Here is a 118,048-nt window from a genome sequence, read left to right as displayed (position 1 = left end):
AGTGTAATAATGGTAGTGATAACTTGGCAACATATTATCTCATATTGCATAGGAATATTGATATGTCATTTCTTTCCCTCTTCACTTGTGTCTCCCCAAAATGCCTGATAAACACATGCGGTCTCTGAGTACATGTATGAAATCAGTGCCGCTTCATAACATATTCTGATTTGAAACCCCATAACGTTTTCCTGAGATGCTTGTAAACGACAAACAATTAGAAAATTAGTTTGATTTAAAAGATTACAAAATATTATCATATTTCCATAATAGTGCAAAATTTGATCACTAAATTAAAGGGATAGTTCACTTTAAAATTAAAATTCTGTCATCATATACTCACCCTCAAGTTGTTTCAAACCTGTATTCATTTATTTCTTCTGCTGAACACAAAGAAAGATATTTTGAAGAATGTCGGTGACCAAACAGTTAACTGGAGCCATTGACTGCCATAGTAGGAAAAAAAATACTATGGAAGTCAATGGGTACAGACTACTGTTTGGTTACCGACATTCTTCAAAATATCTTTCTTTGTGTTCAGCAGAAGAAATAAATGAATACAGGTTTGAAACAACTTGAGGGTGAGTAAATGATGACAGAATTTTAGTTTTAAAGTGAACTATCCCTTTAATGGGAGTCATTTTTAAAGACCAATTATAGGGATTTGTCAAGGTGAAACCTCCACATATTGGCTCTGATGTACAGGACATCCAGACTTAAAACTGTGACTGTGAAGAAATTCGCTAAAATATGTCCTCTACAGAGGGAAAAAGTCTATGCCTAAATCCCAGGAGGATATGTATACACTGCAATTACAATGGCATAACGTAATTAGATTAATATCTTAAATACAAATTTTTGAATATAGAAATATGAATCGACAGAAAAATAGAAGACTAGTTATAAACATGAAAATGAATCCGCCAGAAGCTGCTAGCAAACAGTGCTGGGTACAGTAGTTACTGATCACATGTAATCTGGACTGGAGTAATCTAAAATTATTCAGATCATATACCTTGTGTGTAATGTATTGGATTGTGCTACTAACTACAACATTTGTCATGTCTTTTGGAATCATAAACCGACTACAATGTGTTAGTAATCTACCAGTGTCTTAAACTATCTTGATGAGCGAGTCAGTGAATCATTTATTCAATCAATTCGTTCAAAATGGTTAATTCATTCAAGCAATGTTAGTTAGTTAATCATTCGTTCAAAAACACACATGCTAAACCAAACCAAACGAGGAGCAGACATTAGATACTCAATGCTAATCAGACACAAATTAAAAATGTTTAAAAATATATAATTGTTGCTTACTAACAGTAACAACTAACCTAATTTTAAAGATGGTGAGATCGGTAATATAGGCAAATAAAATTACAAAGCAAAGAAACGTAGATACCTGAGGCTGTTGATGTGATCGCTGAGGGGGTTTCACTTCTTGAGGAAATTGATCTAGTAATCTAGTCAAGTACACACCAACAAACTCAGGAAAACGAGATCATTAAATCCAAAAGATCTAATCTCATTGGCTGGATCGAATATGACTTCTCATCGATGGTTGGCCAGTTTACATGTCAGTCAGTTCTGGACGCAGTGGGCGGGGCTTGTCGGAGTGAATGACAACTTATGTTTGTTACACATTTAGATGCAGAAAGCAGACATTATTTAAATGTGCATGAAAACTCATTGATGATCAGTACAAGGTATGATAATAGAAGAATGATGACTTTACTGTGAGAATCAATGAGATGATTGTGTCTTAGATAAACATTTTCACTGACATACTGATCTGATGCTCATTATAATACAGTAAACATTCAGAATAAATATCTATATTTGATATTGAGATGTTTATCTATATAAAGAATATATTTGCGATTGAATAAAGAAATTTGCATGAACAAATATATAGAATCACAGAATAAAATGCAAATTAAGGTGAAAAGGTCTGCATGTGGATCAAATAGCCTACCTGAAAAAAAGTACTTGTTAGTTGTTTCTTTATTGTTAACATACTATTAAGATGGATGAAAGCCAAATTACAAATATCAATTCATGACAGAACCCTAACACCAAATTCATAATTAACGATTAATAAAATATCCAATTTGATTATTTGTTTCATAAGTTAGAGAATAGTGTTAAAAAACGTTTTTTTAAATACCCAAATTACATCTGAACTTGATTATTGTTACAGATGATGTATATTAAATAAATAATTTATAATTTATAAAAATGAAAACTTAAAGCTAAAAAAAAAAACTACGTGAGGACGTACGCAGCTGTATCAGGTCAGAGATGTATGGTGGTGCCTGTCCTTGTAGGGCTCTAAAAGTTAGAACCAAAATTTTGAAGTGCATTCTAAATTTCACTGGTAGCCAATGAAGTGAAGCTAAAACAGGAGTAATATGTGCCCTTTTTACTCGTGTGGGTTGAAAGCCTAGCAGCAGAATTCTGGACAGTCTGGAGACGACAAAGATCCTTCTTATTAAGGCAAATAAAAAGACTGTTACAATAGTCTATACGAGACGAGATAAAAGCATGAATGATCATCTCCAACTCGGCTTTTGACACCAAGGCTCTTATCTTAGAAATGTTCCTTAATTGAAAGAAACAGCTTTTAATAAGTTGTTTCGAGTGTTTCTCCAGAGACATGGCCGCATCAAAAACAACACCTAAGCTCCTGAGACTCGGCTGAACAGACGAACCTAAGGCACCGATATGCTGTTTTATCTGAGGGATGCTCTGCTCAGGGGCAATAATTAAAGTTTCAGTCTTGGCTGAGTTCAGCATTAAAAAGTTATCATTTAGCCACTGCTTGATCCTACTCAGACAGTTGATTAAAGATGACAGTTTATATAACTCAGTAGGCTTAAAAGAACAGTATACCTGAATGTCATCTGCATACAAGTGATAAGAGACATCCTGAAACTGGCTGATTATCTGTCCTAGAGGGAGTATATACAGAAGGAAATGAATCGGTCCCAGGACAGAACCCTGAGGAGCACCACTCGATAAACCTGCAGTATCTGACATGATCTGATTTATAAAAACACTAAAACTTCTACCAGTAAGGTAAGATGAAAACCATTTCAAAGCTGATCCAGATATCCCTAATAGATCCTGAAGTTTATTAAGCATAATATTGTGATCAATAGTGAACCCTCAATATTGGTTATTAATTGATTAATATAAATGTACATTTACGGGGTATGGGAAATGTCTTTCTTAGTACTACTAAGAGCAAGTAGCCAAAAATCTATGATTAGTGACTCCGGATATGAGCTTGAGACACAGACAACTTTAAGTGTGATATGAACAAGGCTTTATTACCTAGACTAAACATTTAAACGACTCTAACATACACATACATACATACATACATGCATACAGTTTACCAAGGGAAAGAGACTGAAGCAGAATACAGGAAAGCAAGAAGTTATAGCATTGTTTGAATTTCAGCAGATCATCAGCCTTGAGCAAACCAACTTTTGTTTAGTTCTAACACGCACTTCTTTAAAAGGGGTAAGGATACTTAATGTATCAAACAATGAGACTAAGTTTGATACTTGCATGTCTCGCCCATTTAAATTAAACTGTCCTGATGCAATTTGTTGAGTCTCCAGTTGATCTTTGCTGATGTTGTCTTGATGAGAGAGAACCAGTGTGAGTCAGAGTCTCTTTGGTGAATGGAAAGAGAAGGCCGCAGCCTGGCACAAGCTTGGGGGTCCTTAGAAAACTTCTAGTTCAGCATCATCTTCACATCAGGACTTCTCAGAAAGGACCAAGAGAGCAAGAAGCGAGAGAGAAAGAAGCAAGAGAAAGGCTGATCTTGTGATCAGTGATTTTTAAAAGCGTGAAGATGTCACAGCCTCTGGGGGTCTGTGAGCCAATAAGAAGTGTTTCCTTTGGAGGGAAAGTTTTACGACCCATTGTGTTCTAGCAGCGCATTTGAATCTGTAATTTCATTGGGTGTTTAAGAGAAGAATCTTCAATATTCTTATAATACTAATGCGTCAGTTTAGTAGAGTTTATAGAGAGTAAACATGCTATACATGATTCTGGTTAACCATAGTATGCAAAGTTTGAAACATTAACCATTAATTAGAGTTTTAACAGGCCACCCCACAGTGGGGTGTTAGATTAGATACATGTTTATACATTTCTCAAGTGGTTATATATATATTTATATAGAATATATAGGATTAACATGTTTATTTCTCCCTCTCAGTAAGAATGAAGTGAGAGTCACAACCATAGATATCATATAATAAAGGCTAGATTTCTCGTCAGCGCTGCTGGCCAATGGAGGTCGACGTCCGCACACGGTGGCCATCTTGCCACAGTCAGCTCGCTCACTCTAACATTGTGTTTTAATGGTGCATGTACTTTTTAAATAACCATAACTTGCTCAATTTTCTACCGATTTTCAAACGGGTTGGTTTGTTATAAACGTCAGAGATGTAGTTATGACACTGCATACTTATGAATAATTATAATATTATATATTTCAGCATCCAGAATTATAGCCACGTTAATAACGTTTCTACGAAACCAAACCGTTTGTAAATCCGTCAAGATTTCAGCGAGATAAGAGTATCTGTGTTCGTGCAGATCACTCATCTTACATCAGATACCACAGAGCTCACCAGAAAGCTTCCCTGTGACAAGATGGCCGCCGGGTGATGCCTTTCAAGACTCCGCCTTAAGACATCTAGCCATTATTACATGATATCTATGGTCACAACTCTCTGGAAATTCCTTTTGAGGTCGTGAAACTTGTTATCAGTCTTAATGTGTCCTGTAACAGGACACCAGGTTCTGCCAGTGGGTAAGCTTCATTTAGGATGTTAGTTTTGGGGGGAGTTTCATAGACCTTTGTTGGGAGAGTTTGCTGGATTATTAATGGTTATACTACAGGGCCATTGAATGCTTGAATCTGATTGGTTTACGAGTGTTCTAAGGTGTGCATTATTTTCAGGGAAACACACGGCTAAAGTAGTTCCGGAAGGTCTTGACCGCATCACAGTTCCATATCACTGCGCGTAGTCAACTGTAATAAACAATTCATAACAAGAAAAAACATGCAGCCCCATGCGCTTGATCTGCAATTTTTAATGGCTAGCTTCACAATCAATGGAAACATGCAGTTAAATTTTAATATATAAAGTATTTAGTCCTATCTATAATCAATACAAAATTTAACTGAATACAGGCTAAATAAATGGATAGTCCTGCAGCACAGGTTTTTATTGCAGATAATATAACAAATAAATAATTATTGATAGCCTACTGTACTTGTTAAAAGGGCTTTGTGTTTCATTTATTAGGCTAGTCTACTGTCATCTGTCAATAATAGAAAAAATAATAACTGCATTAATAACTGCATAAAGCCGGGGACACACTTTAAGGCCGGTTATGAATGTAATTTGATACTTATGACTGATCATGCCAAACGCGTGTTCAGCACAGTCTGTGTTCACATTCGGTGTTTAAAATCTGCTGCTGTTGATGAACACACACATTGATTAATGTGTCAGCCAGTCGTTAGTGTGTCCAGCATTACCCTGCTGTCAGTGGCTCAAACGCAGGACAAGCGGTCAGTCTGTGGATACGACAAAAGCGCACAAGTGGTTTTTTTCTTAATATCCAGTTCTCCTATTGTTCAGTGTATTATTTACCAGAAGGTAGGGCTATTTTCGATTCTTTGGTTATTTTAACTTTTTACCTTCAAACAAATCTGTATTTGTATTAGACGCGTTTCTACTGCAAAAAATAAAAAATAAAAGTCCCTTAATCCTCCCTTGTCTGGCTTATGCTACACTGAGCAATGCCTGAACTTTGTATTTTGAGCACTTCTTGCGTTGTTTTTTTGCCTCTTCACGATGACTCGCTTGCTGTAGTCCTCAGTTGTAAGTCGCTTTGGATAAAAGCGTCTGCTAAATGACTAAATGTAAATGTAACTCTAAAATTACGTTTTGGAATTACCATCTGAGCATGGGGATTAGATGCGTAAGAAATTAGTCCTACATACAAGAGCGTTTTAATGACAAAAACGTTACAGACGTCTTGAAATAAATCATCTGAATAATGTTTCGAAGTGTGGCAACTGTAGTATAAGCAGAATAAGTGACTCCAGGCCGTTGAATTATTAGAAAAATAATGCACTAAAAATAAATCAATTATTCCTTAAATATAATGAATAGTTAAGTGCGTGTCTGATTGGTCCAGACGCTCCAACTTTTCATCATGTTTCAGTCATATTCATGCATGAAGATTTGACGTATATATTCCCCTGTACGAGCGACTTCGGATGTAGCCGGTCTCTGTAAGCCTCTTCTATTAATTTTTCTGCTGTCCCCTCCACCTTTTGGAAAATTATCATATAGATTATATTCATCATCTGAATCATCAGAAAACTTCTAAATGAAACGAGATACGGGATGAGAAAGATCAATGTTGACGTCTGAAGCTGAAGAGAGAGAACAGATACTCATAGATACTCACATTGATGTGTTCTGTCTTACTCAGTTTTAGCAACACTGTCCCTCATCTTCTGTGAGACGTTGAGCTTCAGGTTGGTCAGGTGACCTCCGAAAGTCACACCTGGAATGAGGTGAAACTGGAACCATCTGAAACAACATTCAAGAGTCAGAGATGCTGATGGTTTGAGTTCAGAAGCACAGAGAGAAACAAACACAAACCTAGTAAATGTGGCCCCTCTTGGACTGAGGACTGGAGCTGGAAGGCTAAACTTGGCTCTGAAACAACATTCAAGAGTCAGAGATGCAGATCACAGAAAAAACACAGAAGTCGAGGGTTCTTGACTCAATTTTAAGACCCTTTATGCCAAAAAGTTTCTAAGGAGAAATGTCTTAAATGTTTACTCATGTTTAATTGGTTATAAAAAAATTTACTGATAAATTTTACAAGCTGTTAAATTCATAACATTTTAATACTTGAATAAATGACTGAATGAATGGGTTAATTCAAACTAAATCCATGAAATGATGGGAAGCTCTACAAGGTTCTATATATGAAGCGTCTGACGGAACCCTTTAATATTCCATATAGAAGCTTTTCTTCTAAGAGTGATGATTTGAGTTCAGAAGCACAGAGACAAACACAAACCTTTGCAATGTGGCCTTAACGTTCTGTAAAGAAATAAAATAAAGAGATTCAGGCAAACTGAATTTGATTTTAATCTCTGAAATTGACATTCATATCATTGGAGAATAATGCAGATGAATGGACACCTGCAGGAATGAAACATCTTCAGTCTTCATCTGCTCCTCGATGTCTCTGATTGTGATTGTGAGAGATGAAATCTGTTTACTCGTCTCCTCAATCTTCTCCTTCATCCTCTGACTCCTCTTCTCCTCTTCCTCTCTCAGCGCTGTAATTCTGGCCGCTTCTTCATCATCTAGAAACTGGCGAAGTTCCTTAAATTCATCTTTAATCTGAGTCTCTGTGTCTTGAGCGTGAACCTGAAATTAGTGACACAATATTGGACAAACTCTACATCTATACTTCCAGAATTGAATTAATCACATTGTTTATTTCAAACCTTAATATCTCCAGCAGTTTTACACAGTTTCTGTTCACGATTCACAGATCTTCTCAGTTCCTCCTGTAAACGTTCCAGTGAAGCTTTGAGTATCTCCTGGAAGAAGAAACAACAACAAACACAGTGTCTATTGTTGAATTAATTTTATTTTGGGCTTTTTGCCCTTTCTCATTTAATATAGTGCAGACAATGGTGGGAATGGGATATATTTGCACTGACAGATGCACTACTCATTTTTACATCTTAATCTGATGATAAACTGAAATATTAAAAGCAAACATTAGATAATTTTGTCCATTAGATAAATCATTAGATTTTTTTAAAGGATTTTTTTTTCATGTCAGTTAAGCTTATTTCTCTCTCAAATTCTTATTGCTGTAATGCAGAAATAATTTACTCATTATCTATAATGTAGAGAGAACTCAAATGAAGGAGAGCTGGATCCAAAACAGTGAATTTTCTTAACAGAATAAACAAAAACAAATCAAATACGAAGAACAGAGAACCAGGAACAGAATGAGCTCAACAAACATTACATCCCAGAAGCACAAGACTCGACAAGGAGCACTGGGGTTTAAATAGTTTAAGACTATCACCCGCAGGTCTCCTGTCCTTGTGAAACTAGTGAACGTGACGTGATTGCCCTTGAACATTCGAGTTTAAGAACATTAAAATACTTTAAAACAACTACAACAATGTCTTTATCCAAGGTAACATTAGCCTGAAATATGTAAACAAGGCTGGACCACTAATCCTAAAATATTAGCAGATTTGTATCCTTTAAAAACAACACTGCTGTAACTACATACACATAGTGAATTCACATGTCGGTGTATTATATAATTATCGTAAATCAATGCATTTATTGACTACAAATTACCAAAATTCACGGTTGTGTGACTCTATCGAACCAGAGGTGGACAGTAACAAACTACATTTACTTGAGTACTGTACTTAAGTACACTTTTTGAGTATCTGTACTTTACTTGAGTATTATTTTTTCTGGAAACTTTTCCTTTAACTTCACTACATTTGAAAGACAAATATCGTACTTTTTACTCCACTACATTTCTGTCTTGGTCCTTGAGAAGAAAGTATAACGTCAGGGATGATTTGGTTGCATTTTGGTTGGAAATGAAAGTCTGGTTGACGCCAGAACTCGACTGATGTTGGTTTCTGACGTCAACCCGATTATCAACCACAATACAACGTCTGTCCAACGTTGGAGATTAACGTCAATCTGACATTGGATTCTGACATCAACATGATTTTCATTTTCAACGTTGGGTTTGGTGTTCTAAATCCGAATTTTGTCATTGTTTTGGAGCGCACTAGCTTATAGATAACACGGCTAACATGTTCATACTAAAAGCCAAACAACTGGGAACAGCCATTTGTGTGTCCAAAACCATTGTGGACGTTATTGAGTGACTTATTCAATCCCACGACTGGAACTGTGTTCTAGAAATACATGTGATATTGATATGAGGGCAGGTAGGCAGAGATTCAGAGGCATAAGGTACTGTAAATTGGCTATTACATGCAACAATAATAAAACAATGCATTGACATTTACTTTTATACTTAAGTACTTTTAAAAATGAGTATTTCTGTACTTTTACTTCAGTAAAAATCGGTCTTTACAACTTTTACTTGTAACGGAGTAATATTTGACCAGTAGTATCTGTACTTTTACTCAAGTAAGGGAGTTGTGTACTTTGTCCACCTCTGCGTAGCACTTCCTGGAACTAGCGTTATCTGAACTGAAGTCTGCGCGAATCACGTGACGATCGAGCATTTTGAACTTTCGAAAGGAAAATACTTTTTGGTGATCAAAGATGAGTTAAAGGATCAAATGATTGACTACAGGGGGACTAAGAGATGAAAACAAAATCTGAATTGTTCCTGTGTAAATAAACCCACACGATTATTTTTTCCCAGCATTATTTGTCAAGATGAAAGTATCTATCAATAATCATTGATATTTGATTTATTATTCAAATGTTTTAAACATCATCTGACCTTATTGTCCGCGACAGCTTCATCTACAGGACAGAATCTGTGGTTGGTGTGTTTTCTGGAGTCTCGACACACCACACACACGGGCTGTTGATCATCCAGACAGAAGAGTTTGATAGTCTCGTTGTGAACACTACAGACTCCAGGTCCAGATTTCGGTTTTCTCTCCTGTTGAAAACTCTCGCACAGGTTCCTCAAAGCCAAATTTACCGGAGGATGGTCATTTGAAGACGTTGTTCGGCAAACCGGACATTCTTTAAGTGTTTTATTTCTCCAAACCCTCTGAATACAGCTTGAACAAAAACTGTGGCTACACGACAGAAGAACAGGGTTTATAAAAATGTCACAGCACACCGGACAAGAGAAATCCTCCTCAGCAAAAGATCTAGACGCCATTTTTCTTAGTTACTTAGAAATTAATCTCAAAGTATTCCCTTTCAGTTAAGTAGCCTAATAATTGTTTTAACTCTCAGCAGTCTGTTTTGAGTTTAAAAAAAACTTCCCATACAGAGCAGGAACATACTCCCAAAAACATGCATCAGCAATATTAATCATCACCAGGAATAATAATCCTTACTGAATTATTCCTTGGTCTATGTCGATTGAGCTACAGGTTCTGTGTGAACTATAACTGCAGATTAACAGGTGTGTCTGACCAAAGTCTCTTGGTTTATCTTGACTTTCATACAAAACAAACCTTTGAACCGTCTAATGTTGCTTTAGAGTTTATTAAAAGCTTCAATATTAACTACTATCATTGGCTTACATCTTTATGGAAGCGTGTTTCCACCACAATTTTTTTTTTATCCCGCAATTCTCACTTTATAACTTACAATTGCGAGAAAAAAGTCAGAGTAGCAATAAAATGTAAACTCGCAAAAATGAGAAAAAATTCAGAATTGCAAAATGTAGACTCACAATTTCTAGAAAAAAGTCAGAATTGCAAAATGTAGACTCACAATTTCTAGAAAAAAGTCAGAATTGCTAAATGTAGACTCGGAATTAAGAGGAAAAAAGTCAGAATTGCGAGAAAAGTCAGAATTGCTGAATGTAAACTCGCAATTACGAGAAAAAAGTAAAAATTGCAAAATGTAAACTCGCAATTAAGAGAAAAAAAGTCAGAATTGCAAAATGTAAACTCGCAATTATGAGAAAAAAGTCAAAATTGCTAAATATAAACTCGCAATTATGAGGAAAAAAGTAAAAATTGCAAAATGTAAACTCGCAATTACGAGAAAAAAGTTAAAATTGCAAAATGTAAACTCACTATTATGAGAAAAAAGTCAGAATTGCTAAATATAAACTCGCAATTATGAGGAAAAAAGTCAAAATTGCAAAATGTAAACTCGCAATTACGAGAAAAAAGTTAAAATTGCAAAATGTAAACTCACTATTATGAGAAAAAAGTCAGAATTGCAAAATGTAAACTCGCAATTACGAGAAAAAAGTCCAAATTGCCAAATGTAAAGTCGCAATTACGAGAAAAGTCAAAATTGTGCGATGTAAACTCGCAATTACGAGAAAAAAGTCAAAATCGCAAAATGTAAACTCGCAATTACGAGAAAAAAGTCCAAATTGTGCGATGTAAACTTGCAATTCCGAGAAAAGAAAGCCAGAATTGCGAAATGTAAACTCGCAATTACAAGAATAGTCAGATTTGCGAGATTTGCATGCAAAAAGTCGGAATTGCGAGACGTAAACTGATGTTCATCATAATACAGTAAATATTAAAATATATTTAAATCAGAATACACATATCTAGTCTATACGTTTGCTATAGAGATGTTTATTATTTATATATCTTTGCAACTTTACAAATAAGAACAAATAATAACGAAATACACAGTAAACTGCATGAACAAATATGGCATTATAGAATCATTACAGATGCAAATAAAGGCAAAAAGGTCTGCATGTGGATCAAAAAATGAAAAAAAAGAATCAAATGTATAGTTTTTTTGTTATTTTTTATTGGTAACATATAATATGAAGAATAAAAGCCAAGGTAAAAATAACAATATAACATGACAGAGCCCTAAACCTAAATTCATAATTAACAATTAATAGCCTGATTATTGTTTCATAAATTACAGAGAACATTGTTGTAAATAATACAAAACACCCAAATTTGATATGAGCTTAATTAAAAAAGTACAATTTATGACAGAACCAGATACCAAATTAACAAATAACAGTTATATTTAGATTTAATATAGCTAATTATACTTTTCATAACTGAGAACAATGTTGCAGATTGTTACAAAACACCCAAATTATATATCTGAGCTTGATTATTGTCACAGATTATCATAATGTATGAGATGAAGAATAAAAGCTAAATAAAAAGAATAATTCTTGACAGAAGCACATGAATTATGTGTGTCTCAGTTATCTGCTGTATTTACTGTAAAATGACCCGCAAGACTTCAGTGTTAATAGTAGGCATATTAATTAATAGTAGGTGATATTTTTGAACAGTTCATTTTGTTTCTTGTCTTGTAAATTGTAAAAGATGGATAGGATAATAAACAGGTAAGATTTTTAAATAGTTTCTTCTCACATCAATATTTCATATCCCATCATTATTGGGAATATAGATAATAAGTGACACAATGTACATTATCACTTAAGTCACCATGAAATCAAAATAGACAATTCTTATTTTTTATGGAATATTGCAGTAGCCTGTTTATTATAAATGATTTATCGGTGCACATCATTTTTGTGCCTCGTAATCTTGAATCAGAATAACTTCCCCCTCCCTCGTGCAGCATCTCTTCTCTTCTCTGATGACGAGGGCGGGGCTATAACCTGTCACTCACATGAGATCAGCCAATAGCAAACCACAACCATCCAATCAAGCCCCGCCCACATTTGTTCTTGTTCCAGAAGCCACGGATATACAACACAATAAGGAAGAAAAGATGAGTGCAACTTGAGCTGATAATAAAAATCGTACACTTATTTCTAACTTCTACAGTATATGCCTAATATCGGTTGTTGTTGTTGTTTTTCTGTGACCTTGAATACATTTAATTTCTAAGATTTGTATTTTTTGAAGGGAAATAAAAATAAACATCAATAAATGAATATAAGGTAAACATTTTAAAGTTGTTAAAGATTATTGGAGTAGGTTTTACAACTAAATACTATTTTTGTATTTCTATACTTCAAAACTTTGTTTTATTCAGCGTGTTACTCGCCATTTCTTTGTAATTCAAACGTACTAGAAATATGTTGGCCAATGCCATTCATACATCTTTAACTTAAATGTTACTTTGATTTATTTTATTCATAAAATAGTATAAACTGCTGGTACATAAAAAACTAGCAGTGTTCAACAAACTATCACTGATTCAAAGTTGATAATAAAAAACTTAAGTGCAAAATGCAAACTTATGTCTAACTTATGTCATTTTTGCTGCTAGAAGTCGCTTATTCAAAACAAAGGCGTAGCTTGATGACGTTTAAAACTATTGAAGCATCTTTGACGTTTCCATGGTTTCTAAAGAAGTAAAACTGGAACCCGAGGGTAATGTGGATGTGACGTCGTTGAAAGGCGACGGGCTGCAAACATCTTAAATATTGTGCCTTTAATATCTGTGCACTTTAATATCTGTGCACAGTCTATTTCTGTGACTAGAATAAATGTCATTTATAAAATTTGTAGTTTGTGGAAAAATGAAATATGTTAATAAATGCATAAAAATAAAATGCTTTTGAAGTTTATTTTTTAGATTATTTAGAGTATGTATGTTTTCACGAAAATGCTATTTCAGTTTTTCCACTGCACAATTTCACGTTTAAATCAATGTATTACTTGCAGTTTCTTTGTACTTGTTTGTGAAATTTACTAGCGATTTCTGTATTGTTTCTACACCAAATTGTTTCAGTGTAGGCCATTTATATGATATTATATTATATTATATACAGTATAGAACTCCTCCTGGATCTCGGGGCCCCCCTGTGATTATTGCCCCCCCTGGAATTGTGGCCCCCCTCTTAAACTCTGGGCCCCCCTGTGATTATTGCCCCCCCTGGAATTGTGGCCCTCTCTTAAACTCTGGGCCCCCCTGTGATTATTGCCCCCCCTGGAATTGTGGCCCCCCTCTGAAACTCTGGGCCCCCCTGTGATTATTGCCCCCCACTCCCCCCCCCCCCTGGAATTGTGGCCCCCCTCTCAAACTCTGGGCCTCCCTGTGATTATTGCCCCCCCTGGAATTGTGGCCCCCCTCTGAAACTCTGGGCCCCCCTGTGATTATTGCCCCCCCTGGAATTGTGGCCCCCCTCTGAAACTCTGGGCCCCCCTGTGATTATCCCCCCCCCCTCCCCCTCCCCCCTCCCCCCTCCCCTGGAATTGTGGCCCCCCTCTCAAACTCTGGGCCTCCCTGTGATTATTGCCCCCCTGGAATTGTGGCCCCTCTCTGAAACTCTGGCCCCCCTGTGATTATTCCCCCCCCCTCCCCCCTCCCCCCCTCCCCTGGAATTGTGGCCCCCCTCTCAAACTCTGGGCCTCCCTGTGATTATTGCCCCCCCTGGAATTGTGGCCCCCCTCTGAAACTCTGGGCCTCCCTGTGATTATTGCCCCCCTGGAATTGTGGCCCCCCTCTGAAACTCTGGGCCCCCCTGTGATTATAGCCCCCCTCTTAAACTCTGGGCCCCCCTGTAATTATTTCCCCCCCTGGAATTGTGGCCCCCCTCTGAAACTCTGGGCCTCCCTGTGATTATAGCCCCCCTCTTAAACTCTGGGCCCCCCTGTAATTATTTCCCCCCCTGGAATTGTGGCCCCCCTCTGAAACTCTGGGCCTCCCTGTGATTATTGCCCCCCTGGAATTGTGGCCCCCCTCTGAAACTCTGGGCCCCCCTGTGATTATAGCCCCCCTCTGAAACTCTGGGCCTCCCTGTGATTATTGCCCCCCCTGGAATTGTGGCCCCCCTCTGAAACTCTGGGCCCCCCTGTGATTATAGCCCCCCTCTGAAACTCTGGGCCTCCCTGTGATTATTGCCCCCCCTGGAATTGTGGCCCCCCTCTGAAACTCTGGGCCCCCCTGTGATTATAGCCCCCCCTCTTAAACTCTGGGCCCCCCTGTAATTATTGCCCCCCCTGGAATTGTGGCCCCCCTCTGAAACTCTGGGCCCCCCTGTGATTATAGCCCCCCCTTGATCTATATGACCCCCCAAAACTTTGGCCATCTTCCTGGATCTCGGGGCCCTCCTGGAATTGTGGCCCCCCTCTTAAACTCTGGGCCCCCCTGTGATTATAGCCCCCCCTTGATCTATATGACCCCCCAAAACTTTGGCCATCTTCCTGGATCTCGGGGCCCTCCTGGAATTGTGGCCCCCCTCTTAAACTCTGGGCCCCCCTGTGACTATAGCCCCCCCTTGACTTATATGACCCCCCAAAACTTTGGCCATCTTCCTGGATCTCGGGGCCCTCCTGGAATTGTGGCCCCCCTCTTAAACTCTGGGCCCCCCTGTGACTATAGCCCCCCCTTGACCTATATGACCCCCCAAAACTTTGTCCATCTTCCTGGATCTCGGGGCCCTCCTGGAATTGTGGCCCCCCTCTGGATCTCTGGCCCCTCCTGAAATTACGGCCCCCCCTGAAATTCTGGCCCCTCCTGCTACTGTGGTCCCCTCTAGAGCTGGGGCCCCCCCTGACACTGTGGTCCCCGCTGGAACCCTCAATCTTCTGTAACACAGTGCGCTTCAGGTCACTCAGGTATTTTCGGCCATCGATCAGCAATTCTGAAATATTCCCTGGATCCGGTGGACTTTTGGCTCTGTAAAAACCAACAACATTGAGCAGTCAGAAACACTGAAGGTTCAGAACCCCAGAAACGAGAAGAGAAACACAACAGACCTTTGCAACGTGGTCTTGAAGTTCTGTAAATACAGGGGGGAGAAAAATTTATTCAGCAAAACCAAAAGTAACTTTAATCTCTAAAAATGACATTCATATTTCAGAAGAATTCATATTGAAAATCTGAAGATGAACATTAATTGACACCTTCAGGAATGAATCATCTTCAGCCTTCATCTGTTCCTCTATATCTCGGATTTTCCATGTGAGAGAGACGATCTGTTTCCTCGTCTTCTCAGTCTTCTCCATTATCATCTGACACTTCTGCTTCTCTTCCTCTCTCAGCGCTGTTATTCTGGACGCTTCTTCGTTGCGTAGAATCTCGTGAAGCTCCTCGGTCTCATTGTTGATCTTCTCCTCTGTGTCTTGAGTTTCATTCTGAAAACAGAAAGATATAAGAGCCAAACTAGACCTATATCAATTCTAGCCTTAGTAAGATTTCAAACCTTAATAAGATCAGCTGTTTGGTCCAACGTCAGTTTAAAATTCTCAAATGTTCCCAGTTTCTCCTTTAACTGTTGCAGTGAATCTCTGAGTTTCTCCTGAAAGAGAACAACAAAAATAGTGTCTCACTTTTCTGTATTATAGATTGATTTTATGGTAACACTTTACAATAAGGGTGCACTAATAAGCATTAATTTATGCTTAACTAATGCACAGATAATACTGAATTAATGTATTACTAATGATTATCTAAGCTATTCATTAATGATTGCCTCATTAGCAACTAATGAAGAGTCTGTCTGGTTAATATATTAGTTCATATATGAATTGTTATTAATTAAATATGTAATTGTGGATTAATTCCATAATCACTTATTTTATTAACTAATAGTGTTCATTAATTCGTTAATTACCACAATGTTAAGTACCACAATTACCACATATTATAATTACAACATTAATAGAGTGTCAATTACTACAATTACTAGATGATGAGTTAATAATGATCTGCGTCAATAAGTAAAATCACAACATAATGATTGTTAGCTAATGATTAATTAATCATTAATGACCATCACTTGAGTTTATAAAAGCTGTTTATTAAACACTGGTTTCCAAAAACATTGTAGTAATTGACACACTACTAATGCTGTAATTAATAATGTATTAATGCATATTAGTTTTCCTGTATTATCTGGAAGTTGAAATATAAGGCTTTGGCTCATTGTGGTAATTAACAAATTAATGAATTAACTATTAGTTAAAAAAATAAGGTATTATAGAATTAATACACACTTACATATTTAATTAATAACAATTAATATATGAACTAATATATTAACCAGACAGACTCTTCATTAGTTGCTAATGAGGCAATCATTAATGAATAGCTTACATAATCATTAGTAATACATTAATTCAGTATTATCTGTGCATCAGTTAAGCATGAATTAATGCTTATTAGTGCACCCTTATTGTAAAGTGTTACCAGATTTTATTTTTCCCTTTTGTATTTGACATATTAAAGATTGCATTGTCCATTGAAGGAATATGTTTGGAGGGAGGGGTCAAAATGAACTGAAACCTGTGACACCGGTTCAATGTCTAATTGACTAATGCAACTTTAACGTTACGTACGCTTTCAGCAATGAGAGTTGAGGCAGGATCTAAACACAGCAGTCACTTTTAATCCCAACCTAAAGTCCCCCTGTAGTCAATCATTTAATCCCTTAAAACTCATCTTTAATCGCCAAAATGACATATTGAAACGTTTTTTTTTCCTTAAAAACAAAAAAAACGTTCAGATATCTTGAATGTAACTCGACACCCTTGCCTATTTTAGTATGCGTGGTTCTATGAATATGCAAATGAGCCCCGCCTCCACCCACTCACTCACTCAGAGATCCACTGGTTGACGATCACACGTTGATCTGATTGGTTACAAGGTAGTTTGTGACGTCAGAAACACCAGCGATTTCAAACCGTGTTTTTGAGACTGTCTTTGGTTCACTGCAGTTTTAAGCAGAAAATACTATGCCATCGACTTATGAACTTACACATGGTTAAAGCGTATTAAAAACACCACATAGACACATAAACAACATTAAAAGCTGGATTCTCACCACAGGAGGACTTTAAGCAAAAATGAAAAACACACAGGAGCACAGGAAACCGCAGGTGTATAACAACCAAATAAACATCAACCAGAACGAACCAAGAACGTCTCAAACTGAGGGAAATAAATATACAGAGTAAGGAGCCGGTGGATCAGGGCATCAAATGAAAACATGCTAAGAAACCACGAGAACAGAAAAGGAAACAATGAGCTACAAACTAATAGTCCCGTGAAGCGAAACTGAACGTTACATTCAGCCACTCCCTGTAAATTATAATGCAACCTGATAATACCAGAAAAATGACAGTTTCACAATTCAGTAAAATAATGTTTTGATCATAGATCTGATTTAGGCTTGAAAAAAGCAAAGAAATATTTAAAGACAGAGAAATGAGTAAATGTATTTGTGTGCTTCCAAATCAAGAGCTCTTTGGTTTCAGGACTCACATAAACCTCAAAACATAAAGTTTCAAAGTCACTTTTATATATTAGTCACTGTGAACATTATTGATTTATAAATAGTTTTGAACATCATTTATCTGACCTTGTTGATGTTCACTGCTTCCTCTATGGGGCAGAATCTGTGGTCGGTGTGTGTTTTGGAGTCTCGACACACCACACACACGGGCTGCTGATCGTCCAGACAGAAGAGTTTGAGCTTCTCGCTGTGAACACTACAGACTCCAGATCCAGATGCAGATCTCTGTCTTCTCTCCTGTTGAAAACTCTCACACAGGTTCCTCAAAGCCAAATTTACTGGAGGATCATCCATTAGGGATATTTCTCTGCAAATGGGACATTCATTAAATCCTCTACTTTCCCAAAACTTCTGAATGCACTTTGAACAGATGCTGTGACTACAGGGCAGAACAACAGGATTTACGAAAAAATCCAAACACACGGGACAAGTGAAGTCCTCCTCAGCAAAACCGTCATATGACATTTTGCAGGTAAAAAAAAATCAATCTTCAAAGTTTGACTTTAAGGTTTTTAAGCTTCACATCCACAGGAGGGAAAATGAGCGTACAAAACATGAGCTTCAGGTAATATATGAACTAGAAAAGTAGATTAGCAGGTGTGTCTCGTTCTATGAAAAAAGTGGGAGGAGCTCAATTCTACACAAACAAATGTGATTCATTCTGTTCTGTACAATGCAGATAAACTGGATCATCTAAGGGGCCATTTACAAAACACTGTTTTCAACTAAAAACTGAAACTTTTTATGAGCTTTGGTCGTTCATTTACACAACATTGACCTAGCATTCACATAACACATTATAGACTTCTATAACTCAATGTTAGTCTGCATAGATTAGGTCCGCCGGAACTGGGAACACTTCCCTTAAATCCTGATGTACTCGTTACATCATAAGAAGAATGGCATCTACGCTAATTTTAGTGTCTTTGTTTATCCCGAGGTTTTCCCGCGGCTAGCCGGATCCAGGCCGTATCCAGATCTGACCCGCCTGGACCCGATGACAACGCAGTGCTGAAGTGCCAACTAGCCTCTCCCTATGGAGGATCCCTTTACCTCTCTACAGATAAAGCGTTGTGGGATAGTTTCGGTTTCGCGTATCTACCCCGAAGTGATAAAATTCTGTTTAAAAATTTTAAGGCCAGACAATTAATTTAAAGCTTGGTTTGTAGTGAATTACAAACCTGCGCACATATATTCAAATGCGCATAACTATAGGCCTTATTCGCAAACACCGGAAGTAGCTAACCGCGGCCATATTGTCGACATGACATCTGTCCTGCCCATAGCCGCACGCAGATTTTAGTTGAGGGGAGCCGTAGCCTAATGGCTTCATCTCGTCGGTATCAAGAGAAGATAAGTTTGATTGGCGTGGACCCATATCAAATAGACCCAATAGCCTAAAGTAGCCTAAAGATTCGTCCTTATTGCCAGCCGTAACTTTATTTATTCAGAGCTGCCAACTCTCACGCACTCACCGTGAAGCACACTTTTCACACGCTCTCACGCCACACATCCATTTTCTCACGCACAGAAAAATCGTGACGCAAAGAGGACACGGAGACCGACAGACTAGACAGAGCAGTTACTCATGATCTAAAAAATCTCAGCTCTCAGGTTCTGTCACTTTTATTACGAAATTCAAACAATAAATACCGTTTTGGCGCTTGTAAATGTGACGCGACAGATCCCTAGCGGCACGTGAACCGATCATCTCTAACGTTAGCTAGTAAATAAATACAAATGAACAATGTTGAAAGACACAGGACAACTTACCGAAATGTATATTCCTCATACATAATATCGACCAATCAATCAAACAAACAAAGGGGTCAATAAAACAGCTGGAGAACAATTATGTCACATAACATCTAGCCTACCTCAGGAAAGCCATTTGATGACCAATTTGGCTAGAAAAAAAGAGCTATAGAGAGTATTTTGCTAAATATGTGTACTTTATTACATATTATAATTTTACCTATATCATAAAGTTATTATAAAAAAAAAAAAACCGCATATCTCTCTCTGTATGTTTACAGCATTAGGTGAGTTGTTTTTTTCTTGAGAAAAATGAATGCCTATCTTGTGTAGCCTACCTAATATTTATCCAAATGAGTCAATATTAAATCAAGCCACGAGTCTCCCCTGCGCTGGCTCAACTCCTGTGTCTTCACGTTTTCTGACAGTCGGTATCGCATAAAAACGAACTTCTTCTTGCTGTTGTTAGAACAGCAGTGTATTACACAACACACCATCGCGCTGTTTAAAAAATAAATAAATACAGCGATAATACACTTTACGCTTGTCAATTGACAGACTGACAGTTGCCGTGGGTTCTATGTCAACAACATGGCCGCCGCGAACATTGATGACGTTGATCGAATTAGAACTATAGAATTAATTCTTGATGCGCACGTGAGCGCCATCAGCGTTTCTCACAGGTTCGCGTTTAAAGTCTGTGTAGAGAGAACGGTGTCGTCTTAGCGGCCTCTAATTTAATAACTAATGATCATTTCGACGGAAGTGAATCAATCAAAACTAACTTTAGCTGGAAAATAACATTATTCAGGAACCGCTATAAAGCCAAAACAATCTCGGTTACCTTAAATTATCCGTTTATCTCTGTAAAGCTGCTTTGAAACAATCTACATTGCTAAAAGCGCTATATAAACGACAACAGCGTTTCGGGGGCCTTCAGCGGATTTCAAAGTGTAAGTTTTTTTGAAAACGTGAATTACAAAAACACACATTTGTAAAAGCGTTGATGTCATGCGCATGCGTATTACGTGTTCAGTCTATGGGCCCTATCATACATAGTGTTTTTTGCTAGTTTCAGCCCGACACAGTTTTCATTTTCACGTGCTGCGTCACGTTATTTAAATAGCAAATGCATTTGCGCCCATTTATGCACCCATAGGCGTGCTGGTCTGAAAACGAGGTGTGTTCAGGCACATTGATATTTAAAGAGCGCGTTAGTAATAATGTGCGCCTATAGGCGGGTCTCCAAAACACACCCATTACTCATTGATAGAATAGGGACAACCCTTTTAGACCATGCGCCGTGAGCGTCATCAAAATGGCAAAAGTGGATTCGGACACGACCTAAGTGCACTTGCGCTTTAGACCATGCGCTTAGATCGTTAAAATAGGGCCCTATAAGTGTTTAGTGTTTCTTTACAAAGTGACATCGCCATCTACTGGCCTTACGCAAAGGAAAAACAAGATTCACATCTACAGTTATATACTGACTTTTTAGTTTAAAAAATAAAGAATACTTATTATAATAATAATATCAATCTTTATAGACCATAATATGGCCCCTTTTTTTGTTATTCTAGATCAGGGGTGGGGAACGTTGGTCCTGGAGGGCCCAACCCTAATCAAACACACCTGAACAAGATGATCAATGTCTTCAGGATCACTAAAGGTGCGTTCACACTACAAGCGACAAAGCGTCACGTTACCATTCATTCCACGTTTTCCGGGGACACGCGCGATCGCGGCCGTTGGCGACCTGATGGGGCGTGTCTGGCGACGTGACAAAGTTGAGATCTGTTTAACTTTATGCAAATGAAGAGCGACTTTCGGGAGCGACAACCAATAGGAGTGAAGTCAGTGGATCATCCGTCACTCTCTGACAGAGGCAAGTTGAACGAGAAGCTAATACCATGTCCACACGGACACGGGTATTTTTATAACCGGAGTTTTTCCTCCTGCGTTTTTGAAAAAATCTCCGTCTACATGAAAACGCAAAAACACGCTATCAAGCGCCGTCAAGAGCATTCCACACCAGCAGGCGGCGATATAACCCTAACCGTAAAGCCACGTTGGCCAATCAGAAGCCGTCAGCGGCGCACAATCTGACGTCAAACACAGCGGATAACGGTGCACACTTTGACGTCGCAAGGCAAAAACTCCGGTTTTACTGTCTACACGACAACACTGCAACCGGCGTTTCTGAAAATCCTCACCCTGGCAGGGGTTTTCAAAAATGTTCGGTTTCAGTGACCTGATACTGCGTTTCCGTGTGGACGAACGGGCGAACCGCGTAAAAAAAGTCACGGTTATAAAAATACCCGTGTTCGTGTGGACAAGGCCTAAGTTTAGCCGTCAGAAACTGTGCTATAAGTTGTGATATATCTCCGTGTGCATACAGTGGTGTTCACAGCACTGACTCAGAGCCGGATTGTTTCGTGAACACATATAGACCGGCATTTGCCCGTTTGTTGCAATTAAATAGCCGCGATGGCAAAAAGCACTCACAGTTTCTCGTTCATCTTTAATATTATGCATGTTATACTGATTCCATTTAGAATTTTTCTTCCAAAATGTTTGTTTGTTTGCTTGCAAGAAAACAGATTTGTTGTCTACAACATGGAGAAACATCCGTGAATGTCACTCACAAACATTACTAGGCAACCAGTAGCGGGAACGCCCACTAGCGACCTAACCGCCAGCCACTGGCGATCTGCAGCGACAAAGTCGCTTGTAGTGTGAACGTACCTTTAGGCTACAATCAGGTGAGTTTTTTCAGGGTTGGAGCTAAACTCTGCAGGACAATGGCCCTCCTGGACCAACGTTCCCCACCCCTGTTCTAGATGTTAATTCACATAAACTCCACAAGCCCCTCGTGTCTGAAACCTGTATATCCTGAGGCGGCCTTTACAATTTGGAGGCCAGTTTCAAAGAAACACTTGGAGTTCAGTCAAACAATTTGTAAAAAAAAAAAAAAAGAAAAAAAAAGAAGAAGAGATATTTGGCTTAGATGTCCTCGCAACTCTTTCCGCACAAGGACAATGATTAAGGACGGATGCTGCGGATCTCCAAAAGCGATCATCATAACAGCAGTCAATGTAAGTCGTGCAAGTCTTCAGACGTCATATGATGCATTGTGCGAGGAACAGACCTGCATTTAAAGGGACAGACACAAAACGGTGCGTTTTTGCTCACCCTCAAAAAGTGACAACTTTAACATGCGATATAAAAATATCTGTGGGGTATTTTGAATGAATCATGAATGAATGAATAAATTACATTTTTCTTTTCTTTTCTTTTTAGAACATGATCATTAATAACAGAACATATTTTAACAAAAAAAATAATAAGAGCAAAATCTCAGCATGTTCAAAAGAAAAGAAAAAATATAGAGAAAAAAAAGGAGAAGGAAGAAGCTAACTTATATTTGCCTTCCCCTTTTACACATCTATAGCTTTGAAACGGCTACTGTTTACTCTTTACAAAATATCATAATTTATCCTTATTGAAAAAAAAACGTAATCATTTGAAGTACATTTATCTGAAAATAAATCACACAAAACAATTATAAAATGAGAGAGTGAAACACAAATAATAAAAAAATATATATATAACAACAATAATTTTAATATATATGAAATGGCAAGAAACAGACTGTATGGTAATTCAAATCAACCTCTTGAAGAGGAAATTAGACATTTGTCCCAAGTCCACCTTAATTCATATACTTTTCTAATATAGACATTTTAAACCTTCTTTTAAATTGCACAATCTGTTTACTTTCCTTGTTACAGGGAAATTATTCCACACCCATTGACAGATATGCACATGCTTTTGAGTGTAGAGCGTGAGTAATTTTGAGCCAAAACTTCTCTCACACACACACACACACACACTGATATCCACTGATAATTTGCAGTAAATCTGCAATCAATGTCAATGAATAAAGATGCATCATGAGTAAACTTTGGAAGCAATCCAGAATGCTTGCATTTTCAACATAACTTTACCTAGAACAATAGCACATTCTCTCACATTACATACACTCAGTGCTCATCATTCAGGGAAATAATGCATGATCTTATCAAAGGTGTTCAAAGCTGGTTTCTCCTCATTCTTGGTGTGGCAGCTAGGTGTGGGATGAATAGAAATAGTTTATGTACTTTATCAGCTGCTATGATCGGACTTGAACTTTACAGTCATCAATCCTCCTTTCTGCCCATTGCAAATAGTGCCTAGATGTTAGTGTGTTCCTTTGAATTGATTCATTTTCAACTGTAAATGACAAAAAGTTCCTTTGAATGAACTCTGTGTTGGATCTAGAATGGAAATATAAATCATGTCAGTCATAGTTATTATTTATGTGGTACCAGAACCAAGTTAAATGCAATCGCTTATCTTTCATTCTCAGCTCACGGATCACTGATAAACAGTTAATAAATACATATGATGAATGAGAGAATATACACTACATTAAAGGATAATTCCGGTATTTAACACCTTGAGTCTATATTGTAGTTTGTTTTGGATGAACAAGAGTGGTGGACAACATTTTTTTGACAATGGTTCCTCTCTCGAGTTTTTGACTATAAAAGAATTGGCCATGGACCCATTTAACATTGGAGTCAATGGGCATGTCTGAAAATGTCATTAAAACAGCCAATAATGTTCGTTTACAAAACTGTTAAACTCACCGAGTGGTTAGTGGTGTTCGTTGATGATTATAAACAATATATCGTCGCAATATATGATTCCAATCCGTTTATTTTGCTATAGTGGAACTATTTTTTCAGACACTTCACAACCGTGTAACTTCCGCTCAATATTTGAATCTGAAGCGTTAGCACACTCCCGACCACTTGATGGCGATAACCGATGTTTATGTCTCGCGGGACACTCACGGTCACAGTCGAGTTCAACTTCATATTGCACTGGTCAGTGGTCACGTCTTTCAATATTTTCAAGGTTTTGTTTGTTTATTTGGCTTACTCTCCCGGAGCACAGTTGCTCTGCTCGCTACCCTTATGAGAAACGGAAGCGAGCAAAAACACATCGACCAAATGTAAACAGCCCCCTTTCCGTTTCCGGTAGCGCATTTATATTAACGAGCACTCAGTCCTTCAACAGAATTCAATGGGATTTTACAAAATGACGAATAAAACACGACAGAAACTGTATTTCGCAACACTTTTTGTTTCTGGAACATCAACGAACATCACTAATCACTCGGTGAGTTGCACAGTTTTGTAAACGAACATTATTGGCTGTTTTAATGACATTTTCGGACATGCCCATTGACTCCAATGTTAAATGGGTCCATGGCCAATTCTATTATAGTCAAAAACTCGAGAGAGGAACCATTGTCAAAAAAATGTTGTCCACCACTCTTGTTCATCCAAAACAAACTACAATATAGACTCAAGGTGTTAAATACCGGAATTATCCTTTAACTGCACTGATAGATATTCAAGCATTCGTTTCAACCAGTTTTGTTTCACTCTGAAAGCGAAAGCAACATTTCTTCATTTCCTTGAAAATGATACTGATCGAACAAAGGCTAGTTCCAATAAAAGTCAGACATCCCAAGTCTCTAAGTAATTAATCAGAACACCCCCACCCTAATTCAATATCTCTATGGCTTGCTTAGAGAAGTATCTTGTGAAGTGAAGCGAGATGGAAGAAACTGTGGCTGCTCACTGTAAACACTAATAAGTTGAGTCTGGTCCAGGGCACTGGCATTCACAGGATATGCAACGCAAATGTTTGTAGTTTCTAAGAAACCATGAGAACAGAAAAGAAAACAATGAGCTACAAACTAATAGTCCCGTGAAGCGAAACTGAACGTTACATTCAGCCACTCCCTGTAAATTATTATGCAATCTGATAATACCAGAAAAATGACAGTTTCACAATTCAGTAAAATAATGTTTTGATCATACACATAGATCTGATTTAGGCTTGAAAAAAGCAAAGAAATATTTAAAGACAGAGAAATGAGTAAATGTATTTGTGTGCTTCCAAATCAAGAGCTCTTTGGTTTCAGGACTCACATAAACCTCAAAACATAAAGTTTCAAAGTCACTTTTATATATTAGTCACTGTGAACATTATTGATTTATAAATAGTTTTCAACATCATTTATCTGACCTTGTTGATGTTCACTGCTTCCTCTATGGGGCAGAATCTGTGGTCGGTGTGTGTTTTGGAGTCTCGACACACCACACACACGGGCTGCTGATCGTCCAGACAGAAGAGTTTGAGCTTCTCGCTGTGAACACTACAGACTCCAGATCCAGATGAAGATCTCTGTCTTCTCTCCTGTTGAAAACTCTCACACAGGTTCCTCAAAGCCAAATTTACTGGAGGATCATCCATTAGGGATATTTCTCTGCAAATGGGACAATCATTAAATCCTCTACTTTCCCAAAACGTCTGAAGGCACTTTGAACAGATGCTGTGACGACCAGTGTTGGGGAAAGTTACTTTTAAAAGTAATGCATTACAATATTGCGTTACTCCCTTAAAACGTAACTAATTGCATTACTTAGTTACTTTTTTAGAAAAGTAATGCTTTTACGTTACTTTTACGTTACTTTTTTCCCACCTGGGCTGGGCTTGTTTTTTTATAACACAAAAGTTATATTTTTGGCCAAATTTTTGACTCTTTCAAAATAAAAGTGAAATAATAATCCTCAGGCTGAAGGAAATGTGTAGTACTATCTAAAGTCATTTTTGCTTATTTAACTGAATCATCGAAGGTCAGAAGCAAGTACTTTTGTCAATAAAATTAGATTAAATGCATACAAATTAATGTTTTATTTAACATATTTAGTTATTGGAGGATTGCATAGTATTCTATTTCTGCATTTCACTGATTTTATTCATTTTGAGGAATATTGAATATTTTTTTTGTGCAAGTGAGAATCTCACATTTAGTCTAGAACTACAATAAACATGTTCTCTCTCTCTCTCACACACACACACACACACACACACACACACACACACACACACACACACACACACACACACACACACACACACACACACACACACACACACACACACACACACACACACACACACACACACAGCATCTGCACTTGATTTGTCTCAACATGAGGACAGGAGAACTGTCAGTCAATAAATGGGAAAACAAAGTAACTTGTGTTACTTATTTGAAAAAGTAACTCAGATATTTTGTTGTAAATTTTAAAAGTAAGGTGTTACTTTACTAGTTACTTGAAAAAGTAATCTGATTACGTAACTCAAGATATTTGTAATGCATTTCCCCCACAACACTAGTGACTACAGGGCAGAACAACAGGATTTACGAAAAAGTCCAAGCACACGGGACGTGAAGTGTCGGTTGAATAGCAATTATGTTTTTGTAACTGGACCCAATAATTGGAAGAAACTGTGGCTGCTCAATGTAAACACTAATAAGTTGAGTCTAATTTTGTTCATTTACATTTATTCATTCTTAGCATTTAGTAATTTGTTTGTAATTAACACTAAGTGTGCAGATATAAAAGTGTTATTTACTGTATATGTCAGGCCCCATCCACACTACTGCGTTTTCGTTTAGAAACGGAGACCTTTTGCTACGTTTGCACCTCCCGTCCAGACTACAACGGCAAAAACGAAGACCTAAAACGGAGAAGTTTAGAAACGCTCCGACCCCGTTTTGCGTTTTGAATCTCCGGACGGTCGAAACGGAGGACTTGACAAACGATGACGCAGAGGCTCGCGCTCGGCTCTATGATTGGGTGTCATCAGTCATGGCGTATCCTTCCCTGATTCGTCAGCCACCCATCACATGACCCGTCCCCGAGAAGAAAACATACAAAACCAGCCTGGACTACGTAACGTTAGTGACTGCAACATGGATAACGAATTACAAGCGTTACTGACGTTGATGTCTTTGCTAGCAGCTGTTGTGCAAGTAAATAATGCATTTTACAATACTACTGCCAACCTGCGCCTGTGTACACCGGCACGCGCACGCCCAGTGTTGGTGAATGGTCACGTGATCCGCGTTTTCAGTCGGTTTAATGTGGACGGAGATCAATTCTAATACGCCGCTAAAACGCTGGTGTGGACGGAGATCGTATTCGTTTTAATTCGAGGCCTTAAATTATGTTTTTTTAAAACGTATGCGCAGTGTGTGGCGTCATATTGTGACTGTTGCAGTGTGTGTAGAAAGAATTTGTTCGCTCTACTCCCGAGCACAACTTGTCCACCACTAGTGTTGTGTAAGGTAGGCACTAGGCAGGTTTTTTGTTCATTTATATTTCCTGTACTTTATTGTATATGACAGTGTACACAGCTCCATAACCCTTTTATTTAAAGGCTTAATTTCTGTCCCGTAGGCCGTTCTGTCCCATTGGAGTGCAATAGAAAAAGTAAAAACTCAATTCTGCTTATCAATTGACCGTTGGCGGATGGCGATTGGTCAGATCACCTGTCAATCAAGCTCCCTGCAGGGTCAATTGGAAGGCTGCATAGTAAGGCTGATGTTGATGCCATCACTCTGCACTTCAGCTTCTCATCAGATTTTCCGTCCAATCAAACACTCTCTAGAATCTGAATCCCCGCCCCTCACATTATAAATAAGCTGAATCGGTCACTTGTTCACACATTTAAAATGTTATAGATAAAGCGTACAGAATAAAACATAGTCAAAATTATTCCAGTTCACATGGATGCATGGAAACGAAAAAAAAATCTGTATTATGAATATTTAAGACCAGACAAGTAATTTGGTGGTCAATTTGTTAAGGACTATACACGCCTGCGCACATATTCAAACCGCATATGTAACGGATGTGGAAGGATGTGCTAGCCTTGTAAAGTGATCGGTTATCACCAGAACGTCAACTGACTTGTTAGTAGAGTCTTCAGCTGACCAGAAGTCTATGCAGACAAGCTCTAACGGTCTACTTGTTGAAATGTTCTCCAGGGGTGCTCTACCAGAAGGATCAGTCGTTTTGCTCACAGTGCAGCGATGACATAGGCGCACATAGTCCCTCACATTTTGCTCCATGTTCAGCCAAAAGAAGCGCTGCCTTGCAAGGCTAATACTCCGCGACTGACCTTGGTGACCACAGTCGTCATGGATTCCTCTCAAGGTCACACTCACCAAAGACTCTGGGACCACAAACTGAAAGCGTTTTTTTCTTGATAGTTGGTCACAGGACACTCTGTACAAGATACCACTTCTGACAACAAGTTTCTCCCAGTGCTTCAGGTATCGAAGAACGCTCGTTGATTCCTTTGACCTCTCTCTTCTTGAAGGCCTACGCTGACGCTCAACATAATACATGACTCTTGACAAAATTTTGTCTGTGAGCTGTTTTTCACGCAGCTCCTGTTCTGAATATGTTGGCAACGTGTCCTGCCCTTCCGACATCAACTGAGGTAAGTGATCAATGACAGACATTGCTCGTGCTCTGGCACCGATGTTCCACTCAACATGTGAGCTCAATATAGCAGAGACATCTGCATTCGAGACAGTTAGAAGGTCTTTGGTCTGCATGACTGGCCTAGATTAATGACACCCTGCCTCCTATCTGAATCACAGGAAAGTCTGAAAGCATCCTGCACAGAATCTGTAGACATTCCTCTGGAACCAGCCAGTAGTGCTCCATATGGTTCTTTGAGCAGTCTCTGCATGACATCAGTTTTGACAAATGGAACCCTGCTCAGGGCATCAGCGACTATGTTCTGGGGACCAGGCACATACTTTATGTCGAAGTTGTAGCTAGCCAATTTAGCCACCCAACGTTGTTCGCAGCAATCTAGTTTGGGTTTTGTAAGTATATGAGCCAAAGGATTATTGTCAGTTAAGACAGTGCCAATGGCTGAATTTATCACACACTGACCACTTCAAGGCCAAAAACTCCAACCGATGTGCTGGATAATTTTGCTGCGACCGAGAAAGGGACTTACTGGCAAAAGCTACAGGTCTGGCTTTGGTCTCCCCCTCTGTGATCTGTGAGAGCACAGCTCCAATACCATCTAAGGAGGCATCCGTTGCCAATATGAAAGGCCGTTCAAAATCTGGATGGGCAAGGACAACGCTCTCGACTAGTGATGCTTTCAGCCGCTCGACTGCCTGGTCTTGTGCTTGTGTCCAGTCACTAGATTTCAGCTTCCTATTCTGACGAACATGACCCAGCTTCCTCACTTTCGTCTTTTGACCCTTCAGAAGATTAAATAGTGGCTTGGCTACGGCAGAATAGTTTGGAACAAAGTGCTGGTAGTAATTCACCATTCCCAAGAATGATCTTATCTTCTTCTGAGAAGGAGTTGTTCCATCAAGCTCCATCAAATCTAAACTGTTCATCTTAGAGATGCTTTCAACTTTGCTTGGGTCCGTAGAAACACCCGTCTGATCAATCATATGCCCAAGGAACTTCACTGATTTTCTCATCAGGTGACACTTCTTTGGAGCCAGCTTAAGATTGTGTGTGCGAAGCCTGCCAAACACCATTTCCAAGCGATCAAGAGCTGTTTTTTCATCTGGCCCGAAGACAATCAGGTCATCCAGATAACACAGCAGACTGAGAAAGTTTTCGTCCCCGAATATGTTGGTCATCATACGCATGAAGCTGCCAGGACTGTTGCAGAGACCTTGGGGTAATCGATTGTATTCGAAAAGGCCCATAGGTGTAGTAAAGGCGGTAAACTTGCGGTCCTCCTCATGCAGTGGCATATTATAAAATCCGGACGTCAAATCCATTGTGCTAAAGAGGGCGTTACCGCCAAGTGCTGCTAAACAATCCGCCTGGTGTGGAAGAGGGTGTGCATCCTTCAGCGTTCTCTTGTTCAGCCAACGGAAATCCGTGCACACACGCAGGTCCCCATTCTTCTTCCAGACCAAAACGAGAGGTGAAGCGTACTCGCTGGTAGATCGCCGAATTATCTCCTTCTCCTCCATCTCAGATAGCACTTGTCTCAGTGTCTGATATTGACTAGGTGCCACTCTCCTGAACGGAAGCCTGAACGGTCTGGTGTCTGAGAGGTGTATTCTATGGACGAAACCCCTTGCTTCCCCACAATCAAGATGGTCACGTGAAAAGATGTCTCCGTAACTCACTATCAGGTCCAGCAACCGTTGCTTCCAGGAATCCGAGATATCACACGAGTCAAGATTAAGACTGTCCAGACCAAGTGACTTCAGTCGCTCTTTCACAGGTGACATGTCGGCCACATCAGACAAACTCATAGAGCAGTTTACCAGAAGAGGATTGGCTGCACTGTCGTGATCAAGATCTTCAAGCGCCATGCAAGGATAAAGATCTGCAATTTTTGCATTTCGTCTCAATAACACTGGACTACCTGATGTGTTGATAAGTTTCAAGGGGACCCATCCATCTTCCCACAAAGACGTGATTAGTCTAGCCACCATAACACCTCTGGGAGCTGAGTGAGAAGATGTAGGTTCAGTCATGACTGCACTTCCAGGGGACACAACAGTGGATTTGGGCAGTTTTCCCCATACTAAGTACTCACGGCCTGGCTCGAGCTGGACGGCTGAATTGCATCTGACTGTTCCTATCTTCCCAGGAATCTCTTCTCCTCTCCAGCGGTTCAATCCAGCGAGCATCGACAAGAAGCTTTCACACTCAGGGTCTGAAGAAGTGGGACTAGACAGAGCTTGCCAAAATCCATCGCACAATTTGAAATATCTGAGAATGTGTTTAATGACATTAGTCCCAATTATCAGCTCATCAAGTTGTCCAGGAACCACTAAGGTGGGTACTGCCATCTTTATACCGTACACTTCCATGGTAACAGTGAACGATGATTTAGGTTTCACACGCAGCCCTCCGCAGCCTACAAGGGTGACATCATTTATGAACTCACTGGATTCATCCACTGCACCAGCTGATCTCAGTTTCATCTCAGCAGACTCATTTATAGTGCAAGCCATCGAACCGCTGTCCAACATTGCACTCAATGTCACCGTATCTCCAATCTTCACTGGCGTATAAAACAGGCTGTCGCGTCCACCCACAACATGCGTGTTCTGATAAATGACTTCTGAATGATCAAGACTTCCTTTGGCTAAAAGGTATGTATTCTCAGACTCACAATCATCAATGGCTTGGGAGTTACAATGAGGACCCGCACAGCCTCCCTCCAAATACGGGTCTGCTAGTTTCCCTCATGCTGTGTCTGGGCAGAGGATTGTTTAGGACAATCCTTCTTTGTGTGCCCTTGAGAAAAGCATGCAAAACACAGTCTGTCTGTCATGCAGTGTGTCACTGTTGTGTGTTTGCTGTCATTACAGACTCGACAGGTACTTCTGACAAAACTGCGCTGTTGTCTAGAGCCATGCCTTGGGTTGGAAACATCACGAAATTGCACCCTGCCCATGAGCTGCTCCATCATCTCCATCATTCGAGTGAGTAACTGACTCTCAGCCTGTTGTGTTTGTTGAGATATCACTGGGGCTGGAGTTGAGCAGAAGAAGGGCTGATGCTGTGCCTGATTTGGTGCTGGTCTAGACTCTGACTGGCAATGTGCCTGAGCATCAGGCAAAGAACTGACTGATTGGGCTGGAACCGAAGGCGACTCAGTCTTTGGGCAATCGTACATAATATGTTCACTGTTGAACACTGCAGTTGTTTGACTCCTCAGATTCACTGTACTATTCCCCCGACTCCTAAATTCCCTCTGGTAATCATCAATCCTGCTCTGTATTTCTTTTGCACTCCATTCTTGAACAGGCTTGCATCTGAACACACTCGCCAAACTAGGATCAGGACAGAATTTAACAAACATCCGTGTTACCTCCTCTCCTATGTTGTTGAACCGTTTTCCTTGTCTTCGCAGTCCCTCATCTGCCAGATCAGCCGCTTTGTTAATTCGAATCCAGTAGTCCACAGGATTCTCTTTGGCTCTGGGGAGAGTGGCATAAAAGTCTGCAAGTGGCAGGCATGAGGTCGCTTCACTGAAGTACTGCATAAGAATGCCATAAATTAACTCAGGTTCCCGTCTGACATTGAGCGTATCATCACTGCGAAGGCTGATTCTGACAACATCCCTTGCCTTTCCAGCTAGTCTACTCATTATCTCTTCGGCTTGCTCATCAACAGGGTACATTTGCTTTCTTAAGTAAGCTTTTGTCCTGTCCACCCACTCCTCAATGCCATACTTATCAGAGCCATCACCCCTAAATGAGTCATGTTCAGACTTCATGTGCACTGTAACTTGTGGTGCAACCATTTGTGTATGTGTACACTGCTCTGTGTGTGCTGGTGTCTGATTGTAACTGAGTGGATTGGTTTGGCAATCAGCATTAGCATTAACTAAGCCAGCAGACACCAGTTTTGCAACTATTGACTCGCCAATCTGCGAACCTAACTGGCCCACCATATCTGTTAGGTGGTCAAAAGCAACTCTATCAACACCAGGTGTCGAGGTGTATGGACCCTCACCAGGAACACGACCAACAGGAGTACCACCCGGGGACTGACTCAACCCAATACCCCTACCGTTGTCATCATGTAACTTTGGTCGTCCAACCCCCCGACTAACGTCTTCATTGAAAGTACCACCTTCAGCGCTACTCAGTAACCATGTACCCCTTCCTCTAGGGAAACCCATGTTACCATAACATGATGCATCCAGATCACCATCATATTCAGGTTTCTCAGCCATAATGAAATAAAAAATTGTGCATGAGAAAAATAAAAAAATTAAAAAAGTAAAACACTTAAAATATCAACGATATTGATTATGAGAAAGCTCACTACTTGAAATTATATCTTGATCGCGATGACAGTCAAATCAGAACTACATTCCATGTGTCCATGCGTTGTGTATGTAATAAACTAATGTACAGTCCCAATGACAGTGTGTGAGTATGTGTATACTGTCCGCATCCAAAGCATTGAAGACTTCACTTGACCCTTCTGACGAACTTGACCTGCTCACAGCAACGAAGACTCGATCCACCGATGAACTCGATCTGCACACAGCAATCACGGTCGATCTGCATCAAGCTGATCAAGGGATCCACGGAGTCACGGCACCAGTGTAACGGATGTGGAAGGACACACTCACAAACGGGGTTCAGCTTCAATTTATCTTTTTTTATGGAAACAACAAGAAGAAAGACAATTTACATTGGCTGACAGACTGCAGATATTCATATGCACCACAGCATCGACACTTGAATCTGCTGCCACCATTAATTTGTATTATTCACATTAAACACATAGTAATGATATACAATGCGAATAACTAATATTATAAGTATTATGTTAAGTACACCAGTGTAAATGTACAGAATAATTGCAGACAACATCAGTAATATAAATAACATTTGTCGACATTATAACAATAAACACGAAAACAACATACCTTTTTTTATGGAAACAACAAGAAGAAAAACAATTTACATTGGCTGACAGACTGCAGATATTCATATGCACTAGAAAGATAGAAATGACACATTCACTCGACTCATAATACAAATAATCGTCAGATAGTTAAGACAGATGCAATCGTCACGAGAAATGAATCCGTGCTCGCACGTGTGACGCACATGGAAATTCAATACATATTATAACACTCTCAACAACCGTGTTAAAGTGCTAAATCCATTATCTATCTGTTCACATACATGTATGAAATATATTGCGTCGAAAAGATTCACTTGAAACGTATCATTTTCACAATTAATTTGTTAATGCGTCAGAGCATGAAAAGCCATACATACCCACAGCCAGGGCAGGACTTAGGGTGGTGGGGGCCCCTGGGCTTGAGTCACTTTCGGGCCCTACCGTCTATACATTACTTTAAATAGAACAAAATGATACACAAGCTATGTATTAGAGCAACACAATTCTGAATAAACTGAGAATAAAACTAGAGATCACGATTCTGAACAAACAACTAAAAAAATAACAATTTATCTTAATTGCTGAAGTCTACAAAAATGTTTCATTAATCTGAATTATTTATTAAAAAAACTTAAGTTTGAATGAATGATTTAATTCCTCAATCAAATACAATTGTTTCATAGATGAATCAGCATCTTTGAACGAATCTCCTGAATGAACGATTCAATCACAAATGTTTTTTAAAAGTAATTTGTCGCCATCTGGTGGCGTAACAATATAATCGATCCAATCGTTATTTGAAGTGCAAAGCTACTTTCAAAAGGTGACATGGTACAGTATACAGTGTTACATGTAAAAACCGTGCTAATTTATTTATATGACCACTGATTGAAGCTTGAAAAAGTTTGCTTAACTTTTTCAAATCTGGACAGTCAGATCCCAAACAAGCAAAAATCGTTTCCGCTGATCAAAAAGGAGACCACGGTGGACACAGTAGCCTAGTATCGATATCTCGTTATTTCGACATAAGGGGACATTCTAATCTGCATTAAGCCACATTAAGCGTTCTTATAGCCTAATGGTTTTCTATGGGAGGAAAATGCTTAACCGTTCATATTATGGGCTCATCTGATTTTTTGTACATAGCATCGCCTATTTGTTAGGATTTTAGTATCATAATGATTAGGCTTATAAATGCCCGCACAATTATCCGTGAACTTGATTTGAACAAATGCCTTTCAGCTTGTGTGTGCAAAATTCAGAATTAAATTAATGTGCAGAAATGTGTAGGCTACAAATAGAGAGTAGGATATGTAGGCCTACTATACTGTTGTAGCCATTAAAAAAGCGCGTTTCATATTTGTTATAATATTATACCTTTTTTTTTTTTTTTCATTGATTTCCATTTGATTTATGAAAAGTGAACAGCACGACCGAGATAGGGTGCGGAATATGAGACATTGATTTTGACCGTTGAAGTTGAAGTTGTTATAGAAAGCCTTTCTTTAAAGTGAATTTCGTTTTGTATAAATTGTATCTTAATTTTAATCAATTTTTCATCAACCAATTGCCTGTATTTAATGAATAGGCCGACGAAACAAATATAGCCTAACGGAGGCGCCCGCGCGCTCACTTGCATTGCACGTGAACTAGAGCACATCCTAACTTAACGAAACTCAGTGTATGCCTCACACAGACATGACAAATACATCAAATACACAAAGCTTGAAATGTCTTTAAACGAAATAATTCAAAACGAAAAAAGAAAAAGGCTACTCTCTGATAATCCATTATTAGGCTTATTTATGTGCATTTCTTTCTATAAGCGCGTTCACACGGAGATGGCGATCGTCAACTTCATCTTTGCAGCCGAGTCGACACTTTTAGAGAAAACACTTGTTTATTAATAAAAATCAATACACGCGTCACCGGATTTACAGATGCACGCACACATTATTTCGAAATAACGAGATATTGTGTTGAAATAACATTATTATTAATAATAGCCTACATCTTTGTTAAAATAATTTAACAAATGAACGTGAACTAGTTCATTTTTAGATATGTGAACTTAGTTCATTTAAAAAAAAAAAAGAACTATGACATGAACTAGTTCATTATCATCTGTGTGAACTGAACTTTGAGCTAGTTCTTTTTAAGTATGAACTGGCACAACACTGATCGCGATGCTGAGCTACAGTGAAATGATAGAAAAGACATGATCTGTGTTAGCAATTCGCCTCATTCGCGCAAACTGGATGCGCGAATGAGGCTCGCGTCTACCGCGCCGCGCTAAACACCGCGCCGCAGGACCTCTAGACGCGCGTTACATTGACTTAACATTGAAATCACTCGCGCCAGACGCTCAAGAGTGAGTGAGTAATCATTTTAAAATAAAATTGACTTTAATCAAACCACGGATCCGTGATAAGTTTTGTGATCCGTCTCGCCACTAGTAGCACTATGATCACTTTGAGGGGGGGATAAATTTATCCCCACCGGGGATACAAATAATTAAGCAGAGGCAGGGATACATTGACCAGAAAGGGGGAAATCCCACGCATCCCCCCCGGCAAATCGCACCCTGGATATATTATTGAAAAAAATCAAACGTAAAAGGGCGGGGCCCCCTATTGAGCGGGGCCCATGGGCTTGAGCCCAGTCAAGCCCAATGGTAAGTCCGGCCTTGCCCACAGCATCAACACTTGAATCTGCTGCGGTACGGCAAGAGAAGAGCGACAAAATACAATATCTGCAGTACCATTATTAGCCACAGGAGGGAAGCCTTCTAACACCAATGTATACAGCCAAATGCCTTATTTTATGAAATTCACATATAATACTCTTTAAATCAAATGTTCTTTTTAACCCTGTTACACATACATATAGACTAAACATGTAATACGCATGCGCTTTCACAGATTTGCGTTTTTGAAGTTTACGCAAAGATGATAATGTGTTTTTTTTTTTTTAAATGAATGCTCGCACAAAGCTGTTGTCATGCAAATGAGCGGCCGGATCACATTAAGGGTTTTCTGTGAGAACGGTGTCGTGTTAGCGGCCCCTAAGTTAATAACTAATGATCTTTGCAACGGAAGTCAATCAATCAAATCTAACTTTAGCTGGACAATAACTTTATTCTAGAGCTGCTGTAAAGCCAAAACCAATCCTGTTACTGTCATTTATTTCCCATTATCAATGTAAAGCTGCTTTGAAACAATCTACATTGTTAAAAGCGCTATATAAATGAAGATGACTTGACTTATCTGATCTGATGTTCATCATAATAGAGTAAATATGCAAATATATTTAAATCAAAATACACATCTAGTCTATATGTTTACTATTGAGACGTTTTTATCTATATTAAGAATATCTTTCCAATTGAATTTATTAAAGAAAAGAATACATAGAAAATTGCATGAACAAATATAGCATTATAGAATAATTACAGATTAAAAAGCAAATTAAGGAGAAAAGGTCTGGATGTGGATCAAATAAATGAAAAATACAAACAAAGAAAAAATTACTTTTTTGTTTCTTTATTGTTAACATATAATAAGATGGATAAAAGCCAAATTACAAATATCTTTTGGATAAGAAAATGCTTATTCAAAATCTGCATAATCTGCAAAATCTGCAACATCTGCATCATTTCCATCATCTGCAAAATCTGCATAATCTGCAACATCTGCATAATCTGCAACATCTGCATCATTTCCATCATCTGCAAAATCTGCATAATCTGCAACATCTGCAAAATCTGCATAATCTGCAACATCTGCATCATCTGCAAAATCTGCAACATCTACATCATTTCCATCATCTGCAAAATCTGCATAATCTGCATCATTTCCATCATCTGCAAAATCTGCAACATCTGCATCATTTACATCATCTGCAAAATCTGCATCATCTGCAACATCTGCATCATTTACATCATCTGCATAATCTGCATCATTTCCATCATCTGCAAAATCTGCAAAATCTGCAACATCTGCATCATTTACATCATCTGCAAAATCTGCAACATCTGCATCATTTACATCATCTGCAAAATCTGCAAAATCTGCATCATTTACATCATCTGCAAAATCTGCAACATTTCCATCATCTGCAAAATCTGCATCATCTACAACATCAGCATCATCTGCATCATCAGCATAATCTGCATCATCAGCATAATCTGCATCATCAGCATAATCTGCATCATTTCCATCATCTGCAAAATCTGCAACATTTCCATCATCTGCAAAATCTGCAACATCTGCATCATTTACATCATCTGCAAAATCTGCATCATTTACATCATCTGCAAAATCTGCAACATTTCCATCATCTGCAAAATCTGCATCATCTACAACATCAGCATCATCTGCATCATCAGCATAATCTGCATCATTTCCATCATCTGCATCATCAGCATAATCTGCATCATTTCCATCATCTGCATCATCAGCATAATCTGCATCATTTCCATCATCTGCATAATTTGCATCATCAGCATAATCTGCATCATCAGCATCGTCAAATAAGTGATGAGATAAAGAATGAGAACGATTGATGCTGAACTGAGTGAACGCTGAAGCCAAAGCTGAAGCTGAAGCTGAAGCTGAAGAGAGAGAACAGATACACAATCATATACACACACACACACACACACACACACACACACACACACACACACACACACACACACACACACACACACACATTAACAAATAACCACAGAAATCATTGCTGCGTCTGTCATACTCACGTTTACCAGCATTGTCCTGCATCTTCTGTAAGACGTTGGGCTTCAGGTTGGTCAGGTGATTTGTGAAATCAATCGGCACACTTGGACTGAGGTCTGGATCTGGATCTGGAATATATTGGGCTCTGAAACAACATTCAAGGGTCAGTGAGTCCGTCAGTCTCCGTGTAAACTGCAAAAACGTGAATCTCTAAAGATGATGAAGTCATGCACATTCGTATTGCGTGTTTCATCTATAGTGTTTCATCACCATCTAATGGTCTGGCAGAAGAATACAGTGTATTTAGTCGTTTTCGCAGATCCGTGTGAATGGGGATCGTTTTGACAATGGTGTCGTCTATATGTGGAAAACTCAATGGAAAAACTTCTCAGTTTTAAGCATATCGTTGTCATGTAAACGTAGCCTGAGACGCGGGAAACCAGGACACAATGGCTCAGAAGTGCCGTGTAACAAACAAGACTTTGCAAAGAATGAGTGAAAACACAGTTTATAAAGGCAAACACAAACGAGTAAATTACACAAAGGTGGTAGTGATCAGACCATAATGAGTCCAGGCAATGGATTATGGGAAGTGTAGTTCATGATAAGAAAGCAAAGGAGACGTGAGGAGGCAATGCCCTCTGGTGGAGATCTTGGGTACTCCAGCTGGCAAATGTAACAATGATTCTTGACTCAATTTTAAAGAACCCTTTAAACCAAGATGGAGAAATGTTACTGTTGTGAGATTGGCTTTTGTCCATGTTAAGCTACCGTAGTTTGGGGGATGCTAACCATGAGGGGGACTGTATTTTGTGTTATGGGTTGAGCCCAACGGATGGTTTACGATCCTCCGTACTGTCATCCACGATCGCGCCTGTTTTCATAAGCGGAGCCAAAGGGCCGGTGAGACAGTTGAAGCTTTCGTGCGGAGCCTGTACGAGCTCGCGCAGCACTGCGAGTTCGGGGTGGGGAAGGACGAGCAGATCCGGGACCGGATCGTCATCGGAATAATGGACAAAGAGGTTTCGCAAAAACTCCAGCTAGAGGCGGACCAGACGCTGGAGAGAGCCATCCAGCTTGCACGGCAAAGTGAACAAGTGAAACAACAAAGTGCAGAGCGTGTGGAAAATGCAGTGAATGAGGTGAGACAGAAACAGTACAATAGCACAAGGAGGAGTTATGATAAACCACGGCAGGGACAAGGACAGAAATACAGGGAGAATAAACTGAACTGTCAGAGATGCAACAGGATGCATGATAAAAAGTAAAGCTGTCCAGCCCGTAACAAAAGGTGCAGAAAGTGAAATAAAATCAGACATTTCGAGGCCGTGTGTAAATCTAAGATGCTGAAAGAAGTCGTAGCACAGGCCGTTATGGATTCAGACGAGGATTTATTTTTTATTGGAGAACTATTCCTGAGAGCAACCACAAAGTCAAAGCCAAACATCATTGAGGAGTCAAACCCGGATACTGACTGGGATGTAGAGCTACTGTGAATGGCAGTCCGGTGGATTTTAAAATCGACACAGGTGCTGATACCACCGTTATGACTGAGGAGACTTTCAGCAAACTACATCAAAAACCCAAACTGAACAAGTCCAGGCTAACAGTGTACAGCCCAGGCGGGAAAGTCCGATGCATGGGTAAGTTTCTTGCCATCACTACATACGAAGGTCAGAAATACCAATACTGGATTACGGTCATAAAAGGACTTGTTGGGCAAAGCAGTGGCAAAGCGCATGGGGCTGGTAGCAAGAGTCAATGCTATCACTAGTGACTCAACAAGCGATGTGTTCGGGGAAATAGGACTACTGAACTGTGAGCCTGTTAAGATCGAGCTGACTGATGAAGCAGTTCCATTCAGCGTCAACACGCCACGCAGAGTTCGTTTTCCGCTCCTTCCAAAAGTGGAGAAAGAGCTAAAGCGTATGCTGAGCCTCGAGATCATTGAGGAAGTTACAGAGCCGACAGACTGGTGTGCCCCAATGGTGCCCGCTCCAAAACGCAACAAGGACGAGGTCAGAGTGTGTGTGGATTTGAAATGCTTGAACAAGGGAGTGAAGCGAGAACGTTACATTTTGCCCACACTGGATGATATAACACCTAAGCTGGCAGGAACCAAGGTTTTCTCCACTCTGGATGCCTCTCGCGGGTTCTGGCAAATTCCATTGGACCCCAGCTGCCAAAGACTGACAACCTTCATTACCCCAATGGGCCGGTTTTGCTTCAAGCGTCTGCCATTTGGCATTACATTGGCGCCTGAGATTTTCCAGCGGCTGATGACCGACCTGCTAAAAGGCCTACAAGGGACTGTCGTTGTGATGGATGATATCCTGGTTTATGGATCTACAAAAGAGGAGCATGACCGCCATCTCGACGCGGTGTTGTGGACGGTTAAGGCATCCGGTCTCAAGCTCAACAGGGCCAAGTGTCACTTTGGAAAGACTGAACTGCAGTTCTTTGGACACATCGTTAGCGCGGATGGTGTGAAGCCTGATGAGAGCAAAGTGGAGGCTATCGCTCAGATGTCCAGCCCCTCCAACGTGGAGCAGCTGCGGCAGGTGCTCGGACTGGTTAACTATGTTGGAAAATTCCTGCCAGGCCTGTCTACAGTGTTGCATCCACTTACTAACCTGCTCAAGAAGGAGACTGCGTGGGTTTGGGGGGAGCCTCAGGAGCAAGCATTTAACAACGCAAAAGCAATGCTCATGGCTGCACCAGCCTTTTGTTATTACGACGCCAACAAACCAACAGTGGTCAATGCCGACGCCAGCAGTTATGGCCTGGGTGCTGCCCTGTTGCAGGACCATGATGGAGAGTTGCGGCCCGTTGCCTTTTGCTTGCGCACACTCACTGATGCGGAGAATAGGTATTCGCAGATCGAAAAGGAGTGTCTGGCATCTGTCTGGGCTTGCGAACGTTTCGCCCGCTACATCCAAGGTATGGGCCGGGTCCGTTTACAAACAGACCACAAGCCACTGGTGCCATTGATCAACTCATACGATCTGGACAAAACGCCACAACGATGTCAGAGACTGCTTATGCGATTCAATGTCACTGCTGAACATGTTCCCGGTAAGCAGCTAGTTGTCACAGATACACTCTCTAGACATCCACTGAAAGACAGTTATGTGCCCGAAACAGAAATGCAAGTAAAGGCATATGTGAACACTATGGTGGCTAGCAAACCAATCAAGTCACCCAAGCTCGAGGAAATTCGCAGAGTCACACAAAGCGATGCTGAACTTCAAAAAGTAATCACATTCATCAGAAAAGGGTGGCCTCGCAAAATGGCAGAGGGCTCACCACTGCGTGGATACTATGCAGCCAGAAGTCACTTATCAGAGTCGGACAGTCTGGTCATATACCACGACCGCATAGTAGTTCCAGCAGTACTCAGAGCGGGGGTCCTGGACCAACTGCACGAAGGTCACCAGGGCCTCACCAATTGTCGGGAGCAAGCCAAGTTGACAGTTTGGTGGACAAACATCAGAGCACAGATCACAAACAAAGTGAAATTATGTGACTTTTGCAGAGAGCACAAACCTACACAAAGAAGTGAACCACTGGTAACCACTCCTCTGCCCAGTGCAAAGGATTGCTGTTGACCTGTTCGAGTTGGAGGGTAAGACTTTTCTTGTCGCTGTCGATTACTTCTCTAGAGACATTGCGATGGCTTCCCTGTCATCCATTACCAGCAAGCAGGTTATTAACAAGCTCAAGCACATTTTTGTGAGATGTGGCATCCCGCTAGAACTGGTCAGTGACAACAAGACACAGTTCACATCAGCAGAGTTCCAAGATTTCAAACAGAGGTATGGTTTCACTCATATTACCTCCAGCCCACATTATCCACAGTCGAACGGAGCTGCAGAAAGGGCTGTTCAGACTGCCAAGTACATCCTCAAACAGCCGGAGCCCTGCTTAGCCCTTATAGGTTACCGCTTTACACCAATCGCAGCAACAGGTGAAAGTCCAGCACAACTCATGACTGGTAGACAAATCCGTACTACTGTTCCGGTCCTAGAAAAAACATTGCTGCCACGTCCATTCAGCCCGGATCAAGTCTACATGAAGGACGCAACAGCACAAAATTCATACAGATTCTACTACAACAGCAGGCATTCGGCACGCATGCTCCCTAACTTCACCCAGGTCAAACTGTTAGAGTGAAGCTTGATGGGGAGAAGGGATGGACAACACCTGCCAGGGTCATCAGTAAGTCCAAGGAGCCGAGATCCTACCTCGTGGAGATGGCCAATGGGAACGTGACCCGTCGGAACAGGCGTCACCTCCAGACTGTTCCTTAAACCGAACCTCCTGCGGAACAGCAATGTGCTCCGCCTACAGCATCTCAGCAGGACAGCGGTACCCCATCGACAGATATAACTCTGCCGCCGGAATCACCAGTGAGCCAGCTACCAGCAAGCCCTTCCTCACGGTCTCCCCTTCCACCAGCTACTCCTGTGAGAAGAACTTCCAGGGGTCCTGAGATAAAGGTGCCTCTTAGGTTACAAGACTGATGATGTTCAAAAGGGCAAAATAACCACTTCCAGGACTGAGGGCAGTCTACCCCTGTGACGTCCTGCACCGTTCTGAGACGATTTACAAAGATTTGAAAAAGAAAAGAAAAAAAAAGTTGATAAAGTTGTTGCATTTATTTTTGTTATATTGTTTAAGAAAATGTAAGATTTAATTAATATTGCAAAATGCAGATGTTTGGGATCTTGTTATTGCTAACTTCCAAAAAAGGGATATGTTGTGAGATTGGCTTTTGTCCATGTTCAGCTACCGTAGTTTGGGGGATGCTAACCACGAGGGGGACTGTATTTTGTGTTATGGGTTGAGCCCAACGGATGGTTTACGATCCTCCGTGCTGTAGCCAAATAAAACTCACTTTAATGAAGACCACGACCCGTGTCTTGCCTCATATCACGACAGTTACTTTCATGTTTAATCAGTTATTTAGTTCTTTAGTGATAAAGATTACAAGCTGTTAAATTCATAAAATGTAATTACTTGAATGAATGGGTTAATTCAAACTAAATCAATAAAATGATTGGAAGCTCTAAAAGGTTCTATATATGAAGCGTCTGACGGAACCCTTTAATATTCCATAAAAGCTTTTCTTCTAAGAGTGATGATTTGAGTTCAGAAGCACAGAGACAAACACAAACCTTTGCAATGTGGCCTCAAAGTTCTGTAAAGAAAAATAAAGAAATGCAAATTATTCAGCAAAACTGAGTTTGGCTTTAATCTCTGAAATTGACATTCATATAATTGGAGAATAATGCAGATGAATTGACACCTGCAGGAATGAAACATCTTCAGCCTTCATCTGCTCCTCGATGTCTCTGATTGTGATTGTGAGAGATGAAATCTGTTTACTCGTCTCCTCAATCCTCTCCTTCATGCTCTGACTCCTCTTCTCCTCTTCCTCTCTCAGCGCTGTAATTCTGGCCGCTTCTTCATCATCTAGAAACTGGCGAAGTTCCTTAAACTCATCTTTAATCTGAGTCTCTATGCCTTGAGCGTGAACCTGAAATTAGAGACAACCATATTGGCCAAACTCTACATCTACACTTCCAGAATTGCATTAATCACATTGTTTATTTCAAACCTTAATATCTTCAGCAGTTTTACACAGATTCTGTTCACGATTCACAGATGTTCTCAGTTCCTCCTGTAAACGTTCCAGTGAAGCTTTGAGTATCTCCTGGAAGAAACAAAAATAGTGTCTATTGTTGAGTTAATAAAAAAAAAATTTTGTGCCCTTTTTGACTTGCCCTTGGTCGGGGGGGGGGGGGGGGGGGGCAGTAGGTACCCTGAGAGGGCCATGAGGGCGGCGTCTACATGGACCTTTGCCTGCAGGTACCCTGAGAGGGCCATGGGGGCGGCATCTACATGGACCTTTGCTCTACTGCCTACGTCTGAGCTTCCTGGATTACTGGTCCCGGCTAGCCCAGTTAAGTGTGTTCTACCCCGTTCCCGTGTTCAGTGTGCTCCGCCCTGTTCTCCTGTCTGTTATGCCCTGGCCTGGTTTCCTGCCAAGCATGCCCCGCCTTGGCTGCCTGCGGAGCGTGCTTCTCCGTGGTCCCGGGTCTTGCTCCTGTCTCCAGGTCCCCAGCCTCTCCACGGACCTGGCCCTCCATCCCATCTCCCGTTGACCTCCCCCTGGAGCTCTTAGGAGCGTCTGGAAGCCGCTACTTAGAGGGGGGGTTATGTGACAATCAGCGGCTGGAGTGCCCGCATGAGCCACTGGAGGGCACTCTCTTCCTGCATTATGTTTGACTTCGATTCTGGATTGCCCTTGACATCTTTTGAGTTTCTGTCTGTTTGTTCTCAGTTTGTCATCTCCTTTAATAAATATCTGCAAATGGATCCGACTGTCTCTGCCTCTACGTCACACTAAAGAAATAAGACTTTTTTTAAAGGATTTTTTTTCATGTCAGTTAAGCTTATTTATCTCTCAAATTCTTATTGGTGTAATGCAGAAATCATTTACTCATTATCTATAATGTAGAGAGAACTCAAAAATGAAGGAGAGCTGGATCCAAAACAGTGAATTTTTGCTTAACAGAATAAAAATAAAAAAATCAAACACGAAGAACAGAGAACCAGGAACAGAATGCGCTCAACAAACATTACATCCCAGAAGGACAAGACTCGACAAGGAGCACTGGGGTTTAAATAGTTTAAGACCATCACCTGACACCTGCAGGTCTCCTGTCCTTGTGAAACTAGTGAATATGACGTGATTGCCCTTGAAACATTCAAGTTTAAGAACATTAAAATACTTTAAAACAACTACAACAATGTCTTTAACCAAGGTAACATTAGCCTGAAATATGTAAACAAGGCGCAGGCTGGACCACACTAATCCTAAAATATTAGCAGATTTTTATCCTTTAAAAACGTCTCTGGTTACTTGCGTAACCTATGTTCTCTGAATAGGGAACGAGATGCTGCGGATAGCGCAGTGGGATATCCTCTGGATGTGCCGATTGCCTGAAGCCCTATAGAATCACGCCAATTCATTGGCTGATGGAGCTCGTGCAAGCTGGCTCCGCCCGACGCTCTTATGTCGTAGCATGATAAACGCGCGCGAGCCATCATCTCCTCAGATTTCTCTGCCGAAAAGAAAAACTGTCGGCAGCGCGAGGAGCATGGCAGCTAACGCAGCGTCTCCCTTCTTCGGGACCAGGAAGTAACGGCTGTAGATCCTCTATCGCCCCCTTCAGCAGAAGGGATGAAATCTCTTGATGTACTACAGAAGCCTGAGCGGCGCTGTTGACTACAGTAAGAAAGACCCCGTTGAAGCACGGGGGGTTGTGATAAAACTGAAGCGTGTAGCCAAGCCGAACTGTGCGAAGGATCCAAGGCGATACCCCTGGTAAACGCTCCCATTCTAGAAAGAAATGTGATAGAGGGAGAGGAGTGTTGCAGTGCAAGGGACATACCTGAGGTAGGGTGTCGCGCTGATTCCCATGGGGCGGCGTGGTTGACCGTGGAGGAGAGCGCTTGGCGTCCTGACACGTACTGGGGGTACCACCGCCTGGATAGGAGTAACTGGGTCCGCCTGCTCCAGAGGAAGACAAACTGTGCCTCCGAGGAAGCGATTGGCGGGTGTAACGTGCACCGGGAGTGAGGGGGGAAAGCAAGTTGCGTCCCCTTCCTCTTGCGCCGGACTGGGTGGAGAGACTAAAACAGGACCTGCACTTCGAAGCACACTGGGTGGCGAAGGTCAAAGGGTTGCAGGAGGAGAGCCGGTTGGAGGAGGGCAGAAACGCTTGCGCGGTCTGTCCCAACCTCGTAGATCTGGTGAGGCTCTCCTTCTTCTGACCTGCGGGTCAGGACTGAGCCCGCCATAGAGCGACCCACAGCCCGAGCAGTGTGTTTGGTGGCTCTTAGGGCCAGATCTGTGGCTTTGCAAAGCTCTTTGACAGCTTCGGGCGTCAGTCCATCTCCTTCATCCATGTCCTTCAAGACGTCCGCTTGGTAGGCTTGAAGGATGGCCACGGTATGCAGAGCCATGCCTGCCTGACCAGCCGCCATGTAAGACTTCCCAATAAGGGAGGAAGTAATTCTACAAGCTTTGGAAGGAAGGAGGGGACGCGACTTCCAGGATGGTGCAGACGACGGGGCAAGGTGGCTAGCCAGTGTGTCCTCGACCGCTGGAATAGCGGAATAACGGAATAACCCTGCTCCACAAAACCAACGAGGTTGGTGAAGTCAGCGGCTGCTGCATTAATTAGGCGTGCAGAGAAAGGCTGCTTCCAGGATCTGGAGATCTCATGATGCAGACCACTGAAAAAGGGCAGTTTTCTTCGCTCTGGCCTAGAATTAGGGCCACTCAGGAACCTCTCGTCGAGTTTGGATGATTGAGACTCGCGGGGCTCATCAGGCCAGTCTATAGAGAGCTTCACTGTAGTGCGCGAAAGAACGTCAATAAGCTCCGTGTAGGCCGCGTGCTCTGGCCGCTAGGCGTTTGGATAACGTCATCAGTCAAAGCAGGCCCAAAATCCTCGGAGTCGGAAGCTGCAGTGTAAATCACGTCATCCAAACCGAAAGAAACCGATTGGCGGGCTCCCGGGCTGGGGCATAAATAATCATGCGCGAATTCGACCGCGCCACGTGCGTGCTCGGGAGAGAAAGGGCGAGGCCCGTCTGCTCGTACCCAATATCCTCGAGCTCAACATCTGAGCCCCAGGTCGCGGATCCACGAGGGGCCTCAGCACTCTCTGGAGCGCGACGGGGGGAAACGAATGACTCCTTTTCAAAAACCGTGAGTCTAGAGCGGAGGGTTTTTAGAAGGAGATTGTCACAAAATTTACATTTTGACAATCCTAATACAGCCTCACGCGCTTGCGAAAAACCCATACATTTAACACACTTACCCACTGTGAGGGTCGTCGTTCAAAATAAAACGAACGCATGGCGGAGAGCAGCGTCGATAATCCATGACACTTCACTGTAAGGAGAACGGAGTTCCACTTATACCAGTTGCTGAAGTGTCGAGACGAAAGCTGTGTTGAAATTTGAATTTTTGGGCTCAGAAAAACCGAACGAAGGGCAAGAAGTGACAGCTTCGTGAAGGCAGAGAAATCTGAGGAGATGATGGCGCGCACGCGTTTATCATGCTACGACGTAAGAGCGTAGGGGCGGAGCCAGCTTGCACGAGCGCCATCAGCCAATGAATTGGCGTGATTCTATAGGGCTTCAGGCAATCGGCACATCCAGAGGATATCCCACTGCGCTATCTGCAGCGTTGAGTGAACCTATGAAAGAGAACAACACTGCTGTAACTACATACACATAGTAAATTCACAAGTCAGTGTATTATATAATTTTTGTAAATCAATGCATTTATTGACTACAAATTACCAAAAATCAAGGTTGTGAGTTATGGAGCCTTCACATGCTAGGGAAAAGATTATATTTTCCACTTGTGAACTGGTATTTACCAGTGTGTTGTGTTCAAGTGCTTTTGTTGTCGTAATGTAGGGAAAAGATGGACTCACAGATCCAGACATGTTATTAGGCTAAATCAATTTTAGATTGCTTAAGGGTGCTTTCACACCTGCCTTGTTTAGTTCGGTTGAATCGCACTAGAGTTCGTTTTCCGAATTGGTGCGGTTCGTTTGGGCAGGTGAGAATGCAGCAATCGCACTCGGGTGCGCACCAAAAGCGGACCAAACAAGCGTACCGAGACCTCCTAGGAGAGGTGGTCTCGGTACGCTTTCAAACGAACTCTGGAGCGGTTCGCTTGTGGTGAGAACGTGATCCGACCTCGAATAGACCCAACTGCCAAATAACTGCGCATTTTTGGACTAAACCAGCTGCCGTAGTCAGCCGCGCTGTGCATTATGTCAATGTTTAGCAATATTAATGCACGCGTTGCCTCCTCCTGAAGTGACTCGCTGCGTGCATTGCATAAAACATTATTTTCAAACCGCATTCTCGCTTCATTCTCAAATGTTATTGTTTGCCTAAAGTGGTGTAGACAAACTAATATAATAAACTATGACGAGGGATACAATCAGCCCACAAAGTCATTTCTCCATAGTAAAAAGCGACGTGTTGTCTGCCGGATTTTCCTCCTCTTTGTTTACTTCCGTCAGTTCTGTTGGAATTTTCCCGCACGTTAATTCTGACAATCAAAGTGCAGTTATGAAAATACGTTCAAGACCCATCTGGCCAACGAGTGATGTGGATGTTGTCACGTGACTGCATTTTGTTTCGTTTCATAAACTGATTCGGACCAGAGCAATCAGTGTGGTGTGAAAAGGAACCAAAACGCCTGAAAAATGCTACAAAGTATAATTTTTCTCCCTTGGTCCGGACCAAATGAACCGAACTACAGATGTGAAAGCACCCTAAGTCATCTGCTTCAGCAAGAAGATGATTTATCAAAACTCAAACAGTAAATAATATGCTGTATATTTTCTGTATATAACGGTATTTTTTTAAACTGACACTGAGTGTTAATGCATTATATTACAATTGTTAATGACACAACATTGTATAGGCTACAAAAACTATCCGCTAACAGTAGCAAAAAACGTTTAGTTGTGTACAATGTTTATTCACGACTCTTGCGTTGCTCTCCGCCATTTTGAAAAGGTCAAAGGCTATCTCATCTCGGCAACTCGTGCATCAAAATATTCTACGAGCTGCCCAGTGGAAAATACCACATGAGGGGGTGTTCATGAGCATTTTCCCACGTCGGCTTTTGGTATTTACCATAATTACCATAGCACGTGAAGCGGCCGTTTCTCAATACCAAGTACGCAAACTTCAGACTTGCGTCCTTGGTAGTTCGGACTTGCCAAGTTCGACTCAGGAGAACGAACTCCCGAGGACGAGAGGACGCAAGTCCGGTTATTCTGCAAATGGAACAGCAGTGTTCTTGATCATTTATTTTAGGCAACAATAAAAGAAAATATGTTATAAAACACAACTCTGCCTCTTTTCATTAAAAAAATCTTAAACATATTAAATGGTCATATTTGTGGTTCAGGCAACGCATATATTGATTATCTTCACTGCATAACAACACGAAATATAAAACACAAACCTGCTTCTTTTTGTTTTCATAAAAAATATAATGAAACATTACTGATCATTAAAACTGACATTTAACAAACAGAGACAGGGTTGTGTCATTTTATTTTATTATACATGTAGCTACATACAGTGAAGAGATCAATATATATATATATATATATATATAAAATCTATATATTTTAAAATATATAAAATAAAATTACACAACCCTGTCTCTTTTTTTAAATGTCAGTTTTAATGATTAATAATATCCAGTATAAAAGTATAAGCCTAAAGGTATAAGAAGCTTTACAATGAGAAATAAAGCAAACAATTCAGTCAAACATAAGTCAGCTCTCTAATAGAGTTAAATAGCCTAAATATGTAAAGTTATGAAACTTCACTTTGCCCTCAGCCAAAACTTTTTGCCATGGAACAAACTAGATTAATGAGACCAAAGATCGAACTTTAAACAACTACATTCTCGACTGAAACACTGTTAAAATTACATTTCGTGACACAATAACAGTAGTATTTTGATATTGGGTTTTCTCCTCTGCTATTGACGCATGTTGGTTGGTGCGAAATGCATTCTGGGATACCGGTCTGTTTCAAGTCCGCACAAGTCACCTCTCAAAGCATCCTCGCTAAAAGGAGCGGATCAAGAACACATCCGGGGATTTGAACTGGACTTGGCTACATGTGAACTTTGAATTGGAACAGTACTTAGCGACTGATGACGTTTCACAAGACCACTGTCCACAAGAACACAAGTACAGACAAGAACGCATATTGAGAAACGGACTTTCTATCGAATTGCCGTAGCACTTCCTGGAACTATCTGAACTGAAGTCTGCGCGAATCGCGTGACGATCAAGCATTTTGAACTTTCGTGATCTCTCTTTGTGGGTCTGTGTGTAGTTACATTCAAGCTATTTAAGACCCTGTTTACACGAGAACGCTCGCGGGTGAAAACGTAAAAATATTTTATCGGATGTGCCTTTCGTTTACACGGCGACAGCGTTTTTGGGGCTAACAAAAACGCAAAAAAGTGAAACCACCCTCCAGAGTGGAAATCTTAAAAACGCTCCACCATCGCGTTCCCGTCTAAACGGTAATAATGGTAAAAACGCAAAAGTCTACTAGACAGTGACGGCGTCGCGTATGCGTGCGTCACAGGCATGCGGCAGTACAGGAAAATAACAAAACATTATCAAACTAAAATATAGCATTAATTTCATTGACAAAAATAATAATAATTCTGAGCGACACGAAAAGAGCACAGAGGGTTAAAACAGCAGCTTTACCGTATTAAACATGAAAAACAGTGTCAGTGTCTATTTCACTTTCAGTGCTCCACATCGCCACCTAGCCGCCTGGAGTGCACACTACATCCAATATCACACACTTTAGCGTCACCATATGCACGCAGATCTGCCCCCATAACGCTCGTCTAAACGCAGAATAAAAAGTGATAACGCAACGCCACTTTTGCGTTTTCTCTTCAGATCGTTTCCATGTAAACATAGCCTAAGACATTAAGAATTTTTTTCACAGGAAAAAAACTTTTAAATATGTCATTTTGGTGATCAAAGATGAGTTAAAGGATAGGCTACAATGATTGACTACAGGAGATCAAAAATGTCTTTGAAATGTTCCTGTGTAAATAAACCCACGAGTATTTTTTTTTAGCATCATTTGTCAAGATGAAATTGTCTATCAATAATCATTGATATTTGATTTAATCAAATGTTTTAAACGTCATCTGACCTTATTGTCCGCGACAGCTTCATCTACAGGACAGAATCTGTGGTCGGTGTGTTTTCTGGAGTCTCGACACACCACACACACGGGCTGTTGATCATCCAGACAGAAGAGTTTGATAGTCTCGTTGTGAACACTACAGACTCCAGGTCCAGATCTCGGTCTCTCCTGTTGAAAACTCTCACACAAGTTCCTCAAAGCCAAATTTACCGGAGGATGGTCATTTGAAGATTTTCTTCGGCAAACCGGACATTCTTTAAGTGTTTTATTTTCCCAAACCCTCTGAATACAGCTTGAACATAACTGTGGCTACACGACAGAAGAACAGGGTTTATAAAAATGTCACAGCACACCGGACAAGAAAAATCCTCCTCTGCAAAAGATCTAGACGCCATTTTTCATAGTAGCTTAGAAATGAAACTCAAAGTAAAGTTTCTCTTTCAGTTTCAGAGAGGCAACCAATAGTAAGCTAGTCTTGAAAGCACGAGATCAGAGCGTCTCCAAAGCCACGCCTCCTCCAAAACACATGAACGCGCACTACAGAATCAGAACAATCAGAATCAGAAAGAGCTTTATTGCCATGTATGTTTACACCCAACGGCAACCTCCCTGGCTGCGTTCGAAACCGCATACTTCCCTAGTAGGGAAAAAGAGTAGGCGAGCGAAAAAGTATGTACGAATCCTCTGTCTTCATAAAAGAGTAGGCGAGAAATACCTGGGTGACGTTCTAACTATCGCGAGATTCGGACGTACGTATACTAATAGTGCGTTAGAATATTCCTACTTTCTTTTAGTAGGCGAAAACAGTACGTGAAAGAAAAAGCATGTTTTCCCCCACTCTACCTTAATATCAGCCAAAATGAAAGATAGCACATTGATTAATCTATGAATGTTAGATAGTTTAATATGATATGAATTGTTTTCCGCCAGTAGAGGCGCTCGAGCAACCGAAGCAACGACACACACCCGAGTCTAGGAGAAGAAGAAGAGAAGTGAGCGAAGGAAGGGAACATAAACATGAGAAGTGGAACACAGCCGTTCATTCTGCTCTAAATCTGCTGTTTTCAGACTGTGAGTACATTCATTTTATCATTTAATAAGAGAAATCTAAATCCAAACGACTAAACGAGTCCGTTATGATTCACTCAGAAATTAATCGAAATGAACCGACTGATGTTGTTTAACGTTACGCTCGTGAATCTTAAACTACTTGAACTGTTTTTTTCCCCTACATTACAATCTGTGAAGATTATGAGTTGTGTTTTTATTTTATGTAATGAACAAATGAAACATGTTAAACAGAGTTTTAATACATGTAAATTATATCTAATGTAAGAGCAACATAAAAAGTTTGAGGAGTTGAATTGTTTTTAAAAAAGTTTGAGTAAAACGTTTAAACTGTGGATAATCTAAGTTAGAGTGATTGTAAGTGTGATGATCATCTGCTAAATGAGCAACAACGACCACAATTCACTCCTTCAGTCAGTGAAGCTCCCACAGCCGTTCATGAGAGTTTAAATGCTGGGAATATTCCCATCTTCCCACAGGAGAAGAAGAAGCAAGCAGGAGGAATTACTCCAGGAGAAACTACGGACATACTATTGTAAAGATGGAGATTAAGGAAGAACCCTGCAGAATAAAAGATGAAGATACAGAAGAACAAATAGGTTGGTGTTTTCCTTCATTCTCTTTGATGACTGATGAGGAACATTAAGATGAAAACTGACATGTGACAATAGACCTTATGCGCTAGAGAAACGAGCGCCATCTTTATAATATTGTCTTTGAACTTCCGTTTTTGCGGTCGCTCTGTATATTTCTATGGCATCGCTGTCCAGGAGTAATTCGTTTTTGAAGTGGATTTACTTATGTAAAGTTAACGAAAGTTATCATGAGGATTGTATTGTTTAAAGCAGATGTCTTAACAAATGTCAGTAGACCGGGAAGATTTTAAAACGAGTCGTTCATTCATAAATACGCAAGATCGCTGTGAAAATGTAAACCGGAAGACAAAGACAACGAGCGCAGCGCTGAAAAGGGGCGGGGCTACATCTAAAAGACACTAGTAGACTCAGTAGTAAATTGGATTTGTGCTAAATTGAGATTTTTTATTGTTTATTTTTGTTTCTCATTTATCCTATTATTAAATTATGGCAATTTAATTTTGTTTATTTTAGACCTGATGGAAGTGAATGAAGACAAACAGCATCAGTTTCAAAAATCTCATTATTTCAAAAATGAAGATGGAAATGCAGTCGTTTCAAAAACTGAGGAGAAGTTCACACAGAAACAAGCTGGACAATCTGGAGTTGAAGGATCTTTCACCTGCTCTGAGTGTGGAAAGAGTTTTGTATGTAAATCAGCCCTGAACATACACATGATGATTCACACTGGAGAAAGGCCTCATACATGCACTCAGTGTGGAAAGAGTTTCATTAAGAAAAGAGAGCTAAATAATCATATGAGGATTCACACTGGAGAAAAACCGTTCACTTGCTCTCAGTGTGGAAAGAGTTTCGGTTACAAAATCTCTCTCAAAGATCATCTGCGCCGTCACTCTGGAGTGAGATCGTTCAGCTGTGATCAGTGTGAGAAAACATTTGTTTATCCATCAAACTTAAGACAACACCTTAAAGTTCACGCTGCTGTGAAGCCTCACGTTTGTTCTTTTTGTGGAAAGAGGTTTTCACATCTTGCACCTTTAAAAGTGCATGAGCGTATTTATGCTGGTGTGAGACCTTATGTGTGCTCTGATTGTGGGAAGAGCTTTACTACATCCAGCCACTTAAAATCACACCAGAGAGTTCACACTGGAGAGAAACCGTACAAGTGTTCACACTGTGGAAAGAGTTTCTCTCAGTCAGGACACCTGAAAGATCATGAGCGAGTTCACACTGGAGAGAAGCCGCACCAGTGCTCTTCATGTGGGAAGAGATTCAGCCATTTATGTAATCTACGGAAACATAATTGCGCGAAGGTAGGGAGAACTGGTTAAAATTGTTGTGAATTGCATTGTAAGTGTTGCATGTTTTGTTCTCCGACACCCGTATTGATCCTCTGTTGTGTTGCACATGCGCAGTAAACACTGAGTGTTACCTGTACACAAGATGAACTGAACAATAAAGCAACAATGTGAAAATACTCGTGTCAGTGTCATCGCTCAAGCAGTGCATGGTCATCTCACACAGATGTACAAGAATAATAGTGCATAAAACTCTATGATTTATGAAGGGATGTGTTTTGTTTCTGTCTGGTTTCATTATTTTCATTGAACATATGAGGCATTTGTGAAACAATGGCAACAATAGTCTATCAAATATACATATGGCTTGCAATATCACTTAAAATAAGGATAGTTACTAGTAACAATTACAAAAGATACTAATGTCTAATGAATATGTACTAGTAGCTAATGAATAAGTACTAGTAGCTAATATATGTACTAGTCAGAACTGAATAGTTGATATCTGAATGACAGATCCCCATAGAAGCCAATGGCAAACATTTTAATTTGTTACTAGTAACAAAAGAACAATTACTAGTCACTATTGAATAAGTACTAGTACCAATTTAATAGGCACTAGTGTCTAATAAATAAGAACTAGTAACTAATGAATAAGTACTAGTACCTAAAGAGTAGCTAATGAATAAGTACTAGTACCTAAAGAGTAGCTAATGAATAAGTACTAGTACCTAAAGAGTAGCTAATGAATAAGTTCTAGTACCTAAAGAGTAACTAATGAATAAGTACTAGTATCTAAAGAGTAGCTAATGAGTAAGTACTAGTACCTAAAGAGTAACTAATGAATAAGTACTAGTACCTAAAGAGTAGCTAATGAATAAGTACTAGTACCTAAAGTGTAGCTAATGAGTAAGTACTAGTACCTAAAGAGTAACTAATGAATAAGTACTAGTACCTAAAGAGTAGCTAATGAATAAGTTCTAGTACCTAAAGAGTAGCTAATGAATAAGTTCTAGTACCTAAAGAGTAGCTAATGAATAAGTACTAGTACCTAAAGAGTAACTAATGAATAAGTACTAGTACCTAAAGAGTAGCTAATGAATAAGTTCTAGTACCTAAAGAGTAGCTAATGAATAAGTACTAGTACCTAAAGAGTAACTAATGAATAAGTACTAGTACCTAAAGAGTAACTAATGAATAAGTTCTAGTACCTAAAGAGTAGCTAATGAATAAGTACTAGTACCTAAAGAGTAGCTAATGAATAAGTTCTAGTACCTAAAGAGTAGCTAATGAATAAGTACTAGTACCTAAAGAGTAGCTAATGAATAAGTACTAGTTAGTATCTAATGACTAAGTACTAGTACCTAAAGAGTAGCTAATGAATAAGTACTAGTACCTAAAGAGTAACTAATGAATAAGTACTAGTACCTAAAGAGTAACTAATGAATAAGTTCTAGTACCTAAAGAGTAGCTAATGAATAAGTACTAGTACCTAAATAGTAGCTAATGAATAAGTTCTAGTACCTAAAGAGTAGCTAATGAATAAGTACTAGTACCTAAAGAGTAGCTAATGAATAAGTACTAGTTAGTATCTAATGAATAAGTACTAGTATCTAAAGAGTAGCTAATGAATAAGTACTAGTACCTAAAGAGTAGCTAATGAATAAGTACTAGTACCTAAAGAGTAGCTAATGAATAAGTACTAGTACCTAAAGAGTAGCTAATGAATAAGTACTAGTACCTAAAGAGTAACTAATTAATACGTACTAGTTAGTATCTAATGACTAAGTACTAGTATCTAAAGAGTAACTAATGAATAAGTACTAGTACCTAAAGAGTAGCTAATGAATAAGTTCTAGTACCTAAAGAGTAGCTAATGAGTAAGTTCTAGTACCTAAAGAGTAACTAATGAATAAGTACTAGTTAGTATCTAATGACTAAGTACTAGTATCTAAAGAGTAACTAATGAATAAGTACTAGTACCTAAAGAGTAACTAATGAATAAGTACTAGTACCTAAAGAGTAACTAATGAATAAGTACTAGTTGGTATCTAATGACTAAGTACTAGTATCTAAAGAGTAACTAATGAATAAGTACTAGTACCTAAAGAGTAGCTAATGAATAAGTACTAGTACCTAAAGAGTAACTAATGAATAAGTACTAGTACCTAAAGAGTAACTAATGAATAAGTACTAGTTAGTATCTAATGACTAAGTACTAGTATCTAAAGAGTAACTAATGAATAAGTACTAGTACCTAAAGAGTAGCTAATGAATAAGTTCTAGTACCTAAAGAGTAGCTAATGAATAAGTACTAGTACCTAAAGAGTAGCTAATGACTAAGTACTAGTATCTAAAGAGTAACTAATGAATAAGTAGTACCTAAAGAGTAGCTAATGAATAAGTACTAGTATCTAAAGAGTAGCTAATGAATAAGTTCTAGTATCTAAAGAGTAACTAATGAATAAGTAGTACCTAAAGAGTAACTAATGAATAAGTACTAGTATCTAAAGAGTAGCTAATGAATAAGTACTAGTACCTAAAGAGTACCTAATGACTAAGTACTAGTATCTAAAGAGTAACTAATGAATAAGTAGTACCTAAAGAGTAGCTAATGAATAAGTTCTAGTACCTAAAGAGTAGCTAATGAATAAGTTCTAGTACCTAAAGAGTAGCTAATGAATAAGTACTAGTACCTAAAGAGTAACTAATGAATAAGTACTAGTACCTAAAGAGTAACTAATGAATAAGTTCTAGTACCTAAAGAGTAGCTAATGAATAAGTACTAGTACCTAAAGAGTAGCTAATGAATAAGTACTAGTACCTAAAGAGTAACTAATGAATAAGTACTAGTACCTAAAGAGTAACTAATGAATAAGTTCTAGTACCTAAAGAGTAGCTAATGAATAAGTACTAGTACCTAAAGAGTAACTAATGAATAAGTTCTAGTACCTAAAGAGTAGCTAATGAATAAGTACTAGTACCTAAAGAGTAGCTAATGAATAAGTTCTAGTACCTAAAGAGTAGCTAATGAATAAGTACTAGTACCTAAAGAGTAGCTAATGAATAAGTACTAGTTAGTATCTAATGAATAAGTACTAGTACCTAAAGAGTAGCTAATGAATAAGTACTAGTACCTAAAGAGTAGCTAATGAGTAAGTACTAGTACCTAAAGAGTAGCTAATGAATAAGTACTAGTACCTAAAGAGTAGCTAATGAATAAGTACTAGTACCTAAAGAGTAGCTAATGAATAAGTACTAGTACCTAAAGAGTAGCTAATGAATAAGTACTAGTACCTAAAGAGTAACTAATGAATAAGTACTAGTACCTAAAGAGTAACTAATGAATAAGTACTAGTTAGTATCTAATGACTAAGTACTAGTACCTAAAGAGTAACTAATGAATAAGTTCTAGTACCTAAAGAGTAGCTAATGAATAAGTACTAGTACCTAAAGAGTAGCTAATGAATAAGTTCTAGTACCTAAAGAGTAGCTAATGAATAAGTACTAGTACCTAAAGAGTAGCTAATGAATAAGTACTAGTTAGTAACTAATGAATAAGTTCTAGTACCTAAAGAGTAGCTAATGAATAAGTTCTAGTACCTAAAGAGTAGCTAATGAATAAGTACTAGTACCTAAAGAGTAGCTAATGAATAAGTACTAGTACCTAAAGAGTAGCTAATGAATAAGTACTAGTATCTAAAGAGTAGCTAATGAATAAGTACTAGTATCTAAAGAGTAACTAATGAATAAGTACTAGTATCTAAAGAGTAACTAATGAATAAGTACTAGTATCTAAAGAGTAGCTAATGAATAAGTTCTAGTACCTAAAGAGTAGCTAATGAATAAGTACTAGTATCTAAAGAGTAACTAATGAATAAGTACAAATGATTTGATAGACATAAATATGTTTTTATAGTCATTATGATAGAGAGAAACTATGCCCCCGGGTCATATATGTATGTCTAACAAATCATTTGTTTTGCTCTTAATGCAGTATAACTAGGTGGTAAAATCTAAATATTTGAACAAAACATGAAAAAATTACCTCAAGTAAGCATGAATAAGTAACTAGCTAGCTTTCTAGCACAGTTAACTGATGGAAGGTGGTTAGGTGACCCAATGATAAAACATAGTTGCTTTTAATGCATTTATTGAATATATTTCACATAAATATACTAATTTATAACTTTAATATTTATTTAGGGTTTTCTGTTTGTTTATTTATTGATTTATGCATTACAACATATTTGTTTGCAAGGCTCAGTTATATGTATAAATATAAATGTAAAATGTTTTGGACATTCCTTAAATAAATATCAATACATACATGTTGATACATTACTTGCCTTTTACTTTAAGAGATTAAAACTATAGTCTGTTAATTGTGCTGTTGATCTATGAAGCAAACTGGTTGGTAAGAAAGGTTGGTTTACCCAACCGCTGGGGCAAAAGCTACGCATTGTACAAAAATATTTTCAGTCAAAATACTAATTAATTATGAAGGCTGAGCAATTCTAATATTTGGTGAATAACTCCTGCCATAGTCACTCAAAACTGAGATGGCAATTCTAGTCACATTTATGTTTTGTTTCACAGTGTAATGTCACATTTTCCGTAAGGGGGCGTTTTCCCCACTCTACCCTAATATCAGCCAAAATAAAAGATTATTAATCTATGCACATTAGAAGCACATTAATCTATGAATGTTAGATAGTTTAATATGTTTTCCGCCAGTAGAGGCGCTCGAGCAACCGAAGCAATGACACACACCCGAGTCTAGAAGAAGAAGAGAAGTGAGCGAGGGAAGGGAACATAAACACGAGAAGTGGAACACAGCCGTTCATTCTGCTCTAAATCTGCTGTTTTCAGACTGTGAGTATTTATTTTATCATGTAATAAGAGAAATCTAAATCCAAACGATTAAACAAGTCAGTTCACTTAACTTAGTGATTCACTCAGAAATGAATCGAAATGAACCGACTGATGTTGTTCACTAACGTTACGCTCGTGAAACCTAAACTCGTTAACTGTTTTTTTTTCACATTACAATTTGTGAAGATTATGTGTTGTTTTTATTTTATGTAATGAACAAATTAAACATGTTAAACAGAGTTTTAATGCATGTAAATTATATCTAATGTAAGAGCAACATAAAAGTTTGAGGAATTAAATAGTTTTTAAAAGGTTAGAGTAAAACGCTTAAACTGTGGATAATCTAGAGTGATTGTAAGTGTGATGATCATCTGCTAAATGAGCAACAACGACCACAATTCACTCCTTCAGTCAGTGAAGCTCCCACAGCCGTTCATGAGAGTTTAAATGCTGGGAATATTCCCATCTTCCCACAGGAGAAGAAGAAGCAAGCAGGAGGAATTACTCCAGGAGAAACTACGGACATACTATTGTAAAGATGGAGATTAAGGAAGAACCCTGCAGAATAAAAGATGAAGATACAGAGGAACAAATAGGTTGGTGTTTTCCTTCATTCTCTTTAATGACTGATGAGGAACATTAAGGTGAAAACTGACATGTGACAATAGACCTTATGCGCTAGAGAAACGAGCGCCATCTTTATAATATTGTCTTTGAACTTCCGTTTTTGCGGTCGCTCTGTATATTTCTATGGCATCGCTGTCCAGGAGTAATTCGTTTTTGAAGTGGATTTACTTATGTAAAGTTAACGAAAGTTATCATGAGGATTGTATTGTTTAAAGCAGATGTCTTAACAAATGTCAGTAGACCGGGAAGATTTTAAAACGAGTCGTTCATTCATAAATACGCAAGATCGCTGTGAAAATGTAAACCGGAAGACAAAGACAACGAGCGCAGCGCTGAAAAGGGGCGGGGCTACATCTAAAAGACACTAGTAGACTCAGTAGTAAATTGGATTTGTGCTAAATTGAGATTTTTTATTGTTTATTTTTGTTTCTCATTTATCCTATTATTAAATTATGGCAATTTAATTTTGTTTATTTTAGACCTGATGGAAGTGAATGAAGACAAACAGCATCAGTTTCAAAAATCTCATTATTTCAAAAATGAAGATGGAAATGCAGTCGTTTCAAAAACTGAGGAGAAGTTCACACAGAAACAAGCTGGACAATCTGGAGTTGAAGGATCTTTCACCTGCTCTGAGTGTGGAAAGAGTTTTGTATGTAAATCAGCCCTGAACATACACATGATGATTCACACTGGAGAAAGGCCTCATACATGCACTCAGTGTGGAAAGAGTTTCATTAAGAAAAGAGAGCTAAATAATCATATGAGGATTCACACTGGAGAAAAACCGTTCACTTGCTCTCAGTGTGGAAAGAGTTTCGGTTACAAAATCTCTCTCAAAGATCATCTGCGCCGTCACTCTGGAGTGAGATCGTTCAGCTGTGATCAGTGTGAGAAAACATTTGTTTATCCATCAAACTTAAGACAACACCTTAAAGTTCACGCTGCTGTGAAGCCTCATGTTTGTTCTTTTTGTGGAAAGAGGTTTTCACATCTTGCACCTTTAAAAGTGCATGAGCGTATTCATGCTGGTGTGAGACCTTATGTGTGCTCTGATTGTGGGAAGAGCTTTACTACATCCAGCCACTTAAAATCACACCAGAGAGTTCACACTGGAGAGAAACCGTACAAGTGTTCACACTGTGGAAAGAGTTTCTCTCAGTCAGGACACCTGAAAGATCATGAGCGAGTTCACACTGGAGAGAAGCCGCACCAGTGCTCTTCATGTGGGAAGAGATTCAGCCATTTATGTAATCTACGGAAACATAATTGCGCGAAGGTAGGGAGAACTGGTTAAAATTGTTGTGAATTGCATTGTAAGTGTTGCATGTTTTGTTCTCCGACACCCGTATTGATCCTCTGTTGTGTTGCACATGCGCAGTAAACACTTAGTGTTACCTGTACACAAGATGAACTGAACAATAAAGCAACAATGTGAAAATACTCGTGTCAGTGTCATCGCTCAAGCAGTGCATGGTCATCTCACACAGATGTACAAGAATAATAGTGCATAAAACTCTATGATTTATGAAGGGATGTGTTTTGTTTCTGTCTGGTTTCATTATTTTCATTGAACATATGAGGCATTTGTGAAACAATGGCAACAATAGTCTATCAAATATACATATGGCTTGCAATATCACTTAAAATAAGAATAGTTACTAGTAACAATTACAAAAGATACTAATGTCTAATGAATATGTACTAGTAGCTAATGAATAAGTACTAGTAGCTAATATATGTACTAGTCAGAACTGAATAGTTGATATCTGAATGACAGATCCCCATAGAAGCCAATGGCAAACATTTTAATTTGTTACTAGTAACAAAAGAACAATTACTAGTCACTATTGAATAAGTACTAGTACCAATTTAATAGGCACTAGTGTCTAATAAATAAGAACTAGTAACTAATGAATAAGTACTAGTACCTAAAGAGTAGCTAATGAATAAGTACTAGTACCTAAAGAGTAGCTAATGAATAAGTTCTAGTACCTAAAGAGTAACTAATGAATAAGTACTAGTATCTAAAGAGTAGCTAATGAGTAAGTACTAGTACCTAAAGAGTAACTAATGAATAAGTACTAGTACCTAAAGAGTAGCTAATGAATAAGTACTAGTACCTAAAGAGTAGCTAATGAGTAAGTACTAGTACCTAAAGAGTAACTAATGAATAAGTACTAGTACCTAAAGAGTAGCTAATGAATAAGTTCTAGTACCTAAAGAGTAGCTAATGAATAAGTACTAGTACCTAAAGAGTAGCTAATGAATAAGTTCTAGTACCTAAAGAGTAGCTAATGAATAAGTACTAGTATCTAAAGAGTAGCTAATGAATAAGTTCTAGTACCTTAAGAGTAGCTAATGAATAAGTACTAGTACCTAAAGAGTAGCTAATGAATAAGTACTAGTACCTAAAGAGTAGCTAATGAATAAGTACTAGTACCTAAAGAGTAGCTAATGAATAAGTACTAGTACCTAAAGAGTAGCTAATGAATAAGTACTAGTATCTAAAGAGTAGCTAATGAATAAGTTCTAGTACCTAAAGAGTAGCTAATGAATAAGTTCTAGTACCTAAAAAGTAGCTAATGAATAAGTTCTAGTACCTAAAGAGTAGCTAATGAATAAGTTCTAGTACCTAAAGAGTAACTAATGAATAAGTACTAGTATCTAAAGAGTAGCTAATGAGTAAGTACTAGTACCTAAAGAGTAACTAATGAATAAGTACTAGTACCTAAAGAGTAGCTAATGAATAAGTACTAGTACCTAAAGAGTAGCTAATGAGTAAGTACTAGTACCTAAAGAGTAACTAATGAATAAGTACTAGTACCTAAAGAGTAGCTAATGAATAAGTTCTAGTACCTAAAGAGTAGCTAATGAATAAGTACTAGTACCTAAAGAGTAGCTAATGAATAAGTTCTAGTACCTAAAGAGTAGCTAATGAATAAGTACTAGTATCTAAAGAGTAGCTAATGAATAAGTTCTAGTACCTTAAGAGTAGCTAATGAATAAGTACTAGTACCTAAAGAGTAGCTAATGAATAAGTACTAGTACCTAAAGAGTAGCTAATGAATAAGTACTAGTACCTAAAGAGTAGCTAATGAATAAGTACTAGTACCTAAAGAGTAGCTAATGAATAAGTACTAGTATCTAAAGAGTAGCTAATGAATAAGTTCTAGTACCTAAAGAGTAGCTAATGAATAAGTTCTAGTACCTAAAAAGTAGCTAATGAATAAGTTCTAGTACCTAAAGAGTAGCTAATGAATAAGTTCTAGTACCTAAAGAGTAACTAATGAATAAGTACTAGTACCTAAAGAGTAACTAATGAATAAGTTCTAGTACCTAAAGAGTAGCTAATGAATAAGTTCTAGTACCTAAAGAGTAGCTAATGAATAAGTACTAGTACCTAAAGAGTAGCTAATGAATAAGTACTAGTTAGTATCTAATGAATAAGTACTAGTATCTAAAGAGTAGCTAATGAATAAGTACTAGTACCTAAAGAGTATCTAATGAATAAGTACTAGTACCTAAAGAGTAGCTAATGAATAAGTACTAGTACCTAAAGAGTAGCTAATGAATAAATACTAGTACCTAAAGAGTAACTAATGAATAAGTACTAGTACCTAAAGAGTAACTAATGAATAAGTACTAGTTAGTATCTAATGAATAAGTACTAGTATCTAAAGAGTAACTAATGAATAAGTACTAGTACCTAAAGAGTAGCTAATGAATAAGTTCTAGTACCTAAAGAGTAACTAATGAATAAGTACTAGTTAGTATCTAATGACTAAGTACTAGTATCTAAAGAGTAACTAATGAATAAGTACTAGTACCTAAAGAGTAGCTAATGAATAAGTTCTAGTACCTAAAGAGTAGCTAATGAATAAGTACTAGTACCTAAAGAGTAGCTAATGACTAAGTACTAGTATCTAAAGAGTAACTAATGAATAAGTACTAGTACCTAAAGAGTAGCTAATGAATAAGTTCTAGTACCTAAAGAGTAGCTAATGAATAAGTACTAGTACCTAAAGAGTAGCTAATGAATAAGTTCTAGTACCTAAAGAGTAGCTAATGAATAAGTACTAGTACCTAAAGAGTAACTAATGAATAAGTACTAGTACCTAAAGAGTAACTAATGAATAAGTTCTAGTACCTAAAGAGTAGCTAATGAATAAGTACTAGTACCTAAAGAGTAGCTAATGAATAAGTTCTAGTACCTAAAGAGTAGCTAATGAATAAGTACTAGTACCTAAAGAGTAGCTAATGAATAAGTACTAGTTAGTATCTAATGAATAAGTACTAGTACCTAAAGAGTAGCTAATGAATAAGTACTAGTACCTAAAGAATAGCTAATGAATAAGTTCTAGTACCTAAAGAGTAACTAATGAATAAGTTCTAGTACCTAAAGAGTAGCTAATGAATAAGTACTAGTACCTAAAGAGTAGCTAATGAATAAGTTCTAGTACCTAAAGAGTAGCTAATGAATAAGTTCTAGTACCTAAAGAGTAGCTAATGAATAAGTACTAGTACCTAAAGAGTAACTAATGAATAAGTACTAGTACCTAAAGAGTAGCTAATGAATAAGTTCTAGTACCTAAAGAGTAGCTAATGAATAAGTACTAGTACCTAAAGAGTAACTAATGAATAAGTACTAGTACCTAAAGAGTAACTAATGAATAAGTTCTAGTACCTAAAGAGTAGCTAATGAATAAGTACTAGTACCTAAAGAGTAGCTAATGAATAAGTTCTAGTACCTAAAGAGTAGCTAATGAATAAGTACTAGTACCTAAAGAGTAGCTAATGAATAAGTACTAGTTAGTATCTAATGAATAAGTACTAGTATCTAAAGAGTAGCTAATGAATAAGTACTAGTACCTAAAGAGTAGCTAATGAATAAGTACTAGTTAGTATCTAATGAATAAGTACTAGTATCTAAAGAGTAGCTAATGAATAAGTACTAGTACCTAAAGAGTAGCTAATGAATAAGTACTAGTACCTAAAGAGTATCTAATGAATAAGTACTAGTTAGTATCTAATGACTAAGTACTAGTATCTAAAGAGTAACTAATGAATAAGTACTAGTACCTAAAGAGTAACTAATGAATAAGTACTAATTAGTATCTAATGACTAAGTACTAGTATCTAAAGAGTAACTAATGAATAAGTACTAGTACCTAAAGAGTAGCTAATGAATAAGTTCTAGTACCTAAAGAGTAGCTAATGAATAAGTACTAGTACCTAAAGAGTAGCTAATGAATAAGTTCTAGTACCTAAAGAGTAACTAATGAATAAGTACTAGTTAGTATCTAATGACTAAGTACTAGTATCTAAAGAGTAACTAATGAATAAGTACTAGTACCTAAAGAGTAACTAATGAATAAGTACTAGTACCTAAAGAGTAACTAATGAATAAGTACTAGTTAGTATCTAATGACTAAGTACTAGTATCTAAAGAGTAACTAATGAATAAGTACTAGTACCTAAAGAGTAGCTAATGAATAAGTTCTAGTACCTAAAGAGTAGCTAATGAATAAGTACTAGTACCTAAAGAGTAGCTAATGAATAAGTACTAGTTAGTATCTAATGAATAAGTACTAGTATCTAAAGAGTAGCTAATGAATAAGTACTAGTACCTAAAGAGTAGCTAATGAATAAGTACTAGTACCTAAAGAGTAGCTAATGAATAAGTACTAGTACCTAAAGAGTAACTAATGAATAAGTACTAGTACCTAAAGAGTAACTAATGAATAAGTTCTAGTTAGTATCTAATGACTAAGTACTAGTATCTAAAGAGTATCTAATGAATAAGTACTAGTACCTAAAGAGTAGCTAATGAATAAGTTCTAGTACCTAAAGAGTAGCTAATGAATAAGTACTAGTACCTAAAGAGTAGCTAATGAATAAGTTCTAGTACCTAAAGAGTAACTAATGAATAAGTACTAGTTATTATCTAATGACTAAGTACTAGTATCTAAAGAGTAACTAATGAATAAGTACTAGTACCTAAAGAGTAACTAATGAATAAGTACTAGTACCTAAAGAGTAACTAATGAATAAGTACTAGTTAGTATCTAATGACTAAGTACTAGTATCTAAAGAGTAGCTAATGAATAAGTACTAGTTAGTATCTAATGAATAAGTACTAGTATCTAAAGAGTAGCTAATGAATAAGTACTAGTACCTAAAGAGTAGCTAATGAATAAGTACTAGTACCTAAAGAGTAGCTAATGAATAAGTACTAGTTAGTATCTAATGACTAAGTACTAGTATCTAAAGAGTAACTAATGAATAAGTACTAGTACCTAAAGAGTAACTAATGAATAAGTTCTAGTTAGTATCTAATGACTAAGTACTAGTATCTAAAGAGTATCTAATGAATAAGTACTAGTACCTAAAGAGTAGCTAATGAATAAGTTCTAGTACCTAAAGAGTAGCTAATGAATAAGTACTAGTACCTAAAGAGTAGCTAATGAATAAGTTCTAGTACCTAAAGAGTAACTAATGAATAAGTACTAGTTATTATCTAATGACTAAGTACTAGTATCTAAAGAGTAACTAATGAATAAGTACTAGTACCTAAAGAGTAACTAATGAATAAGTACTAGTACCTAAAGAGTAACTAATGAATAAGTACTAGTTAGTATCTAATGACTAAGTACTAGTATCTAAAGAGTAACTAATGAATAAGTACTAGTACCTAAAGAGTAGCTAATGAATAAGTACTAGTACCTAAAGAGTAACTAATGAATAAGTACTAGTACCTAAAGAGTAACTAATGAATAAGTACTAGTTAGTATCTAATGACTAAGTACTAGTATCTAAAGAGTAACTAATGAATAAGTACTAGTACCTAAAGAGTAGCTAATGAATAACTTCTAGTACCTAAAGAGTAGCTAATGAATAAGTACTAGTACCTAAAGAGTAGCTAATGAATAACTTCTAGTACCTAAAGAGTAGCTAATGAATAAGTACTAGTACCTAAAGAGTAGCTAATGACTAAGTACTAGTATCTAAAGAGTAACTAATGAATAAGTACTAGTACCTAAAGAGTAGCTAATGAATAAGTTCTAGTACCTAAAGAGTAGCTAATGAATAAGTACTAGTACCTAAAGAGTAGCTAATGAATAAGTTCTAGTACCTAAAGAGTAGCTAATGAATAAGTACTAGTACCTAAAGAGTAACTAATGAATAAGTACTAGTACCTAAAGAGTAACTAATGAATAAGTTCTAGTACCTAAAGAGTAGCTAATGAATAAGTACTAGTACCTAAAGAGTAGCTAATGAATAAGTTCTAGTACCTAAAGAGTAGCTAATGAATAAGTACTAGTACCTAAAGAGTAGCTAATGAATAAGTACTAGTTAGTATCTAATGAATAAGTACTAGTACCTAAAGAGTAGCTAATGAATAAGTACTAGTACCTAAAGAGTAGCTAATGAATAAGTACTAGTACCTAAAGAGTAGCTAATGAATAAGTACTAGTACCTAAAGAGTAGCTAATGAATAAGTACAAGTACCTAAAGAGTAGCTAATGAATAAGTACTAGTACCTAAAGAGTAACTAATGAATAAGTACTAGTACCTAAAGAGTAACTAATGAATAAGTACTAGTTAGTATCTAATGACTAAGTACTAGTACCTAAAGAGTAACTAATGAATAAGTTCTAGTACCTAAAGAGTAGCTAATGAATAAGTACTAGTACCTAAAGAGTAGCTAATGAATAAGTTCTAGTACCTAAAGAGTAGCTAATGAATAAGTACTAGTACCTAAAGAGTAGCTAATGAATAAGTACTAGTTAGTAACTAATGAATAAGTTATAGTACCTAAAGAGTAGCTACTGAATAAGTTCTAGTACCTAAAGAGTAGCTAATGAATAAGTACTAGTACCTAAAGAGTAGCTAATGAATAAGTACTAGTACCTAAAGAGTAGCTAATGAATAAGTACTAGTATCTAAAGAGTAGCTAATGAATAAGTACTAGTATCTAAAGAGTAACTAATGAATAAGTTCTAGTACCTAAAGAGTAACTAATGAATAAGTACTAGTATCTAAAGAGTAGCTAATGAATAAGTACTAGTATCTAAAGAGTAACTAATGAATAAGTACAAATGATTTGATAGACATAAATATGTTTTTATAGTCATTATGATAGAGAGAAACTATGCCCCCGGGTCATATATGTATGTCTATCAAATCATTTGTTTTGCTCTTAATGCAGTATAACTAGGTGGTAAAATCTAAATATTTGAACAAAACATGAAAAAATTACCTCAAGTAAGCATGAATAAGTAACTAGCTAGCTTTCTAGCACAGTTAACTGATGGAAGGTGGTTAGGTGACCCAATGATAAAACATAGTTGCTTTTAATGCATTTATTGAATATATTTCACATAAATATACAAATTTATAACTTTAATATTTATTTAGGGTTTTCTGTTTGTTTATTTATTGATTTATGCATTACAACATATTTGTTTGCAAGGCTCAGTTATATGTATAAATATAAATGTAAAATGTTTTGGACATTCCTTAAATAAATATCAATACATACATGTTGATACATTACTTGCCTTTTACTTTAAGAGATTAAAACTATAGTCTGTTAATTGTGCTGTTGATCTATGAAGCAAACTGGTTGGTAAGAAAGGTTGGTTTACCCAACCGCTGGGGCAAAAGCTACGCATTGTACAAAAATATTTTCAGTCAAAATACTAATTAATTATGAAGGCTGAGCAATTCTAATATTTGGTGAATAACTCCTGCCATAGTCACTCAAAACTGGGATGGCAATTCTAGTCACATTTATGTTTTGTTTCACAGTGTAATGTCACATTTTCCGTAAGGGGGCGTTTTCCCCACTCTACACTAATATCAGCCAAAATAAAAGATTATTAATCTATGCACATTAGAAGCGCGTTAATTAGAAGCACATTCATCTATGAATGTTAGATAGTTTAATATGTTTTCCGCCAGTAGAGGCGCTCGAGCAACCGAAGCAATGACACACACCCGAGTCTAGAAGAAGAAGAGAAGTGAGCGAGGGAAGGGAACATAAACACGAGAAGTGGAACACAGCCGTTCATTCTGCTCTAAATCTGCTGTTTTCAGACTGTGAGTACATTCATTTTATCATTTAATAAGAGAAATCTAAATCCAAACGATTAAACAAGTCAGTTCATTTAACTTAGTGATTCACTCAGAAATGAATCGAAATGAACCGACTGATGTTGTTCACTTACGCTCGTGAAACCTAAACTCGTTAACTGTTTTTTTTTCACATTACAATTTGTGAAGATTATGAGTTGTTTTTATTTTATGTAATGAACAAATGAAACATGTTAAACAGAGTTTTAATGCATGCAAATTATATCTAATGTAAGAGCAACATAAAAGTTTGAGGAATTAAATAGTTTTTAAAAGGTTAGAGTAAAACGTACTCGGTTACTAACGTAACCTCGGTTCTCTCTAGGAGAGGGAACGAGTACTGCGTCGAAAGAACGCTACGGGAAAGATATTTCTTTGTCGAGATTGAAGCCTAAAATTAATCCTTAATTTTGTAATATTGTAAAACGCTTTTCTGAAGCATACAACCTAGGCGGAGCAATACAGCTCACCCATTGGCTGCTCTGCCAGAAAAGCACAGCCTATGCGAGGCCAGAGACGCTGACCAATGAGGACGCTTCGCGCCCTTCTGCGTCACATCCCGCCCAAACAGGCGTGGCCTAGGCCTATAAATACGAGCATAGCTGTCTAACACGCCGATTTTCGTCAATGAAGCGACGCAGCGTGGACACGCACGGCCATGAGACGCAGTACTCGTTCCCTCTCCTAGAGAGAACCGAGGTTACGTTAGTAACCGAGTACGTTCTCTTACGTAGAGTTCTCTCGTACTGCGTCGAAAGAACGCTACGGGAACCCTATGCAAACCGCCGTGCGTGCTCTTGGATCGACACAGACACCTAAGGGCGCGCGCGCCCTGGTATACAAGCGCCTACCCCAAGAAGTATAGGGAGAGCGGCTAAAATAGCATCATCCCTTATAGTAGTGCCTCTTAAGGCATAATAGCATATATATGTAATATAGATATATATGAGGGGTAATAGCATGCTCATGGGACACATTGTCAGTGAGTGATGCTTAAACATTGAAGTGACCTGGGCCGCAGCGCGGGGCAGGAACACTTATACATATTAACATTGAAGTGACCTGGGCCGCAGCGCGGGGCAGGAACACTTATACATTTTAAACATTGAAGTGACCTGGGCCGCAGCGCGGGGCAGGAACACTTACACATAGTCTTCTAGACCGAGAGCAGTTTAGCCTGCAACGCAGGAACCTCTAGGTTATAGAACCTAATAAATGTAGACGGGGAGGCCCAGCCTGCCGCCATACAGATATCTTGTAACGAGATTCCGCTATACCAAGCCCATGAAGAGGCCATGCCTCTCGTGGAATGTGCTCTGATGCCCAAAGGGCATTCCAAGCCTCTAGATGCGTAGGCTAGCGCAATGGCGTCCACTACCCATCGAGACAGACTCTGTTTCGTTGCGGCTCGTCCCTTGGAGCGCCCGCTGAACGAAACAAAGAGCTGCTCCGTCTGTCGAAAAACAGCGGAGCGGGACACGTAAGCTCTTAACGCCCTGACCGGGCAAAGGGAGCTATTTCCGTCCTCTGAGGCCGGCAGGGCCGACAGGGAGATGACCTGAGCCCTGAACGGTGTGTTGAGGGACTTAGGCACGTACCCATGCTTCGGTTTCAATACGACTATAGAGTCGTTTGGCCCGAACTCCATACAAGAAGCTCTCACTGAGAGCGCTTGCAAGTCTCCCACACGCTTCACTGAAGCGAGAGCCAAAAGAAACACGGTCTTGAGAGACAGGTGTTTCATGTCAACTGAGTGAATAGGCTCGAAAGGGGCCCCTTTCATAGCGTTCAACACTGTAGAAAGGTCCCAAACGGGGACTGAAGGAGGCCTTGGAGGGTTTAACCTCCTGGCGCCTCTCAGGAAGCGGACCACCAGGTCGTTCCTGCCTAGTGAACGGCCAAGCGTTGGATTAACGAACGCTGATATGGCAGCCACATAGACTTTGAGCGTGGATGGGGTTCTTCCCTTATCCAATAGCTCTTGCAAGAAGGAGAGAATCTCCGGTTCTCCACACTGAAGTGGTGACAGACCTTGATCTGAACACCATCCAGAGAAGACCGACCATTTGGAAGCGTAGAGCCGTCTAGTAGACGGAGCCCTAGCTTGTTCGATCGTGTCTAACACTCCTCTTGGGAGGTTAGCGGGTACCCGTTTATGGCCCATACGTGTAGGGACCAAAGCTCGGGGTGAGGATGCAGAATCGAGCCCTTGGCCTGTGAGAGGAGGTCTCTCCTCACTGGAATCGGCCACGGGGCAGTACTTTTCAGTCGCATCAAAGCTGGGAACCAGGTCTGATTCGTCCAGAATGGAGCAACTAGCAGTACTGAGCATCCGCTCTCCTTGATACGCTCCAGCACTTGAGGCAGGAGTGAGACAGGAGGAAAAGCATAGAGCGGGCGGCGGGGCCAGACTCTGGCCAGCGCGTTCGCGCTCTTCGAAAAGAATTCTGGGCAGTGAGCGTTTTCCTGGTTTGCAAACAGGTCTATTTCCGCTCTGCCGAACGTTTTCCACAGCAGACGCACTGTCTGTGTGTGTAGGGACCACTCTCCCGTAGGAACGTTGTTCCGTGAGAGTCTGTCCGGGCCTACGTTCAAGTGGCCTGGCACGTGCATTGCTCTTAACGAGCGCAGGTTGTGCTGGGCCCACACCAGTATGCGTTCCGCTAACCTGAATAGGTTCCGGGATCTCACGCCACCCTGGCGGTTTATGTAGGCTACTACCGACATGTTGTCCGAGCGGACCAGGACGTGGTGTCCTTTTATCCGGGGACAGAAGCGCCTCAGCGCAAAGTCCACTGCCATCATTTCCAGGCAGTTTATGTGCGGTAGTTTGGCTCGCTCTGCCCACTGGCCAAAGAGCGGTCTGCCGTCGAGCAGTGCTCCCCAGCCTGAGGTGGACGCGTCCGTGGACACCACCTTCAGGCTCGAGGAAGTCCCCAGGCTTACACCTGACCGGTACCAGTCTGACGCTCTCCATGGTGTCAGGGCTGAAATGCATTCCTGAGTGACCTTGAGGCGATAACGACCGTGTAACCATGCTCGGCGCGGTACGCACGCTCTCAACCAGAACTGTAGTGGGCGCATGCGCAGCAGGCCCAACTGCAGCACTGTTGAGGCTGAGGCCATGAGGCTCAGCATTTTCTGAAATCTCCTGAGTGGCACTATGTGGCCGCTGAGGAAGGATTTCGCCATTTGCAGGGTATTTCGCCTGCGCTGTGATGACAGCTGTGCTGTCATAGACAGTGAGTTCAGATCCAGTCCTAAAAAGGAGATCCTTTGACTGGGAAACAGTGAACTTTTCTCCCAATTGACTCTCAGACCTAAGCACTCGAGGTGATCGAGTATTAGTGTCTTGTGGTGAGCGAGTTCTGACGGCGATTGAGCCAGAATTAGCCAATCGTCCAAATAGTTCAGAATTCGAACGCCCCGGAGTCTCAGGGGTGCCAGCGCCGCGTCCATGCACACTGTAAATGTACGAGGTGCTAGAGACAGGCCGAATGGCAGGACTGTGTACTGATATGCCCGGCCCTCGAAGGCGAATCTCAAAAATCGCCTGTGACGTGACGCAATTTGTATGTGAAAATACGCGTCTTTCAGATCTATTGCCATAAACCAGTCTCCTCGGCGAATTTGCGCGAGGATACTTCTGGTCGTGAGCATTCTGAACTTCCGCTTTGTTAGCGTTTTGTTCAGACGCCTTAGATCTAAAATGGGTCTGAGACCCCCGTCTTTCTTCGGTACCAGGAAATATCTGCTGTACAGGCCCCCTTCGCTCTGAGCTTGAGATAAAGGCTCTATGGCCCCTTTGCTCAATAGCTTCGCTATTTCGGCTCGAAGTAGATGTGCTACTTCTGTTTTTACCGTGGTTTCGACTTTTCCCGTGAAACGGGGAGGGCGTCGATGAAAATGTAGCGAATAGCCTCTTTTTATAGTCTCTAGCACCCATTCTGAGACCCCGGGTAGTCCTTCCCATGCATCTGCACGTGTGACTAGGGGTTGAATGTAATCTGGGCTCTGGTCGCGAAATGGCGGCGACACGAGAGCAACCGTGTGCTGTAACATGGACGCCGTGGCGTCTGAGGCGGGGGACATGTTTAACACAGTATGCGTCCCGCGCGCGCTCGACTCTCTGAGTTGAGAGAGAGCACGCGGGGCGAGCCCTATGGGGCTCGTTATGTTTGTGAATAAACGTGGGCGCTTGGTAGCGGGCACATTTATAACACCGGGGACACTGTTTTTGTGTACTGACTGACCGTTCGTTAGTTTCGTTTTTACAGAAAACCGCGGAACGTGCAGTGTGTAGTGGTTGTGGGCACTTGGCAGTGGGCACGCTCACTACACGTAAAACACAATCGGCATGAGCCGATTTATGTGTGCAGACCCTGTGTTGTTCAGGGCTGTGCTTGCACGGGTTGAAAAACCGGGCTCTGGTCGCGAAATGGCGGCGACACGAGAGCAGTCGTGTGCTGTAACATGGGCGCCATTGCAGCGTGATGCGGGGGCGCGCTTAATCGAGCGGGCAGCCCGCGCGCGCTCTCAGCTCTCTCAGCTGAAAGAGAGAGCGCGCGGTGCGAGCCCCGTACGGCTCGGCATGTTTGAGAATAAATGTGGGTGCGTGAACGCGGGTACATTTATAGCACTGGGAAGTACTGTCTATTAGAACTGACTGACCGTGCATTGGTTTCGTTTTTACAGAGACCACGGGACATGCAGTGTGTAGTGATTGTGGGCACTGAAAAGCGGGCACGTTCACTAACTTACATGTGAAGCACAACCGACATGAGTCGATTTTATGTGTGCAAGCCCTGTATTGTGTAGGGCTGTGTTTGTGTGTACGAATGGGCACTAGGTCGTGGGCATTACGGATACACACATTACATCATCGGCTGTGGCCGGGACACCGTGTAGCACAGAGAGTACTGTCTATCAGAACCGACTGACCGTACATTCGTTTCGTTTTTACAGAAACCACGGGACATGCAGTATGTAGTGATTGTGGGCACTGAAAAGCGGGCACGTTCACTAACTTACATGTGAAGCACAACCGACATGAGTCGGTTTTATGTGTGCAAGCCCTGTATTGTGTAGGGCTGTGCTTGTGTGTACGAATGGGCACTAGGTCGTGGGCATTACGGATACACACATTACACCATCGGCCGTGGCCGGGACACCAGTAAATATATTTTCAGATTTACCTGGGGCGTCGTGAAAACGGCGTCTGTGTGCAGGCAAACGGGCATTGATGCCGATTTGGTGACTGCAAAATACACTGGCACGGTCGCGAATGTTGGGACTGTGCGAGCGAGACATTTTAGTGAAATCCGGCCGCGGCGGGATTTTAACACTGTAGCTTTCCTCGAAGCAGAAATGCGCATCCTGGCTGAAAACGGGGCTTTCCGGGACTCCGCGATTTCTTCGTGAATTCAGGAAGAAAAGGCGCGGGTCGTGAGGACGGTAACGTACGTTCCTCTGCAGAAAAGCAGCCATCCAGCCGGTAAGCGCATCGATGCTGGTCTTTCTCCGTCGACGCTCACGAGCGGCGGGGGAGGGGAGATCCTCGGAGCTCGCCCATCCCTCGCTACCCGAAGCGAGGAGAGAACAGCAGTCGTCCTTCACAGACACGGCTTCATCTTCCTCGTCCATGACGGACGCGGCGGCACACAGCGGCCCTTGTCCGTCGGTCAGAGAGTCCAGCGAAGCGGGCGGAGAAGCTAGCGGCAGCAGCGGCGAGCACCTCGTGGTGAAGGGAGGTTCCGGGCTCCGCTGAGCACGGCGCTTTTCACGGCGCGGCACTACAGCGGGCGGAAAAGATGCAGCTTCAGTAAATGAACGCCAGGCGAGTCCGCAGAGTCACCGTAGGCATCAAATCACAGTGATGGCAGCCGCCATCGACGAGAGCTGAAGCTGCGTGATACTCACAGGCAGGAAACACAAGCACGTGGTCCCCGTCGCTGAGCGGGGCTCTACACGAGCCACAGGAGGTGCGAGACATCTTGAAAAAGACGCTCGGCTCTTTTAGTGTGGAAAAACTGTGTGACGCGACGGTGAACACACACACAAAACACACACACATAATGTAAAGGATATTCCACGCCGGAGAAGCGCAGCAGGGAACGGCGGCTGAAGGCGGCGATGACCAGCGGCTTCAGGTAAGAGGCTCGTCCTGCTGAGGTGCTTGTATCCAAACGGCTGTGGCGGCTCGAATCAATCCAGCGATGCGTGCAGCTTCGATGAATTTAAGAAAATCGGCGTGTTAGACAGCTATGCTCGTATTTATAGGCCTAGGCCACGCCTGTTTGGGCGGGAGGTGACGCAGAAGGGCGCGAAGCGTCCTCATTGGTCAGCGTCTCTGGCCTCGCATAGGCTGTGCTTTTCTGGCAGAGCAGCCAATGGGTGAGCTGTATTGCTCCGCCTAGGTTGTATGCTTCAGAAAAGCGTTTTACAATATTACAAAATTAAGGATTAATTTTAGGCTTCAATCTCGACAAAGAAATATCTTTCCCGTAGCGTTCTTTCGACGCAGTACGAGAGAACTCTACGTAAGAGAACGCTTAAACTGTGGATAATCTAGAGTGATTGTAAGTGTGATGATCATCTGCTAAATGAGCAACAACGACCACAATTCACTCCTTCAGTCAGTGAAGCTCCCACAGCCGTTCATGAGAGTTTAAATGCTGGGAATATTCCCATCTTCCCACAGGAGAAGAAGAAGCAAGCAGGAGGAATTACTCCAGGAGAAACTACGGACATACTATTGTAAAGATGGAGATTAAGAAAGAACCCTGCAGAATAAAAGATGAAGATACAGAGGAACAAATAGGTTGGTGTTTTCCTTTATTCTCTTTAATGACTGATGAGGAACATTAAGATGAAAACTGACATGTGACAATAGACCTTATGCGCTAGAGAAACGAGCGCCATCTTTATAATATTGTCTTTGAACTTCAGTTTTTGCGGTCGCTCTGTATATTTCTATGGCATCGCTGTCCAGGAGTAATTCGTTTTTGAAGTGGATTTACTTATGTAAAGTTAACGAAAGTTATCATGAGGATTGTAATGTTTAAAGCAGATGTCTTAACAAATGTCAGTAGACCGGGAAGATTTTAAAACGAGTCGTTCATTCATAAATACGCTAGTCTGGGAAAACCCAGACCACTCTCAGTTGTAACTGAGTTAGGGTCTGGCAAAGCTCCATAGACAATTCATTTCCACAGGGGCGTCACCAACAGACGTCGCTCAAATGGCTCTGGGCGCAATTGGATAGATCTAAAACCAATCAGAGCGATGAAGGACATGACGTATGCAGATCGACGGAGAAACATCTGAGACTCTCAGCAATTCTCTGTTTGTGTTTTTCAGGAAGATGTAGCAATGGCTTCTGACGACTTTTGCCGTTTTTGTAAATGACAATTTTAAATCGCTTGAAACAGACACGATAGCTGATTCGAACGAGTGATGTTCCACGGCGGCATCCATCTTTGTAATGTACAAAATCTGCGTCAGTCACCGTCGCTGCTCTGTCGTCATCGTGTAAAGCCCGCCCCAACGTTTCTGATTGGTGCCGCGATTTCGACGGATTGGAAATGGGTTTCAATGGGCTCTTTGCCAGACCCACTTGCAGAGCAAATCTAAATTTGCCGGAAGTGGTCTGGGTTTCCCCAGGCTATAAATACGCAAGATCGCTGTGAAAATACAAACCGGAAGACAAAGACAACAAGCCCAGCGCTGTAAAGGGGCGGGGCTACATAAGCTCTATAGCTACATCTAAAAGACACTAGTAAACTCAGTAGTAAATTGGATTTGTGCTAAATTTAAATTTTTTATTGTTTATTTTTGTTTCTCATTTATCCTTTTATTAAATTATGGGAATTTAATTTGTTTATTTTAGACCTGATGGAAGTGAATGAAGACGAACAGCACCAGTTTCTAAAATCCCATTATTTCAAAAATGAAGATGGAAATGCAGTCGTTTCAAAAACTGAGAACTTCACACAGAAACAAGCTGGAAAATCTGGAGTCAAAGGATCTTTCACCTGCTCTGAGTGTGGAAAGAGTTTTGTATATAAATCAGCCCTGAACAGACACATGAGGATTCACACTGGAGAAAAGCCTCATTCATGCACTCAGTGTGGAAAGAGTTTCAGACACAAAGGAGAGCTAAATAATCATGACAGAGTTCACACTGGAGAAAAGCCGTTCACTTGCTCTCAGTGTGGAAAGAGTTTCGGTTACAAAATCTCTCTCAATGATCATCTGCGCCGTCACTCTGGAGTGAGATCGTTCAGCTGTGATCAGTGTGAGAAAACATATGCTGTGGAATCAGACTTAAGACAACACCTTAAAGTTCACGCTGCTGTGAAGCCTCACTTTTGTTCTTTTTGTGGAAAGAGGTTTTCATATCTTGCATCTTTAAAAGTGCATGAGCGTATTCATGCTGGTGTGAGACCTTATGTGTGCTCTGATTGTGGGAAGAGCTTTATTACATCCGGCCACTTAAAAAAACACCAGATAGTTCACACTGGAGAGAAACCGTACAAGTGTTCACACTGTGGAAAGAGATACTCTCGGTCAGGAAACCTGAAATCTCATGAGCGAGTTCACACTGGAGAGAAGCCGCACCAGTGCTCTTCATGTGGGAAGAGTTTCAGCCAATTATGTAATCTACGGAAACATAATTGCGCAAAGGTGTCTAACTCTGTTGTGTTGCACATGCGCAGTAAACACTGAGTGTTACCTGTACACAAGATGAACTGAACAATAAAGCAACAATGTGAAAATACTCGTGTCAGTGTCATCGCTCAAGCAGTGCATGTTCATCTCACACAGATGTACAAGAATAATAGTGCAGAAAACTGTTGCCATAAAACTCTATGATTTATTAAGGGATGTGTTTTGTTTCTTTGTGGTTTCATTATTTTCATTGAACATATGAGGCATTTGTGAAACAATAGCAACAATAGTCTATCAAATATACATATGGCTTGCAATATCACTTAAAATAAGAATAGGTAGTAACAATTACAAAAAATACTAGTATCTAATGAACACGTACTAATAGCTAATATATATGTACTAGACAGAACTGAATAGTTGATATCTGAATGACAGATCCCCATAGAAGTCAATGGCAAAAAATTAAATGTGTTACTAGTAACAAAAGATTAATTACTAGTCACTATTGAAATAAGTACTATTTATTTAATAGGTACTGGTATCTAATAATAAATACTAGTAACTAATAAGTACTAGTACCTAAAGAGTAGCTAATAAATAAGAACTAGTACTTAAAGGAGAACTCTGGTCAATTTTAACATTGAGCTCAATTTTTGATTGTCGAGTTCACGCGCGTGATCACTGTAACTAAACCTATGTGCGTGAACTCGACAATCGACTACTTTGGACTTCGACCGAAAACAGGAAGTAAATACAGGTATGTGCGCTGGCTGATATAACATCATTTTTATTAATATCTTTCACATCTAAAGCAGTCAGATTCACTCGTGTTCACTCTGAAGGAATCACTCAACATGGCTGGGCACTTCTAATGACACATCAAGGATGATAAGAGAAATAAAAGCAGGTTTAAAATTAGACCCCATTCAAGTCAACAGGGTGCAAATTTTAAAAAGAGGATAACACAGTGTAGGCAACACCAATTTTTGTCGTTGATCTCTGTATTGACAGCACTCCAAATTTACTAAAAATTGAGCTCAATGTTAAAATTGACCGGAGTTCTCCTTTAATGGAATATATACTATCTAAAAAAAATAAGTACTAGAGGCATGAAAATAGATACTAGTCGGTTTAAAATGATGAAATGTTAAAACGGCTTGCCATAGTTCCGCTGCATTAGATTGAAAGCAGTATCAATAATGTCTAAAATGTGCCGTGCAGTCAAATGTGTGTGTGCTGTTCAAACGAGTGTTCTCACCGATGCGCTCGTTGTGTTTCGCCGAGTTTTTTAGACTTGATATTGTTTCTTATTCAAAAGTGTTGGTGATCCATTCAGATGTTTTTGGCCCCTCCATTGGAGTGCAATAGAAAAAGTAAAAACTCAATTCTGCTTCTCAATTGACCGTTCGCAAAGACCCGCTTCCCTTAGTTACTGTCGCTATGTCCGACAAGCTACGCCGCTCTCACACACACACACCATGTTCTCACGCAGTGAAAAATACATTGCGGAGCAGAGAGGACACTGACAACACACTGATAGACACAGACCAGCTTACTTTTCGGTTACTTTTGATATTAAATGTATTAAACAAAGTCTCACCGTTCAAATTTGGTAATTTCTTAAAAGAAATGTAAACAATAAATAGCGTTTTGTGGCTCTTTAATGTGTGTGTCAGATCGCTGTCGCCTCAGTTAAAGCTGCTTGTGAACCGATCATCTCTTCCTTCTAGTTCATTTACAGCATCAAATAAACATGAATGAACATCAGAAGGAATGTTGTTTTAACCGCGGAAAGACGTCAGTACACTCCGCTTCTCAAGATCAAATCCTCCCATGTTAATCTACTAACTCTCCTGACTGCTTTGTCCGACAAAACGGCGGATGGCGAAGTATGATTGGTCAGATCACCTGTCAATCAAGCTCCCTGCAGGGTCAATTGGAAGGCTGCATAGTAAGGCTGATTTTGATGACATCACTCTGCACTTCAGCTTCTCATCAGATTTTCTGTCCAATCAAACACTCTCTAGAATCTGAATCCCCGCCCCTTACATTATAAATAAGCTGAATCGGTCACTGAAAACGTTGTCAAAATGATTCCAGTTCACATGGATACGTGGAAGCGACAAAAAATTATGTTTAAGGCCAAACAAGTAATTTGGTGGTCAATTTATAACGAAAGACTACAAGCCTGCGCACATATATTCAAACGTGCATTATACCTATAGACTATACGCATGTGCACGCTGTCAGCGCTTTCACAGATTTGCGTTTTTGAAGTTTATGCGAAGATGATAATGTTTTTAAAAATGAACGCTCGCACCTTGGAAGTGTTATACAAGCACTGTTGTCATGCGAATGAGCGGCTGGATCACATTAAGGGTTTTCTGTGAGAACGGTGTCGTGTTAGCGGCCCCTAAGTTAATAAGTAATGATCTTTGCAACGGAAGTGAATCAAACAAATCTAACTTTAGCTGGACAATAACTTTATTCTAGAGCTGCTGTAAAGCCAAAACAGTTCCTGTTACTGTAATTTATTTCCTATTATCACTGTAAAGCTGCTTTGAAACAATCTATATTGTTAAAATATTTTATCGGATGTTTTTGGGGCTTAAAAACGCAAAAAAGTGAAACCGCCCTCCAGAGTGGAAATCTTAAAAACGCTCCACCGTCGCGTTCTCGTCTAAGGGGTAAAAACGCAAAAGTCTGCTAGACAGTGAAGGCGTCGCGTACGCGTTTACGTCACAGGCATGCGCCAGAACAGGAAAATAAAACATTATCAAACTAAAATATAGCATTAATTTCATTGACAAAAAACAAAAACAAATCTGTCATTATTGAGCGACAGGCGAAGAGCACCGAGGGTTAAAGCAGCCGCTTTACCGTATTAAACATGAAGAACTGTGTCAGCGTCTCTTTCACGTTCAGTGCTTCACATCGCCACCTAGCCGTCTGGAGTGCACACTACATCCAATCTCACACACTTTTGCGTCACCATATGCACGCAGATTTCCCCCCAATAACGCTCGTCTAAACGCAGAATAAAAAGTGATTACACAACGGCACTTTTGCGTTTTCTCTTCTGATCGCTTCCGTGTAAACATAGCCTGAGTTCTGCACAGAATGCGGTATTTTAAAGCAATCTGGAGGAGAAACGTTTCGAGAGGAGGAAACTGGCTTTACCGAGCTCAGCGACTCTGGCCGAGCTGTGATATAAAATAAACGCTATTGGCTCTTTAAAAAAAGGGGAGGAGCTGCTTGCTATGCCCCACCCTGTCTTCCTGTTTCAGTGGAAATTACATCAACACATTGAATAATGCTGCGCGTTTTCAAGGCACTTCAATGGGACTTTAAAGCAGCGGCTCATGATCAGCAATGACAACATTTCTGATGTATCAAATACTTATGTCATGGAATAAAATGCAAATTAATTACTTAAAAATCATACAATGTGATTTTCTGAGAAACCAAATTTGCCTTGATCTTTTGGTATATAAGAGGTCTTTGTACCATTAAAACGTCCTGCAAGTTTCATAGCTTAAGACGTCCTCCCCATTATAAACGAATCATTTATTTAATCAAGCTCTAAATACAGCTCGTCTGGATCCATGGTAAGAAGTGACGTCACAGTGCGAAGTGACGTACCAGCGATTGCATATGACCGCCTCCAGCACAAGACAACTACGCTTTAAGCGGAAGACAACTACGCTCATTTCGTATCATTGTCGCGCCCGCGCGCTGCGCGCCTCACAAGTGTTCAGTCGACGGACGGACAGCGAGTGGGTCTGTGTACAGGGATATTACGATGCCGCAGATGTGCTGTTCCTGGCTGTGGACAAACAACATCTTTGAATACGCTGCGAAAGATCCAGTCGTCGGGGAAAATGGATGCACTTTATTTTTTTGCGGACGTCCCAGTCCATTTGAAGGATGACTGTTTTGAGAACAAATCCCAAAATGATGCTGGCTTTGCCAGAAAACTGTTGCTCAAAGATAAGTCCGTGCCGACTATTCTGGGCTCAACAACGACGACGCAAACTGTAAGTAATGTATTTAAAACTTTAAACTACTTTTTAAATACACTGAATCCGCAAATTTTCTGACTGGGGGCGTTAATAATTGATGCATAGGCACTGACGTTAGCCAATCATAACAGTGGGCGTTAACACTGAACTCTTAAAGGGGAAACACCCCCAAAACAGACTGTGTGAATCAGAGGATGAGAAACAGGGAAAAGGTCATAAATCACTACATTTCACTTTGTAAAAAAAACTATAGTAATACTATAATTGCACCTAAGGGAACATAATAATAAAATAAAAAAAAACATGTCATGACCCCTTTAAGGTGAAAAGGTCTGGATGTGGATCAAATAAATGAAAAATACAAAAAAAATGCACTTGTTTGTTTCTTTATTGTTAACATATAATAAGATGGATAAAAGCCAAATTACAAATATCTTTTGGATAAGAAAAAGAGTTTGATAGTCTCGTTGTGAACACTACAGACTCCAGATCTCTGTCTCTCCTGTTGAAAACTCTCGCACAGGTTCTTCAAAGCCAAATTTACCGGAGGACGATCATTTGAAGATGTTTTTCGGCAAACCAGACATTCTTTAAAGGTTTTATTTCCCCAAACCCTCTGAATACAGCTTGAACAAAAACTGTGACTACACGACAGAAGAACAGGGTTTATAAAAATGTCACAGCACACCGGACAAGATAAATCCTCCTCTGCAAAAGATCTAGACGCCATTTTTCACAGTTGCTTAGAAATGAATCTCAAAGTAAAGTTTCACTTTCAGTTTCAGAGAGGCAACCAATAGAAGCTAGTCTTGAAAGCACGAGATCAGAGCGTCTCCAAAGCCCCGCCTCCTCCCAAAACACAAGACCGTATCATATGCACGCGAAAACTATTTTTGCCGTATAAAGTAGAGTGGGGGAAAACGCCCACCACCACACCACACCACACCACACCACACCTGTGGCGCTTTTCCACTGCATGGTACGGCTCGGTTCGGTTCGGTACGGTTCAACACGGCGTGGAGCGGTTCGGTTCGCTTTGCTTTTCCACTGCGTGGTACGACTCAACTCGGTACGGCACGGTTTGGTTTGCTTTAGCTCGGTTGCTTTTCCACTGCAGTTAGTACCGCTTCAAAGTGGGTGGGACTGATCGTTAAGTTGTATGTCTGGTGGTAGCCGTGTGCGGCTAAGAGCTGTGCTACTTCCGCTCCTCGGCAACCAACGAGAGGAACGTCTGCACCTCGTCCACTGACCACGATTCAGCCATTTCTTGTTTGATTTTTTTGAACTTTTTTTGTCAAGTAAAAACTCTAAAAACAGGTGCTACCGCGTTTGCTGTTGTCTGGCTATTTAAATATAGCGGGTTTAGTGTCTCGTGTAGCAAATATACAATGACGCTGAAGTGACGATTCTGTCTGACCAATCAGTGATCTGCAGTGTTTTCACGTCACGTTTAGTATCGGTACGGTACGCTTGGAACCTCAACAGAGGTGGTACCATTTAAAGCGAGCTGAAGCGAGCCGTACCGTACCGTACCATGCAGTGGAAATGCGCCATAAGAGAGCCGTACCGAACCGAGCCGTACCGTACCATGCAGTGGAAAAGCGCCAAAGCGTGCTGTGCCGTACCGAACCGTACCGTACCATGCAGTGGAAAAGCGCCACTGGTTTCCCCAAAATAACCATTAGAGAAAGTCAAGATACATTTTTACTGTTCCTATGCACTACGACTGATATACACATCTCTATGGAGAAGCTGACACAGTGACGAGAAGAGGATTACATGATAAGTGCTATAATTTTCAGATATTAGTAAACAAGTGTTTAGGAGAATATTGTTCTGCAGGATATCTCAGTGATGATAGATTAATAGTGAAATCTGTAGTTTGAGACACATGTTGATACATTACTTGCCTTTTACTTTTAGAGATTAAAACTATAGTCTGTTAATTTTGCTGTTGATCTATGAAGCAAACTGGTTGGTAAGAAAGGTTGGTTTACCAACCGCTGGGGCAAAAGCTACGCATTGTACAAAAATATTTTCAGTCAAAATACTAATTCATTATGAAGGCTGAGCAATTTTAATATTTGGTGAATAACTCCTGCCATAGTCACTCAAAACTGGGATGGCAATTCTAGTCACATTTATGTTTTGTTTCACAGTGTAATGTCACATTTTCCGTAAGGGGGCGTTTCCCCCACTCTACACTAATATCAGCCAAAATAAAAGATTATTAATCTAGGCACATTAGAAGCACGTTAATTAGAAGCACATTAATCTATGAATGTTAGATAGTTTAATATGATATGAACTGTTTTCCGCCAGTAGAGGCGCTCGAGCAACCGAAGCGATGACACACACCCGAGTCTAGAAGAAGAAGAGAAGTGAGCGAGGGAAGGGAACATAAACACGAGAAGTGGAACACAGCCGTTCATTCTGCTCTAAATCTGCTGTTTTCAGACTGTGAGTACATTAATTTAATCATTTAATAGGAGAAATCTAAATCCAAACGATTAAACAAGTCAGTTCACTTAACTTAGTGATTCACTCAGAAATGAATCGAAATGAACCGACTGATGTTGTTCACTACGCTCGTGAAACCTAAACTCGTTAACTGTTTTTTTTCACATTACAATTTGTGAAGATTATGAGTTGTTTTTATTTTATGTAATGAGCAAATGAAACATGTTAAACAGAGTTTTAATGCATGTAAATTATATCTAATGTAAGAGCAACATAAAAGTTTGAGGAATTGAATTGTTTTTAAAAGGTTAGAGTAAAACGTTTAAACTGTGGATAATCTAGAGTGATTGTAAGTGTGATGATCATCTGCTAAATGAGCAACAACGACCACAATTCACTCCTTCAGTCAGTGAAGCTCCCACAGCCGTTCATGAGAGTTTAAATGCTGGGAATATTCCCATCTTCCCACAGGAGAAGAAGAAGCAAGCAGGAGGAATTACTCCAGGAGAAACTACGGACATACTATTGTAAAGATGGAGATTAAGGAAGAACCCTGCAGAATAAAAAAAGGTTTTAAAGTTTTTCACTCGAGTCTCCTGTGAAGCTGATCTTCAGGCTACAAATGAACACTTCACAAGATATCGCTGCTGGATTCGATTAAATCTACAAGGTTTGTGAAATTAAATGTTTATTAGATATTCAGAGATTTGTTTAAATGATGTAGATGCGCATTTGCTGAATGTTGCTGGCAGGGCCGGATTAAGAGTTCAGAGACCCCTGGGCACAATGGCTTGTAGGGAATATTAGGCAGGCCAAATGTAGTTTGTCATTTTAATTTGGCATTAACAGTTTTACTGACTTTGTTGTACTATGCTGGAGTAAAGTTTATAAATGATCGTTCTCTTTCCCATCGGATTTTGTTAAATTATGTTGGGTGGACATAAGAACCGCAAGAACATTTAAAGGTTAAATGCATAAATCTGGTGCACTTTTTTTGAGAGCTCAAAATGAAGAGCTTCAACCCATGAACTGTGCACAAAGAAAAATCAATGACTTGTACCTGCACATTAAAGAGGGCTCAAACATCTTTTTAGTTATGATATAGAGTCTACATTACATTATCACTGGTGTTTTAGGATGCCAAACAATTATTATAATAATATAATAATGATTTATATAATTATTCCTATGACGTAAAATCCATATAGCCTATAAATGTACTGTATAAATGAAAATGAATATTTCAAAAGTAGATTCTACATTACACTCTAGTATGGGAAAATTACAATACTTTTGTCCTAGTTTCTTCACTTGCAAGAAATAAACCCTTGAGCTTTTATTTTGGAGAAAACACCAGATCCCCTGCCGATCGCGTGAGCACAGCGCGCACTTCTCTTTAGATCACGCCGCACACACAGAGTATTATAAAGGCTAGACTTGTGCTGTTTTATAAAGGCACAAAGCCATATCACGGTTTCAATTTTAGTTCGTTGGCAAAATATAACGCCAGAGAGTCGAGACCTTTATGTTAGGCAACTCTCCATCTTCCCACCGATTTTAAAATTTCAGAGCGGACAAGTCCGGTGTGAGTCGACGTGACAACTCGCTCGCTGCGCAGGAAGCTACAGACACCGTTTGACGTGATTTAACATAATATTTTGATCGAACGGGTTGCAAAAATCTGCATATAATTAGGAAAGTGCATGAGGTGATCTAACATAATATTTGACGGTGCCCAGGGGCAAGTGCCCAGTTGCCCTAATGGTTAATCCGGCCCTGGTTGCTGGTCATGAATGTTGGTAAATGAGAAAGTATTTTAGCCTGGTTGTTTGCCTTTTCTGTTACAAATAATATAAAAGCAAACGCTTTACTTTTTCGCATACCATTTACTTTCTTTGTTTACAAGTTCTGTCTAACAAAGTATTCAATATGACTGACAGAGATCGTAAACTAATGAAGACGGAGAATGTGAGTGAGCGCTGCCGTTCTCTTCTCAGGCGCTGGTGTTCTCTGCTCCGCCCGTCAAAATAAAAGTCCCGCTTCCAGCGCATCGGCCGATGCCGATATTTTAAAAGTGTCAAAGCCAAGGCCGATATATCGGTCGACCACTAGTCAGAAGCATCTCACATCTCACATATGTCTCCTAGTGCTGTGTTGAAAAAATCGATTCACCAATTCTAAATCGATTTTCATATTAATTTCTAAAGATCGATCCGTAACTCAGAGGATCGATTTAATAACAGGCCTACATTTTCCCCATAAACACACTGAGACACGGCGACCGGCGGCGCTACTAATGCGGTTTCTCTGAATCCACATGTTGACAAGAAAGGAGGAATGAATCGTTCACATAGCGCGTTTTTTGCGCGTCCAAATTCGTTTTCCAGGCGCGCCTCTGTTCATGGTTGCATAGCAACGGCAGACGCAACGGGAAAGCACGCGCTTGTTGAGAGGAGAAAGCGGTGCAAACTTGTGCAAACTGCGCTCTCCATGATGACGAGGAAGTATCATCAAATAATTAATTGATTTCTAGCCCTTGCATTAGCTTTACTACTAGATATATTCATTGAGATGAGAAATAAAAAGCCGCCCTGTACAGCTATGATCAGCTGTTCGGCCGAGCTTTCCATGTTGTTACAGAAAGGCCGTAACAGGCTTGTTTTTGTCACATGACCTGTTGAGATGCATTGAAGTGCTTCTCACTGAATTTGCACGCGCATAAAACGCGATATGTGAACGGCCCCTAAAGTGGTATCGTGTGCGGTTCGTTGTATCTAGTTTAAAAGGCCTTTTAAATATGAACGCAGTTTTGGATCAAATAAAAGGACAGTCAATTAAGTCAAATAAAACACGTTTTATCTCCTGTTTAGTTGGTAACACTACATTAAGACACCATTCATTAACATTAATGCCTTATTTATCTAACATCAATACATTGAGTGAACAATACATTTTTACAACATTAATGTATGTTTGTGAATGTTATTTAATACAAACACTTGATTGTTCATGAACAGTTAAAACTTTTGATTTTAAAAATACAAGATCGGATCAGATCGGATCGAATCGAATAATGATAATCGATTCAAGATCTTGAGAATCGGAATCGAATCGATTCTTGAAATTTGAATCGATACCCAGCACTAATGTCTCCATCTTCATTTGTGAAATGATGGTGTTTGGCTTCAGTCACTTCCATTGGATCTAAGGCCCCGTTTACACGATGGGAAAACGCAGATATTTCTCTGCGTTTTGGCCTGTCATTTACACGAAAACGCCGTTTTTATCCCAGAAAACGATCATTTCTAAAAACTCCGGCCAAAGTGGAGATTTCTGAAAACGCCGGTTATATGTTGTCGTGTCAACTGGGAGAAACGGGGTTTTAGGTTCTCTCTTGTCGATTCTGAGGATTCTGATTGGCTTGCATGGCTTTATCCTTCTCCCTACACTGCCGCCCATAGGTTTAGCATAGTTATAAAGGCGCTCGACGGCGTATTTATGCGGGTTGTGTGCACGATGTTATTATTGAAAACGGAGGGGGAGAAATATTCGTTTCTCTAAATACCCGGCTATGTGTAAATGTGGCATAAGTTAATTAAATTACATTAAAAAAGGACAAATGAGGAACAAAAATAAATAAAGTCCCTTCTAACACATATCTGGTTTACTAATGAGTATATCTACTAGTTTTCAATGTATTGTTATTTTTCAGTTTGAATCTTAATGTCATTCATATCAAGCCTTTGACAATACCTTATATTGATTACATGTGCACTCAAGGAAATGTGTCAATTAGCACAAGTTTGTTTTTTATTTGTTACATAAATTCTACTTGCAAGATGCAATGAATGACAATAATTACAACTTAACAGCCAAATTCCATGATTACTGAATTTACACTTTGGGTTTGATATGAAGCGACGTGTAAATTCAGTAATCATTGAATTGTTTCTAAACGACTATTTACACCTGGATAATCTAGAGTGATTGTAAGTGTGATGATCATCTGCTAAATGAGTAACAACGACCACAATTCACTCCTTCAGTCAGTGAAGCTCTCACAGCCGTTCATGAGAGTTTAAATGCTGGGAATATTCCCATCTTCCCACAGGAGAAGAAGAAGCAAGCAGGAGGAATTACTCCAGGAGAAACTACGGACATACTATTGTAAAGATGGAGATTAAGGAAGAACCCTGCAGAATAAAAGATGAAGATACAGAGGAACAAATAGGTTGGTGTTTTCCTTCATTCTCTTTAATGACTGATGAGGAACATTAAGATGAAAACTGACATATAACTATACATCTAAAACTAGATACTAGCACAGGGCTCGAGACTAACGGCGTCCTATCGTCCTGGGGACGATAGATAATGTGTTTAGGACGAACAGAAATATTCTCTAGGACGCCTATACAGGACGAAAGACATTTTTGTATGTGTGTTCATTTATTACTAGCCTATTAGGGTAACTTACTTAGAAAATGCCTAAATGAATCGACCAAGCGCTGACTACAACGGAGCGCGTCTTCTCATGCTGTTACTATAGTTACTCTCACTGGCCGGCTACTCACCCGGAGACTTGTTTCGCGGTACATCTATCACATGGCTTAATGACATCGCAAATATGTTGCGCTGGTTAAACAACGGTGAGGACGAGGTCAAACAGATAGAGCACCAAGACGGCCCTGCATCTCCTAAAAACTAGACAAAAATGTTAGATAGTGACGATTTGGGAAGCGATCCAGTCAGAACTGATGTCCTCGTTTGTGGTAGATGCTCACATTTGTACTGTAACGTGCGATCCACCCAGCGGCACACGGGTTGACATGCGCTGCATGTCTCATAAAACGTTAAAAAAATGTAAACGTCTGGGAGAATGAGAAGAGCAGACATAATAGATCTGAATAAGAGTGACGACGCAAAAAAAGCTAGCTCTATTCGGTACGGTTTTCTGTGCGCACACACCCGACCCGAAGCGTGCAGGCAGCCATGCACAGACACCTATACAGCGCGCGAGGACTGAATTGAGCTCTCTTTCGCGTCTGAATGGACAAATACACACAACATTATGTCGAAATGTCCGTTTTGGAGAGTAGTCACGTAAACTATGTTGGTTATGTCTTAAACAGTTTTGAGTGTATCGGATGTGCATCAGTGCAATTGGATCCGCATGTCATTGGACATGATCCGATGTCTTAAAGGTGACAGTGGGTAATAAACCTAATGCGGTCTGTGTCCTTAATATTGAATTGTTGAAACGTTTTGAGCTGTATGTATTTTTCTCTTAATTTTCGTATATGTAAAAAAAAAAAAAAAGATTTGTTCTGCATGAATACAAAAAAGCATTTAACTCCTGTCTTTTTTTATTAAATCTTTTTTTTTAACCTGTTTACAGATAACTACTTTGAATGGAGCTAAATAAATATAATAATATATATCATAAACATTTTAATGGTGTTTTTATTATGTGACTAACAACTAAAAACTATAGATGATAATAACAAAGTAGGCTAGGCTACATAAACAACGTGTTCATTTTGGGATGGTTGACATTCACTTTAGGACGGTTCAAATTATTTTTCAGGACGGTTCCAGGACGGAGGTGAAAAAAGTTAGTCTGGAGCCCTGTACTAGCAGACTCCGTAGTAAACATGATTTGTACTAAATTGAGATTTTGAACAATGTTTATTTTTGTTTCTCATTTATCCTTTTATTACATTATGGGAAATTAATTTGTTTATTTTAGACCTGATGGAAGTGAATGAAGACGAACAGCATCAGTTTCAAAAACCGCATTATTTCACAAATGAAGATGGAAATGCAGTCGTTTCAAAAACTGAGGAGAATTTCACACAGAAACAAGCTGGAAAATCTGGAGTCAAAGGATCTTTCACCTGCACTGAGTGTGGAAAGAGTTTCGTATATAAATCAAACCTGAACCAACACATGAGGATTCACACTGGAGAAAGGCCTCATACATGCACTCAGTGTGGAAAGAGTTTCAGACACAAAGGAAACCTAAATGATCACATGAGGATTCACACTGGAGAAAAACCGTTCACTTGCTCTCAGTGTGGAAAGAGTTTCGGTTACAAAATCTCTCTCAAAGATCATCTGCGCCGTCACTCTGGAGTGAGATCGTTCAGCTGTGATCAGTGTGAGAAAACATTTGTTATGGAATCAAACTTAAGATCACACATTAAAGTTCACGCTGGTCTGAAGCCTCACGTTTGTTCTGTTTGTGGAAACAGTTTTTCACATCTTGAATCTTTAAAAGTGCATGAGCGTATTCATACTGGTGTGAGACCTTATGTGTGCTCTGACTGTGGGAAGACCTTCACTTCATCCAGCAACTTAAAAGTCCACCAGAGAGTTCACACTGGAGAGAAACCGTACAAGTGTTCACACTGTGGAAAGAGTTTCTCTCAGTCAGGAAGCCTGAAAGATCATGAGAGAGTTCACACTGGAGAGAAGCCGCACCAGTGCTCTTCATGTGGGAAGAGTTTCAACCGTTTATGTAATCTACAGCAACATAATTGCGCGAAGGTGTCTAACTCTGTTGTGTTGCACATGCGCAGTAAACACTGAGTGTTACCTGTACACAAGATGAACTGAACAATAAAGCAACAATGTGTCATCGCTCTCACACAGACGTACAAGAATAATAGTGCAGAAAACTGTTGCCATAAAACTCTGATTTATGAAGGGATGTGTTTTGTTTCTTTGTGGTTTTATTATTTTAATTGAACATATGAGGCAAAATTAAATGTGTTACTAGTAACAAAAGAATAATTACTAGTCACTATTGAAATAAGTACTATTTATTTAATAGGTACTAGTATCTAATTAATTAGTACTGGTATCTAATAATAAATACTAGTAGCTAATAAATAAGAACTAGTACTTAATGGAGAACTCTGGTCAATTTTAACATTGAGCTCAATTTTTGATTGTCGAGTTCACGCGCGTGATCACTGTAACTAAACCTATGCGCGTGAACTCGACAATCGACTACTTTGGACTTCGACCGAAAACAGGAACTAAATACAGGTATGTGCGCTGGCTGAAATAACATCATTTTTATTAATATCTTTCACATCTAAAGCAGTCAGATTCACCGTGTTCACTCTGAAGGAATCACTCAACATGGCTGGGCACTTGTAATGACACATCAAGGATGATAAGAGAAATAAAAGCAGGTTTAAAGCGTGCCCCATTCAAGTCAATAGGGTGCACATTTTAAAAAGAGAATAACACGGTGTAGGCAACAGCGATTTTTGTCGTTGATCTCTGTATTGACAGCACTCCAAATTTACTAAAAATTGAGCTCAATGTTAAAATTGACCGGAGTTCTCCTTTAATGGAATATATACTATCTAAAAAAAATAAGTACTAGAGGCATGAAAATAGATACTAGTCGGTTTAAAATGATGAAATGTTAAAACGGCTTGCCATAGTTCCGCTGCATTAGATTGAAAGCAGTATCAATAATGTCTAAAATGTGCCGTGCAGTCAAATGTGTGTGTGCTGTTCAAACGAGTGTTCTCACCAATGTGCTCGTTGTGTTTCGCCAAGTTTTTTAGACTTGATATTGTTTCTTATTCAAAAGTGGTGGTGATCCATTCAGATGTTTTTGGCCCCTCCATTGGAGTGCAATAGAAAAAGTAAAAACTCAATTCTGCTTCTCAATTGACCGTTCGCAAAGACCCGCTTCCCTTAGTTACTGTCGCTATGTCCGACAAGCTACGCCACTCTCACACACACACCATGTTCTCACGCAGTGAAAAATACATCGTGGAGCAGAGAGGAGACTGACAGACACAGACCAGCTTACTTTTGGGTTACGTTTGATATTAAACAAAGTCTCACCTTTCAAATTTGGTCATTTTTTAAAAAGAAATGTAAACAATAAATAGCGTTTTGTGTCTCTTTAATGTGTGTGACAGATCGCTGTGTCGCCTCAGTTAAAGCCGCTCGTGAACCAATCATCTCTTCCTTCTAAGTTCATTTATAGCATCAAATAAACATGAATGAACATCAGAAGGAATGTTGTTTTAACCGCGGAAAGACGTCAGTACACTCCGCTTCTCAAGCTCAAATCCTCCCATGTTAATCTACTAACTCTCCTGACTGCTTTGTCGGACAAAACGAGGGATGGCGAAGTATGATTGGTCAGATCACCTGTCAATCAAGCTCCCTCAGAAGGATCAATTGGAAGGCTGCATAGTAAGGCTGATGTTGATGACATCACTCTGCACTTCAGCTTCTCATCAGATGAGAATCATCATGATCAGCTGACGCTTGTGCGTGATTGGTTGTGACATTGGCTCCAATATATAAAACAAATACATGAACACATACAGCATTAAGTAATTAAGCTAAATTAAAAATGACAATTTATGACAGAACCCAATAACCCTAAATTCATAATTAACAATTATAGTGGGCGGAACAAGTATTTGATACACTGCCGATTTTGCAGGTTTTCCCACTTACAAAGCATGTCGAGGGCTGCAATTTGTATCATAGGTACTCTACAACTGTGAGTGACGGAATCTAAAACAAAAATCCAGAAAATCACATTGTATGATTTTTAAATAATTAATTTGCATTTTATTGCATGACATAAGTATCATTTATCGCAGACGTGTTAGTTTTTCTTTAAGAAGCCCTCCTGTTCTCCACTCATTGGGCCTCATTCATGAAACATTCGTAAATATACGAGTAAATATGTGAGTGATCTGCGCGTAAAGAGACCTTCCCGAAAATTCTTCTCCTGATTCACAAATACTTCGTAAACGTCAGATGTGATAGTGAAACGTGTGTGTGTGTGTTATGAATTCCAATCTGTCGTAAATGGGACGCGCGTTCACGCTCATTCTCAATTACCATAAATCCCGCCCATTAAATCCGACTGACAACTATATATGGGCATCATACTATGACACCAAACGAAGGATTTCAACATGTCTTCTTAAAAGCGAATGAAAAATAAAAAATTCTCATTATCAGATAATATTTTATTATCAGAAGTTCATTCAAAACGCCACATAACAGGGCCGGATTAACCATTGGGCAATTGCCCAGGGGCCCAGGACATCTAAGGGGCCCTGGGCACCGTCAAATATTATGTCAAATATTATGATTAAAATGTCTCCACGATCTGCTTTTGAATAAATATCGTAGGATCGTGCATTCTATCAGTTTGCAGTTCTGGCGCCTCCGTCTCAACATAGCCTACTGTACAGCGCGACGTATATTCACATGAAATGCAGAGGAACGGGACACTGTAGTTTATAAAAATTAATTATTTGCATGTGCTTTAAAGCCTTGCCGGTTAAACATGTCATTCGCTGCTGATGCGCTGTTCTAACGGGCTCTTTTCTGAGCGCAATAACGTTACACCCGCCGACGCGCACATGCACTAAAAGCCTACAGCGCCTGTTATTTCAAGCGTACATAGTGGCGTATCAGGTCCTAAAAAAAGCAAGCTTGGCAGATATTACAGATGCAGTTACTGGAGTTTCATCTGTTAATCGAACAGTCCCAGAAGTGAAGAGAAAATGGTTCGACATGAAGCTCGACTGCAAAAAACGAGTTCACTTCGAAAAAATATAGCCGAGCCGTATTGAGCAATTAATTATGTGATTAAAGTGTTCCGTTTGCAGATGCTATTACTGGCTCTTATAATAAAAGTAAAAAGAAAAAACTTATGTAATTAATATAATAGCTATTTTTTCAAAATGCTGTGTAAATATGTACCCGATTAGGTGAATTAAAATGCAGCCTTATTAATGAGCAAAACGTTCGGATGTTAAACGCACTATTTACACGTGGTTGGGAGCAGGTGTAGATTTCTTTCGTACCAACTAACATTTGGAAAATACGAACATTTTAATGAATCCGAAAATTTACGCCAGAACCACTTTACACACGATTTACACAAGAATTCGTTCTGCTCGTGTTTCATGAATGAGGCCCATTACCTGTATTAACTGCTCCTGTTTGAACTCGTTACCTGTATAAAAGACACCTGTCCACACACTCAATCAAACAAACAGACACCTGTCCACACACTCAATCAAACAGACACCTGTCCACACACTCAATCAAACAGACTCCAGCCTCTCCACAATGGCATGCACAAGGCTGGGATGGGCTACAGGACAATAGGCATAAGCTTGGGGAGATGACAACAACTGTTGGTGCAATAATTATTAGAAATTGGAAGAAGTTCAAGATGACGGTCAATCTCCCTCGGTCTGGGGCACCATGCAAGATCTCACCTCGTGGGGCATCAATGATCATGAGGAAGGTGAGGGATCAGCCCAGAACTACACGGCAGGACCTGGTCAATGACCTGAAGAGAGCTGGGACCACAGTCTCAAAGAAAACCATTAGTAACACACTACGCCGTCATGGATTAAAATTCTGCAGCGCACGCAAGGTCCCCCTGCTCAAGCCAGCGCATGTCCAGGCCCGTCTGAAGTTTGCCAATGACCATCTGGATAATCCAGAGGAGGAATGGGAGAAGGTCATGTGGTCTGATGAGACAAAAATAGAGCTTTGCGCTCTAAACTCCACTCGCCGCGTTTGGAGGAAGAAGGAGGATGAGTACAACCCCAAGAACACCATCCCAACCGTGAAGCATGGAGGTGGAAACATCATTCTCTGGGGATGCTTTTCTGCAAAGGGGACAGGACGACTGCACCGTATTGAGGGGAGGATTGATGGGGTCATGTATCGCCAGATCTTGGCCAACAACCTCCTTCCCTCAGTAAGAGCACTGAAGATGGGTCGTGGCCTAGCCTGGGAAAACCCAGACCACTTCCGGCAAATTAAGATTTGCTCTGCAAGTGGGTCTGGCAAAGAGCCCATTGAAACCCATTTCCAATCCGTCGAAATCGCGGCACCAATCAGAAACGTTGGGGCGGGCTTTACACGATGACGACAGAGCAGCGACGGTGACGCAGATTTTGTACAGAGATGGATGGACAAAGTATAGACAGAATAGCGCACGGGAGCACATGCACAAAACAGTTTTGTAAAATTATATATCAATCATTTTTATTTGATCATATATCATTTTACAAAACTGTTTTGCGCATGTGCTCCCGCGCGCGCTATTTCAGTCACAACACTGCAATCAGAGGACGCGCTGAAACCATCAACTCTCGATGCTGTTCTCTTCATTCATAACTCGTAGCCGACTGAGAAGGATATATTTGTGTAACTAGTTGTGCAACTGCGCAAACTTTGTTTTGAAGTTTAATGCTTGAGTTCCAGAGGAATTTGTGACTGTGTTCCTGTTCAACCACATCAAAGTTTCGTAGTAAGTCCGTGCTTTTTCTCTTTTTTTCTCTTGTTTGCTGACTGGTGAGGGGGCCGCAGTGCCGTAGTGAAACGGTGTTTGTACATGTAGCCTATTTTTTAATAATAGTTGTAAGCAATCATAAAATACAGCATATGAAAAAAAATATGAAAAAAAAAGGTGAGAAACGGACCTCGGGTCGGGCTTAAAATATAACCGTAGTGTTCGGGTCGGGTGAGGTTAAATTATTTCGGGTACGGGCCGGGTTCGGGCTTAAGTTTTAAGCCCCTGCAGACCTCACTGCCATAGACGCATCGTTTCACTATCTTGCTGAAATCGCAATGTTTGACGGAGGTCCTTCTCCGTACAGTTGCTGAGCTAGGATTGGACGAGAACCGTTCGAGGGCGGCGTTTTGCGACTCAGATGTTTCTCCGTCACTCTGATTGGTTTTAGATCTATCCAATTGCGCCCAGAGCCATTTGAGCGACGTCCGTTGGTGACGCCCCTGTGGAAATGAATTGTCTATGGAGCTTTGCCAGACCCTAACTCAGTTACAACTGAGAGTGGTCTGGGTTTTCCCAGGCTAGTCGTGGCCAGGAATGGGCAGTATTTCAGATGTATTTAAAATGCGTATTTGAAATACAAAATACTATTTTGTATTTTAAGCCTTTGGAAAAAATCAAATGTAATTTGTATTTAAATACATTTAAGATGAGTATTTTTGTATTTTCAAAATACTCAAAATACTTTGAGCCAGTTAACCTCTTTATCAGAGTGCTGTTTTCGTGCATCAACTAGTTCAGACCAGACCGGATTTGGACATCTTGAACCAGTATCCACTTATTAGACAGCTGTTTGTGAGGTTCAACACAATCATTCCCTCTTCAGCTCCCGTAGATCGCTTGTTCCCTTTCAAGAACGGTCACTTCGTATTGCGTAGCTAATACGCAGTGGGAAACTCCTTTCCTCGAGAAATATTGAAGCCTATATTTTAAAACGCAGTGCAGCTGCACAGCGAACACAGTAGAGTGTCCAGCTCACCCATTGGCTGTGCTGCGGCAACTGCACGCCCTATGGCGAAGCGCCTCTGATGCGCAAACCAATCAGGTGACTTGGCACCAGAGCACGTCAGAGCCCGCCAGAATGGGCGGGTCTTATGCTATAAAAGCCCATTATTTCGATTTGGCACCCTTGCCCCGACTTATGGGCCCTCCATGTGTGGCCCCTCAACGGGTATCCTGGGACCTCCCAGAAAAGGTCTTGAATACCATCACTGAGGCTAGAGCACCGTCTACCAGCCGCCTCTATGCTCTGAAGTGGTCAGTATTCACCACCTGGTGCACAGCTAGGGACCTCGAGCCCCAATCATGCGAGGTGTCAGTGGTACTCTCCTTCCTACAAGAGCTTCTGGATGCGGGTCTCTCCCCATCCACCCTCAAAGTGTATATGGCAGCCATAGCAGCTTACCATGCTCCTGTGGCTGGCCAGTCACTGGGGAGAAACGACCTCGTCGTTCGTTTCCTCAAAGGAGCCAGGAGGATGAATCCCCCAGGCCCCCTTCTATACCGGCTTGGGACCTCTCCACGGTCCTTGGGGCCCTGAAGGGTCCCCCGTTTGAGCCGCTGCAGTCGGCTGATCTTAAACCACTTTCGCTGAAAACTGCTCTGCTGCTGTGCTGGCCCTGGCATCAGTCAAGCGAGTTGGAGATTTGCAGGCGCTCTCTGTTAGGCCTTCCTGCTTAGAATTTGGGGCCAAAGCATGGTTACGTACCCAAGGTGCTCAACTCCGTTCAGAGCGCAGGTTATTACATTGTCAGCACTTCCACCCTCGGAGAACGGAGTGTTCTGCACCGTTTAGGCAGTCAGAACAGCTCTTTGTATGCTTCGGCGGTCGCACCAAGGGGTTACCGGTCATTAAGCAGAGACTGTCCAGATGGATAGTAGACACCATCTCTCTGGCCAGGTTTGTCCCATAGGCGCTAGAGCCCACTCTACAAGAGGCATGGCCTCTTCGTGGGCCTGGTCCAGTGGTGTGCCAATTCAAGACATATGTGCGGCTGCCGGCTGGTCCTCGCCGTCCACATTTGTTAGGTACTATAACATGGAGGTACCTTGCCTGCAGGCTCGAGTCCTCTCAATATGATAATTAGACCCGACGGTGTCCAGTCTTATCAGTCTAACATGATTACTGTCCATAAGCACAAGTTGTCCTAGGACTATCTTAAAAGAACGAGCCTGGTTCAGGCGTTCCAGCCCCTCTTATTATGGGACCCGGCTTGTGTCCGGTCCCTGTCCTTGTGAGGGTTTATTATGGCTTGTTTCTGTGAGCCCCGGGATGCTTTCCTAGGCTCCAGTCTGTTGGAGCCAGTTGCTAAGGGTGCGGCGTGTTACATTGCGTCCCCACTGCGTATTAGCTACGCAATACGAAGTGATCGTTCTCGAAAGCGAACGTACTCGGTCTTCAATCGATTTAAACCTGATGTTATGGCAAAATAATGGGCTTTTATAGCATAAGCCCTGCCCATTCTGACGTGCTGTGGCGCCAAGTAACCTGATTGGTTTGCGCATCAGAGGCGCTTAGTACCTGCCTCCAAAAATTAACTATCTGACGCCTCGTCGATAGTGCCATGCAGATGCCACTGATCATTAACACTGAAAGCTGCTACATGGCACTTTGCGCCTTCATGCTTGGAAATTTTATTTGACATGGTCTGCCATCTTCTTATTCCTTGTGTCCATGCCATGTTGTAGCTTTTGTAACTGCGGTCTGCAAATAACCATTATGGTTCACAATATGCAGTGTCAAGCTTAGGCGTTAAGCTTAGATCTCGGTAGCTGAATACCACCTTTTGTTGTGGTGGAGTACGGAAAAATCGTAGAATACATTGGATCTCGAGGAAAAGGACCGGGGGGTTTGCATGAACCTTGCGACACAATGCAATGCTTTACTAGCCCATCTGTTAGTGTGTCTGGATAGTTTCCTTTATCTGTTGGGTAACCCGCTGACATATTTCCCGCCGAATATCCAGCTTTTGTCTCGTCTGCGACTGCTTCTTCGCTCCCCGACTCTTGGCACCTCATCAAGCTGTCAGCTGCATTGTTGTTCTCATCCAAAGACATGCAACTGCTAATATTAGCTGACAAAACTTCCCTCTCACCTTTGACATCGTTGTTATTCGCACTAGGTCGGCACAAAAAACTGTCTATTTTGGGTAGGTTTTGTGTCGCGACTAACTTCACCTCTCTTTCCTCTTTAATGCCCCACTTTTTTGTATTTGTCCATCCTGTAATGTTCAATTAGCTAGCCGCTAGTAACCTCTCACATAGTGTTTTTAATTTGGCGCAACGTCATATAAAAAATTACGCCGTAGTTCTACGGCAGCCGCAGGGTGCAAAAAATAATAAATGCACACAAGAAATTATGGAGAAATTAGACATTACGGAGAAACAAGAAATTACTACACATACAAAAGTATATTTATTGTTGCCACCAATTAAAAATTAATTTCCTCGTTTTAATTAAAAGTTCAGGACTGGGGACTGGGATGGCCAGCATGTTTGGATCTTCCAACAGGACAGTGATCCAAAAACAAACATCAAAATCAAAACAAAAATGGGTCACTGAGCACAAAAGCAAGATCTGCAATGGCCATCCCAGTCCCTGGCCTGAACCCTATAGAAGATGAGTGGAAAACTGAAGAGAAGAAGCACCAACATGGATCTGGGAATCTGGAGAGATTCTGTATGGAGGAATGGTCTCTGATCTCTGGTCAGGTGTTCTCCAAACTCATCCGGCATTATAGGAGAACACTCAGAGCAGTTATCTTGGGGAAAGGAGGTTGCAAAAAGTATTTAATAAAAGGGGGCAAATAATTGTTCCCAACGTGTTTTGGAGAAAAACATTTATTTCAAACCAAAAATGTACTTGTTTCTTTATTGTTAACATAAAATATAATGGATTAAAAAAATGACAAATATCGATTTATGACAGAAGAACCTTAACCCCAAATTCATAATTAACAATAATAAAATAGTTTATTTGATTATTCTTTCATAATTTACAGAGAACAGCAGGGCTGCCAACTTTTGAGTTTGTATATGGGGGGAAAAAAACCTTGCATCACAATAAGTTGTGATTGTCAAAACATTTGGTAACTTATTTTTATTAAGTTTACTGACAACATGTTACAATGTTTAGCTGCATGGTTACAATTACTGGCAGGTAACTATGTATTATTGCTTGACATCTTGATTCAATATCGATTCATTTTGATAATTATTATTTACAGTAGATACATGTTAAAAAATAAATCACTAATGCTGTAAACATAGAGAGCCCTAGGCTATTTTTATTAAAGGTTAAAAATAACAACTTAAATGAAATATAATGCGTTCTTTATTATAATTACAACTTTATAATATTTTAATGATATAAGTAAAAATATATGTAGCCTAATATAGTGGACATATTTAACAAAACTCTATAGCTAATTTTTCCAGCCTATAAATGGTCATTAAATTGCTTTCCTGATGTAAATGTAACTTCTGTGACATTGTTCTAGCCGACCTGATTTATTGACTTCTTACCGCGGTTGAAAAACACTGATTGATCCGAGGCATACATTTCGGTAAGTTCGGGTTTATAATAGTAAAGAAGAGTTAGAGTTGATCGGGTCACGTGCCGCTTGAACTGAGGCGCTACAGAGATCTGTCACTTCGCATTTACAAGCGCCAAAACGGTATTATTGTTTGAATTGCGTAATAAAATTGACAGAATCTGAGAGCTGATAATTTATTTTATATCAAAGTAACCTGCTCGGTCTTGTCTGTCGTTGTCAGTGTCCTCTTTGCTCCGCGATTTTTTTCTGCGTGAGAAAATGGATGTGTGGCGTGAGCGTGTGAAAGGGGCCAATTGCGTGAGCCTCATGCTCAATGCGAGAGAGTTGGCAGCCCTGGAACAGTGTTGTAAATAATACAAAAACACCCAAATAACTAATAACGTGATTATTGTTACAGATGATAATACTTTTATCAAATTAAAACTTTAAGCTAAATTGAATATGAACAATTAATGATAAAACAAACCACATCATTTAAAATTCCTAGTAAAATTTCAATTATGAAACACAAGTATACATTTTTTTTATGTTTTTACATTTGCTCAATTTTAAAGGTTTTGGTGAAACCCAAATTGTAATCCTGGGCTAATTTCTTTTTCTTGTCCCCTCACACACCCAAATTTAAATCCTGGGCTAATTTCTTTTTCTTTTCCCCCCACACACCCAAATTGAAATCCTGGGCTAATTTCTTTTTCTTTTCCCCCTCACACACCCAAATTGTAATCCTGGGCTAATTTCTTTTTCTTGTCCCCCCACACACCCAAATTGAAATCCTGGGCTAATTTCTTTTTCTTGTCCCCCCACACACCCAAATTGAAATCCTGGGCTAATTTCTTTTTCTTGTCCCCTCACACACCCAAATTGAAATCCTGGGCTAATTTCTTTTTCTTGTCCCCTCACACACCCAAATTGTAATCCTGGGCTAATTTCTTTTTCTTGTCCCCCCACACACCCAAATTGTAATCCTGGGCTAATTTCTTTTTCTTGTCCCCCCACACACCCAAATTGAAATCCTGGGCTAATTTCTTTTTCTTGTCCCCCCACACACCCAAATTGTAATCCTGGGCTAATTTCTTTTTCTTGTCCCCTCACACACCCAAATTGTAATCCTGGGCTAATTTCTTTTTCTTGTCCCCCCACACACCCAAATTGTAATCCTGGGCTAATTTCTTTTTCTTGTCCCCTCACACACCCAAATTGTAATCCTGGGCTAATTTCTTTTTCTTGTCCCCCCACACACCCAAATTGTAATCCTGGGCTAATTTCTTTTTCTTGTCCCCTCACACACCCAAATTGTAATCCTGGGCTAATTTCTTTTTCTTGTCCCCCCACACACCCAAATTGAAATCCTGGGCTAATTTCTTTTTCTTGTCCCCTCACACACCCAAATTGTAATCCTGGGCTAATTTCTTTTTCTTGTCCCCTCACACACCCAAATTGTAATCCTGGGCTAATTTCTTTTTCTTGTCCCCCCACACACCCAAATTGTAATCCTGGGCTAATTTCTTTTTCTTGTCCCCTCACACACCCAAATTGTAATCCTGGGCTAATTTCTTTTTCTTGTCCCCCCACACACCCAAATTGTAATCCTGGGCTAATTTCTTTTTCTTGTCCCCTCACACACCCAAATTGTAATCCTGGGCTAATTTCTTTTTCTTGTCCCCCCACACACCCAAATTGAAATCCTGGGCTAATTTCTTTTTCTTGTCCCCTCACACACCCAAATTGAAATCCTGGGCTAATTTCTTTTTCTTGTCCCCCCACACACCCAAATTGTAATCCTGGGCTAATTTCTTTTTCTTGTCCCCCCACACACCCAAATTGAATTCCTGGGCTAATTTCTTTTCCTTGCCCTTGCTTCCCCGGGCCAAATTGAAATCCTGGGCTAATTTTTTTTTCTTGCTTGCTTTCAATGTTGAAGTCTGAAGCTGAAGAAAGAGAACAGACACAGACATTAAAGGGATACTCCACAGTTTTTTCATATTAAACTGTTATTCTCTTAACTAAGACGAGTTGATACATACCTCTCTCGTCTCAGTGCGTGCACTAAATCGGCGAAACTTTGTTAGCAATTATCTTAGCCCAGTTCATTCAATAGGGGCCAAGCAGAGAAGCTACCAAACACCTCCACGTTTTCCCTATTTAAATACAGTTACTCGAGTAGTGTAACTCGACCTAGGACGGTGACACAAAACAAAACGTTGCGCTTTTCTAAGCGTGTAAAATGGATAACTATATTGTATGGCGGAATACCATAGCAAGTGCTTGGGAGCACTTCGACTTGGCGCAGTAATATCTTCTGGGAGAGGGAGCGGGGGCCGGTGAGAGGATTTTTCACGAGTGAAGATATTACTGCGCCAAGTCGAAGTGCTCCCAAGCACTTGCTATGGTATTTTACACGCTTAGAAAAGCGCAACGTTTTGTTTTGTGTCGTGTCACCGTCCTATGCTTGGCCCCTATTGAATGAACTGGGCTAAGCTAAGTGCTAACAAAGTTTCACCGCAAGACAGAGCGATTTAGTGCAAGCACTGAGATGAGAGGTATGTATCAACTCATCTTAGTTAAGGGAATAACATAGTTTAATATGAAAAAACGGTGGAGTATCCCTTTAAGACAAATAACCACAGAAATAATTGCTGCGTCTGTCATACTCACGTTTACCAACATTGTCCTGCATCTTCTGTGAGACACTGGGCTTCAGGTTGGTCAGGTGATCTGTGAAAGTGATCGGCACACTTGGACTGGGGTCTGGATCTGGAATATATTGGGCTCTGAAACAACATTCAAGAGTCAGACATGGTGCTCACCGAAAAAGGATATAGGATAACTTTAGGATTCTTGACTCAATTTTTAGAACCCTTTATGCCAAAACATTTCTAAGGAGAAATGTCTTAACATTTTACTCTTATGTTTAATTGGTTATTTAAATTTTTAGTGATAAAGTTTACAAGCTGTTAAATGGATGAATGAATGAATGAATGAATGAATGAATGAATGAATGAATGAATGAATGAATGAATGAATGGATTAATTCAAACTAAATCCATAAAACTATGGGATCCTCTACAAGGTTCTATATACAGTGATGTGAATAAGTAAGGACACCCATGCTAAAGTTGCCTAAAAAGAGGAATAAAAAAATAATCTTTTGGAAATTGATCTTAACGCCTTAATTTAAAAAATGAGGAAAAATCCAACCTTTAAGGACACCAATGGACTACTTACACAACTACTTCTGCGTTCTACTTATTACATATCGTGAGTTTCCGGTTAGAGCGTTCAGCGCACCTCCTTACATGAGAATGCAGATTATCACTACGTTTTATGGATGCCAATTGATTAAAACAATGAATAATGATCTCTGTATTAATTATCTTGAGCCTGCTGAAATGCCAGTCAACTTCTTTGAATATTAATCAAGCATTTTGGGCATGAACATGTAAAGAGTAAAAAGATTGACATTGAAAAAATTTGGAACTGGTAGAAGAAATAACCAATGCTATGGATAAGAAATATGTTACTGTAAGTGTCTTCGTGGACTTGCAAAAATCGTTCGACACCTTAGACCACGAAATATTATTGAGTAAATTATATAAATATGGTATAAGAGGTATAGCTCATCAGTGGGTCAAAAGTTATTTAAAAGACAGAGAGCAGTTTGTTGAAATCAATAGCATAAAATCAAGAAATTGTCCAATAAATTGTGGTGTACCCCAGGGATCGGTACTAGGTCCAGTACTTTTTCTTCTTTATGTGAATGATATAGCAAATGTTTCTAAGTTACTAAAATGTATTTTGTTTGCGGATGATACTACTTTATTTTATGCTGGCAAAAATATAAATGAGGTATTACAAGTTGTAGAGTTTGAGTTTGGGAAAATTATGAGATGGTTTAACGCAAATAGACTGTCTTTAAATATCAGTAAGACAAAATGTATGATTTTTAGTTGTATAAATAAGGATTTAGATGTAGCATTGTCAGTACAAGGAGTACAGATTGAAAGGACTCATGAGTTTAAGTTTTTAGGTGTTGTGATTGATGAGCAGTTGACATGGAAATTCCATATTGACCATGTTAAATCTAGGGTATCCCAAATTATAGCCGTGTTACATAAGGTAAAATAATCTGTTAATAAATGTGCCTTAATTTTGTTATATAATTCATTGATTGTTCCACACCTGACTGTGGCGAGCAGGACGAGGTCGAGGGACGTGAGAGCGGCACGAGACCGGTGCGTCGCGCAGGTGTCGGTCATCATTAATCACGCCACCGGTCTCGCGCCGCTCACGTCCCTTGACCTCGTCCTGCTCGCCACACTGACCTATTGCATTGAAGCATGGGGAAGTGCAAACAAGACTTATATAGAACCTGTTTTTAAATTACAAAAACGTGCCATTCGTGTTGTAAATGGAAGTGAATATAGGGCCCACACAAATCCAATATTTAGACAGTTAAAAACGTTAAAATTCAATGACTTATTAGAATATAGCCTTCTAAAAATAATGTATAAAGCTCATCTGAAAACATTACCGGATAAATTGCAAAATAGATGTATCAAGAGAGTTAGTAAATTCAATTTAAGAGGAACTGAAGTCTTTCAGAAACCCGAGTTTAGAACAAAATTAAAGGAAAGATGTGTCTCAATACAAGGTGTCAGTCTGTGGAACAATCTAAATAGTGAAATTAAAACATAGTTTTTTGTTTTTAAGAAGAGTGTAAAAGCATTACTAATAGAAAAATATAATGCATCAATTTAGCAGGAAATGTGATATTTGATTTATGTCTTTGTATATGTGTTGCAAAGTAGACGTGTGTTGTAAGCGCACCTCTTTGGAATTGTAATTTAACTTATGTTGATAAGGGGCAGATATTATAAGTTTATCTTCTTTCTGCTCCTTTTCATTTCTTTTTCAAAAGAATGAAATAAAAATATAAATGAAATGAAAATTAAATGAAAAAAATGACACAGAATGATTAAAATATTTAATCCAAATAAATAAATGTTTGTGGTTCGTGCTGATGTTATTCCTCTGTTCTCACACACTTCAGCGTCACAGTCACTATAGTGTAGACGAGCACTGACACCCTGTGCTGAAATAATGCGTATTTTTAACAGCCGCAGCTTTCTCAGATTGGCTGGTTTGGATTAAATGAGTTCCGATGAGTTTGAAAAATTCTGCACACAGTAAACATCAGAATATCCCTTCTCCTGTCAATAAAAATGTCCAGATTTTTAAATCTTATTGCAGACACTCATTTTAGGTGGCATTTGTTCAACTCATTGACCAGAGTCCATTAAAAGTAAACATAACCGGAAATAAGTGATATGTATTGTTTTCAAACGGAAGTGCGTCACGAAGTTCAGTGCAAGTGGTCCATTTTCTTTGTGAATGAATAATGTATCGCAAATAAATAAATGTTCTTCCTTAAAATACAGGGTGCATAAGTCAGGACACCCCTATGTTAAATTCCCATAGAGGCGGCAGATTTATATTTTTAAAGGCCAGTTATTTCATGGATCCAGGATACTATGCATCCTGATAAAGTTCCCTTGGCCTTTGGAATTAAAATAGCCGCACATCATCACATAGCCTTCACCCTACCTAGAGATTGGCCATGAAATAACTGGCCTTTAAAAATAAAAATCTGCCTGTCTCTATGGGAATTTTTTATTCCTCTTTTGAGGCAACTTTAGCATGGGTGTCCATATTTATTCACATCACGGTATGAAGCGTCTGACGGAACCCTTTAATATTCCATATAGAAGCTTTTCTTCTAAGAGTGATGATTGAGTTCAGAAGCACAGAGACAAACACAAACCTTTGCAATGTGGCCTTAAAGTTCTGTAAAGAAAAAATAAAGAAATACAGGCAAACTGAGTTAGTCCTAAATCTCTGAAATTGACATTCATATCATTGGAGAATAATGGAGATGAATTGACACCTGCAGGAATGAAACATCTTCAGCCTTCATCTGCTCCTCGATGTCTCTGATTGTGATTGTGAGAGATGAAATCTGTTTACTCGTCTCCTCAATCTTCTCCTTCATCATCTGACTCCTCTTCTCCTCTTCCTCTCTCAGCGCTGTTATTCTGGCCGCTTCTTCATCATGTAAAAGCTGGCGACGTCCCTCAAACTCTTCTTTAATCTGAGTCTCTGTGTCTTGAGCGTGAACCTGAAATTAGAGACACAACAATATTGGCCAAACTACATCTACATCAATCTCTACACTTCCAGAACTGCATTAATCTCATTGTTCATTTCAAACCTTAATATCTTCAGCAGTTTTACACAGTTTCTGTTCACGAGTCACAGATGTTCTCAGTTCCTCCTGTAAGCGTTCCAGTGAAGCTTTGAGTATCTCCTGGAAGAAGAAACAACAAAAACAGTGTTTATTGTTGAATTAATTTTATTTGTTTTTTGTTGTTGTTGCCCTTTTTCATTTATTATAATGCAGACAATGGTGGGAATGGGATATATTTGCACTGACAGATGCACTACTCATTTTTACATATTAATCAGATGATGCACTAAACCGAAATATTAAAAACAAACAGATAATTTTGTGACTTTTTTAAAAGGATTTTTTGGTAACACTTTACAATAAGGGTGCACTAATAAGCATTAATTCATGCTTAATTAATGCACAGATAATACTGATTTAATGTATTACTAATGATTATCTAAGCTATTCATTAATGATTGCCTCATTAGCAACTAATGAAGAGTCTGTCTGGTTAATATATTAGTTCATATATGAATTGTTAGTAATTAAATATGTAATTGTGGATTAATTCCATAATCACTTATTTTATTAACTAATAGTGTTAATTAATTGATTAATTACCACAATGAGCCAAATATGCATTAATACATTATTAATTACAGCATTAGTAGTGTGTCAATTACTACAATTACTAGATGATGAGTTAATAATGATGTGCCTCAATAAGTACAGTCACAACATAATGATTGTTAGCTAATGATTAATTAATCATTAATGACCATCACTAGAGTTTATAAAAGCTGTTTATTAAACACTGGTTTCCAAAAACATTGTAGTAATTGACACACTACTAATGCTGTAATTAATAATGTATTAATGCATATTAGTTTTCCATCTGGAAGTTGAAATATAAGGCTTAGGCTCATTGTGGTAATTAACAAATTAATGAACACTATTAGTTAAAAAAATAAGGTATTATGGAATTAATACACACTTACATATTTAATTAATAACAATTAATATATGAACTAATATATTAACCAGACAGACTCTTCATTTGTTGCTAATGAGGCAATCATTAATGAATAGCTTAGATAATCATTAGTAATACATTAATTCAGTATTATCTGTGCATTAGTTAAGCATGAATTAATGCTTATTAGTGCACCCTTATTGTAAAGTGTTACCGATTTTTTTTCATGTCTTATTTCTCTCTCAAATTTGTAGGCCTATTGCTGTAATGCAGAAATCATTTACTCATTATCTATAATGTAGAGAGAACTCAAAAATGAAGGAGAGCTGGATCCAAAACAGTGAATTTTCTTAACAGAATAAACAAAAACAAATCAAACACGAAGAACAGAGAACCAGGAACAGAATGAGCTCAACAAACATTACATCCCAGAAGCACAAGACTCGACAAGGAGCACTGGGGTTTAAATAGTTTAAGACTATCACCCGCAGGTCTCCTGTCCTTGTGAAACTAGTGAACATGACGTGATTGCCCTTGAACATTCAAGTTTATGAACATTAAAATACTTTAAAACAACTACAACAATGTCTTTAACCAAGGTAACATTAGCCTGAAATATGTAAACAAGGCTGGACCACTAATCCTAAAATATTAGCAGATTTGTATCGTTTAAAAACAACACTGCTGTAACTACATACACATAGTGAATTCACAAGTCGGTGTATTATATAATTATTGTAAATCAATGCTTTTATTGACTACAAAGTACCAAAAAGCACGGTTGTGACTCTCTATTAAATTGCCGTAGCACTTCCTGGAACTATCTGAACCGAATCACGTGACGATCAAGCATTTTGAATTTTCGAAAGGAAAAAACTTTTAAATATGTCATTTTGATGATCAAAGATGAGTTAAAGGATAAAATGATTGACTACAGGGGGACTAAGAGATAAAACAATTTGAATTGTTCCTGTGTAAATATAGGCTAACCCACACGTATTTTTTTTTCAGCATTATTTGTCAAGATGAAATTGTCTATCAATAATCATTGATATTTGATTTATTATTTAAATGTTTTAAACATCATCTGACCTTCTTGTCCGCGACAGCTTCATCTACAGGACAGAATCTGTGGTCGGTGTGTTTTCTGGAGTCTCGACACACCACACACACGGGCTGTTGATCATCCAGACAGAAGAGTTTGATAGTCTCGTTGTGAACACTACAGACTCCAGGTCCAGATCTCTGTCTCTCCTGTTGAAAACTCTCGCACAAGTTCCTCAAAGCCAAATTTACCGGAGGATGGTCATTTGAAGATGTTTTTCGGCAAACCGGACATTCTTTAAAGGTTTTATTTTCCCAAACCCCCTGAATACAGCTTGAACAAAAACTGTGGCTACACGACAGAAGAACAGGGTTTATAAAAATGTCACAGCACACCGGACAAGAGAAGTCCTCCTCTGCAAAAGATCTAGACGCCATGTTTCATAGTTGCTTAGAAATGAATCTCAAAGTAAAGTTTCACTTTCAGTTTCAGAGAGGCAACCAATAGTAAGCTAGTCTTGAAAGCACGAGATCAGAGCGTCTCTAAAGCCACGCCTCCTCCAAAACACATGACCGTATCATGCATGCAAAAACTATTTTTGCCGTATAGGGTCGAGTGGGGGAAAACGCCCCCACCTGTTTTTCCCAAAATAACCATTAGAGAAAGTCAAGATACATTTTTACTGTTCCTATGCACTACGTTGACAACGATATACACATCTCTATGGAGAAGCTGACACAGTGACGTATTTGAAGAGAAGAGGATTACATGATAAGTGCTATAATTTTCAGATATTAGTAAACAAGTGTTTAAGAGAATATTGTTCTGCAGGATATCTCAGTGATGATAGATGAATAGTGAAGTCTGTAGTTTGAGAGCATATGTTATTTATAACTAATATAATTATATTTAAAAAAATGTAACATTTTTTTAAAAGTCAGCTTGTTGGGTAAACATAAAATGACTTTATACATAAAAACTATGTTTTTTTTTCATTGGGTCACCTAACCACCTTCCATCAGTGAGCTAAATGTGCTAGTTATAATGCTTACTTGAGGTAATTTTTTCATGTTTTGTTCAAATATTTAGATTTTACCACCTAGTTATACTGCATTTAGTGCAAAACAAATGATTTGATAGACATACATATATGACCCGGGGGGGGTGGGGGGGGGGGGGTGGGGGGGGGGGTGGGCATAGTTTCTCTCTATCATAATTACTATAAAAACATTATTTATATCTATCAAATAAATTGTTTTACATTTAATGCAGTATAACTAGGTGGTAAAATTAAAATATTTGAACAAAACATGAAAAAATTGCCTCAAGTAAGCATTATAACTAGCTAGCACATTTAGCTCACTGATGGAAGGTGGTTAGGTGACCCAATGATAATAAAACATAGTTGCTTTTAATGCATTTATTGAATATATTTCACTACATAAATATACTAATTTATAACTTTGATATTTATTTAGGGTTTTCTGTTTGTTTATTTATTTATTTATGCATTACAACATATTTGTTTGCAAGGCTCAGTTATATGTATAAATATAAATGTAAAATGTTTTGGACATTCCTGAAATAAATATCAATACATGTTGATACATTACTTGCCTTTTACTTTTAGAGATTAAAAACTATAGTCTGTTCATTTTACTGTTGATCTATGAAGCAAACTGGTTGGTAAGAAAGTATTATACAAAAATATTTTCAGTCAAAATATACTTATTAATTATGAAGGCTGAGCAATTTTAATATTTGGTGAATAACTCCTGCCATAGTCACTCAAAACTGGGATGGCAATTCTAGTCACATTTATGTTTTGTTTCACAGTGTAATGTCACATTTTCCATAAGGGGGCGTTTCCCCACTCTACCCTAATATCAGCCAAAATAAAAGATTATTAATCTATGCACATTAGAAGCACATTAATTAGAAGCACATTAATCTATGAATGTTAGATAGTTTAATATGTTTTCCGCCAGTAGAGGCGCTCGAGCAACCGAAGCAATGACACACACCCGAGTCTAGGAGAAGAAGAGAAGTGAGCGAGGGAAGGGAACATAAACACGAGAAGTGGAACACAGCCGTTCATTCTGCTCTAAATCTGCTGTTTTCAGACTGTGAGTACATTCATTTTATCATTTAATAGGAGAAATCTAAACCCAAACGACTAAACTGTTTGTTGAGTCTGTTCATTTAGTGAATCACTCAGAAATGAATCGAAATGAACCGACTGATGTTGTAACGTTACAAACTTAAACTCGTTAACTGTTTTTTTTTTCACATTACAATTTGTGAAGATTATGAGTTGTGTTTTTATTTTATGTAATGAACAAATTAAGTTTTAATGCATGTAAATTATATCTAATGTAAGAGCAATATAAAAAGTTTGAGGAGTTGAATTGTTTTTAAAAAGTTTAATTAAAACGCTTAAACCATGAATAACTGCGAGTGATTGTGAGTGTGATGATCATCTGCTAAATGAGCAACAACGACCACAATTCACTCCTTCAGTCAGTGAAGCTCCCACAGCCGTTCATGAGAGTTTAAATGCTGGGAATATTCCCATCTTCCCACAGGAGAAGAAGAAGCAAGCAGGAGGAATTACTCCAGGAGAAACTACGGACATACTATAGTAAAGATGGAGATTAAGGAAGAACCCTGCAGAATAAAAGATGAAGATACAGAGGAACAAATAGGTTGGTGTTTTCCTTCATTCTCTTTAATGACTGATGAGGAACATTAAAGGAGAACTCCAGGCTATTTTTAAGTTAATCTTGATCGTTATACCTTTGGGAGTTCTGTCTATAGAAGAAAAAAAGCGAACCGGATTGGTGCTTGCAACACGGAGCTGCTACCGCTAATGCCCAGAGCTACACTCAGCTAACGGCAGTTATGGGGGCATATTCATAAAGAGTGTTTCTGTGCCTCTTAACAGACACAAAATGCAATTAAAATGTCTGTCCAACATGAACTGGGTCCGTACATGACAACAAGATGCGTTTGGCAACTTAGCCATTGTTTAAATTCACCTAAATAGTGTTTTAGACGGCTAGCTGTAGTCTCGCGCTGAAGTCCCGTTGTATTGTAGCCGGGAAAAGGTAAATAGAAGTGTGCAGGAGGAGGAGCGTCGTGTGTGAAGAGTGATGATCGGAGTTGCTCACAAATGAAGAAGAAATGGTTCGTAACGTAACTATGGAGAATATAGAAGATTTTAAACACATGGAAGAGGCTTTTGAGTTTGATGGTCGTCCTTATTTATTCGAACCCGAGTATACAGACGAAGAACTAGCCTCACACTCTTCACACACACACGACGCTCCTCCTCCTGCACACTTCTATTTACCTTTTTCCGGCTACAACTGAGTTCCCACGGGACTTCAGCGCGAGACTACAGCTAGCCGTCTACAACACTATTTAGGTGAATTTAAACAATGGCTAAGTTGCTAAACGCATCTTGTTGTCATGTAAGGACCCAGTTCATGTTGGACAGACATTTTAATTGCATTTTGTGTCTGTTAAGAGGCACAGAAACACTCTTTATGAATATGCCCCATAACTGCCGTTAGCTGAGTGTAGCTCTGGGCATTAGCGGTAGCAGCTCCGTGTTGCAAGCACCAATCCGGTTCGGTTTTTTTCTTCTATAGACAGTACTCACAAAGGTATAATGATCAAGATTAACTTAAAAATTGCCCGGAGTTCTCCTTTAAGATTAAAACTGATATATAATTTTACATCTAAAACTAGACACTAGAAGACTCTAGATTAACTAGATTTGTGCTAAATGGAGATTTTTAACAATGTTTATTTTTGTTTCTCATTTATCCTTTTATTACATTATGGGAATTTAATTTGTTTATTTTAGACCTGATGGAAGTGAATGAAGACAAACAGCATCAGTTTCAAAAACCTCATTATTTCAAAAATGAAGATGGAAATGCAGTCGTTTCAAAAACTGAAGAGAATTTTACACAGAAACAAGCTGGAGTCAAAGGATCTTTCACCTGCTCTGAGTGTGGAACGAGTTTCGTATATAAATCACACCTGAACATACATATGAGGATTCACACTGGAGAAAAGCCTTATTCATGCACTCAGTGTGGAAAGAGTTTCATTCAAAAAGGAAACCTAAATGATCACATGAGGATTCACACTGGAGAAAAGCCGTTCACTTGCACTCAGTGTGGAAAGAGTTTCACTTACAAAATCTCTCTCAAAGATCATCTGCGCCGTCACTCTGGAGTGAGATCATTCAGCTGTGATCAGTGTGAGAAAACATTTGTTGTGGCATCAAACTTAAGACAACACCTTAAAGTTCACGCTGCTGTGAAGCCTCACGTTTGTTCTGTCTGTGGAAAGAGTTTTTCACATCTTGCATCTTTAAAAGTGCATGAGCGTATTCATACTGGTGTGAGACCTTATGTGTGCTCTGACTGTGGAAAGACCTGCACTTCATCCAGCAACTTAAAATCACACCAGAGAGTTCACACTGGAGAGAAACCGTACAAGTGTTCACACTGTGGAAAGAGTTTCTCTCAGTCAGGACACCTGAACGATCATGAGAGAGTTCACACTGGAGAGAAGCCGCACCAGTGCTCTTCATGTGGGAAGAGTTTCAGTAATTCATCTAATCTACTGAAACATAAGGAAAATAATTGCGCGAAAGTGAGCAAAGTTCACTTCCATGACTTGTAAATAAGCAAAAGATGTAAGTGTTGCATGTTTTGTTCTCCGACACCCGTATTGATCCTCTGTTGTGTTGCACATGCGCAGTAAACACTGAGTGTTACCTGTACACAAGATGAACTGAACAATAAAGCAACAATGTGAAAATAGGCAAGGCAAGGCAAGGCAAGTTTATTTATATAGCACATTTCATACACAATGGTAATTCAAAGTGCTTTACATAGAAGAAATTAAAATAATCAAAAGAAATAGGAATAATTAAAACAGTTTAGAATAAAAAATAAAATAAAATAAAATACAGTGCAAACAGTCGGACGCACAGTGGCACAATGCTCATTCAGTAAATGCTAAGCTAAACAGATGTGTTTTGAGTCTGGATTTGAATGTGGCTACTGTAGGAGCACACCTGATCTCTTCTGGAAGCTGGTTCCAGCTGCGGCTGGCATAATAGCTAAAAGCGGACTCTCCTTGCTTTGAGTGAACCCTTGGTATTTCTAGTTGATGTGATCCTAATGATCAGAGTGATCTGTTGGGTTTATATTCAGTGAGCATCTCTGCAATGTATTGAGGACCTAGGCCATTAAATGATTTATATACCCGTAAAAATACTCGTGTCAGTGTCATCGCTCAAGCAGTGCATGGTCATCTCACACAGATGTACAAGAATAATAGTGCAGAAAACTGTTGCCATAAAACTCTATGATTTATGAAGGGATGTGTTTTGTTTCTGTCCGGTTTCATTATTTTCATTGAACATATGAGGCATTTGTGAAACAATGGCAACAATAGTCTATCAAATATACATACGGCTTGCAATATCACTTGCGTATCGGCCGAAAAAACTCAGAACACAGGAAAACCCTGAGTTTGTTATTATGTAGCCAATTACATTCATTCAACCTCAAAGCATTGTAATGACATCGAGCCTGGTCTGTCCTAACACTGGAAGACGGTACCAAAATCTAGCACAGCAACAACTTGCTAATTAAAAAATGAAATATAAATTAGCTCAACTTACCATGTGCTTTTTTTTTTAAGTTGGAAAACAGAAGCTCGCTATTCTTAATCCGGTTGTTGAGAACTTGAACCGTTAAAGCTACAATATGTAAATTTTTTCGCCGCTAGGGGTCGCTAACTTCTTACAATAATAAAGGCGTATATGACACAGATAAGCTGAATGCTGGGACTAGCTGTCAAGCTGATGGATCTAATAATGTTAATGGAGGAGTGAAAACATTGATGTTTTTTAACATTACAGTGGTGTGAAGCAGGGCGCGATTGCTAATAATAGACAGATATAACACGCAAGTCCCGCGGATATAAAGGGAAAAGGAGATTTAATTCTACCGAATACCCGCAAGTGCTGAATAACTCACACAGGTCAGTTTATTTGACGATTAAATTTGTGAGGTAACGCAGCGCTGTCTCACTCGCTCTAACGTTACACTATCACACTAAACAGCATTTGTGTGTTGAAAATTATAAATGTTATTCTATGTGTTATTTCGTTTGCTATATGAAACTAGCAGCTAGTAAGCTAGATCAACATCAGAATAACAAACTGATCATATTCTAACATTTCATCCTGCTGAGCTATATAACATTGATTTGTTTTATGTACACCTGTCTAATAAAGTTTGTGCAAGAGCAGCGCCGCTGTCAAGTCGTGACTCGTGAAGCTCTGTCAAGTCCAAGTTTCTCACTGACGCTCGCTCTCGGCATCTCGAGAACACCACGCTGATATTGAGCCTCAGTTTAGTTCTCCTTTTTTGGAAAGAGATACTTCCAGATGTCATAGATCCTCTTCTTAATATCATTAATTCATCTTTGTCTCTAGGATATGTACCAAAAACCTTTAAGCTGGCTATGATTAAACCGCTTGTTAAAAAAACGTAACTTGATCATACAGAATTAGTCAATTACAGGCTGATCTCGAATCTGCCTTTTCTGTCAAAGATACCAAAAAAAGCAGTATCCTCATAACTGTGTTCCTTTTTAGAAAGAAATGATATCTGCGAGGATTTTCAGTCCGGATTTAGACCGTACCATAGTACCGAGACAGCTCTCGTTAGAGTCACAAATGATTTGCTCTTATCATCCGATCGTGGTTGTATCTCTCTATTAGTATTACTCGATCTTAGTGCTGCATTTGACACCATTGACCACAACATCCTTTTAAATAGACTCGAACATTATGTTTGCATTAGTGGAATTGCATTAGCATGGTTTAAATCACTTATCTGACCGTTATCAGTTTGTAGCAGTAAATGAAGAGATGTCTTATCGATCACAAGTTCAGTATGGCGTACCACAAGGCTCAGTACTAGGACCGCTGCTGTTCACTCTGTATATGCTACCATTAGGAGATATCATTAGGAAACTGTCTAACACTTGATGACTGCTCCTGTTGTCGGTTAGGAAGCTGGGTGTGCTCTTTGATCCCAATCTTTCATTTGAAAGTCACGTGTCTATTATCTGTAAAACCGCATTTTTCCATCTTAAAAATATATCTAAATTACGCAATATGCTCTCATTGACAAATGTGGAACAATTAGTTAAATGCGTTCATGACCTCAAGGCTAGATTAATGCTCTACTGGGTGGTTGCCCTGCACGCTTAATAAACAAACTACAGCTGGTCCAAAACGCAGCAGCTCGAGTTCTTACCAGAACCAGGAAGTATGACCATATTAGCCCCGTTCTGTCAACACTGCATTGGCTCCCTATTAAACATCGTATACATTTTTAAATATTGCTGATTACTTACAAAGCACTAAAGCAGGCACGTGCAGAGGGGGGGGGGGGACTTTGGGTGCTCGAGCCCCTGCCCTATTTCAAAATTAATCAAAAGTGTCCTTCTCAAACAAATATCAATGATAATATTGTGGTCAATAAAACAAAATGCATTTGCTTATAATTTACATGACAATGTGTACAAAACTAAAGTAGCCTAAACTCATTCATTTTTACGTTTCTGTCAGTCTGAGGTGTCGTTGCTATAACGCGTTGCTATGGGTTGTGTCACTTGCATCAAGTTGTGTGTGTCTTGCTTCGGTCTTGACTGACGGTCTCCGTTTTCTAGGGTCTAAAACTTTTTCACAGGAACGATTAAATTTTTGAAATGAATTTTTTTTCATTGACTACGGGAGGAGATCAAAAATGTATGAATTAATCGTTACTGTGTAAATAAACCCATACGACACGAGTATTTTTTTTCCAGCATTATTTGTCAAGATGAAATTGTCTATCAATAATCATTGATATTTGATTTATTCAAATGTGTTAAACATAATCTGACCTTATTGTCCGCGACAGCTTCATCTACAGGACAGAATCTGTGGTTGGTGTGTTTTCTGGAGTCTCGACACACCACACACACGGGCTGTTGATCATCCAGACAGAAGAGTTTGATAGTCTCGTTGTGAACACTACAGACTCCAGGTCCAGATCTCGGTCTCTCCTGTTGAAAACTCTCGCACAGGTTCTTCAAAGCCAAATTTACCGGAGGACGATCATTTGAAGATTTTCTACGGCAAACCGGACATTCTTTAAGTGTTTTATTTCCCCAAACCCTCTGAATGCAGCTTGAACAAAAACTGTGGCTACACGACAGAAGAACAGGGTTTATAAAAATGTCACAGCACACCGGACAAGAAAAATCCTCCTCTGCAAAAGAACTAGACGCCATTTTTTATATAGTTGCTTAGAAATGAATCAGTTAAAGCTATGGAGTTTCAGAGAGGCAACCAATAGAAGCTAGTCTTGAAAGCACGAGATCAGAGCGTCTCCAAAGCCACGCCTCCTCCAAAACACATGACCGTATCATGCATGCAAAAGCTATTGTTGCCTACGTTGACAACGATATACACATCTCTATGGAGAAGCTGACACGGCGACGTATTTGAACAGAAGATGATTACATGATAAGTGCTATAATTTTCAGATATTAGTAAACAAGTGTTTAAAAAAAATAGTTCTGCAGGATATCTCAGTGATGATAGATGAATAGTGAAGTCTGTAGTTTGAGAGCATATTTTATTTATAACTAATATAATTATATTTAAAATTTTTACAATTTCTATTTATTAATTAATTTTCAAAGTAATAGCTTGTGGGGTAAAACGCTTGTTAAAATGTTAATTTTTTTGGACATTCCTGAAATAAATATCAATACATGTTGATACATTACTTGCCTTTTACTTTTAGAGATTAAAAAATATAGTCTGTTCATTTTGCTGTTGATCTATGAAGCAAACTGGTTGGTAAGAAACTTTGTACAAAAATATGTTTAGTCAAAATATACTAATTAATTATGAAGGCTGAGCAATTCTAATATTTGGTGAATAACTCCTGCCATAGTCACTCAAAACTGGGATGGCAATTCTAGTCACATTTATGTTTTGTTTCACAGTGTAATGTCACATTTTCCTTAAAGGGGAGCGTTTCCCCCACTCTACCCTAATATCAGCCAAAATAAAAGATTATTAATCTATGCACATTAGAAGCACGTTAATTAGAAGCACATTAATCTATGAATGTTAGATAGTTTAATATGATATGAATTGTTTTCCGCCAGTAGAGGCGCTCGAGCAACCGAAGCAATGACACACACCCGAGTCTAGGAGAAGAAGAGAAGTGAGCGAGGGAAGGGAACATAAACATGAGAAGTGGAACACAGCCGTTCATTCTGCTCTAAATCTGCTGTTTTCACACTGTGAGTACATTCATTTTAGCATTTAATAAGAGAAATCTAAATCCAAACGACTAAACGAGTCTGTTC

The 118,048-nt window shown here is 39.5% G+C and overlaps 4 protein-coding genes and 4 long non-coding RNA genes across 10 annotated transcripts in view; 5 read left to right on the top strand and 3 right to left on the bottom strand.

Annotated features, from left to right (window-relative positions):
* Window positions 1-6,954: 6,954 nt before the first annotated feature.
* On the bottom strand, window positions 6,955-9,987 carry LOC306984798 (E3 ubiquitin-protein ligase TRIM17-like; the record flags this gene model as incomplete). Its single annotated transcript, XM_079586505.1, has 4 exons — window positions 6,955-7,160; window positions 7,263-7,493; window positions 7,574-7,669; window positions 9,595-9,987. The coding sequence occupies 4 exons, from the start codon at window positions 9,985-9,987 to the stop codon at window positions 7,092-7,094; spliced, it is 789 nt and encodes a 262-aa protein (XP_079442631.1). The 3' UTR covers window positions 6,955-7,091.
* A 1,833-nt stretch (window positions 9,988-11,820) lies between these two features.
* Window positions 11,821-18,389, bottom strand: LOC306984563 (E3 ubiquitin-protein ligase TRIM35-like; the record flags this gene model as incomplete). Its single annotated transcript, XM_079586037.1, has 6 exons — window positions 18,058-18,389; window positions 15,901-15,996; window positions 15,602-15,832; window positions 15,455-15,477; window positions 15,254-15,374; window positions 11,821-11,826 (listed from the first exon to the last, which is right to left on the bottom strand). Exons 1-6 carry the CDS (start codon window positions 18,283-18,285, stop codon window positions 11,821-11,823), a joined length of 705 nt encoding a protein of 234 aa, XP_079442163.1. The 5' UTR covers window positions 18,286-18,389.
* A 17,125-nt stretch (window positions 18,390-35,514) lies between these two features.
* Window positions 35,515-109,153, bottom strand: LOC306984794 (uncharacterized protein). 3 transcript variants are annotated; one of them, XM_079586496.1, is made up of 10 exons: window positions 108,625-109,052; window positions 106,602-106,697; window positions 106,278-106,508; window positions 106,155-106,177; window positions 102,989-103,104; window positions 44,457-44,552; window positions 44,145-44,375; window positions 44,014-44,036; window positions 38,860-38,981; window positions 35,515-38,712 (listed from the first exon to the last, which is right to left on the bottom strand). In XM_079586496.1, exons 5-10 carry the CDS (start codon window positions 102,998-103,000, stop codon window positions 37,709-37,711), a joined length of 1,488 nt encoding a protein of 495 aa, XP_079442622.1. In that variant the 5' UTR covers window positions 103,001-103,104; window positions 106,155-106,177; window positions 106,278-106,508; window positions 106,602-106,697; window positions 108,625-109,052; the 3' UTR covers window positions 35,515-37,708. The 3 variants fall into 3 exon arrangements, with proteins under 3 accessions (XP_079442622.1, XP_079442623.1, XP_079442621.1); XM_079586497.1 differs by lacking the exons at window positions 102,989-103,104; window positions 106,155-106,177; window positions 106,278-106,508; window positions 106,602-106,697; window positions 108,625-109,052 and adding an exon at window positions 51,653-52,094; XM_079586495.1 differs by lacking the exons at window positions 35,515-38,712; window positions 38,860-38,981; window positions 44,014-44,036; window positions 44,145-44,375; window positions 44,457-44,552 and adding an exon at window positions 99,599-102,261 and having other exon boundaries at window positions 108,625-109,153.
* LOC306984872 lies at window positions 52,587-54,781 on the top strand. Its single transcript, XR_013794676.1, has 3 exons — window positions 52,587-52,717; window positions 53,194-53,313; window positions 53,824-54,781. It is a non-coding gene; the product is annotated as an uncharacterized lncRNA (long non-coding RNA).
* On the top strand, window positions 69,071-78,021 carry LOC306984801. Its single transcript, XR_013794631.1, has 3 exons — window positions 69,071-69,215; window positions 75,949-76,068; window positions 77,137-78,021. It is a non-coding gene; the product is annotated as an uncharacterized lncRNA (long non-coding RNA).
* Window positions 84,264-91,240, top strand: LOC306984799. The gene is made up of 4 exons (XR_013794629.1): window positions 84,264-84,403; window positions 84,875-85,073; window positions 88,515-88,634; window positions 90,150-91,240. It is a non-coding gene; the product is annotated as an uncharacterized lncRNA (long non-coding RNA).
* Window positions 109,154-110,566: 1,413 nt separating the features above from the next.
* Window positions 110,567-113,412, top strand: LOC306984800. The gene is made up of 4 exons (XR_013794630.1): window positions 110,567-110,703; window positions 111,163-111,282; window positions 112,449-112,682; window positions 112,766-113,412. It is a non-coding gene; the product is annotated as an uncharacterized lncRNA (long non-coding RNA).
* A 4,311-nt stretch (window positions 113,413-117,723) lies between these two features.
* LOC306984795 (uncharacterized protein) overlaps window positions 117,724-118,048 on the top strand; it is an 11,828-nt gene continuing 11,503 nt past the window's right edge. Inside the window, exon 1 of the mRNA XM_079586498.1 lies at window positions 117,724-117,982. The gene's annotated coding sequence lies outside the window, so the exon portion shown is untranslated. The remainder of the gene's footprint in view (window positions 117,983-118,048) is intronic.

This window comes from Phoxinus phoxinus, assembly GCF_949152265.1.
Source record: "Phoxinus phoxinus genome assembly, chromosome: 17".
NCBI lineage: Eukaryota > Metazoa > Chordata > Actinopteri > Cypriniformes > Leuciscidae > Phoxinus > Phoxinus phoxinus.
This window is presented reverse-complemented; position numbering and strand designations above follow the sequence as displayed.

Excerpts from the sequence above, each read along its gene's own strand:
- LOC306984794 (XM_079586495.1), bottom strand. The coding sequence starts at position 109,014 with ATGGCGTCTAGATCTTTTGCAGAGGAGGACTTCTCTTGTCCGGTGTGC. Across the intron at positions 106,698-108,624 it reads AAGCTGTCGCGGACAAGAAG|GAGATACTCAAAGCTTCACT; the intron begins GTCAGATGATGT and ends TTCTTCTTCCAG. Across the intron at positions 106,178-106,277 it reads AAGATGTTTCATTCCTGCAG|AACTTTAAGGCCACATTGCA; the intron begins GTGTCAATTCAT and ends TTTTCTTTACAG.